This window comes from Pteronotus mesoamericanus, unplaced genomic scaffold (genome assembly GCF_021234165.1).
Source record: "Pteronotus mesoamericanus isolate MK-2021 breed Mesoamerican mustached bat unplaced genomic scaffold, CSHL_Meso_final scaffold_21, whole genome shotgun sequence".
Classification (NCBI taxonomy): domain Eukaryota; kingdom Metazoa; phylum Chordata; class Mammalia; order Chiroptera; family Mormoopidae; genus Pteronotus; species Pteronotus mesoamericanus.
In genome coordinates, this window is record NW_026555310.1 from 28,164,575 (window position 1) to 28,308,753 (window position 144,179).

At 43.8% G+C, this 144,179-nt stretch overlaps 4 protein-coding genes and 1 pseudogene across 4 annotated transcripts; 4 read left to right on the plus strand and 1 right to left on the minus strand.

The window, feature by feature from the left end:
• The first annotated feature begins 12,809 nt into the window (after window positions 1-12,809).
• Window positions 12,810-28,265, plus strand: GSG1 (germ cell associated 1). The gene is given in 9 exon segments (XM_054590804.1): window positions 12,810-12,857; window positions 22,300-22,615; window positions 23,742-23,789; window positions 24,625-24,777; window positions 25,421-25,491; window positions 25,493-25,533; window positions 27,921-28,017; window positions 28,019-28,089; window positions 28,091-28,265. Coding segments are annotated over 9 exon segments (1,020 nt in total).
• A 1,723-nt stretch (window positions 28,266-29,988) lies between these two features.
• FAM234B (family with sequence similarity 234 member B) lies at window positions 29,989-60,828 on the minus strand. Its single transcript, XM_054591408.1, has 13 exons — window positions 60,718-60,828; window positions 53,646-54,044; window positions 50,345-50,443; window positions 47,093-47,281; window positions 44,540-44,670; window positions 40,803-40,950; window positions 40,322-40,463; window positions 39,219-39,362; window positions 38,963-39,044; window positions 36,333-36,488; window positions 33,841-33,958; window positions 32,153-32,373; window positions 29,989-31,604 (listed from the first exon to the last, which is right to left on the minus strand). The coding sequence occupies exons 1-13, from the start codon at window positions 60,752-60,754 to the stop codon at window positions 31,599-31,601; spliced, it is 1,872 nt and encodes a 623-aa protein (XP_054447383.1). The 5' UTR covers window positions 60,755-60,828; the 3' UTR covers window positions 29,989-31,598.
• Window positions 60,753-63,258, plus strand: LOC129084600 (ATP synthase subunit alpha, mitochondrial-like; annotated as a pseudogene).
• A 24,162-nt stretch (window positions 63,259-87,420) lies between these two features.
• On the plus strand, window positions 87,421-106,748 carry HEBP1 (heme binding protein 1). The gene is made up of 4 exons (XM_054591409.1): window positions 87,421-87,624; window positions 95,388-95,526; window positions 97,362-97,542; window positions 105,896-106,748. The coding sequence occupies exons 1-4, from the start codon at window positions 87,547-87,549 to the stop codon at window positions 106,065-106,067; spliced, it is 570 nt and encodes a 189-aa protein (XP_054447384.1). The 5' UTR covers window positions 87,421-87,546; the 3' UTR covers window positions 106,068-106,748.
• Window positions 106,749-121,928: 15,180 nt separating this feature from the next.
• Window positions 121,929-128,667, plus strand: GPRC5D (G protein-coupled receptor class C group 5 member D). The gene is made up of 3 exons (XM_054590921.1): window positions 121,929-122,063; window positions 123,059-123,995; window positions 128,516-128,667. Exons 2-3 carry the CDS (start codon window positions 123,101-123,103, stop codon window positions 128,665-128,667), a joined length of 1,047 nt encoding a protein of 348 aa, XP_054446896.1. The 5' UTR covers window positions 121,929-122,063; window positions 123,059-123,100.
• The last annotated feature ends 15,512 nt before the right edge of the window (window positions 128,668-144,179 follow it).

Here is a 144,179-nt window from a genome sequence, read left to right on the forward strand (position 1 = left end):
CATGAATTAGCTTTTGTCACTAGCTGGCAAGGTTGACCAAACAGATCACTCTGCTGACCACTCTGTGCCTCACTTTTTCTCATGCCTAAAATAAGAGGGTTAGATTAAATAAACTTCTCGAAGGTCTAGTGCAGAGCAAACATGCTATAATGATAAATGTGTAACAGTTACCATTTCAGGGGCATTTAAAATTTGAAGTCAAGCACATGGCAGTGTATATTTGAAGTCCAACTGGGTCTATGGCACTGCCTTAAAACAGTAGAGAGAGCGACAGGATAAAGGTCTCAGTGGGCAGGTCAGCCGCAAGGAGTTGCTCCTGCAAGTGTCACAACTGGACCAAGCAGAGTAGCACAAAGATCCTGACATGATGCTGGCCGAGAATGTCCCAGGCAGTATTCCTGGGCTGTGGAACTGGGCGGAAGACCAAGGTAGGCACTTCAGCCCTCAGGAACAAAGCAAGAAACATCACAGGAATTAAGCCCAGGATTGGAGGTTGACCCCAAGGGACAAAGATGGAGCCCAATCATTGGTGAGGGGTGCTGGACCAGCAGTAATACCCTTCAAACAGGATGAGCGGTGGTCTCAGGGGTTGGGACAAATTTAAGTCTGATGTCTTGGACAGGGAATCGTTGCATTTATCATTGTAGTCAAGGTCATTGCATTTATCTTGACTACCTTGGTCCCAATCTTAATCTGAACCCTAAGTTACCTAGCTGGGTAACCTTGAGCAACATGTTGGGAGACAGTTCTCCATGGGGCTCTCACAAGTTTGCATGTCTCATGAGAGAAACACTCACTAGCCTTCATTCCACATTTATCTTTTTGAGGACATTTGTATAATACATTGCCGTGGGAGACAGAGTCTCCCTTTGGGACAAAAATCAAGAAGATTTACTTCCCATTATAAAAAAATCTGGGTTTCCTAAACTCAGGACCCCTCTTCTATAATGAAACCCACTTCACGTGCAGGTATCATCGGGCCCAGTTTGCGTATTTACTCAACAATTTCTATTCTTTCCTTCTACCACCTATCTCATAGAGATGGCATAGAATTATAAAAAGAGCTTTCTCCAAATGTTAATGTGTCCATTATAAATGATTATTAGTAATAATACAAACTCTATACCTTCTTCAACACCCAGTTCATTTGTCTGCATGATGACCTTTTCAAATACTCCAGGACAGAGGTCAGTCACATAATTTATATGTATTGTCAGAAAGTCTTATCCTCACTCCATTAGTGTTTACTTTTAGCTCCTTGACTTGGCTATTAGTATTTGAAGACAGATGATATCACCAACCTCTTCTGAATCAGGTATCTACACTTAGCTTTATGGTAAAGATACTGAATAAACACTTGTAAATTGATTGAGTGTCATATATGTCACCATACTTCATGCCTATTATTGGGAGATGCTTAAGAAAAGTCAACAGGAAAGAATGTTTTTAATCAGTTTTGCTGTCTCTGTGATACAGGCTTTATTGCCTGAGGAGGGCAGGCTGGTATAAGTGGTCTGTGGGCTATCTGAAAGGCTGATTCACCAATTGATATGTTCATAGGATATTTGCATCAAGTGTATTATTAAGCACAGACTTAAGTATTTACATATGCAAAGTAAACTGCGATAATTTGTATGAGTTCTCTGCAGTAACTCGTCATGTGGAACAGGCCATCTGCCCACCCACAGAAAACAATCAGGGTTAAACCTCAGAAGCCACATCTTCACCCTGTTCCTGAGATCTTTGAGCCACAAAGCATGTCATCCATTCCAAAAAGATGTTAATAGAATTAAGTTCTGAGCTTTATGGTCAGCAAGCAATAACTCTTATGAGCAAAAGCAAAACTGAAGCAGTAAGAACCAAAATTAAGCTATAAATAAGACTGTAATGATACACATAATACTACAAACAGTTATTATGCTATTGCCATCATTATACATGTGTGAGGTGTTCAGGCAGTTTATTTCCTCCAAGATACTTGTCCTGGAAGGTGGGTAGCAGTGCCTTGGTCATGGCCTCATGATCTACCAGCTATGCCTCTCAGACACATGGTTAACTAAGAGCTGAGTATGCTCTCTCGATGAGTTATGCTAAAATACTAAATTGTTTCCACAGAGTCACCAGCACAAATCCAAAAGGCTACTGTCATTGTGTATGACAGTCCACAAAGTAATATAAATCTACCACTTCACAAACCTGCAAACAAGGATTTGTATTCCCAAAAAGTCTCCTATGTTCTGGTCTAAAGTACCTATCACCCACCGTGTTTCTTAACTTGGATTTTCCAAAAACAGGGCTTTCAGGTAACATTACAGCCTTTGAAATGAAGTGAAATCATGTATGTAATGTCTCTGATTCATTATAAGCTTTCGCTGAATGTTAATTTCACTTCTCTCTTTCCTTCTTAAAAACAAAACAAAACAGAACAAAACAGAAATCAGGGATAAAAATGTACCACCAAACCCAAAAGGCAGTGCCAGTGAGACAGTACAGTCAGTTGATTAAAGACTATCTTCATTCCAGCCAGCCATGTGTGGAGCAGAGGCCGAGAGGAAAATCCAGGCATCTGTTGCCACCGGAGATGCAAACACATCTTTAAAAGCCTGTGATGTGAAGAGATCCACCCAGATTAATAGGTCCTGATCTTATAGGTCCAGGTTATGTCCAGGCAAATGGACACTCTATAAAAGTATTCACATGGGCCATCAGGGAAGGGAATTTTGTCATCTCTTTCTTTCACTAGAGCATGAGGGATTCGCAATGTGATTGAATGCCAGCCCTTGCCATTCGCGGTTGTTTGTGCACACGACACCCTCCAAACCACCTTCTAGGCAGTCACTCTGGCACAGAGAGCCAGGCCAACCATGCTGCCCAGAACCGGGACCAGATCAGACCTCAGGCACATCTTTGATTGATGAACATTACAGAGTTAATTAAAAATCAAAAACAATGGGACTGATCTCCAAACCAATATATTATTATTGTTGGTGTTTACACCTAAGGTGAAATTCTAACCTTGGGCAAGTCAAAATACTCTCTCTATAAATTAAGCACAATTATGCCTGACAGCAGATATCAGATATGTTAAGTATAAATAGCTTTGAGGTCTTAAGATGAAAGGCCCAGTTGTCTTTACTGCTTGTGAGGTTATTTTGCAGGAATCTCCCCCTTCCCCCCAGAGCCCTCCTGCCCCATGACTGCGCTGGAGGGGTGCTCAGAACCCTCCCCTCTGGTTTGCCAGAGAGGAAGGAAAGAAAGGATAGAAAGGAGACTCTGGGTTAAGCTCTGGATTAAAGTCACTGAAATTTAAAGATTACTGGAAATAAACTAACCTCTTAAAAGCCAGACTTCCAATACCCTGCAATTTTATGAGGTGCTATATCCAAAGAACTTGTCGTACCTGCCATACAAATGTTAATGTTTTAATGAGTGTTTTTGCTTCTTTTATTCAAGGGCCTTGGAACCCTTCAGGATGAAAGGCCCTGGGAGCCTGCGAGGGATTAATGACAGGCTTTAGGTGTGATTATCCTCCCACGGAGACACCTGCAATTAAGGGGGCAGAAGGTGAGTTTTCAGCCTGGAGCACTCAGGTGACAAGCAGTTTTTGCTGCTTCAGAAAGCCTCCCCCGGAGTGACCAAGAGCTTGGAGAAAAAAGGAAGGCAGAGAGAGCAGTAACACTCCTAAGTCTAATAGCATGGGTGAGGCCGTGTCACCAAATGCTGTCTCAGAACCTTTCATTTAATCCTGACAACAACAGTATGATTTTACATTTTCCAGATGAGGAATCTGAGGCATGGAAAGATTAACTTGCTCAAAGGTAAACATCTTACACCTGAGCCTAATCTAATATTGAATGTCAGCTGTAAATGAAAATGTTAAAAAAATAAAACATCTTATTAAGTATTCCAAGACAGGATTTGAATCCAAGTAGTTTGATTCTGGGAACTAAATTCTCGACAGAGAGACAAAACTATTTAATCCTGTTCATTTCATAAACGACTTGGCCAACTCAAGTGGGACTAGAGCCCCAACTTTCTGCCCTTGTTCCGCCCCCTGTACTTCTGGTCCCGTCATTGATGAACGCCAATCAATCCACAGTACACAAAAAGGTATGTGGAAGGAAGTTCAAGAAAATAAGGGGATACCTGTTGAGTATCTGCTCCTCAGGTCTGTCTAAGAAGCTACTATGTCCGGGCAGGTTGAGACAGCCAATAGCCAGAGGCCGAGGAAGGACTGAATTTAGCTCTGGGTACGCAAGCTCAGATTCAAAGTGGAGCTTATGCAGAAGGGCAGCCAGGGTGATGAAAGACCAGGGGACTGCACCAAATAAGGAAATGCTAAAGAAACCAGAGCTATTTCGTCTGGAGAAGACAAGACTCAGAAGACAGGAGAACTAGCCTTAGATACCTGATCGATCAGTCCTCCTGGGACGAACACTCAGGCTCTGCCTGATGACCCCAACGGGGAGAGTTCACACAAAGGCAAGGAAGCCCATTTCAGCCAATGCTCAGAGCAGCCCAAAGACAAATGAACTGCATGGTCTTAGTAAAGGTATTTAAGTTCAAACTCAAAGACCACTGGCATCCTTGTTAGTAACACATCCTTTCACTCTCAAGAGTCCAGGTTTGGATCTAAATTACTGGTCCCCAGAAAGAGGAAATGCAGCCCCTGACCTCCTGGATAACTTGTGTAGGTTTCAGAACATTTCCAAGCATGTCATTTTTAAATGTGCATATACAAGATTTTTAAGAAAACAGTCCTATTAATTGACTTATCACTACAGGAATTATAGTTTTGATCTACTTTTCCATCATTTCCATGGTGGTATTGAGCCGGTTTCTCCCCAGGCTTGCTCCCTTTTCCTCTATCTGTGAGCCCCACGCCAGCAGAGGAAACAAGCCCAGGAATGTTGTGCCGAATGGAAAAGGCAGGAAAGCGCTGTTTGACTTGGAATTCCGTGGCATGTGGCAGGCAGGGTGGAGAAGGGTAAGCTCTCTGAACAGGGTGTTCTGTGGGGCCTAGGGAACTTAGTGAAAGCATCTAAGTTCAAAACAAACAGGAGAGAAGTGCAGAAGGGACAAGCAGGCCCAGGCCTGGGGGCCCGTGCGCCAGGGGAAACCAGCGCCCAGAGATGCAGCTGTCTTTTCATCTCACGGCACTGCTTTGTTTGGTTTTGTGCTTTTTGTTTTGTTTTGTTTTGAAGAAAATGTATCACAAGCCTACGGGCTAAAATAGTCTTTTTTTTCTAATTCTTTTTTCTTTCTGCTGCTCTGATTGGGTGTTTTCAGGCACCTTGTCCTCCAAATTGCTGATTCGATCCTCTGCATCATCTAGCCTGCTGTTGATTCCTCCTTCATTTCAGATATTGTATCTTCATTTCTGACTGGTTCTTTTTCATGGTTCCTGTGTCCTTTTTTATAGTTATTATCTCTTTGTTTAAGTTCTCACTGAGTTCATCCATTCCCCCCCCCCTAAGTTTCTTGAGCATCCTTATAACCATTGTCTTGAACTCTGTACCTAGGATGGTTTGCCTCCATTTCGTTTGGTTCTTTTTCAAGAGATTTCTTCTCTTCTTTCATTTGCAGCATGTGTCTTTTGTCTCTTCATTCTGGCTGCCACCCTGTATTTGTTTCTATGTACTAGGCAGGTTCGCTATGCCTCCCAATCTTGGTGTGGTGGCATTATGTAGTATGTGTCTTGTGAGGCTCGGCGGCAGTTTCCCTGGTCACCTGTGCTGGGTGCTCCAAGAATGTCCCTTGTGTGGGTTACGTGAGCCCTCCTGTTGTAGTTGAACCTTGACTATAAAATAGTCACTTTCTAATTACAGTTTATAGGGAGACTTATAAGAGACCTCAGTAAAAGAAAGAAAGAGGAAGTGAATAGATCCTTGAACAGTTTGAGGGCCAGGTCAATGCTGCCCCAGTCAAAGGACTAGAGCAGATGCTCTCTCACGTTCCCTTCCGGTTTGTGGTAATTATTTTAAAGAAAAATTTCAACCCCGATCACCATGAGAGAACAGGGAGCACTTGGCTGGGAGTCACTGCATCCTCTGCTTGGCTCTGGGACTTTAAATTTCCTCACCTCTTTGAGCTCCAGTATCCACACATGTGCCCATGAAACATTTAGGAAAGATGTTTCCCAGGCCCCTTCCAACTCTGAACTTCAGCGATTCTGTGATTAAAGTCTAAAGGAGCATGTAATTGACCTGGGACATCTTCTTCTGGGTTAAGTAATGCGATGGAGAGTAACAGGGAGAGAATTTGCCCATGAGTCTTCAAATGTTTGGGAACAAAAAAATCAAGCAGATGAGCCATGCAAACAGGTAAGCTCTACACTTTCCAGGAGATCAATTACCTTTGTTTTATTCCATGTCTTATGATCACCAATGTAGGGGCAAAAGCAACCTCAGATGGCACCCTCTCTTCTGGAAATCTCCTCCCAAAAAATGGGTGGTAATGGTGACAGTGTCCCTTCTCCCGGGGAACCTGAGGAGGCACAGATAGGAGATCTATGTGGCATAAGTAACTGATTTTATCAATAGCCAGGTCAGGCTTCAAGCTCCAAGGACCAGGTGTGCAAGTGAGTCACCCAGCTCCATGAGTTAAAGCAAAGAATGTGGAAGGAGAGAATTGGCAAAATGTGGAAAGGGGATGTGTCAGGGTAAAAGGCCCTTACAACACCAGGAAGCCAAAACATTTGGGAACTGGTCACCTTCCCGCAGGGCATTTCTATTCTGGGGTCCCCAGCCACTCCCCAAACACAGCCAGTTGCCACCTAAACGCCTGCCAGTGGCCACCGGGGGCTCTGGACCAAGCAGTGACTAATCAGTGCAAACATGAGTGTTGGAGCTGGGAGAAGATATTCGAGCACACCCCCTTTTGCTTCTGGAGAGGCAGGTTTGGGTCTGTTGGAGCAATTGACAGCACAGTCTGTGAGCCGGAGAAAGGGGGCCACTGCGGAGGCGCATCCCCTAAAGTGCCCTGTTCAGCAATGCCTCCTGGAAGCCAATGAGGCGTGTGTGTGATGCTTTGATGTAGCTGATTGTCATCTCTGGGCAGAAAGCCACCAATAAAGACCCAGGCCCTTGGGCGGGGTGGGGGGGTGACATCATAATATAGTACCTATGCAGATTAATGTCTGTGTACCAGGATTTACAGTGTGCATGCCTTTTATGTATGCCACCTTATCAGATGCCTATGACAACCCCACAATGTAAATAACACTGATGTTATCAACTCTGTTTTAAAAATAAGAAAACTGAGGCTCAAAGTGACCTAATGATATAGTCCAGCTCCCACAGTTCAAGAGTGTCAGAGCGCAGGCTCTGATGTCTAAATTAATGAAAGGCAGTACCTCAGAAAAGAAAGGAGGCATAACCAATCGTCTTTGCTTTGCTACAGAATCTTTCATTCACAGCACAGCGGTGTCAGCCGCAGGGGAATGTGTGTGCTTTCCTGTGTAAGAAGCTCCAGGTCCCTGGTAAATCATGAGCCTCTCCCCTGCTCGCTCTCCACTCTGCACAACTCCCCAGAATCACGCTGGGTGGAAAAGTTAATAACATTTCCTGCCGCACTCCCCCACCAATTAGTACTTAATGTATTGAACACCCACACAATCCTCACCAAGCCCTGCAGGGCTTTATGGCCACAGAGGAAATGCTGGCTTTATTCTCAAGGAATTTACAGTCTAAAGAGGAAGAAGGAAAAGATGCATATCTAGTTACACATGAGATAAAATACTTCACAAAACACTGGGATTTACTGGAGTACATGAAATTTAATTATAGATGGATAATGTCTCAAGTGGGGAAAAAAATCATTAGGGTTTCATCATACTTTTATGTCTAAAATAATTGCTTGCATGAGAATATTTGCCTTGCTCACTGTCCTTAGTAAATAAAAACATTTGCATATTTTCAAAGGCATGCTTAGATTTTGCAAGCCTTGCATTTATTACGACTACAATTAATATACTGCATAATTCCTTTTAACCTTTTAATTCTTTTTTATGTTGATTATGACTATTAATAATAATGCCTACACTATTAAATGCTTTATATTTGTTATCTCATTTCATTTCCTCTAAGACCTTATGAAGTATCTGTTATTATCTTCACTCCTCAGATATGGAAGATGAGGAATAGAGAGATTTTTTTTTCAGTTACAGTTGACGTTCAATATTGTATTACTTTTAGGCATACAGCATGGAAGCTGGACATTTATATAACTTACAAAATGATCCCCCAGATAAGTCTAGTACCCCCGACACCATACGAAGTTACTACAATGTTATTGACTATATTTCCCATGCTGTACTTTATGATTTCATGTATATGTGAGATCTAAAGAATAAAACAAACACACAAAACAGAAACAAATTCACAGATACAGAGAACAAACCGATGGTTACTAGATGGGAGAGGGGGTGGAAACTGGGTGAAATAGGATCAAGTACAAGTTAGCAGTTATGAAATAGCCTCAAGGACTAGAAAGATTTTGAATAAACTTGCTTAAAGTCATATAGCTTGTAAGTGGAAAAAGATTTGAACCAAGGTCTGCCTAAATTCAAAGCTCTTTAAAAGTCTGTATTCCCTCGTTTTAACTTTATGGCATCCTCATGATGTAAGAAAGGTTTTATTAACCCCATTTTAAAGATGAGGAAACAGATTTACCCAAAGTTTCAGTGACTTACTTAAGAGTCTGGACACTAACCCTGCAACTCCATTCTATTCACCATCCGTCCCATCATGTTTCTAGGGTACCAGAAACTACTCCCATCAAGAGGGAAAGCCAGCATACTGGAATTAGCCTTGAGAATGAAGTATAAGCAGGAGTGTAATCCATGCATTTTTAAATTGTTCTTTGCTACATGCGTAGCATTGCATCCCAATATTAAAAATCTACCCTTTATCCAATAGAGAATGCAGATGGTTTGAAAACTTCACAGCCAAGCTGGAAATGACCTACATTTAAGAAAACTCCTGTCCTGGACTCTGTCAAAGCCACATCATGCCAGAGATGGTTGGAACCTTGAGAATGCTCCCGTGAACACTTACCCACTGACAGCCAGCAGTTACATTGGAATCGCTGATGACCCCGCAGACACCAAACTCCACTGGAATCTGTCTCCGCAAGCCCTGTCCACTCTCAGGTTGCCTCCTTGGAGATTCTCCTTCTCTGAACTTCTGCCGTATTTGTTACTCACCCTAGTAAGCCAGGCAAAGTGTATGTCCAGGCCCTGGTACTCCGGCTTGCCCAGAACTCTGAGAATTGCAGTTCTGCTGTAAATTGTCAGAAAGCCACGTCACGGTCTGTATAGTCATGTCCTCAGGTTCCTCATGGGTAAAATAACATTAATAAGCTTACGTGACTGTATTATGGGGATTAAATGAGACAACGGACAAAAAAGCCATTAGCACAGTGCATTGTAAGTAGTCAATAAATATTAGCTACCCAATATTATATTACATTATTTAATTACTAATAACATAATATTATTATGTTATTCTTACTACTTACTAGTGATGAGGAGTTTAAGTATATTGGATTTAATTAAAAAGAGTATGATTAATCATACATGCAATTGGATAGTTAAAAAAAAAACCTGAATTGGACCTTTCTCAGCCAAACAATGATATAAAAAGGAAAAAGACAAGGGGTAGAATTATTCATATAGTCACTCGGGATCATGTTGTGCCTGTGATGTCTGAAGGGATCGGGAAAAGAGGCGAGGTTGAGAACCACCTACCTTTATGGATTAGACGGAGAAAAGGCTTGCACAAAGTGGTTGTGTTTTGGAGACTTTTGTCCTTCACTCACAGAATCACCACTTATTCAATTTGTCTATGTTATAAGTTAAAAGCAATAAGGCTCAGAGAGGACATGCCTTTCAGTAGACAAAATTAGAAAAAATATACCTGAATTTACATATATATGTAAATTTAATACATATATACATATTACTTGCTACACACAAATATATGTGGATTTATATATATTTATGTATGCATATGTATGTCTACATGTATTATACATATGTCTGTATAGACATATATAAAATCACACCCATGTTTTTAATTCCAGTCCACACCCCACTCTGTGAGGCTCCTTCTTGCCCTCCCCAATCTGGGTATTGATGTTCTCTTTCCATGAGAGAATTCTAGCTCCCAACATCAGGAATACATCAATGCCACAGTACATCTAAAATAATTTCAAAATTGCCTAACACATCCACCACAAGATAAATAAGTGATATATGCAAAAAAGAATTCAGGAGCTGGTTTCAATTCTCCCCACTCAACCTCACCCAGGACAGAAGGTAAACAGTCAAACACTGTGTGGATAAAGCTACTTGGATTTCTACTTTCTTTAGCTTTTTCCTCTTCAATGTGGTTATAGTATTTATTTGAAATACAGTTAGGTTCATTTGTTTCCAGTTTTAGGTTTTTCTTTCCCTTCCCCTCTTGCTTTAATTTTATTTTTGAAACTGTAGAACATTAACATGCTTCCAAAAGTCATAATGATACAAAAAATATATATTGTGCTCAGGGAAGAATCATCCGCTCCTGAGTCACTTTCATTCCCTCCTTCCAGTAAGAAATCAACTCAATCATTTTTTAGTTTATCTTTCCTGTATCTCTTTTGGTAACAATAGGCAGATATACGTATGTTTTATTTCCTCTGCTTTCTTACACAAAAGATGGCATACTGTATATTCTTTTCACACTTTCAGAGTTGTTGTGTTTTTTTTAGTTACTATTTCCTAGAAATCATACTATATCAGTTTAGAGAAATCTCTCTCATTTTGTTTTGGGGATTGTTTTATATAGCTACACAGTACTCCATTGTGTGCACATACCATATTTTACTTAACCAATTGCCTATGCTTGGAGATTTAGGTAGTTTCTAATATTTTACAACTACAAATAATGCTACAAAGCAAACTTTGTACCTATATACTTTCATATTTTGGAGGTGCATCTTCAGGATAAATTCCCAGAAGTAGGATTTCTATGGGCAAGAGATAAATGCACACATGGTTTTGTTAAATGTTGCCAGCTTCTCCTCCGTGGTGGTGATACCATTCTGGATGCCCATCCGCAATGAACGAAAGCGCCCGTTTCCACCCAGCCTCATCAACAGACTACATTGTCAAGCTTTTTACCTTTGCCAATCTGACAAATAAGAAATGACATCTCATTGTAGTTTTAATTTGCATTAATCTTACTATAAATGAAGTTAAACGTATTTCATATAGTTAGGGCCATTTATAGGTCCCTTTTATTTATGAATTGCCTGTCCTGAATTTTGCAGTGTACCTTCACACATGTTAGGCCTAGTCCCCATTCAGGGCTCTTTCTTTCTAGCGCTTTCCTAGCTAGTCTTGTGCACTTGTTTTTCCACAGGAACTTTCACAACAACTTGTCTTGCCCTTTTAAAATGCTCATTGATTATTGTATTAGGATTACAGTGAATCTATAAATTAACTTCTGGAGAACTGACACCTTGATCAAGTTGAGACATGCCAAAAACAAGACTCCTTTTGCTCAAATTATAAATACATCTTAGCTCATTAAATAATATTTATTGAGCAGCTATGATGCCCTCAACACTGCAATAAGCACTATAGAAGTGAAAAAGTAGGCTCTGTCCTCAAGCAGCTTAGAATTTCATGCAAAAAGCAGACTAACACACCCAAAGGAATGCAAGCAGTTCACAACCTTAGGTAAAAAAAAGCTGTGCATTGCACAACCAGACCACACATGCTGCGCAAGCTCAGAGGAAAGGGAGAGAAATGAGGGCTAGAATTACAAGGGAAGACTTTTGTCTGGATTGAGATTCGAATCATGTGCCCCAAAGTTGTGTGGGATTTAGGTGGGGTGACAACAAAGAGAAAGGAAACCCAGTGAGAGGCTCCCAGGTGAAAGCTCAGATGTAGACAGAGCGTGACATGTCTCACAGGACAGATTCTTAGGGGCCATAAAGAGGAAGCCACCACCCTTCTCTTCACACCCCATAGTTATGTCTCAGTGTTAATAGCTCCCAGATGCTCACTATGTACTTATTAAAAGTAGTGAACATCTACTAGGTTTCCAGACACTAGTCCTTTAGAATGGTAATTTCTGTACATCATTATCTTTCCAGGGAATGATCCAGAGCTGTGCCATCCAATACAGTCGCTACTAGCCACTTGTGGCTCTTGAGCCCTTATAATATGGCTAGGGTCACTGAGAAACTGAATCTCATTTTATTGTACTTAATTTAAATTTTAAAAGCGGAAGCGGTGTCAAATATTTTTCTGTCGAACCCAACTTCATTATTCGACAGCGCTGGTCGAGGGCCTTACAAGTCAGGATGATCTGGTCAGCGCCCTGTAGGCGCCATCCCAGACCTTCAGAATCTGCTGGTTTACAAAGACCACCCCCACCCCCCATCCCACCGAGGGTGATTCTTATATGTAGTCATAGAAGCCAGATGACTCAGAAGACATCCAAGCCTCTGGTAGGCTAGAGTGGTCCCTGTCCTTCTGGGGCTCAGGGGAGGGGGAGGAAAGGGGGGCAGCAGGGAAATCCCTGCCTATCACTGTGATGTCACAGAGAAAACCTTGTGTGTCAGCCAGCCCCACCCTGACTGGTGTCGTAGCTGCAGGACATCCTTTCCATCCTCTCCAGCCCAGCTCACACCACCTCACCCCTCTGCAGGCAAGAGGGGCCTGATTCATCTTCACGCTAGATACTCATTCCACACAACCAGTTAAAACAGGGCAGAAGAGAAACTGAAACACCTTTGACTCAGAACTTCAAAAGTGAATGAGCAACCCCTCTCAGCTGACTCAAAATGTTTGTCTCACCCAGAAGGTAAGGTACCTTTATTTTTGGAGTCTCGTGACTAGCTCACCTTTTTCATCTTCTTCCATTAAAACCTCCATTTCGTCTTCCTTTGCCTCTTCATCTGGCTTTTCCTCTCTGCTCCCAGGGCTTCTTAGAGCCCCTAGCTTTTCTCGCCCCCCCCGCATCTGTATGATTCATATTACCAAAATCTGGCCCCTGGTACAAGGCCCAATGGCGGTGACAGCGAAAGAGATGAGTATCGCTCTAGTGAACTGACAGAGTAGATATATATTAAGTTCTCTGCCAGAGAATGGTGAGGCAGCCCTGCTGGAAGCCAGCTCTGGCCTGGAATCTGCTGGCACTAGGAAGGAGAGCATGACCTTAGGCTCTTTCGGTCTCAGAAAATCAGACCCTGGAAGACCCCCACAGCCACCAAAGATGTCTTGGCCTCTTTAGGGTAAAACCCACATCTGGAAGTGACTTGCCTCCCATTTGAAAACATTGGGAACTGACAACCTTCAGCTCAAAGGATTCCTAGGAAAGCAAAAATTTTCATTACCGTATATCTTGCCTTTCTCAAGAGAAAAAAATGAAGCTTACAGTTAGCCAGGAAAATACACAGGCATACACAGGGCACACAATGTGGTATGCTGTTTATTGGTTGGAAGTTGGGGCTCTCAGAAGAAAGGATAATATAGGACCTAAGAAAGGGACATTTTTGGGACTGCAGGCAGAGCTTGTGCTTCTGAAGAACCACCAGAATATGGGTTCAGGCAGCTCCCCTAGCTCAGAAGCAGCCCAAAGTGAATAGATCATGAATAGAACAACCCTCAAAAGTGGATATGAATTATTGCAAAAGCCAGCCAGAGTAAATTTTATTTTACTTACTATTAGTTTATGAGGAGAAGCACAGAGGGAATATGGGAGAGTCTGTTTATCAGTCTTTATGTGAAGTATAAAGTACACTTAATCCATTGCCTCATTCTGTGTGAGTTTCCATAATCTGGCCTGCAAAGCCACCAGTTTGATAAGGTGTGATTGTGCCTTTACTGAGCAGCAGCCTGCGGTGAGTCAGGCAATTTTGCATATTGACTCCACCATTTTACTAGCATTGCGGCCTTGAGCAAGTCAAATGCTCTGAATGTGAGTCCTCCTGTCTACAACGGGAGTGGCCAGGTCTCCTTTGGACAGGTTGTGAGGATTAAATGAGATGCTTGGGAACAGTCTTGCAAGGTGTCTGGTACACCGTGTGGTTTCCTCCCCCAACTCGTTCCCCTTCTTTATTTACCTCTGAACACACAGTCCCTTAATGAGAAGAGAGGGACTAGAACTCAGATTCGCTTAGGGATTCGTGATCCCAAAGTTTCACCTGTTAGATCCACGAAGCGAAGCAGGCAGCCCTGTTTTAGAACAAGAGCCAGGGACCTGTGTCTTTAGGGGAACGGTAGGAGCAGCGAAATGCCTGACATTGGATTCCCCCGGGAACCCGGCAGGCACCTCCTAACCATGGGCCTACAGGCCTGGGAGTGAGGAATTTATCGATGACCCAGTCTCAGCGCTCTCTGCCAAGCCTCGCAGGCCAGCGGAGATGCCGTCCGCCCCCGCAGTCAGGCAGGCCCCGGCGGTCGGGACACCACCTCGGCGCCCTCAGCCACGCCCGATAGCGCCCTTCGGCCCCACGTATCGCCCTCCCTCCAACGGGCTCTCGCAGGTTCTTTTTCTGGGAGGGGCCTCGGGACACGGCCCTCATTAGACGCTGGAGGGCCGAGAGGAAGAAAAGACCCCAGCTTCCTGCCCCACCACGCTGGAGATGTCCTGGCTCCGGGCGGCTAGGGCGAGGCCCAGCCAAACAGTTCAAAACACTCTCCCGGCGCGTCGCCCGGGTAACGCGCGCCCGTTGCTAGGCGATCCGGGCGCCGTAGTAAACCGCGTGCTGATTGTTACTCATCCAAGGAGGGGGGGCCGAGGGGAGGCGGCGGGGACTTGGCTGGGCTCTGGCACCCCAGCCGCCGAGGGAAGGAAGGGAGGGCAAAAAAAGAAGGGATGAGGGCGGCGCACAAGGAATGAAAATGGGGCGGCCCAGCCTTGTCTGACTACGGCCATTCTTTAAACACCCCTCAGGAGGCCACTTGCGTTAGGCCCCCCAGTCTTGCCCTGCCCCGCGGTGCCCAAGAGCCCGCAGCCCCAGCAGTCCCCGAGGGCTCTGTCACCCGCGCGTGAGCGATTGTCCCACAGGATGTACACAAGCGGCTGACCCTCTGATTCACTCCGGCTGCTTGAGGCATTGAAGAAAGGCGGCTTCCTCTCCTGGAAATGACTGCTAGAACTGAAGTTCTCAAACAATTACATTAAAAGCGGAAAGGGAAAGGCCACGGAGAGGAGAGGCCTCTAAATGCTTTTCTTTGCTCCTTCCCACTGGACATTAGAAATGTTCCCAGAACTTGGGACCCACGTTAGGAAAACAGAGTCGTTTTTATTCTGCAAGCAGTTGAGATTAACCTGAAGAGCTGGAAAATCCCAGAGTTAAGTATCCAACAGTGATGTTAATATTTTGGACACACAGCATGGGCATTTTGGTGGCATTACTCTTCCCTTCCAAGGTCAAAATGTCCAGTAGGAAGACCTTCTGTTCTTCGAATGAGTCGAATATAAGGCACCGAAGTAAAAAATAATAATTAGAGCTGCAAAATCTCAGATAGTTCAAGATACATCACCCATAAAGGCTCTAATCCATAGGGAATCACTGAGCTTGGGAAAGAACAAAACATTTCCAATCCATCACTGGCTTTTGAGCAATGTGTTTGTACCCTGGTCTCTGTGAACTAAAGATAATACTTGTTCATGAGGTCATTGCTGTTTTCTGGGCTTTGGTCATCAAAAAGCAGGAATGTTTCCACAGGTGGGAGGAAATGTATTGGCAGAGGATATGTTTCATGACACTGTGGGTGCCTCAGTGTAGAAAGGCGGAGGCTGTGTCTGTGGGACCTGTGGACGCTTCTTTTAGCTTCTCGCTGCTGTTATGTATGTGAATCAGGAGGATTTGTGATGTGTCTTCTTTAGCAATATGAGGCTGTTGGGACACTTTTCTTTATTCACATTTTATCTACACCTAATATGCTCCCTAACTGTATTCATGAGACTCGTTTCCATTACGAACTTCATTCATTCATGGATGTGAGGCTGGGCTAGGCTCTGAGGACCGATGAATGAGACATAGCAGCTACTTTTTTGAGCTACTTGAAGTCAAGTGAGCATAAGAGACAAGTAAACCGTGTGATGAGTTCCATGAGAGAAGCACACAGTAGAGCCCGCAGAAGCAGAGAACAGGGGCATGTAGAGCAGAGCCAGTGAGAGCGCGCATGTTCACACTGCACTCCAGCCTTGTCTCCACTGAGTAGCAAGGAGGAGTTAGTTAATGGGGCCTGGGTCAGAAATCTGACTTCTGGGGGAAGGTCAGAGACCTGCTGCCCAGGAGGACAAGTGAACCTTTCTTGGGAGGAGATGCCAGTATGGATATGTGGAAAAATCCCTGCTGGATTCCCTTAGCCCCAGGCTTTTGACATTAGGGAAATGGTGTGCTATACAATTTTTTCTGGCTCAGCATTCTTACCCATTGTTTTAATCACCTCTTATCTACAGTGTACTTAAAAAAACAATAAATTGAATTCCTGTTTACAAAGTATGTGTGGGTGTCCCAAGACCATTGTTTTTCTTTATGGATACCCATGAAATAGGGTTTTGTACAGTGCAGGGAACAGTGACTGAGAACCTTAGCAGATGTAGGTTGGTCCCAACCCTTGGCTTTGTGATGTCATCAATGTTGAGTTTCATGTCTATCCCTGTGGGGATCATCCTGAGATGGTAACAGTCCAACATGCAGAAGTTAAATACTGTTTTGAGATGTGGAATCTTCGTGTCTGTGCTGAGTCATGAGCTTCTGAGCTGAGCCTAATTATATTTATGTTGCATTGACTAGCAATTATTTCTTCTGTTCTAAGAGAGGAAAGAGAAGAAAAATATATTAGCTCGCCTAAATTACAATGAAAGGAAGTGAGTAGGATGCTGGGCTCTGATTCCTGTGGCCAGGCAAAGAAACTCATGTTTTGTCAAAAGAGGAAATTAGATGTTGTGGCCCAGGATCCTTGGGGTGGGCGTGGGGAGGTGGGGGATGGTTCTCAAGATTGGTCACCATTAGTAGCCTGCCAGCCAGCCAAGCATGCACACAAAATGCACAGCTTCCTAAGGGTAGATTCAGGCTTTGGGGAGGCCTAAAATAATATAATTTTGGAGGCCCTCTTTAAGAAAAATAATACAAAATGACGAGTGCAAATTAGGTAACAGGGTCTTGGAACAGGCCTGTGTAAGAAGGGGACAACAAAGCTGAAGTTTCTTTTGTTTTATCCTAAATCCACCTCTAGGCCTCCTCGTGAAAGACTCTGCCGTTTCCATCCCCTTTTCCCTGGAAAAGGCAAATTTCAGTTTATTAAAGCAGAGGGGGTGCGGTTTATGAGCAGAGGCAATAAAAAACCAAAGACATGAGACTATGCCAAACGGTGACTCAAGCAGGATGTGAGAGGTGTCTGCAAGCATCTGAAGGGTGTTAGCAGAGAGAGGGGGAAAGAATCGTTCACTGTTCTGAGGTGGACAGGGAATGAGGGATGCGATTAAGTAAATAAAAATGTGCACAGAATTCATCAGGAAATATTGGCTAACTGTATTTTCTGATATAGTGGTGTTGCATTCCCCATGGGAAGCACTTAAGAATCAATTGAGTCACTGGAAACTGAAATGGGCCACAAAAAAGTGCTATGAGGAAACAATCCTGAGTGTGTTCTGAGCCCTGAATTCCAGAAGGCTGACACTATGTTCTATAGGTTAGGGTGTGGGGAGAAGTCCAAAGGGAGAAAAAGAGAACAATCCGCAGGGAGAAGCTGCCCCCTCCACCCACACTTGCTGCCTGGTGGGGGAACACGCCACCAAAGAGGAGAAAGTCTGAGGCGATGGTGCCACCCAGTGTTGGGATGAGTGGTGTAGCCAGGAAGCCAGCGGCCACTTGCAGCAAGAACGGTAACCACAGAAGTCCCGCTCCCTTATCCAAAGGAGAGGTAGCTCTGCCACAATCAATAAAGGGCCATTGGGTAACAGGGGAATCATGCCTGTCACAGGCATGTGTGTATCAAATATGCCGTTAACATCAGTGTAAGAAGAATCGAGAAAATATTAGGTGACAGAAGGTTGATCCAAAGAGGCTCATTTGGCTAAAATGTGGGTTAATTCAAAGCACACTGAGGAGAGCCTGCCTTTGATTCCCTGAACTAACTGCACAAATATAGAATGGGGAAAACCATGACTTGGGTGGTGGCAAATCCGGAAGAGGTGGGGGAAGGGCAGGGTAGGGAACAGAGGGTTTCATTAAATGTAAGCCCACAATGAGTCAAGCAGGTGTTATTTTTATGGTACATTAATTCTCTGCCTATATATTTTTCAGTCTGTTCAGCTTTTTACTGGTTGTTAGGTCAGAGTGGTGACTTCCAAGTTCCTTTTATGTAGAGTCAGAAGAAGAAGGCCATCCCTGGGTGTACACGAGGAGTGTCCTGAAATTACGGATTCCTGGGCCTCACCCCAGTACTACTATGAAATCTTGGGGTGGGGCCCAAGAATCTGCATCTTCTCCAACATTTCAAAAATTGTTCTGATGCTTGGAATGCAGAACTACTTGCTCTCAAATGAAGGAGAGGCCTTTGAGGACTTTACGATCAAGACAAGTGTTTATAGTGGAATCTAGGAAGTGCTATGAGAGGGGTGACAAGGACAGAGAGGAGGGACCTGCGCTTGGGCAGAAAAGAAACATTTTTGAGGAATGGGTGACTTTTACACTAATCCTGATGAGAGGCAGGTCACCAGGTGAAAAGAGAATAACGACATTCCCGGTAGAAGAGGCCCTGCAAAGGCACGGAGGGTGAGCGTCTGCGGGTGTGGAGGGCAACGCGCGCAGTTGCAGACTGTCTCCCGCCGTTGCCATACTAGCTAATTAGCACAATTTTTTGAGGACAGAACGAACAACTTGTACTTCTAGGTGACCGGCAGCAAGGATATAAGCAATCAACCCCCTTATTCATTTGTCAGATTATTTTTTAAGGTTTAGAAACACTTTTTTAAAAAAAATAAAAATTGTCATTCTTTTGCCTGAAGATTGGGGGAGAAATGGTAGGCAGCCATAACGTGGCTGACCCTGGGGTTTATTTCCCTCCTGTCCTCCTCCATCTGCCGCCTCACCCTCATCCCCACCCAACAGTCCGCCTGTCTCAACGTTCCATGCAAAGGGACTGTGTTAACAATTCTAATTAATGATGCTAACTGGAGGGAGGGGACCACCGAAGACATGAGAAAGCTACTTCATATCCATGGGTTCTAGGGAGCGCTGACATTGCAGATAATAGATCTTGTTACAGGGACAGAAAACCCTACACAAGGGAATGGGAACCTTTGTATTAATGGTGACCCTGTAATATTTGTGTGTCTGCCTTAAAATCAAGCTCAGTCCATTCACATCAGTTACCTAGGGAAGAGCAGTGAGATGGAAACTAAATCATCATTTACTTTTTAAACAAACTCCCCTCGGTGAATGCAGGTCCTTGCTTTCCTGTGATTAATCCCAGATCCCCATTGGCAAGCTCTCCTGTGTAATCTCCCACAACAGCTGGGCCATGATTGTGTTATCAATTATTAAATGCCTAAGTTCTCTGTAAGGCAGCGTTTAATCGTGAAGCATTCCATAAAAAAAAAAAAGAGAGAGAGAGAGAGAGAGAAGGGGAGGGATGCTAGAGGTGGGGGGGTGCGGCAGGGAGAAGGCTGGTCTTCAATCTTTCAACATTAAACCAAAGAGATCTGGAGCCCAAACAGCATCCTGCAGCCCTTCCGGACAAACTGCGAGGCTGACCAAGGTAACCAGCTTCCCCTGATTCTTTTAAGAGGCGTACCTGTCTCATCAATTTGTTGCCTATGTTAATTAAGAGGTTTTCTGTTAACCTATGCTGATGGAAGAATTTGTGACATTTTGGCACCTGTGCACTTCCTAATTCTGTGAACCCAAATGTCAGGGAAGCTACTCTTTGTCCTTTTTCTAGAGTAGAATTACTTTGGCATGGGGCTTGTCAGCATATACAAAAATATAACTTTTCTTATGGCTGCTACTTGTTCAATGTCACCTTAAGGAAACCACTGCAAAATTAGATTTGTTCTGCCAATTCAAGAGGTATATGGATTCTAGAAGAAAAAAAGCATGTTTTGGAGGGGAAATAAAATATGTGACGAGGGACAAGGTACTATAGTGTTGAAAATAATTCTTGAAAAGGATCTTAAATGGATTACCATTCAATTATCAAGATAATTCTTGAATGAGGCTCCTTGTGTCTATGCTTGGTGGGCACCCCTGGAAGCAGCCTCTTTGGGCTTCATTTCAAGCTCTTTTCATCCTTTGTTTTTCAAATCGCTTATTCCTTAAATTTGTTGTCAACTTGGTACAAGGGGTGGGGTTCATTATTCTTAGAAAAACCTGCAGAACTTACAAATATGTATAACTTGAAATAAATTGAGGGTAAAGTTGAAATCTGATGTGTTATGATGATAGTAAACTTCCAAGCCATATAAGATTGAAAATAAAGTTGAAAATGCAGAATTGCCTAAATCCTTAGTTCAGTCTTTAGACTAAATGATTAATGAAGATGTTTTACCTTGAAATTTATTTTAGTCAGGCAATGGATGTGAACATAATTAGAAGGGATAACTCATAGTAAAAGAATAATAACTAAAACCAATAGGATTTTCGTAACTAAAAACAAGATGAAAACATTTGCTTTTCTTATTCTTTTATTTTTTGGATTGGCCAACATATGACTCCCATATCTGGCAATGCAAGATCTTTCTTCCTTCCAGATGCTGTGGTTTTTCAGTCCTTACTAACGTCACCCAGAGTCTTGCACAGTCTGACCATTCTTGGTGGATTTAATTTGTTTTGAGTTCTTAAAAAAGGAAGGCCAAATAAGCAGATTGCTTTCCAGAAACCGTTTTATCATATGTTTTGTACGTTGGTTTTTATATACACATGAATCTTGTCTATTTCTTATCGCCATAAAATAATCTGCACTTTGTGGCATTCACTGTTTTAGTCCTTGTAAAGTCAAAAGAACAAACTTACATTTATAAGATAAAGTTCTCTGTTAAATGTAGAAAAAGTTATGCTGGAGATGATGAGAGAGGCAGATTAATGGGCCTATCCCATTTAGCTATGGCTTTATTTATGTCTCTTAAGCTAAGCAGATTTGAGTCTGATTAACTCTGCTATGAGAGATCCTCTGGAAAGCTCAAAATGGTTTATTTTAAGAGGCATCTGTCAGCAACTAAACGTGGGCTTCTTTTCCACTCAGTATGTATTAACACAACAGTACAAACCACTCCATAACATGAAGTGCAAGACCTGTCAGATTTCTTTTTCCACATCAAATTCAATCTGGCTCCAGGCCACCATTCCCCAAAGTTGAAACAACTAATATTGGTCATTTTCTACTAGCCCTTCTCTTCTCTTAGACTTAACAGTAACGAGACAGGGGCTCTAGACAGAGCCACACTGGCCACAGATCCTTCTGCTTCCACACACGATGTCCCCACTGTGAGTCGGGCACTGCTGCTGCATCAAGCTGTGGCAGTACCCTCCAGGTTCCCCTCCATTGGCCAAGGTTACCCTTTGTGTGGCTCCATGGCCACGACACTTGGTGTCCAGCCTCCATGGGCACCACGCAGCCACCTCCCACTTGATTCATGCATCTGAGTGGCAGTGGGTAAAAGCTGGATCCAGATAACTACCCTTCTCAGAACCCTTAGCCCCCTCTGCTCTCCAGGGGTTTCAAGAGCCCCACATCCCAGTCAGTCTACTGTTTTCTTTTATCCTCAAGACCTCAAAGCCTCTACCTGCACCCCAAGCCCATGATCCAGTTCAACATTGGGTGATAGGACACATCCCCCTTCACTCCTCTCAGAGGATGCTATAATGCAGGGAAGAGGACACAGAAAGCTCACAGCATGACCATAACACATACCTCTTCACGTAGACGAAACCAAAAACGATTATGAGCAAGAGCATTTAGAGTGCCCCCAATCCTTTTTCTCAACCTCATAGATAAACTAGCCTCAGTAGCTTAATCACATGCTGACTGAGACTATTACAGATCATCCTCAGTAAGCATTTCAATATAATAAGGCTCAGCCTAAATAAACATCACCACTCTGGTGCCTATCCTGGGCCACTCCTGCAGCCAAGCTTCCACACAGCTCCTTGGAGGAAACCCCCAGGGGCTGGCTGTGCCCCTCAGGTTGAAGGAAAGTGGCCTGAGCTTAGGAAGCCACAGGGAGGGGTGTCCAGTTCTCCACGGAGGCTGTGAAATCAGGCTCTCTCCTTGTTTCTCTGTTACAGATGGAGCTCCCGAAGGGCTTCTCTGGCCAATGGACATTCCTATCTGCCCTCCTCAACCTGCTATCATTCAGCCTCTCCGCAGCATCCCTGCTCAGCAACTGGTTTGTGGGCACACAGAAGGTGCCCAAGCCCCTGTGCAGAAAAGGTCTGGCAACCAAGCGCCTTGACGTGCCGGTGCCCTTGGATGGGGACGGCAACAACACATCATCCCAGAAGGTGGTGCAATACAGCTGGGAGACTGGGAATGACCGCTTCTCCTTCCATGCCTTCTGCAGTGGCATGTGGCTATCCTTTGAGGAAGCTGTGGAAGAACCAGGTAGCCTCCTCACCCTCAGCTGCCTGATTTTACCCTTCACTGGGATCTTACACAGACAAAAACCAGGAGGAAGTCTATAGCACTCCCCCAGAGCCCGCAGGCCTCACCCCAAGCTCAGCATCTGCCACCTCTGTACTGTGCCCCTCCTCCTTAGGACCCCCTTTTAATAAGATCGAAAGTCCACCTGGCTTTTCACTTCCTGCCTGTCTAGTAGACTTTCTGGTTTAAAACAGCATCACCTTTAAAGAGCTCCACCTAGGCATTCAACATTGTAAGGTTTTCCAATCCAGCAAACTAGAATTGCTGCTTAGAAACAAAACAAGCAGAGATGACTATCACAGGGAAAGCCCGGCTCTGCCCAGTCACGACCTGATACAGAGAACTTCATTTCTACAGGCCTTGATTTTCTCATTAGTGAGGTGGATCGGAGTAGATCACCGTTAGATCTCCTTCCCACTCCTCTTCATCTCACGAAGGGTTTTCTCACCCTAAGTATGGCAGTTGAAATTGTTAAAGTAGGGGAACTGAAGCTCAGAGAGGGTGACTACCTCTGAGCTCCCGGTCCTCCCCCACGAGAGGAGCAATTGTACTGAGGTGACCCCTCCCACTTCCTGCGCAAAGCACTCAAAGGCCACCTGGTAGTGAAGTTTTTCTAAAGCCCAAAATCGTGAACAAATTGTGATCTGCCACTTCCCCTGGTTTGGGCTAAGGGGAAAAGAAGATGAGGGAGGAATATAAATGTGTGTGTATTTACATTTATATTGAAGTTATTATTGTGCTACTTAACACAGCTCCAACCCCAGTCCCTTAATAATTTAGAGCCATTCAGACCAGTCGTACATCAGCAGCAAATGGTATGGGTTAACACTAGAAAACGTTGTTGTCTTCATTCTCAGGAATTGCGGGGAGAGAAATTAACCTTGGGTGGCTCTTGTCTTTAACATTCATCCATCCATGCATTTTTAACTGCTTTCAAAGAGACGTTCACCGCCTGCCTACCATCCCTCGGGCAGGCGCTGTGTCAGAACAAATGGAGCAGGGTGGTGCTGGGTGTGGGACTGGGGAAAGGTTTCCTCCCAACTCTCCAAGGAAGCGCCTCTAAGAAGCTGACCCTTGTCTGTTTCAGGGGAGAAGTGCCGAAGCTTCATTGAACTCACACCACCAACCAAGAGAGGTGAGAAAGGACTACTGGAATTTGCCACGTTGCAAGGCCCACGCCACCCCACTGTCCGATTTGGAGGGAAGCGGTTAATGGAGAAGCCCTTCCTCCCCCACCCTCCCTTGGGGCTTGTGGCAAGTATGTGGGTTTCATAACAAATTTAGTTGCCATTGAGTTTTGGGGCTTCTCTGGATCTAAATTGTACTGTGATCTCCAGCTCTTCTCTTCTTCTGAGCCCCCTCAGGGTGACACAAATTTCTTCCAGGGCTGACTTCCATTAACACGCAGAAATGCAAAAAAAGGAACAGCAGCGACAACTAAGTTCATAAATAGAAAACCAAACCACCACAGCTCTAGCCTACTCTTGTTGCCAAGTAACCAGTTGAAAAGCTTAGGTTTTTCCTTTTTTCTCCAATTTTTTTTTTTTTTTTTTATAAAATAGAAGGAAGAAAAGGAGGGAGGCAGAGAGAGGGAGAGAGGAAAGGAGGGAGAGAGGGAGGAAAAAAAACTGTCCAAAATTAAGTAAGAATAAAATAAAAATGATAAATAGCAAAGCCATATTCCTACAAGATTCAGATGACTTCTCAAATTTCTCAACAGTCTTTACAATCAATCAAATTTATTGATTATACATTGGATACTGAGCAGAGTGAGAGCTGTGGGGTGGTAGCAAAGAACCTCAAATGAAGGGACATTCCCAGGGGACTTCAGCTCTCACCCTCCCCTTCTCTGAGGCTGCGAGGCTTTTCTCTTCTAGTAGGCATCACCGAATTTCTCAGCTAACTGTTCACCCACCGTTCAGTTGCTTAACTCACAGCGTGACCGAGCTTCTTCCTCTGGTTTCTGACAGAGATCCTTTGGTTATCTCTGGGAGCCCAGTTCATCTACCTCGGACTTGAACTCATCAGGTTCTTCCTCCTACTAACGGACTTGCTGTTCACTGGGAACCCTGGCTGTGGGCTCAAGCTGAGTGCCTTCGCAGCTAGTTCCTCTATCGTGTCTGGTAAGTGCCCCCAAAGCTGGAGAGGTGGGCGTCCCCTGCTGTCTTTGAAGCAGAGTTAGCTGGCAGGCTGAAGTCCCTGTCCTGAGGGGAGGAAGGAGGAGCCCAAAGGCAGCATAAAGGATGGAGGAATGAGATACATTACAGGCGTCTTTCATTTTAAATTGAGATATTATGTGGAATGTTGTATTAGATCATTATGCACTTTATGAAGTTTCTTTTTATTTGCAAATTTTCTCAATATGTAAGTTAGTTTGGCTTACTTTTCAACTGTGACATACACACTCAGTTTTTCATGACTGTTGGCTAAAGAGAAGCATACATAGGATCAAGAATACAGCTCACATTAGGGTTATGAGTGGGAAGAAGTACAAGGGAACAGCGGCCCCGAGTGTGGGATTGACTCACACTTTCTCCTCAGCTCTAGGCCTACAGTCTGGGGCATCTGATTGCAAAAATTTGCATTCAGGAAGTTCCTATTACAGATTAGTCTTCCTGGAAGTGTGGTGGCATCCGGGTGACGGAACTTCTCCACACAGGCGCACAGGACACAAAATGAGGAGGTTGCTCTGAAACCACGTTCCCTGTAGAGGGCAACGTCAGCCTTTCTCTGAGGGCACTGCTTTCCTGTTCCCTCTGTAGGTAGGCCCTCTGGGGATGGTAGCCCACATAGTGTAGTCACAAGTCTTCCAGGCAACTGCCAACTTGGATCCAGAAAGACTGGAGGCCACATGCTTGGAATTACTGCTGGGCCTTCCAGTAGGTATTTACTGTCTCCTGAAACTTTGACCTCTCCCTCAGCCAACCTTCATTACACTTGCTCCCCTCAAGTAGTCACTTTGTTTTCTTCTGCCTTCTCTTCACCCCTCATCCCAGATGCCTGTCAGTCAGAGGGCTGGACCCTCAGGCCACACCCATTCTTCCCCTGCCTCCTGAGGAAGCACAGAGGGGGTCCCTCTAGATTGTTTTGCGAGGCTCTTGTCCAGTTCGTTTCTACTGGTGCTAACTGCAGTAATTGCTTCTTTACCTGATTAAGTGTGTTGCCCTTGAGAAATGAGACTGATTTTGTATGGCTTCTGGGAATAATGCCCTGTATTTTTTATATTTTATGATTCCAGGTATTGAAGGACAGAGAAATGGAGAATTAGTCTTGAAATTTGGGTTGAATTCCATTCCCTGTGAATGGCTTACTCTTCTCCTGTAACGAAGAGTAACTTCTTCTGACCTCCATTCTTATTCCACCAAACTGTGTTAGAAATAAAACTTCCCCACGGTCATTCTCTAACCCTTAAAAAACTAAAGAGTCAGTGATTTTAGATTTCTACTTAAAAAGAAGTAACAACTAAGACAAAACAAATATAGTCAAGGTAAACCGCCCCTTTGTTGAAGTTTCTCACTTTTTCCCTTGAAGAACACACTATTCAATGTGTAGACCCAACTTGAACTTATAGTAAGTATAGTATAGTATAGTATAACTTAAGTGCTAAGTACTTTAAGGTGTGGAAAAGACACAGCCCCAGGATGGGGCTCAGGTCTCTGTGCTAAAGTAGGCAATATGGAAGGCTCTACATGTCTGTGACAAGGTCCCCCTCCTCCTTTTCTCATGGTATAATACATGCTATTTGACTCCGAGGTCTTTGGTCTACTCCTCCAGCCGCCATCTCAGTTGAGTTTATTTCCCAGACCATCGTTCCTCACCTTTTGCCCATCTTCAAGCCATCGTTGGTGTTACAGCTACAGAACTCAGACTACAAAATTCCCATCAGAAGCCTCCCCGGACTGAGTCTGCTTAGTCTGTCAGAGGCAGCAGGCAAGAATATGCACCAGCATGTGGCCTGGCTTTAACCATCATTCGGGCTCAGGAAATCCCTCACTAACCTCACACAACTTCCTGTTCCGGGGCTTCCCTGAATCATGGGGAGATTTAGGGATTTTTGACTTTCCAAGTGTTTAGGACTGTGTTTGATCAAGTTCCCTAATGTCTTTTCTTCTTAGTCTCTTAATCTTCTCTTAATTTCCAGCTTCTCTTCCATCCATTATAAACTCCCTTAAACCGAGAACCACACAGTTTTCATAATTGACAAATTCCACAAATTCTGTAGTGCCTTAAGATTTGTAGAAACTGCTGCCTGAATGACCCTCAGAGACTCAACTTCGTGAATCCTTAAAACTGCTAAGCTCAAAACATTCTCTTGTTGGAGAAGGGATGATTACTTCGGTGACTGAGTGAAGAAAAATCTTTGACAGGGTTTGGTGGGAGGTGGGGTAGGGGGAAATGGGAGAGGAAGATAGTACATTGGGTCATGTCCACTGTCTACAGCCAAGCTACAGGTCTGTGGAAACTTGGGAGATGATACAAAGGTATCCACAGCTTGGGAAACAGTAGTCATAAAAGTTATGTGTGTGTATGTTTATATATATTAAAAAAAGAGGCACACCAAGTACAAAATTGCACAGCATTAACAAGTAATCAATTCAGTGAATATGAATCTGTTTATCTTCTAGTCTGACTTTAATGCTACACACTTCTCTTTTTCTACCAGACATCCAGAATGTACCCTACTAAGACAGACGGAATTAAGTCCTCTTGCCTACAATTCTTTCCCTGCAACGTAGTGGAAGACAGCACAATCAGGTCCCTAAATCCATGAGACATCAGCCCAGTTTACTAGGAGGAAGGAATCACAGCATTTTCTTTTTTTTATACAGCAATAATTGTGTATAATTTATTTTTTGATTTATTCTTTATTGTATTTTTCCCCATTACCATTTAGTCCCCGTATACCCCAACCCCAGCAATCACCACACACTGTTGTCCATGTCCATGAGTCCTTTTTCCCTTTTGCTCAATCCCTACACCCCCTATTCACTCCCCCAGTAGCTGTCAACCTGCTCTCTAACTCTGAGTCTGTCTCTGCTTTGCTTGTTAGTTCAGTTTGTTCAGCAGATTCCACATAGAGTGAAATCATATGGTATTTGTCTTTCTCCAACTGGCTTACTTCTCTTAGCATAATGTTCTCCGGGTACATCCATATACTGTCACAAAGGGTAAAATTTTCTTCTTTTTTAAGGCCGAGTAGCATTCTGTTGTATAAATGTCCCATAGCTGTTTTATCCCCCTAATTTTTCTGTATGTTTGTCCCTAGCACAGCCTCGGTTTCCTTTACCTGCTGCACGGCATCAGCTGTCACCACCTTCAACGCATACACCAAGCTGGTGCTGGAGTTCAAGTGCAAACATAGTTAAGAGCTTCAAAGGAAACCTGAGTGGCCTGCCAGTTCACCACCAGTGCTTCCTCCAACAGCTGTCAGGTGCAGCCACCCCGGGGTCCTTTGCCCGGCTACCACCAGTACTACAACCAGCCCATCTGCTTTGTCTCTGAAGGAGCTGACTTCTCTGCAGAGCTACAGAACGAGGGATTCCAACAAAGCACCAGCCTGGGGCTAGAAGAAGAGCTGGCTGGGTCATCTGTAGAACAGTGTTGGGAGTAAGGGGGTTTGGAGAGCAGGCTGAGCCCAACCTTACATGTTTGTTATCAACACGTGCGTGAGCCAAAATCTGTTTCTTGAGCGTGGTTTTTAGAGGTTAAGAACAAGGGTATATTCAAGTATATGTTCGAAGCGGGGAAGGGTCCCGGGCCCCACTGCTCCCTTTCCTTTCACAGCTCTGCCACCTGTCACCATCCCCTTTACCTCACACATTCACTTCTCTCCTTTACTGATTGTTACGTGCCCATTTCTCGGCTAAGCAATGGAGGAAAAAAGAGGAGTAAATCGCAGTTCTTACCCTTTAGGGGCTTATCAGCCTGGACACCTGCCTGGGATTTGGTGAAATGGAAGTGGGCAAGTCGGCGATCAGTGATTGAGGCTCAGTTGTCCAGGGTGCACTTGAATTTCCTGGGAGTCACAATTTCCTGGGAAGACGAAGACACTCCTAGGAGCTTTGACATGTGGAACAGATGTCCCTCAACCTGCCTAATACATGTTCTCCGTACACACAGTGGACACCCAATTAAAGTATAATTAAACATTAGCCCAGAAGCCATCAGGAGATGAGTGTGGATGAGAAGGTGTCCGCCGCGTGCAGAGACAGGCCCCCTTCCAGAAATGGCCCACCGAGGCTATTCAGACAGGACTACGGATCCCCAGCGGAGAGCCACACAGGAGACATCCCCAGTGAACAAGGCTGGGGCATACGTGCTTCTCTGGGTCCCCACCTTCTCATCCACCCACAAGGGAAAACAAATCATCCTTAATAGCTAAGAAGAATGACAATGCCACACACGTTATGTTCCCATACATAGTATTTATTCTGTAACAATTCACATTTTAAATAGTGCTCCCTGACAATATACCAGCTGGCTCTTTAACATGGGCAATAAGGACAGCAATTCACATTCAAGGGATGGTGTCATACCAACCTAGCAGGGAGTAGAGACCATCTGGGGGCTGAAGAGGATGTGGTCTAGGGCAGAGGGGAGGATCTGTAAGGAAAGAAGAGACTGGGAGGAGAAAGATCCCATTTACAGAAGTCATTACTACTTCTAGGTGGTTGTCATATTGGTTTTGCTGGCAACCCCATGTTGGGAACGAAGAAAGAAATCTAGGTGAGTGGTTGCCACAAGGAAAAGGAAGTTTAGAGACACAATGAACAAGAGACCAGCGCCCACACTGGTCAGGTGGAGCTTCCTCAGTCTTTGCCACCATTATCTGTACCGGCTACAAGAGGGAGAAGAAACCTAGAGCTTGTACTACGTTTAGCAAAGATACTCAAACTTATCGCAGTCAAAATAATCTATGTTAAGTTAGTTTCCAAATACACTACGAAGAATTTAAGGACGTTATGTTTTTCCAGCCGCCTCTTACATGTTTCTGGGACTCACCCAGCATAAATAGAGTCTTCTGCCCAAAACAATCCCCTCCCCTCAATCAGATCTTCAGAAAACAACTTCGTATTTTACTCCTGCCTAAAGTGGCTGCCCTCCCAGAAAGCCTCAACATTGCAGAGAATCGGGTTCAGGCCTCGATGATTTGGCCCAGACCACAGGACCATCACCCAAGTTTTAGGTATTCCGTCAACTACAAATTAGTCTTTAGAATCCTCTACTAGACCGAATTAGATCCTAGGCTCCTCTACCCTGGTAGATTCAAACCCTAGAAGTACATCTGGAATCATCCCTATATTCATGGGTATCCTGTAAATGGTCCCCCATTTACAGGATACCCATGTATCCAAGTTTACAATAAGTGGACCTACACATGCCCCTACATGTGCCTTCCAAAGTGTTCAAACCAAATTTGCTTTCACAGGCATAAGGCAGCAGGGTGCCCAGAAACCTGGCAGGGCCAACCTGCAGGCCAGACTACATACCTGAGGGGAGTTTTACTACTAACCTTCTGCGATGGCATGATGCCTAACAAAGGAGCAACTAAGAGATATCCCTTGAATTTAGGATTCCTAATTTTCTGTAATCTCTAAATTTTCTGGAATTCCTTAGGAACACAGGCTAAATAGATACAGGCTCAAGTAAAGAGAGAATCTGAGTTGTACTCAGAGATGACCTATCAACATTATTCAAGAAAGACAGCAGTTCTTCTCCAGCTAACGTGGGATCTTCTGCTAAATAAACATAACCTAGAAGTTTAGGAGAGAACTTAATAGAAGTTATATATTTATAGAGAAGAAGCAAGAATCACTAGAGAAAATTCTAAAGAACTTAACGAATTATAAAAGTTACAGTATTTACATAGGAATTTTTCTCAAAATACAGTGCTTCAAAGGCTCTACAAGAACAGAGATGTGCAGGGCAAAATGGTTACATACTGGACTCAAGAGCAAGAACAAAAGTCCAAAAACAGCTTTGCTCTCATGCAAGCAAAGCAAAAATATCCCTGAATAAAAGAGCAAAAGAGAGGCAATAAGGAAGATACCTAGTAGAAGATGCTAAGAAAGCAGAGAAGAGATGAAGCAGAGATAAGAATATCTGCCTCCGTTGTTCCTGACTTCAGTTTTCCTCTAAGCTGAGCACACACATTGACTGCAATCAAAAAGATCATGACCAGCAGAACAATCAAAGCCACATGGTAACATATGGACCTCCTCACTGCTCCCCTTCTGACAGGAATATGGTCACTGTAGTGTCACTAAACATACAGACACGGAAGCGTGAGGAGGCAGGACACAGAAGGCAGGGAAGAGGTGAAATGCTTAGACGGCTACCGCTGTCTCCCGCTCCCAGTCTCCCCCTGCTGCGAAGGTTGGAAAGAAGCTGAGGACCAAGCGAGGGGTGAATGGGGGGAGAGTAAAGAGAAAAATGATGAGTGGCCCTAAAAATCAAGGTAGGCCTTCTGGGAGCCTCAAGATGACAAAACAAACAAGATGTAGTTTAGGACAAGAAACTGGGTCCCTGGAGCTTAGGCCATACCGAGAAAACATTTCATCACAACGCTGAAAAATACACACATGGCATAATGCAAAACAAAATGCTTCAGTGAAGAGCGTCATTGGAATTTCCCAGAAAGAGTTTATAAATTAGACATACAAAAAATAAAACATAAGATTCACATTTCCAAATTATCCACAGAGTACCTAGTGGAAGGGGTTAATGTACAGACTGAAAAAGTAGGTAAAATACCCCAACCAAATGGTGCGTGCGGTGATCAGAGGACTCGGACGACAAGCCTTCCAAAGCGCTCGGCAACAACCAGGGGTGCGAGACGAGGCGGGCGACGTCCTCCTCTCGCCGAAGAACTGACGTGACACTCACAGGAGAGGGACCGTATCCATTCCGTTCACTTCTTCACCTCAAGAGTCATTCCATCAGACTAGATCTAGGCGAGAAGGTGAAAGTATCAGTGGTTTTTATCTTTTTCATGGTAGAGAAGTGGAAAAAAACGCTATTTTCCTGTCTCCTTGTGTAGCCCCCAAGAGCTCGTAAATGTGCTCCCAGGAAGGTCCAGAGACTTTGTCTTTTTCCACGATGAACTCTGGAATATTAAACTAGACCACAGTAAAAGCAGGGCTTTAGCATTCTGAGCAAGATAATTCTGTATCACTGCCATAAGCCCAGCATGTTAGCATCACTAGCCTCTACTCGGAAAATGCCACCCCCTCAGTCCTTGTTACAATAAAAACAATGACCCCACCTTTCCAATGTCCCCTAAGGGAGAAGGCACCACATTTCCAGCTGAAAACGATGGAGTACCATTTCTCTGTGATGATGAAGCACCCTTAGAAAATACTGCCAGTCTAAAACAACTGGTTCTTGATACTCAAAAAGACTCTCACTCACTCTCTCTTCTAAAAAGAAATGTTGGGGTTGCTAGAATTTGTCCTAAACCATCAACAGTAACCAATATTTGTGCCAGAAGCTATTTACCTGCAAAGGAGAATCAATAAACTTTATCCTAGAGAGGAATCTTCGCAGCTCCCCACGGCCAATTTTGGGAGTGGTCTCCTTTAGCTGGACCATTTGGCCTTCCATCAGTGCCCACCGCAGACTAAGCTTGGTGACCACCAGGGGTGCTGGGTGGCCTTTGGAGCTTGGCCCCGTTGTCCTGGTAACATAAAAGGCATCTTTCCAGAGGTCGTTAATTCCAACTGAGGAAGGACAAAAACAAGAGCAGCTAATAAGGACAGAAGGCTTCCACTAACAGTAGAGTGGTTTGGTTCAGCAACTAGATTCATTCGTTCATTTACTCCTTCATAATTTTTATAAGAAGTTTACTGAGCACCTAACTAGTGCAAGGCACTGAGCTAAACAGTGGGTGCATAGTGGTGAAGGACTGGATGCCAGCAAAGCAGCACATTCTTCTGGGTCTTTGTACTGCTTTTTCTCTGAAGCAGTTTCTAAGAAAGCCCCAAATCAGGAAACCAGGAGCTATGCCAGCTATGGTGGCAAGTGAGCACAGAATTCCTACACTGTCAGCATGTGGCCACACAAACTATTACCCTGGTGCTTATTTTGTCTTATCTTTAAAATAGGTGTTGTAATAAAAGTGGTCTTGATTCTTAATTACCATTATCAATTGTTCACCAAATGACAGTATTCTATGCTGATACTGAAAAACAGCTCATTTGGATCCAATCACGGGGTTTTTTGCAAGCAGACATCTCGGGCCCCCACCACACGCAAAGCCGGTGGATAGGCGTGCTGCGGCTCCCAAGACACTGAGAAAGCCTTAGCTTCTACTCAAAGGCAAATTAACTTTGGAAGGAGAGAGCAAGTCTTCGAATGGCAAGAGAATATGGAAAGTCGTAAAGGACATGTGGCCAGTCCGGTCGTCCCCATCCTTCCCCAGAAGCACAGCAGATTCCCCAGGCCAGCCTGAGGCAAGGAGCCCGTGGGGCAGAGACCAGCAGACACTTCCAGCCTGGCAGGTAGCAGTGGCCGAATTTCCAGGGCTTCACATTTCCTGAATTACGGGGTCCCTAATACAGGATCCCAATTTTGCTGTATGATATTTAGATACATATATAAAGTAAAAGAGTCCTTCCAAAATGTGAACAGTGGTGATGAGTGGTCAGAGTATGGGTGATTTTTCTTGTTCCCTTTCTCCTGGCTGCCGTTTCTATGCAATGGGCATGCTTCCTTTTACTAGCCAAAGGAAAGTCTCCTAAACCAATGCCCTCAGAAAACATTCTAAGTCCTGAGCTCCCAAAGGGTCAAGAAACTACTCTGATTTGTATTCACAGCCCCTGGCACTGTGCCCGACATATAACTGATGGGCAGTGAACACCTGCTGAGTGCACGGTGCAGGAATCATTGCCCTTTAAGACTTCCTAGGAAAGGGGCTGCATTTTCCCCTCAGCGTGCAGCAGATTCCGAGGGCACCGAGGGTACAGGTCCTCCCCCTGAGAGCCTGGTGCTCTTCCCAAGGGAACACCCGGCAATGGCCCTGGGGCACCAGGGACACCAGAGAGAACAAAAGTGGCTCAGCACACTCCCTGCTGTCACCTGAAAGCACACATCCTTCCCTCAGTAGGGCCGTGGTACTCTCACCCGAGACCACCACATCCTCCCCTCCCCGTCTGTGTACGCAGACGCCCATCATCGTCGGGACCCACCCTCTGAAGCTGTTACTGTGCCCGTGGCATTGGCCAGGTCCAGGAGAATCGAGGGGAAGGCTGGATGCAGGAGGTAAAGGTGGTGAAGGCTGGATGGCTCAGTTCCTAGGATGACATCCTGACGATGAGAAGCAAAAAGGAAAAACAAAAGTAACTCTGCATTCCCATACAGGGGGGCTCTTGGATGAAAAGGGCAGAGGGGACGGTGGTGGTTACGTATTCCGCTCAGATGCTAACACCTGATCTCAGCTACGAGGAGAGAGAAACTCCCAGGTACAAGAGACATATTTCAAAGAGTTCAAAACACTAACTAATCACTAACTTCATCAAACCACTACAGTTAGAAAATGCTTCCTTTCTTATAACAACAACAACAAAATGTACAGGTCCCAGAACAGCAATCTGTAGTGGAGACTCGGCCGTCTCCTGCTCGCGGGAGCATCGGAGCGCTAGTCCATCCCCCGCAGCAGGCTGGCATGTGTGAAGACAGCATCTACGTATGAAAACACAGCATGCCAAAGACATTTCCTCTGTTTGGATATTAAAACCAACTGCACATGTTGGACTAAAAGTCACAAAAATCTTATCATTTACAGAAATAAATAGAAGGTTGACCAGACAGGTGTAAGTGGTTAATTATAAAACAAAAATTGCAAGGCCTGAGTGTCAGTCTCCAAACTGTCAATTGCAGAACAAATAAATGCACATTGGGACTTCCTTTAACAGGATAATTTCTGTGCAAGGATGATATTTGGAAGGACATGTATGCAGCCACACTGCTGTTAAAAGCACAGAAAATCATGCGCGTGTGCGTACACGGCTGCCCTACTGAGCTCCCCGAGAGAGCATCGCCGCTCCCTCAAGGAGGAAATAGACCCCCAAGAAATGACAGACCCCCTGCTTCTATATTGTCAGCAGGGGAAGAAATCCACTAAGTGAGGAGAAAAGTGGGCAGGAAGCTTGCAGCCCCCACACTCCTGACACACGCTCACAAGGCAGAAGAGGGCTTTGCTCACACACCTCTAGATCCCAGGCATGATGGGACAGATTTCTGGCTTAGCTACCACGACAAGAAAATAGCTAAACTCCTTCCTCACTGCCTACAGCATAGGCCCAAATTCCTTAGCATGAAAACCAAGGTCTTATATCACTTAACCCAAATCTGCCTTTTCCAGCCTTCTTCTACAATTATTTACCTGCCCACCCCATGCTTCAAGAATGTCTGATGATCACCCAAACGTATGCTTCACTTTGCTCTACCCAGCTCGTGCCAGTCTGACCCCCCCTTAGACTACCTAACTATCCTATCCAGCTCATTTCCTCGCGTTAGAACACTTCTGGTCCTTAGGTCCCTGACCTGAGCGCCACCTCTTTCATGAAAAGCTCTCTAATCCCTACCCCGCCCCCCCCCCGCCCCCCGGCAAAAGTAGTATCTCCTTCCTTTGTGCTTCCATCTAAAATTCTTATTTGCACTTTCTATTACAACATTTGTAACATGCCTTTGTTTGTGCATATTTTTGGATGCTTACATGTGAGAATCATCTGGTTCAATTCCCTCATTTTATTAAATGAGAAAATCATGGTAATATGTTAGGGAATAGCTGAGTTAAAAGCTGATCCTTGATATGAGGGAATATATTAGCGCCTTCATGGACAAAGAGCACAAAGCTCAGAAAAGTTAAGTGGCTTGTCTGAAAACACACAGGTGGTGAATTCAGGATTCTTCCTCCTTCAGGCTCCACCCCCCGCCCCCTGTGTCCCATCATCAGGGATCATCTGCCTTCTCTAGAGGGCCAACACTACAGAGGCGTATATGGCACCTAGCACACAGCAGGCCCAGGTCACGGTGTGTTGAATGAAATCGAAGTGGCTCTCTCAAAAAATTCACAGGCACCTTACAGTGCCTGACTCATCAACTCCATCAACATACCGCGGCATAGCATTAAAGACTTTCTAACATCTGCCTTTTACGTATTGAACTCTCTCTTCCATAATCTCCCCAAGGGAACTCTCAACGTCAGCCTAGGCAGTGTGCCTCCCCACTGTTTTGCTGTCCCTGTCCCCACACCTGTTCCTCACAGTCTCAGTTACTCCCCTCAAAGCCCAGCCTCATGCTCCATGAACCTGCCTTGCCCACTGCGGACCAGTCATGACTCACTCTCTCTTCAACAGCTGCAGCGCCTGTGAATCCCCTGTAAATGCAGACCTAGGGTCTCAAGAGGGCTCTCTGTCCTTTATCTAGCCTCCCGCTGCTGCAGCCAGGAGCCAAGGGCTGCTGTGAGCTTTCCCACTGCCTGGTGGAAAGGCAAAGGCGCTCAGCAGAGCTCAGGAGGAACCACGTTCCTTTCTGCTTAGCCCCCTCGAAGGCTGCTTTCCTCCACCCATAACCACTTGGAAGTGCGGCCGATCTAATAAAACCTCCGGAGCCAGTCCGCCCTGTGGGGCCACTGCCATCCAACAAAGGGACAAAGGGATCCTCCCAGCTCACTCACAGAATTGGGAGATGTAGCCGACAGCCCTTCAGCCCAAAAGAGGAAGACAGACTTCTGGTCTGAAGTAACTGCTGAGGTGGTTGGTGTTTTTTTCATGTGACAGGGAACACTGTGATTCCAAGTAACAGAGCCAGAGTGCCCATCCACCACCATTATCTGTAAAAGAGAACACAGTGAGTACAGCCCGTCCTCAGGAGGGCAGCAGGCCCAGAAAACACCATGCCCACACACACACACACTCAAATAACATATAACAACATGTTGAGTTTATTAGATGTGAACAAATCAGGTGTTCAGACAGCATTAGGTAACAGGACCCAGCTTTCTCCAGCCCTTATTCCCATTCCATACAGCCTACAGGACCCCAGAAGGCTCAGGTGGGAAGGGCACAGCATAAAGCATCTAGTCCACCTCTCATTTCACAGGTGACAAAATGAAGGTTCGGGGGCAGGAAGTGACCTAGATTGTTCCGTGTGGCTGACAGCCCAAGAACAGAGCGCCACTCTGCAGTGGTGGCGCTGAAACCAGAGGCCATCAGCAGCGCCTTGCTCCTGCTGCTTCCCTCCCCCGGCCGCAGCCGCGCTTCGGGAACAGTGACTAAGTGAACGCTGCCGTTCCACGCACTGTGCTAAGAGCTTTCTGCGTTTGACTCGACGGGTGTCACGGCATATGGAGGGTAGTCTCAAATTTAAAAGACCACAGTCTAAGCAGGCAAAAAATAAATTAAGAGAAAATGTGCTCCTTTGTTGCATCTCTCAAAGGATAATTTAAAAAGCTTAATTCATCATCCCTGGCAGCATTTCTATCTCCTTTCCCCGCAAGCACCTCACAGCCCGTCATTTGACAGAATCCCCCGGGGACTCCCCTGCCTACCTCGAGCCCCAGTGTCTTTCGCCTTTTCTCCTCAGCGTCTCCGTCCTTCAGGAGTGCAAAGACCACGCTTCTTTCTGCAATCCCTTCCCTACCCCTGCAGCCTCCGAGTCTGGCCCTTCTCTGCCCATGCTCCGACTCTGCCTCACAAAGGTCTCAGGACCAGCCAGTGAGACAACCTCCTCTGAGCAAGCACAGAAAAAAACAGGCTAGCAGTTCAAGATTCTTTTTGATAGTGTTAGGAAGAAGAGAGGTGTAAAGACATTGCACTAAATGACCTCATCCAGTCACAATAATGTTATGAAGGTAGCAGGCCGTGTTGTGACCCATTTTATAGATGCAGAAACTGCAGGTAGGTGAAATTATGTAATTTGCCCAAGGTCACCAATAAGTAGTGGAACCAGGATTAAAACCCAAGTCCTAACCCCCTCAGCATCTCAGCCCTTAACCAACCTACTACATCTACCCTTCTCCCTTAATACTGCTAGGAATGCCAATGAAAATTCCAATTTCTACCTGAAATTCTTTAGAAAGACAATCAGACATTGCTTCTCTCCTGTACAGCACTGCTGGAAGACTCTCCCTGAAGTGACTCATATCATCGGATCTGCCCTCTGTGGATGACCAAATAACCCTACTACATCCACACCTCGTCCGAATCCTGCAGCCTTGTCTTCATGGCCCTCCATCAGCTAAGCTCGCTTCATCTTGGGCGGGAACGCCCCTTACCTACCCGTGTTTGTCCATCCTACAAACCTGTCCTCCACACCCATGATTCTGCACATCCAACCCCTGACTGGCACAAAGCATCTCGTGACTCCCTGCACTTGACCTGCTCCCCACATCCGTGTGGCACTGTGTACCTCCGTTACAGCATTTACCACACGGTGGTAGAGCCATGTGCCAACAGGTACTCCACACAACTATGAGTTACAGCAGTGGCCTCGTCTCCAGGCCGTGTCTCCACACACGTCATCTGTGTATCCAGCACAGAATTTGGCACACGTTAGCGATGATGATTAAGCGTGTGTTGAACTCTCTCTCTCTCAGGGAACAGTGTGAAATATATAGTTACAGTGAAGATGGACCAGAAAGCTAGGTCAATTATCAAAAAGAAATTTTAAAAACTCTAATTCTGCTTGTAACGGTAAAGAAATGAAAATTGTCTATCCAATCATTATATCCTCACAATATGCAGTCGCATATAAAATCAGAAAGAACCAGTCAGTGTCCTAGGGACATGCCACGCCATTCTGTCTCCGGACCTCTGGTCTTGGTGTTCCAGGCCTGGCATGCTTCCCCGTCCACCCCCTCTGCACCTCCCAGAAATACAGTTCAACTTTCAAGACCCTGCTCCTTGTTCCCTCTTCTAGAGTGCCCTCTGTAACAACGCAGCCTCCCTCGATAGTCTGCCTCCTCCGAAATCTCAGGTGTGTGCTGTGTCGTCTGAAGTACTAGATTTGTTTATGCCTGCCTTTCCCACCAGAGGTGTCAGCAAAGCCCCAATGGCCCAACTGTAAGTTACAGTCCAGTAGAAGGCACCCCTGTGCAGGAAGAAGGTTAGCTACAAAAGCGTCCAATGCTGCAGATGTTAGCATGAATTAAGTTTTCATTTTATCCATTCAGCTAGACTCTTGAGTCATTTTGACGGAAGGGGCCATATTTTTAGGTTGTTTTTATTTCTCCCAGTGCCGTGCACAGGGCTGCACACAAAGTTATAGTTATATAAGTTTTGATTGATTTGAGTTCCAAGATTTTACCTTTTTCATCCCAATTCCATCCTCTATCTGCAGAAGGAAGTCTAATGTCTGATCGTCAGTGAAATACCCAGGAGTAGGCTGGCTACAAATGAGAAGAAAGTAGGTGGCCAAGAGTGAGTAAGAAAAAGAGGAAAACAATGAACTCTTTCCCTCCCCCCCACATCAGTTCCAGATAGCCGACAATTGTTCTGGGCGGTTTTTAAACATAGGAAAGTGGATTCGAAACAGCACACGGGAGAAGGAGCACACTGCAAACCTGTGCAGGCCCTGAAGTCTCAATGTCCAGAACGGTGTGAGATTCTGCCCCCGCAGCAGGACAAGGGCCTGTCTGGCTGTAATCAGAAGGTTGCTGCAATTCGAATCCGGTGCCTTCACCATCTGGAGCTGCTCGACCCCGTCACTGAATCACCAAGACGCCAACAGTTAGTCTCTAGCTTAGCTGAGCTCCCTGCCTTTTTCTCTCAGTATGCACGTCTGTACACACTCTCGTATTCTCCTCCCACCATTAGAAGTCTGTCGTTCCCGCTGATATCATTTTCCTGACCTTTAGAAAACAAGGATCCCTAGAAAATTCATGCAAGTTCATAAGGAACTCACGGAAGTGCCGCACACTTCTCAGATTGGATACTCTGGGAAAGAAAGCAGAGCCAGGAAGAACAGGGAAGGGAGGCGGAGATCTGGGCGGGAGTCCTGGAATTGTCCTTAAGCTTGGACAGCAACTCCTCGTATGCACGTTATCAAATCGTTTCTTTCTCTGGACAACTGGGACCGTTTATTTCCCATCTCTCACATTCACTGGCACAACATGACACTGCCTCAGAAAATGCTAGAGAACGATTTGAAACTTCTGGTATTCAAAAACTGAAGACCATTATTACCCACGTTTAGGGTCGAATAGGTAAAATCCACTGCACGTGACAAACGACATGCTTTTAGTTAAGAAATAAACAAGAATAAAAAATAAGATTTAATGGATGCTATCCTTGCTTCTGCCTAAATGATTCTTCAACTTAGAGAAAAATGCAGGAAGGGTAGGGCAGATGCTTCAGCGCAGTTTCACACACAGTTATTTTAAGTAACCCTGTCCCCTCACCTGAAGGCCCTCCCGCCTCACCCTGCCCCACTCTGACTCAGAACCTAAACAAGTCTCCTTCCTTGCAATCTACGTGCGAGGGATCACACGTCACGGTCACTAACACATAGATATCAACGCATCATGGTATTAAGAAAAGAAAATTTCTCACGTTAATCAGATCAGAAGACGTATATTATGGCTGTAACTGTTTCTCCCCAAAGCTCTGCCCACTCATTCACCAGCCTGGCCGACCTGAGACACTCCATGGCACGCGAGCGCCCTACCTGTAAATGTCAATCAGTTCAGACAGGTTGATGGATCTTCGCTTCTCCCACTCTGGCTCTTCTATCTGCAGAGAAGGTGGTGAGCTGTCTCGATTTTGGGCCTGAACAAAAATGTCCCGCAGGGCGACAGCTTGGATATTTCCTAGCACCACAGGAAGAGCCAACACTGAGAACCTGAATTCAGCAGCCCTCTCTCCCAGGATGGGGACCTGTTTAATACGGCCCACCCAGACTGGCCCAACACGTAGGGAACCGGGGAGTGATTACGCAGATGCTACACAGGAGTACTCTCTTTACAGAAGGCAGCAACGGAGAGCAGAATTAATAACCTGCGATGGGCGGGGCAGGGAGCAGCTCCCACTCCAGGAGGTGAGGAAAGGGCTGGTGTCAGCAATTCCCGAGCTTTCACCCTGTCTCCCAAAAGAGACCTAATCACATACACCAATGGGGAACGGTGGCAGAAACCAGCCTTGCCTCTTACCAAAGCCGAACAGGATGTAGACAGCCCCATTTGCAGTGATGTAAACCTGAGGACCAATCAGATTCCCCTCTCCCACGATGCTGTACTTCACAGGTCGGCCCACTGGACTCCCTGTCCGGCCAGACACCAGCAGGAAGCACAAGTCTTGCTGAAGAATTGAAAGGAGGGGGTTTTGTCAATAGAAGCCCTATCATTTCCTAATCAAATAGTTTCTCCACTCAGTCATTGCTTTATTGTTAGCTAAGTGTACAGAAACACTTTCCAAAGTTGGAAAGCATCAAGCCAAACCTGCTTTATTTCCCTCTAAGTAAGAAAGAAAGGCAAATGTCCCATTTGGGACGTTACCTCGTTAAGGTACCTGGCAAAGGGCATCTTTACGGCAGCTCAGGCAATTTCTCGGAAGCACAAATGGTGAACAGTCTCCGAGCCCAGAATTCTAGCCCAGAGCTAAATATAGGACAGCTGACCCCTGGGCCTTTACTGCCATACCCAGAAATTCCCAGTAATTTTTGTCTGCAACAAGTATCTATGCAGACACAGATCTCCATCAAAACCTTACATGTCTGGCCTGGCCACTCTCAACCTTACCCTAAAGCAAAGGTAGTCAAACTTTTTCTGTGAAAGCCCAGACAGTAAATGTTAGGTTTTGCCAGCCAAATAGTTTTTGTAGTAACCACTCTACTGCTGTAGTGTGAAAGTAGCCATCGGTAATACACAAATGAATAGGCCTGTGTTCCAATAAAACTTTATTTACAGAAACAAACAATGGGCCAAATCTGGCCTGCAGGCCATAGTTTGCCAACCCCTGCTCTAGAGAATTTTCTTTTGGGAAGAGAGTCGCTGGGGGGGGGAATAGGAGGACTGTATCGATATAATGACTTCAGTACAGCTTTTGACAAAGTTTATTATCCTGAGTTCTTATGGACAAGATCAAGACAAATGATTTTCAGTGTACCCAGAGAAGGAGTCAATGACAACCCAGAGAGAGGTTCTGTTGGGATGTCGCAACACTCTGCTTTTGTCCCAATCCTCTCATCATTCCTATCAAAGACTTGGATGAACACAATTCGAGCTTATCACAAAGCTGAGAGGGCTACCTAACATGCTGCATGGCGAACTCAAAATTCACAAAAGTCTTAGGCTGCATGACGTGGCAAAATCTGGAAGAAACTGGGACATTAAAAGATGTAGATGTTTTAACTGATTATAAACAAAAACTGAATCTTAGAAAGGCTATCACAATCGTTAGCTGCATTAAAAGAAATACAGAATCTATATCAAAAGAAGTAACAATTTCCTTATGTTGCTAAAACTGACATTAGAAATAGAATACTATTTTCAGATACAGGTGCCATATTTTAAAAGAGATACAGACAAACTGGAATGCAAAGAGAAAAAAATGAAAAAAAAAAGGGGGGGCCTGGACTTCATGTAGCATGAGGACCAGTATGAGAAATTGGGGATATTTAGCCTTTAGAGTAGTAGCATGCTTAGCGAGATGAGGTTAATGAGTAAAAAGGGCTTTCCTGTAGAAAGAGGATTAGATCTATTCAGAGTAGCTCTACGGGGCTGAAGCTGAACAATGAATGGAAGCTATGAGAAGGAAGAGTTCTCATCAAAGACAGATTTTCTAGACCTGAGCAAAAATTAAACGGACGGCTTCACAAATGAGTGGCATTCCCATCAGCCTGAGCACTCGGAGAGAACGGCTGCCAGTGAGCCTGGAACACTGGGTCAGAAACTAAAGCGTGGTACGAAGGGGTTACCCACATGGCTTTCCAAGGCCCCTTCCCATTACTGTTCTAGGCCAGATCAGTCCCTCGAACCCCACACCAGGTCAGCTGTCCCAAGCCAACCTCACTCTACACCAGATCTCAAAATGCAAACACTCTACGTCGTGGACCTAACGTGCTTCATCCCTTGTGAAGGAAAAGCCTTCCACATCTGCAGCTTAGAGTAAACAGGTTCCTCAGCTTCTCTGTTGCTGGTATAAAGGTCAAAAGCTGTCAGTATAAACATAAAGCTACTGCTCTAAACCCATAGCTTCTCCAAGATTTTTTAGTACAGTCTATCACTTTTTTAGGCAGAATGGAGACTATTCCATAGCTGTACACTGCTGTGCAAATGAGTAAATTCTTTGAGGCAAGTTGGGCACATTTTGCTTTCTGACAGAGACAAAAGACAAAGGCACAAAGTAGGACTGGCAAGATGCCAATTCCTCTATTAGAGGCCACCTCACTATGAAGGGTCTCGAAAGGCCTGAGGCAGTATCCCATCGCCACCACTGGGGTCTGGGTGATACACTTGTTCAGCGTCCTGCTGACCGCAACTCCATTAAAAAGGAACCGCTCACACTTCCCGCTTTGGGACCTTCGGAGAATCACTCCCTGATGGATATACTCACTGAAATTTGCCCTAGACCCCATGTTTACTCACAGTGATGGGAATAAAAAAAGATTATATAATCCCAGAATGCTTGGGTCAGTAGACTTCAGGACCAACCAGCCCGCTGAAGGAGAACTAACGGAAAGCACCCTTAACCTGGACTAGCCTTCAGAAACTTCTGTCACCTTTCTTCTTTCCTCTCATCTCTCAAACATCAGGTTCGCCCGGTGTACGAGAGCAGTACCCCCCAAACTCGAGACTGGCGGGGCACTTTAACATAGTTCACGGTGCTCTTGGCCGAACACCACAAAAAACGGATAGATTTAATTCTGTTCTAAATAATAGTACTTGCAGATTTTACAACTCCACATACGCATTACAAAAATCACAACAGCAAACACAAGGTCTACTAAAATTAAAATTATCCAATGAGATAAAAAAATGATCTGTATCTACATTCTTCTACAACTATTCTTTCCAGATTGTTCAGTTCTTTTGTCCACACACATGTTCCGGCAGAGTGACACTAGGATGTCTTAGAGAGACTTTGACATGAGCTCCGAGAAAAACTTCAGGAATAAAAACTTAAAACTGAGATAATTATCTTCATTAATTCTGTAATTTAGGGAGAAAAAATGCCTAACAATTATTTTACTGAGGCGGAGAAGAATTAGCTCCAGGGCAATGGAGCTCCAGGGCAATGGAGCTCCAGGAAGCATAGTTCAGGAGCGTAAATTGAGGACCACTGTACCAGAATCAAAGTCTGTGCTGCACAGCCTTAACTGCAACTCTCTTTTCTTCGGTCACTCTTCTTATTTCTTGTCTAACTTACATTTTTCTCTATATTTGTTTTATAAACTCTCTATCGGTCTATCTTTTCTTTTATAGTTGTAATAAAAGTTAAATATAATAAAAGAATACATACACATAGGCACTATGCCAGGCACTTTATATATGTTAGCTTGGACTTCGTAACAATCCTGCCAGTAGATGTAACATTCCCATTTTACTTACGAAGAAGCTAGGGTTTGAGTAGGTTCCTGGCTGGCCCAAGGCCACAAAGTTACAAAACAACAGACAGGGCAGACTTCACACACAGACCTCCCCTGGATCGAAGCCCGCCCTCCCCGCCCCCCGCCGTCCCTGCCACAGTGAATGGAGCCACAGTGAGACTGCCAGGGGAATGGGTTCGGAGTGACAGCTTATCCATTTAATTTTCCAGAGCAAATTTCTTTAAATCTAAGCCCTTATAATAAGAGGTTTCAAGCAGCATTTATAATAACAATACAAAGAACTAACTAAAGTTGAAGGATTCTCTACAAGAAACGAGGACCATTTAATATACGGCCTACCTGTGATTCCCCAACAGCCAGAACCGCAAGGTCTCTAACGCCATCTTCATCCACATCTGGCAGCACCACCCCTGGGGCCCCCAGGGTGCTGTTGGGTAAGTAGTTTGCGTTTAAGGTCCAAAGAGTTTTCCCTAGGGAAGGATACACAGGCAGTCAACTGGGGCTTTCAGGGAGAGGCAGCCGCAATGGCCCAAGGCCAGAAAACAGAAATGCAAAGGCTGGACAATAGGCAGCACAATAGGCAGCAACTCCTACTTCCTTTTTCCTTTAGTTTTTTTCTTACTGGGAAGGAAGGAGCAGGGAGTATGCGCTGAAATCCTCAAGTGTCCAGCTAACAAACCTGTGTAATAATGTCACAATTAGATTTTTTAGATTAAATGGTGGTACTAAAGTCTCTGCAGGAGAGAGTGATACCAGCGGACAGCCTGCCTGGACAGTTGGGAGCGGGCTGAGGGTGGGCAATAGGTGGGGTCCCCGGGGAGATGGAGCTGGGCCACAGGAATGGGACCTGGAAGCCACTGCTGCGGGGGCCACACCCCTGGGACACTAAGGGGTGGTAGAGCCGGACGATACCTTCGGGAACCTCCTGGGGTTAAGGCAAAGACATCGGGTATGGCAGCACGTCCCCAGGACTGTGAGGTCGCACTGATCCCAGCACCTGCTTTGCAGACACTCTGCCCGGGTGCGCCCAGGTGCGGAGGTATTGCTTGTGGCTACAGCTGCCCTGCCCCTCCCGCTGAGGCAGGCCTCGGCGCTGCCTCGGAGGCTGTGCGGGGTCCCCAGTCCCTTTACTCAGGCTCTGGTTCAGTCACTCTCTGCCAGTGGCCATTGAGTGTGGGCAACTTGCTTCCTGGGGGACCAGGGCATGGGAGGCACAGAGCTGACAGAGCACCATGGGAGTCTCCCCCATCAGCCATGGTGGCAACAGGAGGAGGTTCTTACACCGAGCACATACAAGGCAGGCAAGATAATTGGATAGAGGGAAAAAGCCCCTACCCCGTCCCAGTACCAGATTGAGGGTAGCACTAGGGCAAGGCAGGCACATGCGCAAAAGAAGTTAAAATGGCAGCAGGGGTGGGGGTGCTGGACCAAAGAGGCCTGTCCGTCTGGCCCAGGCAAAGAAGGGATTGGTTGGGAGGTGGACCCACCCAAAGGATACAAAAGTTTAGAAATTAATTGGTCATTCTTTGAAAGCACCTGGTCTATTCCATATCAAAACTAATATAAACCCAGGGGAAGAAAAAAACTCTCTCTTCCTCATTGCTCACTGCTAGGGACCTGCCCTCAGTGCACTGGCCTGTCGTCTCCATGGGCCACGTGACCTTGGTAGTCACGTGGCCCATGGCCACCAGCAGGGAGTTTCTGTCTCTTTCACTGACCTGGTGGAGCACTCACCAGTGCGCTCACCATGCTCTCTGGCCCAGGAGCATGAGAACTTGTGGCCCCAGCAGCTGCACGGCCAGTGGCAGTGCCAGCTCCACACACAGCCTCCAGGCGGGAGCCTGAAGCCAGACAGCAGCTGGGAACAAGCTAAGCTGCCTGGATGACCGCTTAGCAGCCCTCTCGGGCCCCAAAGGATGGTACTTTAAAATGGAGCAGGAACCCCAGGCACTGCCTTCCGTTTTGTCTCGCTGAGGGTGGCTGGGTCTTGCCTGGTTTTGTGGAGATGAGCTCGAGATGGGGAGTCCTCTGTTCTCCCAGATCGTTCTGCATCTGAATAAAAACCTTTCCTTTCTCACCCATTTCTCTCGAGTTCACCTTTTGGCAGAGGGGCCCATTTTTGTTCGATAACAAGAGGAACCCACTTGTCTGGGACAGAGGAATTGATCAGTTAGAGATTAGAGATTATTACAACTATTAAGGAATCCCCTGGGGCAGCCAACCAGGAGACTAACTCTCTCTCCTAACATGTTTTCACATGAGTAGGACACTGTAGGAGATTTTCAAGGTGACTTCAACTTGAGTTAACTCACATTCAATTTTTTTTTGCTCAGAAGTACCTAATGACCAAACTCCATCCGCTAAACCTGGGAAGGATGAAATTTATTCAGCTTCACTTGAGTCCAAGGTGTTAACAAGCATGCTTGCAATATACTTATGACCCTGTAAAGGGCCTTCATTACTGTGATTCTTTTTCATTCCTTTTGTCACGTATGTCTGAACACAGTAAGATAAAAGGCCAAATCAACATACCTCAACAAACCTTACTGTCTTCACCAACAGATTTTTAAGTAGTTAAGGGCTGAGTTTACACATGGACCCTCTATATATCAAATATGAAGAGACAACACTCAGCTGTCTTTTGTGCAAACAACAAAGTAGGGAGACTACTGAAACCAAAGGCCTTACGGTATTGTCTGCTCAGGTTAAACCATGGATCTAGCACTCAATCTGTTACCTCTCCTTCTACTATCTCCCTAAATAACACCTTCCAAAGTAGTGAATGAGATTTTACACCAAGTGAGAATGGAAAGGTCCCTTGCTCAGCAGATTGTTCTGATCTGAGATTGTGGCTCACTGGAGCAGAGATATTTTGTGGCGAATGACTTTTACCTGATGTCGCATTGAATGCGCTGAACATCTTGCGTGTCCCTGTCACAAGGCAGATGGTCCCGGCCATGCTTCCTGGCATCAGATCCAAGCATGTAATGTCTCGAGCCTCCTCAGGGAGCGGACTAGACCAGAGTGTGCTGCCATTCATCCCCGAAAGGCACACAAGCAGAGCAGTTGGCCCTGAGACACCTAAAAGCACACAAAAGAGAGAAGACAGGAAAGGAGGCAGAGAAAATAAGAGGTGGGGATGACCAAGAGACCAGAAAACCAAAATAAATGGTGGGAAGGCAGCATCTCACACCTGTGCACTCCTATTTCAGGCAACAAGGTCTAAAAACAGAGTGCCTGCCACGTCTGCTCAACACATCTCTCGTCCAGGACCAGAGCCATGGACCTCCTCCGGGCTGCCTTATGGTTTCTGGGCCTGTCACCTGAGTGCCACAAAATACCAATATCCTTAAGGACAACGACTGTTGCATTAATTTCTTTACCCTCCGTGTCTTACAAAGCACCTAATAAGTAGCAGCCAATTGTTTTCTAAATTAAAAAAGGAGCAAAATAATCAAGAATAAGAGAAAGTAGTTATTGAGAACAATAACAAAAAAATGAAAAGAACAGGAGGGAAAAAGATATGCTCAGAAAACTGAGGCTAAACTAGAATACCTGCAGAGCAGGGAGCAAAATACCTGAATTCTAATCATCACTAGCAAATGCTCCCTGAGAGCAGAAAAAAAAATTAAAAACAAAAACAAAAACAAAAAAGGATTACACCTAGCAACGATCAGTAGATCTTCCTGGTTTAGAGTTCACTGGAATCAACTGATTTGGCCCTGCTCAGGATAGAATATTTGGGAAAACGTAATACCGAGGCCCAAGGATAGCTGGTAAAGAACTGGAGTAGCTCACCTCTTTAATGAAAAATATTTTATGTCAATTAACATAGCAGAATAATAACCTTCTCTGGCGCCAGCTTTACATTCACTTTCAGTGTGGGATACCGACCCATCTCACACACTTTGCACCTCCAGCACAGCCAATACAGCTTCATGGCACCTATTCCTCAGTGCTGCTGATTAAACAGACAGCCTGAAAGCACAGGATGACCTGCAGCTCACTGTTTCAGCCTTGGCTGCCAGAAGCAGTGATACACATGACAAATCATGGTAATAAATGCCAATGTCCAGACTCCCCAGGGATGCTGTGATTAACATATTGTGCTGCCCTTCCTCCCGCAGGACCCTACCAACTCTACATCAATTCTCTGACCCATCTTTTTCTAGAGGATGATGGGTTATCCCTCCACACTAGCCTGTGACTCCTTATGGCAAAAACCACACTCATTTGTTTAGCTAAATGTAACCAGCACAGCTCAACATAAGGAACACAGCAGACATTTAATGCACATTTATAGAGTGAATGGATGAGCAACAGAACAAACAAATAAAAAAACACAATCCTTATCCTCCATGGCACAGATCTTAGAACCCAGTGTGTGGAGTTTTGTGCACAGCAGTTAGATGAAAGGGTCAAGAACATGACCTCCACAGCCACATTCCCAGACCTGGAGCCCAGCTCTATCATTTACAAGCTGGGGAACACTGGGCAAGTTCTTTAGCCTCACTATATCTCAGTTTCCCCATTTGCAAACAGGGGGTAATAACATTAGCCTACCTCATGGGATTGAGCTGACCGATAAATTAATCCATAATATGTTATAGACTTACAATGGTGCATAGCACATAGAAAGTGCCATATGTTAGCTATGTTCTTTTTAAAATTTATTGCCAAATCAGGCTGGTTCATACTGTGTCCAACCAAACCCATGACCTTGTCATTACGAGTCCTGATAAATAGCAAACATGCAAAATACAAAAAAAAAAAAAAAAAAAAAAAAACAACACACACACAAAACCTCTAAATCTAAAAGTGGATGGGGATAATTTTTACTTCAAAGGCTACTTAATGAGCCATGGGAAGGAAAAAAAATATAACTCAGGGTCAACCGTATAATAGTCAGTTTCTTGCCTGCAGGTTCTCCCTATAACAGATCTATGCCCAAATTGCTCCTACACAGTGCACAAGCCCCAGAGTCTGCTGCCATTCATCCCCATCAGGTCTATAAGGTATCTCTTATAACATCAGGGAGGCACACAACCTAAAATTCTCTAAAATGGACCTAGATGATTAGAAAGTAGTTACTAGGGCATCCTCAGGCTCAAACTTGAGTTCTTGTATCACCGTGCAGACTATAGTTCAAGTGCACTTTGATGGAGGCTGTAAGACAAACCAAAGCTGCCGTGTACCTATGCCAAATATGCAGAACTTATTTTTCCCAGTTGACATGTGTAACTGCTGGGGTCTCAGGAAACAGCCCGCTCAGTTAGGGTAGGTTGTGAAACGTTTAATAGCGAGACAGGATGTGGTTAGGGCACAGGGAAACCACCAGGAATGGTACAGTCCCTCAGAACTGTTGCTATTCCCACAGGCCCAGACAGACAGTGGAGGAAGTGAGTACTGGAATCCAGAAAGTCCTGTAAGAGGACCACCTCGACAGGAGCTATGACCTGTGGTCAAGGATGTAGCCAGACGGCAGTCACCCCAGCAGGGAGGGAGCCAGAGGAATACACACTCTCTCTTCCCTCCCCTCCTCTCCTTCAATTTCTTGCCTGTGCTTCCCACTGGCCAAACCCAACTGGAAGTCCGCGGGCAAGGGAGACCCTTGACATTAAGCCACACGGACCGGCCTTGCAAAGCAGAGAGCAGAATGGAAAGCAGAGACAGAGGGGTACACAGAAGGAGTAATAGGAAAACACCCAGCCCAGATGTAAGTGTGAAAGATGCATCAGGACAGGAACAAAAGCTTTCTGCCAGGGATAGGGAGGTAGGATCGTCAATGTTCATTATAATCCAAGAGGCTGAGGAACGCTGACTGGGAGAAAACTCAAGAAACCTAAGAACTGATGCTGAGCACTGCAGGTATGTGGTGGGCAAGGCACTTCTCTGGATCTCAGCTTCTTCACCAGGCCGGTGACCACAACAAGTTCCCTGCAGCTACCAAGCTCTATAATTTCTTGAAATGAGCTTTACTTAAACACAGGAACGTGCTGATAGGGTTTATCTTGTACGACAGGTGCACAGTGACTGATGCAGGCCCTTTCCCACAGTGGCCCTCAGGGGACGCTTTCACTTAGCTCGCAGCCCCTCCAGTCAATGAGCTGCTCCGCAGCAGCCTCTAGAAGTCACGTCTCTTACCGACTGCACTCCCATTCCTCGAAGTTACAAAGGAGAGAAGCACGTCACGCAGGCCATCGCCATTCACATCCGCCAGCTCCAAAGGAGACAGGTCCCCACCTGAAAAACACAATTTTAAAAAACCCTTAGCAAGTTAACGCAAACCAGTTAAAAAAGAATGAATACACAGTGCCCGCACTTCCTTAACAATCAGGCAGGCTTCTGGTTCTTAGGTAAAAGATGATTCTGCCTATTCTTCTCACTAAATACAGCTAAAATCCCTGGACATTATACAGAAAATAAATATAGGAAGTCTCTGGAAGGTGGTGAGAAGGTAGACCAGCGAGGGACTGTGAGACCCGAGGAATGACAAGAGATGATGACCCTCTGGGGTTTTTTTGGCCTCATCTACCCCCGACTAGGTGCTGCAGAAGCTGGCAACCCAGAACACCCACAGGTACAGACCACAAAGCCCCCAGAAAAGCGGGCTCCCCTAGCCTGGCAAGACAGAAAAGTTTCAGATACTAACTGCTCTAGTCCAGCCAAACAACACAGATAAAACCATGGCCCCACCCCCACAGCAAAGGCCAAGTGGGGAGCCTAGACCTTCGCTCTTGCCCAGCGGTAACAAGGCACCCCTGCCTCCTCCCCCGGGGTCACGTCGGAGGAGACCAGGTGGGGAGACAGGACCTTCGCCCCCTAGCAGCTTTAAGGCCCCCCACACGCCTGGGAAGCCTCCGGTTCCAGCCCTCCCAGCACTAATGAGGGGGCCCCGTCCCCCTTCTCAATCCCACCTGGGTGGTGTCAGCAGAGGCCCAGCGGATGCCCGGACTTCCATCTCCACCTGGCAGTGACAACCAACCCTACGGGCCCCGCCCCCCCGCCGCCCCCGCAACAGGGCGGAGTCAGAGGGTGCCTGCCCAATGCGGAGAGAGCTGCCACATGGCTAGTGGACGTGTGAACTGGTACAACTGCCATGGGGAAGCTGAGGTTGAACATGCACATACCGCAGGACCCAGCAATTTCGCTCCTGGGTGTATGCCCTAGAGAAATTCTTACACACTGCATCGGGAAATATGTACAAGAACCTTCTTAGCAGCATTATTTTTTTAAATAGAAGCCACCTAAATAAATGTCTGTTAACAGTAAAATGGATTAGTAAATCATGAGACAGACATACCATGGAAAATTACACGGCGGTGAAAGTGAACAAACTCTAGCTACAGGACCTCAGTATGGATGAACCACAACAATATTTTTTAATATGTTGGAAAAAAAGGCATTCACAGGAGACTACGATTGCATTTATATAAAATTCAAAACCAGGCAAAATTAAAGACTATAGTTTACGGATACATAAGTGGTAAAACTATAAAGAGAAGTAAAAAAAAAAAAAATCACCTCAGGACAGTAGGAGGACATAGGAGAGACACACGGAGGTTTCAGAAGCCATTATGGGACCTCTTTCTTAAACTGGGTGTTGGGTGTCCCGAAAGCCTGTTACTAGTTTTTACACTGTATATAAACATTACAAGAGCTCACACAGAAAAATCAAAAAAGGAAGGAAGAGATATTCTGTGTGGAAGAAACGTAAGTCAGAGTCACCCAGTTCAACCTTAAGAGAAAGTAGAGATGAGAACCCAGAAGCCTTCGGCGGCTACTTCAACCAGGATCACGAAACGCCCGAGATGAAGTATCTCTAGATCGAGGTAACACAGGGGTATAGGAATACTGTAGGGGAACGAACTCTGTTCCTCTACCCTCATAGGGTTTCCAGCTGGGACTGACATAAGACAGACTAACAAGAAAAGCATTTAAATTTTATTTGACAGAATTGTACATGTACCAGAAGTCCCCACAGGAACATGAAGACCCAGCGGTGGCTAGGCCTAAGCGCTTACATCCCAGGTTCAGTAGAGTGGCAGCTGTAGAAAGGTGACTGAAATATAGGTGGAGACCAGAGAAAGATAAGAGGGATTTTAAAAAGGTCTGTTTGTACTCATTTCTCTTGGCCTCCACTGCCTGTCTCTGATAAGAATGTTTCTTTCCTTTTGGTATAGGAAAAACTCCCATCTCTCACATGGGAGTTTTATCTCTTGATATTAAGAAGAATTGAAGGTCAGAGTGGCCTTCTTGCATCTGCTGTTGTTAAAGTGCCTTTAAGTCAAAGTAATCAATATGCCAAAGCAACCTATTTGGGGATGGTGGGTTCTGAACCCTTTCGGCTTTAATGCCGTTTACAAGAGACAGGACTGCTCACCACTGCCAATTTAGATGTAATCTCCATTCCTGACCCAGAGCAAACTATTTTAAAGAAACTTGCTCCAAAATGAGACAAAATAGCTAGAATGACTTGGGCAGCACCATCTTAACCATGAGGAGCAAGGAAGAAAAGTTGCTACAAGAAAGCAACTCTTTTACTTGAAAAGAAATTATTTCAAAATTCAAATTAGGTCAGGTTTCTATAGTCGATGAATGCCGGAGGGTCCTCGAGGGGCACTGGCTTCTGGTCTGGCCAGGCCTTGTGTCTTACTTTTCTCTTAAACAGCCCTTCCGACAGCTTTGCTCTCCTCTGACAGCGTTGGCTGCATCAGGAACACAGCAAACCAATGCTCTGTCCCATGTACGTCAAATTAGGACCAACGCCAACACCTCTTTCACCCAGCGCCCCTCCCCTCTGGCAACCACCAGTCTGTTCTCTGTGTCTATGAGTCTGTTTCAATTTTGTTTGTTCATTTATTTTGTTCTTTACATTCCACATAAAAGTGAAATCATATGGTATTTGTCTTTCTCTGACTGACTTATTTCACCAAACATAATACCCTCTAGGTCCATCCATGCTGTCGCAAATGGTTAGATTTCATTCTTTTTTATGGCTGAATAATATTCCATTGTATTAAAAACTATAAACTGCTAGTCAGGAAATAGTCACAGAGATGTAAAGTACAGCACAGGGGACATAAGTCAATAACATTGCAATAACTATGTACGGTACCATGTGGGTACTGAAAATAGTGAACACTTCGTAAAGTCTAACACTATGCTGTTTACCTAAAACCAATATAAAATAATATTGAAAAGTAAGCTGTAAATGGAAAAAAAAAATGCCAACAGAAACACAACAAAGCAGTGATCTCCCCAAGTTTTTTGAGCTTTATCAATCCATCTTTTTATTTGATTTCAAATCTTAAGCTCCTAAAGGCACCTCTACCCACTGGGGGAGAATTCCTATTTGACACACACTAATTTTTAAAGACCCGGAGGAAGGTTTTAATGCCATCAGAAACTTTACAGAACTAGGGCTGAAAACCCTACAACTCACCTCCCTGGGGGCCCAGGTGGCGGCCCCAAGTGCTGTGCAGATCCCTCGGGGGGCAGGGGATCAGGAACGCGCACACCAGCACCAGGACCATTGAGATCACCAAAGTCAGGAGGAACACAGACGTGCGCACGTAGGACACGATGGAGGAGGTTGCCTTCTGCTCCAGGCCTCCAAGGGGTTCCGAGGGGTACCCCTCAGTGGTGACCTCCGAAAGATGAGACTTTGCAGCCCCTGCAATGTCAGCATCTGAGTCGGGCTCTGGCACTTCTCCCAGAGGACTCTTCCCATTTTTGACCCCTCCGTTCTTCTGCTGCAGGTCAAGCACGAGATCATCTTCACTCTCGTCACTGTCGGCCTGCGTGAGGGGATCGTACTCGCCTAGGTCTGGGCTCTTCTTCCCTGAGGAAAACAGAAAGAGAGAGCTTTAAGGAGAAGGAAGGAGAAACCCTCCCCAAGTACATGGCAACTCTAAGCACCTAGGAAAATACACAGGACTGAACAAAGTGAAACAAAGCTAGATTTGCAAGCCTGGACCTTTGTGGCTCTGTAAAATAGCTGCCAGCATGAAGAAAAGAAGGCGGGGGGTGCAGGGGATCACAGTGTTCTAGAATTACTGCTTGCATGAGTTTAAGAAATTGGAAAGGAAAAGAGAAAGCAAATTTCAAATGCCTTTTTAGGTTTTTTGTTTATTTATTTAACACCTCTCTTAATGTGCTTGAATCTCTCTAGTGAAAAAGATGATGGCTCTTCTATCACCAACCTTCCATATGCCTCATATGCATATTTTCTTAGGGGTGTGGTGTTCCAGTCTTCCCTGGGACTTCCTAAACTTTTAGAACAATTCTTCTCTCTATACTGCCCCTCACAGTCCAATATTTGTGTCTTCCCAATTACTTCTCTGAAACAACTTAGAAGGTGGAGGCTAAATGCCACTGGAGATGTCTCACTGGAAATTCACTCCTGAGAACCTTCCTGGGAGTGCGATGCCCTTTCAAGTACACGTTTCAGGAAACAGTGTTTATCTCTAAACTTGTTCTTCCGAGCATGTGCTCTGGGAGGGGTGGGATTGAGCAGGAATGCAGAAGAGGAGGACTTGTCCTGAAGCTGGTTTACACAACAAGGGCATGTTTTTACTTAGACCTTACGCTCATTTGGGGCAGCGAAGAGGCGGAAATTACAGGAGGGCTCTCACACCTCCTCGCAAGCCGCCCCTTGGCCCTCACACCAATGACTGGGTGATTTTATGCCTTTATTTCATGTTAGAACCAAGTAAAAACCAAGAAAAAGTTTCTGTTTTTGGAAATTACCTGGTAAGCTGGTACTAATGTAAATGCTGCTTTAAATGTTTTGTTAAGAAGAAATATAAAAATCTAATTTAAAAGGGAAAAAGAATTTTGATGTTAATCTCTGCCTCTGCTATCTTGGTTACGTCACTTCACATATTATTAAGTCTCAATTTGCTCAAGACATGAAATGAAAAAATAAAACATTAAATGGGAAGTAAAATCTTTTTTTGGAAAATTGATTTTAGAGTGAGAGCAATGGGGAGAAAGAGAGAGCAAGGAATGTCAATTTGTTGTTTCACTTATTTACGCATCAGTGGTTGATTCTTCCGTGTGCCTTGACTGGAGACGGAGCCCACAACCTTGGTGTATCGGGACAGATGCTCTGACCAACTGAGCTACCCAGCCAGGGGCTCTGCGAATTAAAATCTTTAGTGTAAAGTTTAGTGTTTGGTTCATTGAAAGTCAATAAATGTTTGATTCAAAACTGAACACTGTGGTCCTGGCTGGGCGACTCGGTTGGTAGGAGAGCCATCCTGCACAACAAAAAGGTTGCAGGTTCAATCCCCTGTCAGGGTGTCAGGGTGCATAAGGGTGGCAAGCAATCAATGCTTCTCTATCACATCGATGTCTCTCTCGCTCTCTCTCTTCCTCTCCCCCTGCACCTTCCCCCTATCTCCCTCTGTCTCTCTTTCTTTCTCTCTCCTCCTCCACCTTCCCCCCATCTCTCTCCCTCTCTCTCTTTCTCTCTGTCTCCCTCCCTCCCCCTTCCTCTTTCTCTAAAATCCATAAAAATATATCCTTAGGTGAGGATTAAAAAAATTTTTTTAAATAATAATAATAATAGGCCCAGATCTACTTTCAGGCGCAATAAGTTGATGACTGGCATAAGAAACAAAGAGAAGTAAGTGCTAAGTCAGCATGCTGAGGTCCTGTGACAAACTGGCAGCCCCCTGCCAGCCAGGACAGTGACTCCCAAGGAGCAGCAGCTGGGAAAAAAGGACTCTTGAGTTCACAGACCTACTTCCGGCCTCCAATTAATTGCCCTAGTTCACTCCTCTGGCCCCAGCCTCTGCCTCTTTGTCAGCCAGTAGGGAGTCGTAAAACAACTGTGCATATAAAGATGAATAACAATTTGAAAGAAACCATCAATAGCAGTCATTCTTTAAGATACTACAAAGTTCTACAAATATTTGAGAAAAAAGTCACAACAAAATGTCAAAGTCAACTAAAGAACAAATGCTGGACAAATGATACCATGAAATGTAAGAAATAATGAATGGATACTTCCCCACGGATCCCAAGAAATTATAGAAAATAGCCTTCTCTGAAATAAGAAAAAAATATAATATTTCTAAGAAGAAATGACAGTTCAATAAAGAAGATTACAAGTAAACAAGCAGGGCACAGAAAAACTGAAGACAATAATAAAACAATTTTAGAGAAGGTATCTTTGCCAGGATCAGCAAAAATAACACACCTGCTGACAACAGAGACACTAAAGGACAGACTGGTGACAGTTAATAAAAATGAAATGGAAATAACAATGGCTGGCAATTCCGACTCCTTACTATGCACCCTTTCAAGCCCTTTTACTGTCTTACCTCAGTAAGTCTTCATAACAGCTCTTTGAGGTAAGCATATTATTATCCCCATTTTAAAGATGAGGACACAGAGATTTGGAAATTTAACTGACCCATAGCTAAACAGCAAGTAAGTGATAATGCAAGGATTCAAACCCAGGCAACCTGGCTTTGAAGCCTGTACAGACTAAATAAGCAAGTCATCCCTATTTTAATAGGACTAGAAAGAAAGGGATGACTAGAGAAAACAAAGATGATCCAATAAATGCATAACAGAAGAGGAGAACAAGGGAAAAAAAGTGGAACCGAAAACAGTATTTAAAAGATATACAGCCCTGGCCAGTGTGGCTCAGTTGGTTGGAGCATCATCCCATAAACCAAAAGGTCACAGGTTCAATTCCCAGTCACGGTATGTGCCCAGGTTGTGGGTTCAGTTCCCACTTAGGGCATGTACAGGGGGTCAAAGTGGGGCAACCAATAGATATTTCTTTCACATCGATATATCTCTCTCTCTCTCTCTGGAATCAATGAATATATCCTTGGGTGAGGAGTAAAAAATAATAAAGTAAAAGATATACCAAAAAAAGTTCCTTCAATAAAGCCAGACCTAAAACTCCAGAATAAATAATACAGTGAGTCCCAAGAAAAACTGATAAAGAATAATCAATAGTGAAACATATTCTAGTAAAGTCATTGAACTTTAAGGACAAAGAAAGAATCATATGAGCAGCCAGGCCAAGGGAAAAAGAATCAAGTCACTAATGATGGAAACAAAAATCAGGCTGACTTCTCCACAGTAACATATTCCTAAAAGATCATGCCACAGTATATAAAAGTTCTCAGAGAAAAAAGATCATGCCACAATACGTAAAAGTTCTCGTGAAGTACAAGAACTCTGATCCAGACACATTTCTGAAGTACAAAGGCAAGCGTGCAAGAACTTAGAGGCTATTTTATTCTTGTGTCTTTCTTTCAAAGATCTTAGAAGAGAACCAATTCTTGTCCAAACTCTTAAGATAAATATTTACTTTTATACTATTAATAGTACATATTTTTCCAGATAGTTCAAAGACAAATCTCAGCTTAATTATCACTGACTGCAAATTTTGATTAGAGAACTCTTAAGTGAATGTTTTTTCTACCTACATTTCACAGAAAGATAACAAGGGTGTATAAACATTAATTCTTTAGACTGAGAAGCTAACATCAAAAACATGCTTCTAAGCTCAGGGCACTTTAACACTCTCTTCTCTGATGATTTCAGCCACCACCTACATTTTTAATCAACGAAAGGCTTTCAGAGAATGAAGAAGAAGACACGGATTTCACAATACATCAATATAAATGAGCTTCCCAAAGCTATCACTTTCCCCATAGGAAGACTGAGGACACTAAGTTACATACCATTCCCAAAACAGTATGGATGAAAACATAAGCAGGAAAGAGATGCAACTGTTCCATCCCCAAAGGTTTCCAAGAACATATACTATAATATATACTATTTATTGACATGTACTATACTTTACATAGACTATACTACACACTCTACTGCAACTAAAGGCAAATAATTCACATCATGGATTAGTTTATCCAAGCAGGGCACATAATCATTCTAAGTTACACATAATAAAACAAACCATTGCAGTAACATTATGCTGATGTTCCTGTCAGTGTTTGACCTACAAACTTTAAAATGAACTAAAAAAACATATACTTAAAAGACAACAGTCTCAAAGGCTGCTTTATAAATGTTACATTGTCCTTCTGTTATTAATTAACCTCACTGTATGCACGTGAGCCAAAGATCTTTCCATGAGCTTAGTGGAAGGGTATGAGACTGTGAAATACATTCCCAGCCACTGCTCTTTCCTCAAGAGGTTGAGGACATCTGTCATTAACTCACTATTACATCGCCCTCCTTCAAGTATCATATTCATAAGTGATCACGGTGTTAATAATGATGATAATAATAAGAGCTAACACTTCTTAAATAACTAACATGTCAAAGGTTAACAAACCTCTCAAGTATATCCATCTCTTTCACTTTGCCAAATAATCCCATAAAGTCAATATGTGGTAAAGTGCGTGAAATACAGTGAATTTTCCATAATAATATCATTATTACACATGAAGAAACTAAGACATAAAGAGATTCAGTAACAGATCTGGTAAAGACTGGATTTCAATCCAAGCCTGTTGTATGCCCTTAGCTGCCGTTCTTCTATTCTGCTTCCTTACACATAAAAATAGGAAGGACCCCACGGTGGGCATCATGTCGCAATACACACAAATACTGAATCATTACATTGCACACCTACAACTAATATAATACATGTGTTATTTCTGCTCCTTTAAAAGAAATGGTGAGGAAGTTAACTATGGTAACATGACATAATAACCCAAACAGGACTGCAGCCTCACAATCCCAATTACAGTGTATCCAAAAACAGCTAAAAGAATGCAAATTTTACTTAACATAAAAGCTAAAAATTGTTTTTGGGGTGGAAGGGAGAAAAGGCAAGAGACAACTGAAGTACAAGGGGAAAAAAACTCAAAACAAACAACCACCCCATATCAGAAGAATATATGGCTAATCTGGGCATTAAAAAGTATCAAACTTACTTGACTGCTCACTGCAAGCTGCTGTCCAAACACGGGCCCAAGGAACAGACTGTGTTTTCGCTACCCTATCAGATGACGGAGCTACTGCAACTGAACACTCCAGGGGGTAATAATGCCACAGCCTCATAATGTGAGAATGCAAAAGAGCTCAGGAGTTTGAAAGCAAGACTTTCTTGCATTCCCATCCTCAGAGAATAACCACTACCTATGCTAGGGTTGGGGGGAAGAAACCAAAAAGCAAAAAAAGAAAAGAAAAAGAAATACAACTAAATATGTCTGACATCTCATTATCCCTTTGCGAGAATATCATCCTACACTAAGGATACATAAGACTACTCTCTTCAAAGTTAATTAATCCTGCACGTACAGGGACATTCCCCCCTCCCCCTTTCATCTCAATGTTACATACACGTTCCAAAATAGGTATTATTTCCGTTCTTTCCAATGTTCTAATGAGCCCATGTGGTGGGGCGGGGGGAAGTCTTAGGTCATAAAGTCTGGTGACAGAAATGCAAATTCATATCAAATCCATACCCAACGCCGTCACGCGTGGCTCAGTATAGCAGACTGCAGCCGCCCTGCACCTTGTGCTGAATATCCACCAGACACCCAACTAGCCCTTTCTAACAATGCTAGTGAAAGTAACTGCTCTTCACACTAACCCCTTAACAGCAAAAAATTATAGCCTAATGTTTAAAAATTATTTAGATAGAACCATGAAATTTTTAAAGCCTTAACGTTTAAATTTTATTTGGGTAGAATAATATGTCTTCACGAAAGAAACAAGTTTCTACCAACACAGTTCCATTCTGAAGATTAAAAACAAAACAAGCAAACACAACACTTGCAACGGTTGCCCAAAGTACTGAGTTGCCTCTGGAAGTTGTCATCAGCACTAGTGCCTCTTTAAAAAATATCCCACACTTTATCTGCAACTTGCAAATGCCAAATCATTTTCCTCCTAAATGCTTAGCCTGGACAGCCACAGGCTAAGTGGAATCAAAAGGTCAGGATCTAGCGTTAAAAGACCCGCGGCATTCAAGTCTAGGTTTTTCCAATACTGCTTCGCGACATCGGACAGGTCAATGAGCCAAGTAACTCCCATCTTCCTTTTCTGTAAACTCGGAGAGAAAACACCCGTCAATTAGAAAAGAGGCTGCTCCGGAGGGTCACGCGTCGCCCTGCCGCCCACGCCCGCCGTTCAGGTGCACTCTGCGGTACACCGTCTGCGACGCTTCGGAAAGGATGCTCCCCTCACCATCTCTACCCTTGGGAGGGCGGCGCCGCGCGCTCTGACATTCGCCACCGCAGCAGCGTCGGCCCGCTCCCGGCCACCTGCCCCGCGTGCCTCCAGCGATCCCTCCCTTCTGGTCTCCCAGGCTCGCCCCGTGCCCGCGATCCGCGACCCGCCCGGCGCCACTAACCCCAGCCCACAGAGCGCACCGCTTGCCTTCGCGCGGACCCAGCTCCACCTGGGTTGGGTCTAGGCCCAGACCGGCTTTGCCCCCAAATCCTGGCCTCCTCGTCTCCCCGTCTCCCCAGCCCCAGTGGGGGCGGGGTGGTCGCGAGGGGTTCAGTCCTTACCCGGGAGCTTGAGAGCCCTGGACAGCACCGTCGCCATGGCGGAAGCCGCGGTGCGCGTGCGAGCGCCCGCGTCCTGTCGGGAAATGTAGTTCCAGGCGGGCGGTGCGCCGGGCTGGGACCTGAAAAGGTGGCGAGCGGCTGGACCACGCAGGGTCAAGAGGAGGAGCCTGCCTGCAGCCCACGCACGCTCGTACACGCCCCTGCGGGCTCTTCTCCCGCCCACTCGGACCCAAGCCCCTTACTTGGCAAGTGACTTGAGCCTCACTTTCCTCCTCAGTGAAATGGGGAGATGCTACCTATCACGTAGGCTTGCAATGAGAGGGGAATGACAGAACCGGTGTTAAAGGAGGCGCAATTTGAGAAATGCGCCGCAGGTTTTGGAGTCAAGACACGTGATTTCAGTCTTGCCTTCATCCCTTCCTAGCTGGGCCACGTGGGCAAATCGCTTGGTAGGACTAAGTTTCAGCTTCATTCTTTAAAATGGAGACACCAGTATCTACTTCCCAAGTTTACTGTGAGAATTAAATTATATAATCTGTTTAAAACACACCGCACACAACAGGCAACTGTTTCTTTGTTTCTTAGGCAAAGGTCCAGGCTTCCTGGAGCTCAACCCTCATCTCTTATTACCAGTTTATGTGTGTGACACCCTACCTGCAGCTCCTTGCTTGGAGGGTCTAAGGAAGCAGAAGCTGACCTGCTTCTTCCTCACAGGCACCGAGAGGTCAGCCTTTTAATGCAGGAACCCAAAGGTGTTATCTAGTCCACCCTCCTTGTTTTACTGAAGAGAAAACTGAGGTCTAAAAAGGTGACGTAAGTTCTTAGTGTCAAACAAAAGCTCTAAGATACCTCTCAAGTTGGAGGCTGCCTCATTTGCCCGAGAAACTGTAGACAGGACTATCCTGTGCGTGTGATCTGAGATTCTCTAACAGCCACCCCCATTACCCATTTCCTCAGGAGAAAAATGCCTGGGGCCAGGTCATGAGTTCAACCCCCCCAACTGCACCAACTCCTAGATGTCAGATCTAGCGCTAGTTGCTCAGTCTGTCTCTGCCTTAATTTTCTCATCTGCAAAATGGGGGTGCAGTAGTTCCTATTCCATGGAGTTGTCCTGAGAATTAAGTGGATGCATGCAAAGCACTTAGAACAGTGCCTGACACCTAGAAAGTGTTTCATAAGTGTTAGTTTTTCTTTTGTTAATAATTTATTAATTTTTTGACAATTTAAAAACATCATAAATGTAATCATTTAATGGGGGGTTTTTTTCGGCCTTCCACAATACTCAAATTTTCTACTGTTTGCCAGTCCTCTGGAGGTACAATTAACAAGCATATCTGAGTCAGTACAGAGGCTGCGACTACAGAGAGATTACTGAGAAGTTGCAAAAATGCTGGCTGTGTGTGTCACTGTGGCCATGGCCTGCTCCGTTCTTTGGCAGCCAGGCTGGTCTCCAACAATGCCCTGGGATCATCCTTCATTGCTGCAAGGAATCCCCATTCCCCTAACACTCGCCTTCAGAAGACTGGCACTGCTGAAATGTCCTCTGTTCTTGAAGAGCGGATTCTTGGAGCTGATACCTTTGTTGACGTTGAAGAGACTGGGTGTGTCTTAGGTCTTGGTGATGGCATTGCCCAAGTACATGGGCTGAGGAATGTTCAAGCAGAAGAAATGGTAGAGTTTTCTTCAGGCTTAAAGGGTATGCTGCTGAGATTGGAACCTGACAATGTTGGTGGTGTTGTGTTTAGAAATGATAAATGAATTAAGGAAGGAGATATTATGAAGTGAAAAGGAGCCACTGTGGATGTTGTCACTGCCGAGGTGTTGGGTCATGTAGTAGATGCCCTTGGTAATGCCATTGATGGAAAGGGTCCAGTTGGTTCCAAGACCCATAGGTGAGTTGTCCTGAAAGCCTTGGAATCATTCCTCCAATCTCTGTGCGGGAAACAACGCAGACTAGCATTAAAGCTGTGGATGGCTTCGAGCCAGTCACTTGTGTTCAGTGCCAGTCACAGAAACACAAGCTGTTGATGTGCCTTCTTACATTCCAAAGAATGTCATTTCTATCACTGATGGACGGATCGTCTTGGAAACAGAATTGTTCTACAGAGTATCCACCCTGCTATTTACATTGGTTTGTCCCAAGTTTCATCTGCTGCCCACACCAGGGCCATGAAGCCAGTGGCTGGAATTGGCTCAGTATCAGGAGGTTGTTGCTTTGGCTCAGCTTTGCACTGAACTCAATGCTGCCACTCAACAACTCTTGAGTCCTGGTGTGCATCTGACTGAGTTGCTGAAGCAAGGACAGTATTCTCCCATGGCTATTGAAGAACAAGTGGCTGTTATTTATGCCAGAGTAAGGGGATATCTTGATAAACTGGAACCCAGCAAAATCACAAAGTTTGAGAATGCTTTCTTGTCTCTTGTTATCAGCCAACACCAAGCCCTGCTGGACAATGTCGGGGTGAAGGAACAACCTTAGAACAGCCAAATGTAGAGCTGAAAGAGATTGTAACAAACTTCATGGTTGGATTTAAAGCTTAAACTAACTCCTAAGGATTCTCATCAAATACCAGGTTGGTTTTGTGATTGTTTCTTCTAGTAATCAGTTCCATGTAAAAAGATTACTCTTATACTCCAGATCACCTTAAAAATAAAGTGCTATATTGAAAAAAAAAAAAAACCCAAACACATATCTTACATCTATGTAGGTCATCTATGAGGAGCAACACAGCAAGTCAATAGGCAGTAGTGACTTGCCCGATATCAGATTAATTCATTGGAACACATTGAGACATGAAAACTGACTTAAAAAGAAACTTTAGCCCTGGCTGGTGTGTCTCGGTGGATTGAATGCCAGCCTGTGAACCAACGGGTCACCGGGTCAACTCCTGATCAGGGCACCTGCCTGGGTTGTGGGTCGGGTTGCCAGCTGGAGGCGTGTGAGAGAGAACCGGTCGGTGTGTCTCTCACACATTGATGTTCCTCTTCCTCTCTTTCTCCCTCCCTTCCCCTCTCTCTAAAAATAAATAAATAAAATCTTTTTAAAAAAAGAAACTTTAAAGTAAGTAAGGTATAAAAATGTCCACTTTAGCTGCAGAAAAACAGGAACTTGTGTTTCTAGGAGAGAATACAGTGGATCAGAATAGCCAGGTTACACAAGAGAGAAGGAAAGCAGAAACCTGCCCGCTTTCTTGGTGAAAGGGTGTATTCTAGGGGAGTCCCTTCTTATGTGGTGGGCATAAAATAAAGTTGTATGGTTTAAAGTTTGATTAAGATTTTGCTTAATCAAACAAACTATACTGTTTGCTCTAAACAGTATAGTTACCCAAAGCACCAGTGTACATAAACACAATTCTGCGTATGCACATAAATGGGTATGAGCATGTACACATCTCATAGATGTGGCACCTCCAGCCCCTCGGATTTCCATGCTTAATCTTTGTGCATTTCCATTTTCCCTATAATCACCCAAGCTTTGCCCAAATTATATTCAGGGGGACGCAAGTGCTGAGGCATCGCTTGCTCCCAGCTCCCAGAGCTTTCCTCCTCTTAGCCTTACTTGCTATCTGGGAATCTCTCCCATCCCCCAGACTATTTTCCATTTTAACACAGGAACCATGGATTAGAACAGTGTTTCCCAAATTTAATGTACTTTTCTGCCAAATAAAGGAAAAATCCAAAGCAGCCATCAAATGAGCCAGGATCTTTGCCTTTTACATAGAGAAAACCTGTGAGTTCCTCTGTAAGTTACCTGGCAGAATTCAAACGTCTTTACCTATTGCCCAAACACCTGCTGAGGTCACTGTGGTAAATGCCAACGGCCCAGGGCTCCCGACTTCCCACTTTGGCTCACTTCCCCGGGAAGTGAAACAAGGGCGGTTGGGGCGGGATGGCTGTGGACAGCCAAGGCGGCCGGACTGTGGTGCCGCTCTGCAGAGAAGACATTCTATTTCTGAAAGTCACAGCTGAAGCCAGAAGAGCCCCTTCTGTTCTTTCAACACTGATCTGCAGTGGGAGTATCCTTCCCCAAACTTCCAAGTTTCCAATACCTTGCAAAGGAAACCCATATTTGTTGGCTCTTAATACCTTTGTGATATCCTATGTATCGTTCAAAACCCCTAAGCATCCTGCGTAGGATCATCATCAAATCTGGTCGCCTAAGACTTACCATTCCCTGGGCACTATGGCCACTTCTGCTGGGGCTGAGCCTCCCAGTCGCTTTTACTGCCTCCTCCTGGAACCAGTACCATGTTCACCAGCAGCTGCCACCACCCCTCCTGGGTACCACTGAGACCACGAGGCCTTGTGGCCATTTCTACCTCCCTTCAAAAAGTGTTGCTTCTTGTATCTCTCACGAGTCAATACCACTTCATATTTTAGTGCTGTTAAAATGTCGAAGCAGTTTAGTGTAATGGCAACTAGGGAAGGCTGCCTTGCTCTTCTTTTTATGTTATACTTATCAGAAAACTACGAATGCTATGTTCTTCAAGGCCAAATGCAGTATTTTCTCTACTTGGAGCTCTTCCACCCTGCCTCCGCCCACATGCCTGCGAACTTCGCAATACATTTTAAATCGAACTGTCTAGATTGATGAGATCCGCTAGAAATAGTTTCCCAGCCTCCCTTCACCCTCCAATGGTTTCCCCACCACTCATAGCCGCCCCCCTCCCCCCCCATCCCCATGCCTGCTGTCAGCCCTGCGGAAGGGGATTTGGGGATATATGGTTGTTCCTTTTAATAACATTGGATCTTAATATTGAAAGGGATCTCAGAGGTCTGCAAATCCAATCCCCACTGAGTAGGAACTGCTTCTGTAACGCTCAGTCATTTCAGCTCTGCTTGGACATTATCTGTGTCTGAGAGCCGGCGGCGTACAGCAGGTACCCACTGGTGGACAGCTCTGTGCCTGTTCCCCCGACCACACCGGCAACACTAACTCTCCCTTCCAAGGTCATAAGGAACAAGGCCTAATCCCTGGGCCATAGGGCAAGTCTTAAAATGCCTGAAATACTAAGGCAGGACTCTTAAAAATTTTTGCTGGAAGTTATTTCCTCCTTCTTATCAAAAATATTTTTTCTCTCTCCTCCCTTCCCTTTGCCTTAAGTACATGAAGGTTTTTGTTTCCCAGCACAAGAGGCTTCCTTTGACATGAATTTTTCCTTCAGCAATCAAGCCTCACATTCTATAGAGAGAGGGTTTTTCAAGGAGAACTCTCTCCCTGTTTCTCTTTCTATGTGAACCTTAAAGACTTGGCTGTCATTTCAAGAATGAAGCTCCTTGCTTCTTTACTAGGCCAACCTTAAATAAGAGAAAGCACCTCAGAGAAAGAATATTTGCATGAAGATTTTCCACCTGTCCTACATGATCCCATATAAACAAATTCTTTCTTTGATCTTAATTTTAATCCTGCATCTTTGCTTTCTTATCTGAGAAACTGCTGAATACATGTTCCTCTGCTCACCAATCTTAAAGAGCAGGATGCAAGAGTCTATTTGTTTCTGTTACTAATGTATTGCTTTTACTCCTTAGCCTTAGAGATTTGTTCTCTCTTTTAGTGACTGGGCAAAAATACAGACTGGTACCTTAGAAAAGAAGAGATACAACTGCGACCAATGTCCAGGTACTACTTATACAGACTATACAAGGTGAGACAAAAGTAGGTTTACAGATGTTTATATGGAAAATAATACAGTACCAGAAATTAATAAATAATAATATAAGAATAAACTCTGTGTTTCACATATGCACAACTGTAAACCTACATTTGCCCCACCCTGTATTTATAATGTTTCAATTTTTAAAAAGACAAAAGAAGGTATGATTCATTTCAATTTTATCTTTTTGTGTGTCATTTCAATAAAATAAAAATGTAATGTATTAATATATGTACAAAATTAATTTCAGCTGCTCAAAATAATGGATCTAAATGTGTTAATATGGGAATGTGACCATCATAAGTTCCAGGAAATAAATATATATTTATATATATTTATTTATTTTATAAAATTATATATAATTTTATAAATATATAATATTTCTATAATGTCATATATAATATAATATAAATACAATAATATAAATAAATATATTATATATTTACATATATAAAGATATATATATATAAATGATCCTGTGTGTGTATGTGTGTACATGTAAAAATGTTAAATATATATAAAAAGGTGCAATGGACTGAATGGTTGTTCGCTCCAAAATTTCTATGTTGAAACCTAGTCCCTGGTATGAAGATATTTTGAGGTGAAGTCTTTGGGAGGTGATTAGGTCATGAGGGCAGAGACCTTATGAGTGGCACTAGTGCCCTAATAAAAGAGATTCCAGAGAGCTCACTCACCCCTTTGCCATTGTAAGCACACAAGTAGAGGGCCATCTCTGAACCAGGGAGCAGGAGATCACCAGAGGCCAAATCTACTGGCACCTTGATCTTGAACTTCCCAGACTCCAGAACTGTAAGAGAGAAATTTCTGTTGTTCATATGCCCCCCGATTTATGGTCCTCCTGTTGTAGCGGCCTGAACCGACTAAGACAGGCAAGATAATACAAAAATGCCAAGAGTGGTTATCTCTGGGAGTTAGGTCGCATGCCTCCATGAGGGGAGAGTGCTGTTCCAGAAAACTTTCACTTTGGACTCCATATTCACTTATACTAATGATAAAAAGCGTGTATGTCTTGTAAAAAAAATTTAAGTTGCCACCAGAACAGAAATAGAAAAAATATATACTAAGGACATAGAATCAATCAAGAGAAATTATATAAAATGATAGGAATTTCCATTGGAATACTTTTCTAATATCTATTTAAATTTTGTTTACCTTAAATTCTGTTATCTAGTTTAATTTTATAATCTACTTCTCCTGTTTATTTTAATGATGATTGTATTTAACATTGTAACTTTCCTATGAAATAGTCCATGATGAACTTTGATATCTCTCCCTTCATATTCGGTAGCCTAGGGAGGAATCTCTTAAGGAAACATCACGCAGGTATAGCCTTGATAAAATTTCAGATTTTTTTATATTGTAACATTTCTTTATACAAAATACTTTTTTTTCTAGCAGTAGTCAATTTCTAATTTTCTCACCCAGTATTAGTTCCCAGCTTTGTTGAAGCCCTGTTTTCCTAAACTTGACTCTAATTAGGTTCAATCTTATTGGGATGTTTTCCCAGGCTATTTCAAAGAGATGATAAACCAGAGTTTCCCCATCCCTCTTAAAAAAAAAAAAAAAAAAAAAAAAAAAAGAGTCCTTTCCTTATTTAATCTTAAAAATCAAACAGAATTCTGGTTCCTGCAAAGATGGAAACTTGGCACAGATTGCTCACCCGCTTCCCCAGAATCAAACAAGGAAAAGCTTACAGGGAAGATGAATTCTAGAAACTGATGACCTGGACAGTAAGAAACTTCTGGGGAGATAAAAGCAGTGTACCTGAAGGGGTGGGACGGGTTGGTTGGCTAAAGCCTGGGGCAGAGAGAAGTAGGTTAGTGGAAACAAGCTTACACTTCCTCTCCATTCTTCCCTCCTCTACTTTAAGGCAGTGATTGCCTTTTTGTGTTCACCAGGCATATCAGTGAAATAGGGGGCCCAGGGATAAAATCAGGCAACCAAAATCTCAGCTAGAGTTAAGAGTTAATAAAAACGGGAAAACTGACCAGCCAGGAGCATTTACTCCTCCACTCCTTCACCTTACTTCCTTGCTATTAACTTCCAAATTATATGTCTAGCCTGGACCTTGCCCTTGAACTCCAGCCTCATACAGACAAAACTGTCTACGGATGTCTAAGAGACATCTCAAACAAAATGTGTACTCAGCTAAACTCCTGATAATCCCCCTAAAACCTATTCTTTTTGCAGCCTTCCTCAGTGCAATAAGAAGCACAACAAATCTCTCCTTCTTGTTACTAATTCCAAATCTATTGGTGCTGTCTTCAATTTATAGATTCACACAATGGAGAACTATGCAGCTGTGGAAAGGAATAAGATTTCTATGTACCAATGTGGAGTGAATTCCATGAAGTATGGTTAAGTGAAAAAAGCAAAGTGCAGAATAAAATGTATAGCATTCTATCTTTTACCTAAAAATGAAGGAAATATGAAAAATGCACATATTTTCAAAAATAGAAGAATAAATTAAAATGTAATGGAAAAAGAAGAGAGGAAGGCACAGATTAGAGAGAATAGAGTTAGAAGTTAACTTCTCTGAATATACTTTATAGTTTTTAACTTAGGAACCATGTAAATAGTTTACATAATTATAAAACAAAATTAAATCAAGATAGGAAAATACCAATCCTTGAAAATTAAAAACAAAATATAAAATATATCAAGTTGATGTATTAACTGTATAGAGAAGAATTAATTCAATAACTTAAAATACAGCAATTTGACTGTACTGTCCTACTGTGATACATTCTAAAGGAAAAAATAAAATTGCAAAACTATCTTAAACTGTATGCAGGGGTCATATTGCTAATAACAATAGTATGAAACTTTTACACATGAATATAATAAGGTAAGACAAATAAGTAAGTTGTTAATGATGTTTGAAACTACCATATATACATATAGAATAAGCTAAAGAAAATTAAGTAATTATGTTAATGACTAATAGTAAAAAGATACAAATATAAAATCAAAGAAGGCAGATAAAGAAAACTGTAATACTGTATTTGGATTGAAAATATGAGTATTAAGTCATGAAGGTTTTTTTTCCTAGAAGAATACTTATTCTAACTCTGTCCAGGGAAAAGTCCTCGAAGCAATGACCAGCCGGACGAGGACCCCTAGTGCCCAGACTGTGATCTCTAAACACCATTTCTCACAAAGGGAACCTGGACTCCTTGAAGAAATGGACAAGTTCCTATGTGGAGCAGGAATGAGACAGGAATGCCTACTCACACTAGAAAATAAGGATGCTATTGGAGTTCACTGGGGTCATATTGAAAGGTCACAGGAAGAAGCTCCCAATGGTCAAAATTGCAACAATCTGAAGGGGCTCCCAATAGTCCAACATAAAACATCATCAATAAAAAATGATTGCAATAAAGTGAAACATATAAAATATGGCAAAGTCCATATTTAAAGGATACAAAATAACAAAATAATTGTTCTAAAAACTGGAAATGCAAGAAAGTTAATACCTTATGAGGCAGCCCTCATACAAGAACAGGAGCAAGGGATAAATATTCCCTTCTCTTTCAAGCAGACAGTTCTCAAGTGCACTCTACATGACTTCCCAGAGTCCTAAGAAGGATTAACCCTCTGGTTTTCACAGTGGAATCAGCTCAGTGAGGTGCTCTTAGGTTATCTTTTCTGCCTTTCCTGCTTCATTCTTCCTTCTCCTGTTCCTTCATGATCATTTTCCAAAATAACAGCTGTCATAAAAATACCTCAGACTCTGCATTTTTAAGGACTTGGGCTAAAACAGTTGGTTGTAGAAGTAGCTCTAGAAAGTAGACCTTGAGAATGAGATTCTGGGACTGAGTCACTCACAGGTTAGACATTGGTAAGGACACTATTACTGCTCATAAGTAAGAAAGAGGTAATTTTAAAAACTGTAGAGTTGGCTGGCTTTTGTTCATGGCTTTGGAAGCCCTGAAGCAAATAAAAATAAAAATAAAAACTGTGTGCTCAGATGAACAACCCAAACGATCCTGTGAAAGTGAGGAAGCCTCCGTGGCAGTGGTTACAGAGGTTCTTATGCATTGTAGCCAAGGTCAGGGCACACTCTGCTGAAAATCACACCCAGGATTTATGTTAGGCTGGCAGAGCTCAGAGAATACTGAAAGGCTTGAAGAGGTCTCATGTCAAGGTCAAGGACTTGATGTGATAATAGCGTGAATCAGAGACCTAAGATGAGGATATCTGGGTATATGAGCGGAACAGACTTGAGCCGTGATACCGCTTAATCCTCGAGGTTGGCAAAAGCAGCTCCTACCGCCTTGCCAAAAGAGAACATCCTCCATTCAACTGGGGACTCCTTAAAGGTCTCACCTATGGCAGGTAGTTCACATAACAGTGCTTGTCCTCCTCAAAATCTGTTTCCATCTTCCCTAATTGCCTTCAAACCAATTACTAAGGACAAGTCACAACATAACCCGAGTGGGGAATGCGTCTTCTGGAAGCATATTTTATACACACCCAGGCCAACATGTATCAGCAGGAACCAGGGCATGCATGGGAATGGAGATTAAGGCTATTAGGCAGGGAGAGAAGAATTTAAGCGGGATAAGGGAGCAATTATTGGCACGGGAGCACTCTCAATGACCTGGGGCTTACTGCCCTGGCAAGTACATTTGAAGTCAGTCTACACCTGCCATTGGGATGACTCCTCGAAGCCTGGACACAATGGTGGTCTGCCATGATTTAGAAATGTGCGCGCGGTCTTGACAGGACGTTGAAGAAGGGGTTGGTAGGTTCAGGAAAGTATAAATGTTAAAATGAGTGATACGCATGTTAGAATGAGAGGACCTGCTGCCTCACTAGGTTCTGCAGGAAGGCCCAGAGCGACAGCGATAATGCTGGCGGTGATGGGGCACCCGCATCTTGGAGAAGTTCAGCAGGAACGCCCTCCGTACCTCACAGATGGTTGCAGGAGATGCAAGGTCGGGCTCTCTATTATCCACCAGGGTGACGGGATTCCAGGACAGTGGAGTCCGCGTGGTGGCACCTAATTTACGAGTCAAGGTGAACATATTTATTGTAATACGGACCAAACCTGAGTGATATTCAAGGTCCCTTGACCTATTATGGTTTGTGGCAATGGCTAATAGACTCTAATGTTAATAGGAGAGATATAGGTAGGAACAGATTAGAAGATTTCTTGGTTTATATTGCAAACTTGAAGGTAGTGAGTGAAAGGCTGATATCGTTCACCACAACAGGTTCTTACGATCTCATTTTCCAGATCCAGGGCCTTTCTGAGACTCAGGGCCCATTGAAGAGGAGGATTAATCGCCTTGATAAAGAATCCTACAATATATATATAATCCTCCATAAATATATACCATAAGCACTTCCTCAAAGGGCCCTGCAGCCATTTTTCAGGTACACTAGGGAACGGGGAATGCCCAGACTTTTTATAGGCTATGGGATACATAGTCCGCGCCGATACAGATGCCAGGGGGCCTGAAATGCCGTCATGTTTCCCAAGTTAGAGTAGAAACTTATGAAAGGCAGGAAGTAAATGGAGGCCTAGCCCCAGTCCATCTTGCAGTGGGTACAACGGGTACATGAACCTACCAGTAATTTGTCAGGTCCCTGAGTGTATCCTTGGGATGGATACTTAAAAATGAGAAACCCCTCGCCCTGGCTGGTGTGGCTCAGTTGGTTGGAGTGTCATCCTATACACCAAAGGGATGCAGGTTCAATCTCCGTTCAGGGCACATACCTAGGTTGTGGGTTGGATCCCTGTTCCGGTGCATATAGGAGGCAGCAAGTCAATGTTTCTCTCTTACATGAATGTTTCTCTCTCTCTCTCTCTCAGGTGCGTGCTTGCACTTTAAAATCAATAAACATATTTTTAAAAGAATTTTAATTTAAAAAAGTGGGAAAGCCCTCAGATTTGTTTTTTGACCTGTTCAATAAGTCATTCTGGTAGGAATGGCCACATGAAAGCCCTCTCTTCCAGCCATGCTTGCATATCAAAAGGAATACCACATACAGGGAAGAATTACCAAAGTTAGTACCACCTTCGAAGAATTAACGGAGGCATATCATAGCCCAGTTTAATTTATCTTTCTAACACTGAAAGTTGGAAAAAGACAAAAGATTGACTCTGACGACTGCCGGTTTACTACTGCAAACTTACATAAACTTAACCAAGCCGTAGTCTCAGTCACAACTGCTCTACCAGACGTGATACCTTTAGTGAAACAGAACAACGCACCCTCTGTATACATTGTTGATCTGCTAAGTGCATTCTTTTCGATCTCAAGGGAGAAAAAGCTTTTTTAAAAAAATTTTTTAATGTTTGTCCCCACGGTGTGCTAACTCTCCCAGTCTCTGGAATCTTTCATCCTGCAGCTGCCCTTTCACCTGGCCCAGGACTCCAAGAAACAAACAAACGACAACAAAAAAACCTGTCTATCGGGAGCAGAAAGAGGTACAGGCTTCTGCTCCATGCCAAGAAGCTGAACCAGCAGATGAGCAATAACATGCCTGGGTTACAGTAGCAACTGATGCCCTGCACTGACCTTTTGGGTGTTAAAAAATGGCTGCTTCTACCTTTCAAATCATGCATAAATTTCTTTTGTCACCCCCTCCAACCTGGAACCCCACAGGGAATGAAATTCTGAGAAATGTAGTTCTACCTTTGCTAAATTCAAACAGCACAAAGCCACCCATCAATTTTTCATGAGAGTGGTGGAAATTTTCATAGACGGTAGTTCTCAAGTTTTATTGTGCAGAATGAGTAAGCCATTCTGGTTATCTACTGCCACATACACCCACAAAAAAAAGAAAAGATTAAAAAAACACCTCCCCCAAATTAGTGGCATAAAACAAGAGCCATTTTATTATGCTTAGGGTGTCTAGGTGTTAAGAGTCCAGACACGCACAGTGAGGATAACTTGTCTCTGTTTCACAATGTCTGGGTGACTCAGCTGAAAAGCCTTAAACAGTTGGGGGTGTCCTAAGTGGCTGGAGGCTGGAATAAGTTGAAGTTTTCTTCACCAACATGACAAGGCTGGGATGACTCAAAGGCTGAGCTCAGCTGAAATGATCAACTTTTTTTAACATACCCATTCCATGTGGCTTGGGCTTTCTCACAGCATGGCGACTGCAGGTAGGCAGCCTTCTTACAAAGTGGCTCAGGGCTCTGAGGGCACGCTAACAAGAGAGAGGCTGGTGGCCTCTTTAACTTACCTCAGAAGTCATGTAAGTATCATTTTTTGCCACATTCTAAGTGAGTGACTAAAGCCAGCCCAGAGCCCAGGGAAAGGGAAATTAGACTCCAGAAAGAATGGCAAAGGATTTGTGGTCATCCTTAAAACTATAACAATGCAAGAGCCTTCAAAATGCAGATTTTGACTTTTGAATAAATACAAAAGTTGGTGTAAAAGCAGAATCTATCCATTGTCTCTTAGAAAGTTATTCCAGAACAGCAAGGAGAAAGAGAATCACAAACATAATGTTCAATACAATTAAGAAATATTTGAAATCCTGGACCTCAAAGCAGGCAAAAGGATGCCAAAAGCAGAGACCATTAGGCAGGGATCCAGGAAAATCCAGACAAGAAGAGATCACCCAGGGCCATCCATCTCAGAAATTGTTGGCAAAGACATTTCATCAAGGTTAAAGCTATACGCTGAAATGCGAAGTCAATATTTGTTTGCAACAAGGGAAGTAGGATTCACAGGTTCATTCCAAACAAAACAAAACAAAACAAAAAAATACAGGAGGAAGGTTTAAAGAAGAATCCTTTGGACTAGGCATCTTCTCTCCACACTTCTCTCCCTCCTCCTCCTCTTCGCCATCATCATTACCAACACCATCACCATCATCGCTAACATCTGTCCATAAGGAGGTAGGGAAAGAGACCACTTATGTTGCAAATTGTTTTTGTCTGGCTGAGGAGGAAGGGGGAAAGACCTCCTGAATTTTCATATATATCTCAGAATTGTTTTTTAAAATGTCCATAACTTGAAACATGTTCTTGCCCCTTTCCCCACATTCACCTTCCATGAACGCAAGTCATTCAAACCTGAGTAATCAAAATGGAAACAATATATGAGCTACACAGAGATACAAGTAAAAGTTTGGAGAAAAGGCACAGAAAAGAGGGAAATCAAAAAAACACTTAACAGAAAAATATATAGATCAGGTAAAAATTGAGACCAAACATTTTGTCATGCATTATAAAAATCTAATGCAATTATCACTACAGAACAAAAGTAAAAAGCAGAAATACAAAAGCTCAGGAAGAAAGGTAGAAATACAAACAAAATTACCACAGAAATGATGGAGTGAGAGGAAGTATAGACACGGCTGAAAGTGTAGTGAAGGAAAAAGAGGACAGGAATGACCCCCCTCCACAAACATTGAAATCCTAACCCCTAGTAACTGTAAATGTGGCCTTATTGGGAAATACGGTCTTTGCTGATGATCAAGTTTAGATAAAGTAATTAGAATGGTCCCTAATTCAATATAACTGTGTCCTTATAAGAAGTGTAAACCCCAGGACAGACACATACAGAAGGAAGGTGATCTAAAGACATAAGAATCCCATCTACCTGGCAAGTAATGTCTGAGACCATCAGAAAACAGAAAAAAGGCCTGGAATAGATCTTTGCCTCCCTATCTTCAGATGGAACTAACCCTGCCAAAACCTTGATCTTGAACTTTTAGGCTTCAGAACTATAAGACAATAAATTCCTGTTGCTTAAGCCACCCAGTTTGTTACTTTGTTACAGCAGTTCTAACACAGTAATTCAAAAAGGTAGGTAAAAATACCAATATCCTAAATTTATTATTGGTCATTGTCAGGAATTAATCAGCATCATCTCAATAACTACAGGTGAAAAAAAAATAGTGCTATAAATAACACAGTTAATAAGGACACCACTTGCACAAAAACAAAAAAACAAAAAAACAAATACTTTAGTGTTAACAGGAGGAATATATGCAAAACAAAGATGCTATAAACTGTGAAAACAAAAAATAGAACTTAAAACCATGATCAAGCATTAATCTTGTAATTAATGTTAAATGACTAAATTCACCTTCTAAAAGAAAAAGTTGTCAGATGAGATCACAAAGTGAAACTCTGCTATGTATAAGGGTACACCTAAGAGATTTCCTGCGTATATTGCTTTGTCCATTTGAAAATGAATCTTGAGTTGCTAGGTAGAAGCTAAGTCGATAGGAGACTGCTTCCCCTGAAGATAACCCTGACTCTAGGTTGCCTTTGAATACACAGCCTCATATGCCACCAATCAACTCGGAAACATCTCTGGTGCTGATTACATATCTCTGCCTATGAAGAGTGTGATTTCAGACATAGGGTGCATTAAAGGATATATAAGCAGAAGTAGGATTCTTTGTCCATAGTTCAAATATGTGTGCCTCAAATTCAGAAAAGTTGAACATAGATGTCAAAGACATCAGAAAAATCTAACTGAAAAGAAAGCTGGGGCTATGATCTTAATATCAAAGTTGAGCTTAGAGAAAAATACATTAAGATTTTAAAAAGCACTTTATAATGATAAAGGATGTAATTCATAGTAAAGATATAAAGGTTGTGAAAGTCTGTGCACCAAATCACATTGCACCAACGGTTATAAAACAAACCTGCAGGTGACACAGAAAGATATAGGCAGGAGCCCAATAGTAGTGGGAAACAAACCTCTTTCCACCCATGAAAGAGCAGGTAGATCATTTTTTTCTTCTACCCTTTTGCCTTTAAAACTCCCCAGTGTTGCCAAATCACTACAGTCTAAGGAGAGTACCGGCACTGTGCATGAAACAGTCCAGTGTTACTTAAAGGTAGGCTTAGCTTAGTCAAAAATGTATACTTGAAATACTAGGATAATCATTTTTTAAGATTAAACAAGTAAAATTAATAAACTAAGAGACCAGATAAAATGGAGTCATATAAAAATGTTCAGCTAAAACCAGAAATGGCAGGAAAAGAAGCATCTGACAACACATAGAAAACAGTTACACTGCTAGTATTTCTCCAAAAATATCAATAAATACATCCATTAAAAGGCAGAGACTGTCAGAGTGAATAAGCCCATGTTAGAAAAGAGGAAAAACCTATAACCAATAACTTAAGTCTCCCTCTTACGAAACTAGAAAAAGAAGAAAAAAATTTAATCCTAAAGCAAGAACAAGAAATAATAAAATTTAGAACAGAAATCAAAGAAAGCAATAGAGAGAATGAACAAAACCAAAGACTGGTTCTTTGAAAGATCAATAAAATCGATGATCCTCTAACCAAACTAAGAAGAAAAAAGACACAAATTATCAACATCAGAAATGAAAGAAAGGGGTCATCACTGTTGATGGATTCCACAGACATTAAAAGGATAATAAAGGAACACTATGAACTCTGTACCCACAAACTTCATAATTTAGATGAAATGAACCAATTCCTTGAATTCTAGGAATTTCTTTTTGATGAGAGAGTCTATATTAAAAGACAGAGTCTATATTGATGACAGAGTCTATATTTAGTGTTCTGTGATATCAATACACAGAATACTAAAACTCACAAGGAGAAATAAGCAGTCCATCTCTACTAAAGAAATTGAATTAATAATTAATAGCCTTCCAAAAAATACTTCACAAGTCCTGGGAGGTTTCACTGGTGAATTCACCAACCTAGATAGAAGATAATTTAATATCTGTCAAAACTTGAAATTTTCATATGCTTCAGACCAGAAAATGTTTCTTTAGATATACTTGCACACATGGGAAATGATCTATGTAGGAGGTCATTCATTGCAGCGTTGTTCTTATTACCAAGAGTGAAAACAATGTTAATGTCCATTGATTGGCTACTTGTTAAGTTAGTTATGGCACATCCATACATAGGACACTATACAGCTGCAGAAAAAAAGTGAGGATGTTCCCTATATATCAATATGGAATGATTTCTAAGATGTATTGTCACATGAAAATAATCCACAGAAACCAAGAGAATAATGTGCTATCATTTGTGTATTAAGGGAATGGGGAGAAGACTATATGCACATATTTGCTAGTCCGTTCACAAAAAAATATCTCTGGGAAATACATCTGAAACCAATATAACAATGTATGCTTCTGGGAAAGGGAAGTGGGTAGCTGGGCAGCTTGCTTAAAAGGGAACTCTGTACTACACATTTGTTAGTACATTTTGAATTTTTGAAATACATTTATTTTTTACTCTAAAATATACATGACATTTTTTAAAAAGTTAACCATTTCCCAGTCGCCCCTCCCAGAGATTCAGATTTGGAGCCAAAAAAGTGTTATTAGAAGGCTCTCAAGTGACACAGGAGAGGCAGAGAGCACACTGTGAGCAACACGGCTCCCCATCTGTTTCACATCACAAGGCACTACAAGAGGAATGAAGACCCCCGGCTGTCGATCCCAACAGAACGGGGTGATTACAACACTGTTCTGCATAGGATGAGATGGGAGGGGGATGTCCCACAATAAAGGACAATCCATCCACATAGATGTAAGGGGGAACTAGATCCTTCTACCATTCTAGCTGCAATTTTAATATAGACTCTGTCATCAAAAAGAAATAGCTGATGTTACAGCTGAGTTACAGATGTAATGAAGTTCCTCTCTTTTGATTCCTCTTTTTCTCCAAACTTGCTGAGTATGATCAGCCTCTATATTTCAAGTATAAGCATATTTTGCACAACTGTTTTCTCCCTTCTAAAAAAAAATGTATTTGACATAGGATGGAACCCTAGAAACCAACACACACACACACCCACACACACACCCTCTCTCTCCAGGAACCCTGATCCTGCTGCCACCTTTCCTAGAGTTCTGCCCTTCCCACCTTATTCCACCCCATCCCACCTTCATGCGACAAACATTTATTGAGAGCTTGTTTCTGGCATGATTCTACATACTGGGGACAGATTCCTGATCAATGTCACCCCTCTTATGATGTGTACATTCTAGGGGAAAGAGTCAGACAAAAGGGAAAAAAAGCATAGAGTAAATTTTTTCAGATAGTATACCCTTTAGAGCATTTTTTCCCTAGTACAGGGTCCAGTCCATAACCACATACAGTGTTTAGCTGTCATGTCTCCTTAGTCTCCTTTAGTCTGGACCAATTCCTCAGCCATTTCTTGTCTTTTTAAAGATCCTGGCATTCTAAAGGAATACAGGCCAGTAATTTTACAGAATTTTCTTCCATTTAGGTTTGTCTGCTACTTTTATACTTAGCTTCGGGTTACAGAGGCTTGGCTGGAACACCGACCGCTTGGGCAATTTCCTGCTCTCAGAGGGTTAATGCAGAGGCACGTCATCTCTTCTTGGTGATTTTAATTTTAATCGTTTTGATCTTTTGGGGAAGGTATTGTCTCTTTTCTCCACTGTATTATACTCTTGGAGAAATACTTTGAGAGCTTGTGAAAATCATGCTCCTCATCAAAGGAACTCTTTAAACATAAACACATTAATTTGTACCCCAAAAAGCTGACAATTCTTGGTTCAATTTTCTGGATTTATTTATAATTTCTTTAACCCTGAGTTTGTTTAAATCAGGATCCACAGAGGGTCCATACAATGAATTTGACAGCTATGCCTCTTAATTCTCTTTCAATCTCCAACAAAGGATTATGAATTCTTAATTCTTACAAGCCTGAAGTTCCATGACCCAGAACGAAGGTCATTATTCTATTGGCAGCACCTGGCACACAGAGCTCATACATTTTGGGTGAACTGTTGGCTCCTCTTTCCTCACAGGCACACCCACCATCTCCTTCTGCTACAGGTAGCTGTGCTGTGGTCTCTCTCGGCTCTCAAGTCTCTCGGCTGGATGCAGAGAAGCTTAGACAGGGCTCCAAATCATTAGCATGGGCAAAGTCCCAGCGAAGCCAGTGCTCCTTGCTCTGACAGCTGAGGAGGGGAGGAGCTATAATCCTGCCTAACATGTGACTATAAACTATTTCAATACCATTACTGGGAATGGTAGAAGCTGAGAAAACCCACTTCAAACACTGCAAACTTGTGTTGTGATGTCATATGGTATGGGGGCGGGGGTGTGTGTGTGTTGTAACAGAGGCTTGAATTCCTTTTAATGCAGACTGTTACATTTGGCAAACCCACTCAAACAGGTCACTTAGTGAATGTGAAGCAAAAACCATGGTGAGAGCCGGCAATGTTTGGGAAGCTGCAGCTCTCTGAGCATCGGCAAAACGAGTCTCAGTGTGTGAGCAGAGGTCGTCTCAGCAGATCACCTCTTTTGCAAGGAAAAAAAATGTTCATTCTTAAGTATGAACTTCTGCTGTGCTGTAGCTAAAAATGAATGGTTATTCAAGGGAGATATATTTGTCCTTATATGTGCAATTGCAACCAAGAGGTAAGTGTCTGAAGCAAAGGAGAGTGCAGGAGAGACTAACAGACTTCATCCACACTTCACCCCTAAGGAAGGGCCGCAGAGATAACCGATGGCTGCTGCCCTACATACCATAGTTTTAAGCTCCTTCACTTGTCCAAGTGCTTAGGACAAACACCCCATTTCACCAGCTAAATCCTATTAGTTATGCCTTCAAGCTCATCCAGAACCCAAGCACGTCTCAGCTTCTCTAGAGCGCCCGCCGTTGGCAGAGCCATCAACATCTCTCACCTGCACCGCCTCTCAAGGGCCCGGGGACTGGTCTCCCTACTCCTGCCCTTGGCCATACCGTCTGTAATCAACAGCACAGCAGCAAGAGAAGCCCTTTAAAAACTTCCAGTGGCTTCCCACCTTCCTCAAACTAAACCCAAAATCTTTACAATGAATGACATATAAGGTTCTACATGATCTGCATTAGTCAGGGTTCTCCAGAGAAACAGAACCAATATGAGATAGATTATATATTATATTATTAAATACTATATGTAAAACATCATATATTATATATCTACACTATTATATATATCTGACTATATCTACTTTTACATATTATATATAAAGTGATTTATTATAAGGAATTGGTTCATGTGATTATGGGGGTTGAGAAGTCCCACGAAGTGCCATCTGCACCCAGGAGAGCCAGTGGCGTAAGTTCCAGTCTGAGTAGAGAAGATAAATGTTCCAGCTCAAAACCAGGCAGAGACCTTGAATTACCTCTGACCCCCACCTTCTGTTCTATTGAGGCCTCCACCAGACTGGGTGAGGCTCACCCACATTAGAGAAGGCAATCTTGTTCACTGGCCCACTGATCCAAATGGTAATCCCATCCAGAAACACGCTCACAGACATACCTGGGAATAATGTTTAACCAAATTTCTGGGTATCCCGTGGCCCAGTCAAGTTGACATATGGAATTGACCATCACACCATCCCAAGTCATTTTTCTTCCTTCTTAGTTTAAGATTCACTTTTAAAGCACTTACTGAAGGTATTATCCTTATTGTCACCTTACAGATGAGAATGTTGAGGCACAGAGAGGACAAATAAACTTGCCCAATGTCATCCGACTTGTAAGCAGCAGAACTGGGGTTTGAACCCAGGGAGTTTGCCTCTAGAGCCCATGCCTGTAGCCACTCTTGCTACTAATTTCTCCCTTTCTCAGTCACCTCCAGGCACAACGTACCAGGTACTCTCTCATCTCAGGACCTTTTCGAGTGCTCTTTTCACGGAAAAAGTTGAAAACTTCTCCCCTAGCTATCTCCTTGATTATACCCTTGTTTCCATGTCTCTGTTCAAATGTCATCACCCTCTCTAAAGCGTGGCACACACAGACACGCCTCTGCCTCAACACAGACCACTTACCCTATTAAGTGACCCTTGAATAACACAGTCAAAAATGCAAGTATAACTTAACCTTCTGCATATGTGGATTCCTGACCACAGATCGAAAATACACGTACACTTGACTGTTGAACAATGCAGGTTTGAACTGTGCTCATCCACTAAAACTTGGGCGGGCCTGGCCAGTTCAAACCTGCATTGTCCAAAAGCCAACTGTATTCATATTAGTGTATTTATTTACATCTGTCTGCCACATTGAAATGTAAACTCCAAGAAAGCAAGGATTTTTGTCTCATTTGCTCCCTCCTGCAGTTTAGAACATCAGCGCCTACCTGGAAACATACCAAGCATTAAATAACCTTTCATTTTGTAATTTAGGAGCAAAAATAAACAGAAGCAATTCCCTGATGAGTAAATGTCTGCAGTACTGATTTTATGCTATTGTCCCAGGGTGCCTATGAATGTGGCCCAACCGCCTATGAAATAAAATTGTATGCACAGACCTTTTTTTTGCTCATTAGTTTTTTAGTGTTTGTGTATTTAATGTGTGGCCCAAGGCAACTCTTCTTTTTCCATTGTGGCCCAAAGATGCCAACAGTTTGGACACCCCTGGTCTAAGAGGAGGTAGAGGAAACATCATCCTTACCGAGGGCGGGAAGAAAGCGGACCTCCCCTGAAGGCTGGAACAGGTCCATAGTCAACACCTGGCAGGAGGCCTGTCCTGGAAGAGAAGTGCTGACTGGGAAGCCATTCTTTATGCAGACAGGGGACAAAAGGTATTCGGGAGGGGAGTCCCTCCGCTCTGAGTCCCATTCCCTGGGGCCAGTGCTCAGAAGAGTTTTGGTTGCACCAGAAGTCACTCATTACTAACTTGAGGCGGGAACACCAACTATTTAGCAACTCTGTGTAAAAATCTTGGTGGAATAGATTCCCATTACTTTGATGATAAATTCTAGCCTTCTTAGTATACAGTTTAGTATACAACTGTGTTCTGATCCTCATTGCCAATTATTATTTGATTTGCCTATCCCTTGCCTATAGGGTAAGACTGGTACCTGCTCTATCCTGCTACTTGTTGTATCATCCTCATAACCAGAGAAAATAAAAGGCTTCTGGAATGAGCTCCCACAGCGTCCCACCTCCAACCAACAAAAGACTACTCGCCTCTACCCATCTTTTCCTCTTCCTGCCTTGTCTAATAGATGTCCAACATCCCATGTTCTGATTCACACCTGTTCTTAACTTCTCAGAAATATCACTAAGTCAATCATTTCACTTCTGAATCTTTAACATCTCCTGTTTTCCTGACTCCTTGCTGTCAAAATTAAAACATGCTTCAGTCTTTCCCATGTTAAAAAAAAACAACAACAACAAAAAAAGTGTCTTGACCCCTTCTCATTCAGCTGCTAAGTATCTCCCTCTTCCTTTTAACAACGAACCGTGCCGCCTCCATTTCACTGCCATCCACACATTCCTCGAGTCACTCAGTCTGGCTTCTGCACCCGCAAACCTGCACTGTACCTGTCCTCGCCCAGGTCAGAGGCATTCTTGTTACGACACCCAGTGGACACTCTCCAGTCCCTTCCTCACTTGAATTCTTGGCAGTATTTGGCATTATTCATCACTCTTTGGAAAACTATTTTCTTGGCTTCTTGGCTCTGTGGCTCCAGGGATTTCCCCCTCCTTATATCACCACTTCCCTCATTCTCCTTAGTGCAATTGTCCCCTACTGCCTGTCCCCTTTTATGTTGGGGTTCCACAGTGTCCTGTCCTGTGCGCCCTTATCTTATTCTACATACCTACCTGGGCAAAGCTATCACTTCCAGGGTCCCCATGACTAGCCAAAGATGCTGATGACCTTCCTAGCTGTTTTTCCACCTATTGGCTTGGCCAAAAATTCCACCTGTTTTTTTCTGTAAAGTAAAAGACACAGTTTTCATTTTCACCAATGACTTTATCCATTTGAATATTTTGAGTACATCAGTTATCTCCCACATGGTATAACGTTGATTATTCTCAACCAATGTCTTGCTTTGATCTCTATCAACTTCAACTGGCCTACCCGACTGTGGAGCACCATCCGGTGAGAAATCTCCAGCACAAAACTTCACAAACCACTTTTGACATTTTTGATCAGTCATGGCACCTTCTCCATACACTGCACAACTCTGTTTTCGCAGGGGTTTTTTGTTTGGTTGGGTTTTGTTTGTTTTGTTTTTTTTTTTTGCATTTTTACCTTTCTTGAAATAATAAAGCATAATATGCCAAAAATGTTGCATATTTTCTTCCATCTTCAGTACTAAAATGTCTACACAAAAATTCACCAATTTTGGTTTTTTTAAATGCATGCTGATATGACAGCTGTCACAATACAATCTAACAAAATCATTTCAAATGAAGTTAAAGACAACTAAGCGCTACTAGAGCCATCTTATGGGAAAAAAAAAACAAACTTTTTAGCCAACCCAATACCTCTCTCCCCAGAGACACCATAGTCCTGAGTCTGATCTTCAGTTTCAGCTTTTAAAGCTCAGGAACTTGGTTTACCAGCACTTTCAGAGTGTTTTTTTTCTCTCAGAAGAGGGAATTATAACTAAGGGATAATTGTCACACAGCAAAGACTCCAAAGATGTTAGGGGCTGTTTTCATTGCATTGATATTATTAGTAGTATTGTTGGCATATTCATCATGAATATTTAAGTAAAAAGTCAATTTTTTTTAATGTGCAAGTGATTTTTAAAAGAATAAAGCTCATTCTGAAAGTGGGATACCAAAAGCAAAATGGCTCCTTACGCCCTCTTGCAGTAATTTACATCAATAGAACAAGGTTCCATTACTCAGGCCTATTTGGGGGGAAAGATCCTATGAAATGGCACGCCCTCAGGATATGTATGGTCCTGAACTTGAACTCAAAGTTAGAATAAAGGTAAAAATCAAAGTCAACTAAATGTAATCCCAAAGGCATTGAACCTTCTTTGCTCATCTTATGTCCTCTTAAGGTGTGTCTCATCTCTGACTTCCCTTATAACCCACTCACTCAAGAAAGTGTGCTGGTTTAATGAGCATTTCTGCAGAGATGGGGGAGGTGATCATCTCACGCTTCAGAAAGGAAAACTTCCCTGTAAAGTCTCTTTCCTCAAAACCTCCTTCTCTCCCCAGTGCTCACTTCTCTGTCTCTTTACCCCTCTTCTCCCCAGCCTCTCTTCCCAGGGCCCCTGGTCTTGCATTCTTGCCCTTGTAAATTTTTAGTAGACAATTTAACATGCATACAACTTTGTTGATAGGGTGCTGCTTTGTTCTGTTTTGCACATAAATATTACTACAGCCATTACTTCACTCTCAGGCTCGGTAAACTCTGCTTCTGAGTGCTCCTCCCATCAAACTCCAGATTTTGAGTAGGTTCTTTTGCTGTAGATATCAACCCCCACCTCCCGCCCCCATCTCTTGAACTAATCTCTCTTTTTGGGTATCATCTCCAGGGAAACAACTACCAGTAGGCAGCTACAGCGATCGCTCTGCTTAACTATGAGTCCCTTAGTGTCTTCTTTCCCACCCTCCTCAGTGCTCGATGATTTGGGAGTTCGGGTTTGTATTTCCTGCCCTGCTGCCGCAGGTGCCTAGAGAAGCATTAAGAGCAGCGTGTACCTGATGATTCTCCCTGCAATACCTGCCTTTGAACCCTGCCCGTCACCATCATTAGCTGCTTGCTCTTAGGTGGATTACTGAGGCGCTCTTTGCAACAATTTTCTAATCTGCAACGTTGGGGAAATAATAGTACCTTCCTCCCAAGGTTACTGTCAAGGTTAAATGAGATAAACCAAACAGAGCACTTACAATGCTTACTGGTTCATATCCAGCCCTCAATGATTATAAGTAATTATCTCTCTCCTACCAAATTCTGCTTCTTCATTACATTTTATTCTTAAAATCACTGCATAAATAACACATACAATTTCTTTTGTCCACAGTACACATATACTCAACATTATTTAATCATAGTACCTAACAAATTGCAAAAGAAAGTATTTCACAACATACCAAAGTCTTTAGATAAAGAAAAACATCTAATAATCTGTGCTTTAAAACGATGCACCTATGCAATGACCTTGAAGCAGCTGGGTTCAGTTCTTGGTAGCAGAACCAGCTGGACCATGGGGTGGAGAGAGTGCAGTCCTTCACAGGGTGCACAGCGCTTTGAAGTGCCTGAGCTCCATGAATCCTCCCAACAACACTGGGAGGTGATGTTGTAACCCCAGCATTGCAGATGTAGAAACTGGGGCCTGTGGAGGTTAGGCAATTTGCTAGAGAGACGTTACTCACACTAGAAGGACAGAGTCGCATTGGAACTCAGATCTTCTGAGCCATTGCCTTCAGATTCGCTACATGACTATGCTAAGCAACAGGCTCATTTCATTGTACCTAGTTTGGTAACTAACACAGGTAATTAGTTCTAATTTCAAGGACAGTTTTGTTAATCATTCAGCAGTTATTAAGCAACCCTTAGTTGTGGCGAATGAGAAAAAGGCTGAATGTATCTTTGCCCTTTAAGATTACATTTAGTTTGTAAAGGAGACGTGGCTGTGAGCAGGAAAAATACTCAGGAACTCTTATAAAACAACATACGATTTCTTATGAATTGTGATCTGCATGTCATTTCACACTTTAAGGTCTCTGGATGCTTTCAAATCAATTGAATGTTATAGTTTACTTGGTAGTGTATGATTTCTTTCTTGGCAGCATATGAAATAACAGTGCCTCTTACAATCAGTGGCATTTTAGAATCTAGAAAATAGAAAATAATTAATATAAATAAATTCAGAAAATATAAAATAATTAAATGGCCATTTATGTTATGGCTATCAACAAATATTTATTTGTCAAAAAGTAAACCTTTTTGCCCTGGCTGGTGTGGCTCAGTGGGTTGAGCATGGTCCTGCAAACCAGCGGGTTGCCGGTTCTATTCCCCAGTCAGGGCACGTGCCTGGATTGCAGGCTGGGTCCTTGTTGGGGGCATGCAAGGGGCAACTGATGTTTCTCTCCCTTTCTTTCTCCCTCCTTTGTCCTTTCTCTAAAAATAAATAAAATCTTTTTTTTAAGTAAACCTTTTATTAATACATAATTAATAATGTTAATATCTATTACCACAAAACTGGAGGTCATCAGTATACCATTATTGATTCCCACTGTCTAGCTCAAGGTTCAATGTCCCCTTTCTCAAAATGCAGGCTCAGCAAGAAGTCCCTCAGCGTTGGTTCAAAGCTACCTGCGCAAGGAATAAACAAAATAGCACAGTGTCAGGCAGAAGGACCACCCAGTGTTCCCAGAGACACAGTGAAAGTTGTACTTTCAGAGAAGTCATATTTCAAGGGGTGAATTGGGGGGGAAGATGTGCTGATGGAGGCGTCGGGGTGGCACAGGGTGAGAAACACGCCAGAGCCAGAGTGCAAATAAAAGCGCGTTGAACATTGACACCACAGTCCCGGATTCAGATCCTAGACAAGCCACATACTGGTTTTTGTCCTTGGGAAAGGACAAAATCGCTTAAATTTTGAGCCTCGAGTTCCTCCCCAGTAAGATATTTGTTTAGTTGTGTGAGGAATAGAGATAATATTTGCAAAACACTTGGCAGGGAGAGCAGGCACTCAATAAATGGTAATAAAATTGTTTAGAATATTTTGAATAGAAGGAGTGGATGTATAAAGCCCTGCTTTGGAAAATTGATGTGGAACTTGTGATTAAAACAGATTGGAGGAAAGAAACTGGTAACTGCGATAGAAAGCTAATTAAGATGCTTTTTCAATTGTCCAGAAGAGAGGTGGGGGTGGGGAAGGCAAACTAGGGGTATCTGTCAGTGGAGAGGCGGCAGTGAGATGTCTCTAGAGGCGGAGCTGCCAGGACTGTGAACCTGGACGACGCAGTACCAGCAGAGGACAGAGCCTGAGCGGAGAGGCCTGGAAAAGCACGGGAGGAATCAACGGCTCCAAGTTTAGCCCTGGCGGTGGACAGAAATGTGGAGCAGGGAGGAGGTTCTCCACCGCCTCTGCCTAAATCCTCTACGGGGGCCAATCAGTTTGCAGGCGCCTCTCGAACGAGTCAGACTTAGTATAGAAGGAGGAGCGGAGAGTGACCAGCCTGGGATCCGAAGACTCAGCGGCTTCCCCAAGGTCCCCGGGGGCAGCGCGGTAGAGGCGGAGCGCCGCTCTTCCCGCCTCTTCACGGCCTAGTGCGCCCCACCCCGGGTCCTCCCAACCGAGCGCAGTTCCGCGGGGCGGAGTCCGAGGTGCCCCCGCCCCCCCCTTTCGTGCCACCAGTGCTTGCTCGCCAGGTGACCCTCAGTCGCCCCCGGTCGCCCTAGGCGCCTCTGCCATCCCGCGTCCGGTGGTCTGTCCGGAGCGCCGCGGCGACACCATGTTGGGCATGATCAGGAACTCGCTGTTCGGCAGCGTAGAGACGTGGCCTTGGCAGGTCCTGAGCAAAGGGGACAAGGTAGGCCCGCAGGGCTGCCGAGGACCCGAAAGGGGCTGCGCCGGCCTCGCACCCTGATCGGGGCTGGAGCGGGTTCTGACGGGCCGATGGGACAGGAATGTGCCCCGGGTTGTGCGTTAAGACTTCTGCTCTGGGCACAGCCCTGCATTGGACTGGGAAGGAGGGAAGACGCCCAATGGAGCGGGCGGAGGGATCTGCTGGGAGGAGGGGACACCAACAGGCCAGGTCGATTGGCGGGGACAATCCCGGGTGGCGAGATGGACAGCGCCTGTTGAATGCTCATTTAAGCGTTCTGAACACTTGTTTTCTGAGAAAACCTCGGTTGCTGAAAGGCCTGAAAAAGTGCAGTCCTTAAAAAACTTCCAACTTCTAGTGAACTGAGTATGAAAGAACGAGATATAGCTATATGTGCAAGGCAGGAGCACAGGGCAAGCAGCAAACCATTCTGCCAGGGGGTGGGGATGAGTCTTCGCAGAGGAAGTATCTTCAGCTGGACCACAGGGATGTGCGGGAGTGCACAGAGCAGAGACCCCAGAGACCCAGTGAAAGGCTGCTGACAATGGAGCTCCCAGCAGTGGGTGTCTGGAATACAGGATGAGAGAGTAGGGTACGACTTCTGTGTTCCCCTGAGATTGACGTCACTGCCAACGCAGGCAAATTGGACTGCCCCCTGGAAACAAGGAGTCTGCCACTAGAGTATAATCTCCTTGCCGACGGGTACTTTGTGCACTTAGTGACTGTTTCGCCACTAAGTGCCTCATTTATTAAAGGGCTGTCTGGGGGCCAAGTTCTGGTACCTAGAACAGTGATCATCGCACAAAAGCCCTCAGCCGGACTCCGCATTTTTCGAGCAGCTATAGCGAGAGGCCTGTCATTTCATCTGTCCGTGTCTCAGCTTCCTAAGCTATAGGACAAGACTTTTAGCCCTGCTCAAGGCTACAGACATTCAAATGCCTACAAGCAGCCAGGCAGCTAATGGAAATGAGTGAATTGGCTGTTTTAGACTAAAGGCAAGGTGGGAACTGCAGCAAATCAAAAAAAGAACTTGGGGCTTCATCGACAGGGCAGCTCCAGGCGGTTGTTGCTATGCAGTGATGTGAACCAGGGTTACCAGATTTTTTTAGGGAAAACCAGCAATCCAGATTCTCATGTGAAATCTCAATTTAAAGTTAACTCATTCAACAGGTAACTCTGTTGAGTGCCAGCTGTGTGCCAGGCACTCTTATAGGCAATGGGGAGAAGACAAAACTGACGTAATTCCTATCTTCATGGAACTTGCCTTTTAGTGGCTAGTGAACAAATAAGTCCTATGTATCAGATGGTGATTGGTGCTGTGAAGAAAGACAAGCAGAGAGGAGGAGGAAGGAATGGAAGTGTTCAGACTGAGGCTGTGGTTTTAAGTAGGGCAGCTATGTCAGTTTTAACTGTTGGCAACTAACAGCAAAAGCCTGAAAACGCTGCAAGCTGAAGGATCTGTCTGTGGTCGGATCCTGCCTGTGCACGTGCCAGTCTGTGGACCTGCCAGTCTGTGGACCCAGCATAGTGATCTCTAGGATCCCTGTAGGCCACAACACTTGAGGAATCCACAGGTTACCAGTGACTCCCAGAGCGCTTTTGTTTCTGTAGTAGAATCTGGCTTCCTTGGTCATTTCCAGTTAACAGACCATGCAAATGCAGGCTGATGGCCTGGGCGGCTCTGCTGCCTGTTTGCCCCCACCCACTTCCTGCTCTGCTCTGTGTGTCTCCAGGTGGAGTCAGGGCTGACCCTCGTGGGCCATTTCCAGGCTCCAGTGTCAGTGGGCTCCCAGCGAGGTTCGCCAAGTGGAAGGCAGTAGTGGGAGATAAGAGGGCTGGAGGAAGGGAGAAGGCAGGGTATCTCTCTCCTTCTTCACCTTGTCATGTTTCTGGCACGAGGAGCTTCTCTGTGGCTCTTACTAGAGAAGCCACCATGGTTCTGGCTCAGATACCAAGTGACCCAGGCAGCTGATCTCAGGTCACAGATAATCTTCCCTCTCACTCTATTAGGGTGCTTACTAACCTCTCAATCACTCTGAACCCTGAAATTCCCCAACTAGAAGAATGGCAAGGCCTATCTGTATAACAATTAATTAAGATTCTTGTAAAGTGTTCAGATACTTGTAAAGCTTTCATATATATGAAAATTCAAGGTGTTCTTATTTTGAAGAGAGCCTCTCCCTGAAATTTTCTTTTACCCTGGAAAGAGTCTGAGTGAGAAACTGTTGTCCACTCTCCTGGACACATGGATGGCACACGCTGTGCCCTGTGTAAGTGGGGTTTGTTGGGCTCGCCAGATGTTCAAGACTGATTCCAGGCACCTAGAGAGGAGCCCCAGGCAGCTGCAGAACTTATCATGTGCCTCCTGCGTTGCTGGGGGAGGGAGGAGGACACATAGTTGCTTCGTTGTGTTGGGTGAGTCTTGTGGGTGCTCAGAGCAGCACTGACAATAATAACTGACCTCTTTATGGGGTTTGTGTCCAGCCTGCGCGCACTGGTTGGGACCCGACTGCCTAGGTTTGAATCCTGGCTCCACCGCTTGCCCAGTTGGAACTTGGGCACATCATTTACTTAGCCTCTTGCGCTCCTTCCTGTTTCATCTGAAAATAAAGATAAAAACACTAACTTCTTTTCACAGGATTGCTGGAGGGATTGAATGAATGAATCTATGTAAAATGTTTAAAATAATACCTAGCACATAGGAAGTACTCAGTAAGGTTGATTATTGTGATTATTGTTATTATCATTTATATTTTATGAAGAGAAAGTTGGCTTTCACAATCAGCATATATACCTACGCAAGTGGCAAGGGGGGAAAAAAACTGACCTTGCAGAGAAGCTTGCAAATCCCATACCAAGAAGCATTATTGTAAGATCGCTCTTTGGGACTTGAACTCGACCAGGGGTCCCACTGGATATTGAAAATTGGTGACCATGAACCAAAACGCATGGTCCTAGTAACTGACTAGGACCATGAACTAGCTGAATATGTGTGGAGAAGGACTGTTATTCTATGGAACAAGGAAAAGTACTTAAAGAAATCAGACTCAAAAAATCAAATGTGTTAACTCTATTAACTTGGTTGCTTTGTTTTCTGCAGAAAGAGAGAACTCAACTCCTTAGAATAGTTTTGCAATATCCATTTCTTAAACCTAAATTTTCTCAGAGATCCCGAGGTTCAAGCGAGACGTCCTAGACATAGAGGCTGTGAAAACAGGTGGTAGCTGCCACAGAACCCCCTGAAAATATGTGACAACCTTTTCTCCAGGATAAAATATAAGTAGATGAGGGTCTCATCTCTCTACCCAGCTATGGCTGTTGCATTTCTTGCCATTAGAGTAGAAACCAGGTTTCACCCCACAGCCTCCTTTCTCACATATAGAGCGCCTACTACACGCAAAACGTAGAGATACAGCTGTAAACAGTGCAGACTATCCTGGACCCCAATGGGGTTTATGGTTGCAAGTGGAGTTTAAAAACATTATCATTCCGTTATAATTGCAACAAGTATTGTGTTGTGAAAGTACAAGGACCTATAAAAAAAGTCATTGGGAGCTTGTTTTTCATTAGGATGCTCTCTGAGGAAGCGACATTTAGGTTGGGGTCTGTTGGGGGATTAGGGGTCCGTGAGGCAGACAGGAGAGGAATACTCCAGGCGGAGGAAGCAGCAGGGACAGAGGCCCTGAGATGGGGCTGGTCTTAGCAATTAAGGAAATAGCAGAAGGCAGCAGAGAGGTAGTGCCGGTGTAGCTGACAAGGTCAGTAGAAGCTGGGTGGTCCCTGAACCATCTGGGATAGGCTAAGAACGTGGTCAGGGAAGGCTTTTAGGCAGGGGATTAATGAACACAATTCAATTTATATAGAATGTTCTGTAAACATTCTATGGGCAACGTCAACCTCATTCACAGCTTTAGTTACCCTTTATGCTGATGAATCCCAAATGTCTATCCCTGTGCCAGTCCCCCGCTGACCCCCCCCGACCTGTGTGTCCAGCTGCACAGAGGGCAGGTCGCTCATCTATAGCAGGAGGCAGGTGAACTGACCGACGTGCAAGGGCCCTTCCGCTCTAGCGTTACCTGCCTTTGGAGATCACAGGAGGGAAGGACCACGCAGCAGGAGGAAGTAGAGCTGAGCTAAGCCTTAAAGATGGTTGGCTTTTCATGGGGGCCTTGGCTTTCTGCACCGAACTGGATTGCTTTCTTGGCAGTCTTTCAGGGGAACAGGCGGAGAGCACAGATCACCTATACTATTCCACAGAACTCAAGACTCAGTCACATTTGCAAAATCCTATATTTGGATCACAAAAAAAAAAAAAAAAAAACAGTTGAACTAATACGGAGTACATGAAACTGACTTGCTGTCAGAGCACTATCATTGGACTAATGGTTACAAGCCCACCTCCATCTGACAGCCTGCAAGTTCTTCAGGATCTGGGCCTTGCCAGAACCTCTGGCCTCCCCTCTTGCCCTGCCCTACTTGACAGTCACTGCTCCAGCCACCACGGACCATTTGCATTCATCACCAGCATCACACTGTTCTCCATCTCTTCTCTCCCACCCCTGCGGTGCCCACTGTCTGGAACTGCCCTCCCTAAACTGTCAGCGCATTGTATAATAATTGTATAATATTGCATGAAACATCATTAAACATTCTATAACAATTTGTGTAATTCTTACCACCCAGCTAGACTGCCTATATCATACTGAGCTCCAAATCTGTAGCACCTGATGCAAGTTTTCAGTAAAGGTTTATTCAGTGAATCCATGCATCACTGACTGAGTGTCCAGTTGGATGATCTGAAGCCCCTTAGAGTCAGCGTAACCTACCCAAACACATACGCACACACCCCTATGCTCCCCAAACTAACCTAAGCAACTCTCTTCTATGGTCTCACACTGCCTTTACACTCCTTGCCCCTTAAACACATCATTATATCATAACCTGTTTCCTGGCTACTTGTATCAGACCATGGCTTTCATGAGGTCCGACATCATCTCTTTCATCTCTGTCTTGTAGCGCCTGGCACAGTGCTACATAGTAGATGTTCCATACTTGTTGGCTGTCAGCACTAGAGTAAAAATTTAAATTTGAGGACTTATTGGGGATGAAAACACCTTGACAATTAGTAAGTAACTTTTCTATTATCTGTCTGATTACATCGTGTTTTCTGAACATGATAACTTTAAAAATTAACATCCTTTGAAATCTCTTTATTCATACAAAGTACACCGCTTTTTTACTTTATCTACAATTAAATATGCCTCCTTAGCAGTTGGAATGAGTCAAATTGTTCTTCACTAGAAGTAGTTTGGAAATGTATTTCATTTGGATATTGCTTCCCCTTGGAACGACTTCCAGTCGCATAGGACTACATTGCAGAATGCAGTCCTATTTAAACCTTTGTGCTCGAAGTTTTCCAGAGATATCCTTGAAGCTCCTTTCATCCATAGATGAAATGCTGTCATGGTGGGTTGCTTCAGTGACCTCCCTTCCATACTGAGAATCATTACGTTCTGTGTAATAAATGGGAATGTTTGAAACTGAAAAAATAAAATCACATTCGGGGGCTTACATTGTGCTTCCAGCTTCATTTTGGTAGCTGTGTGGTCTTAGGCAACTGGATCTCTCCAGTTCTTCGTGGCCTCTTTGGTAAGATTAGTTTGATTGGGTGAACTTTAAAACCTCTTTCACACTGAAATTCTGTGATTCACAGAGTGGTATGTCTGGAATTTAAAACATGATAAGGGGTAAAACTCAGTGGGACTTCCCGTGAAGGCTGACTCTGGTCTCTGCTGTAACAGACAAAGGCAGAAAGAGCAAAATACCTTGAGTTTATGTAACAATTTGCTATGGAAGACGCTGGAAATGGCAGGCTCACCAAAGGGAGGGCCTCACAGCAGGCCACATAATGAGTAGGCGTGAGGCCCCTAATTTGTGGGCCTCTTTGTGGCCTCTTGTGGCCTCTTGTGGCCACATGAAAATCTTCCAGGAAGTCAAGTAAAAAAGGCAAAGAAGTAGAACACAGAAAAAAAAAAAAAATTGTGGCCTCTTGATTCTTGGTCTGGTGTAATTTCACCCACGGGGTGAAAGTGAAGAGCTGTCGAACAGGGTGCTGACGGTGACGGTACAAGTGGCTCATGGTGGCTGGAGGGCTGGCTGCCACGCAGGGCAGGGCAGTTTATGAAACCGGCACTCAGGGTTTGCTTTCAGGTTTCCCTAGCCCCTATCTCACTACTCTCCTTAATTTTTGTATTACAGAAACAATAGGTATTTTTTTACAGTCTAAGTATAAAATTATAATAGTACATGTACCTTAGCTTCTCACACTGCACAGGCCACTCACAGCCCCACGGTCCTGCCCTTCTCCAGGGAGCCATTGTGTCCCCTTGGGAGCTGAGCATCTTCAGCGTAGGGTGTCACAGGAAGGCCTGTTCGACTGGCCTGGGGCCGCCCGTCCTTTATCTTGTCTGTTTTCCACATCATGAGTAAAGGAGGCAGCTCCTCAATCAAGAAACATCTATTGAGGGTCTCACATATAAAGCTCTGTGGTATGGTTCCTACCCACAGAGATTTTACAGCAGACTTTTCCAGTGTTCTGTTACCAGATAGTGAAATCAACGCAGAGCACGTTTTTCTGCTCTTAGTGGAAATAATAAAATTCACTCAAGTAGAGTAGAAGTAAACAGAATAGAAAAATAAAAACAAAAACAAAGGGCAAGTATATCAGAATGCATCCTGTCTATAAGGGTAAAGTATTATTTTGTGAAACTTTGTTTCAATCATGTATATGTTCATGGTAGGACATGATGTAAACATGTATTTCTTGTTCTGGATTGTAATTTTTAAAAAGTTGGAAAACATCGCCTCACAGTATGTTCAGAAATACAAAATTGTATTATTGAGATAGCCGATGGGGGGAGGGGAGGAGATGAAGGAGGGTTGCATGGGTCTGTGTGGGAGGAGCAATGACCCCGGACAGAGACTCCACGCAGAGGACCCAGACGAGGAGAGCGATCGCTGCCAGGGAGGCCGGAATGTGGGGCGGTGGAGCTGAGCCTTCAGGGCGCTGGTGGTAGGACTCAGTGAGGTGTGTTGGGGAGAGGAATCACACCTGGGGGCAGAGTGTGGACAGGACTGCCCTGATTCTTCTAGAATGGCAGCCCTGCTACTGGAACGAGGCTAATCTGGGGCCTTCGAGTTTGATGGGATAGTTGTTGTATTTTTTCGTTTCCTCCTTTCCAATTTTTTCTTTTCTTTTTCTGAATCTCCTGTTATTCAGACATTGGATCTCCTGGGTGGATCCTCTGCTTTTTTTTTTTTTTTTTTCTTTTTTCTACTTCTTTGCCTTTTTTACTTGACTTCCTGGAAGATTTTCTTCAATTTAATTGTCCGACGCTTCTACTGAGTTGTTTGTTTGTTTTTTTTAATTTCTGTTGTATTTTTAATCTCCATGAGCTCTCTGATCTCTGAACATTCCACTTTTATAGCATTCTGGGGACGTTCTGGGTGATTTTAGAGAAAATGTCTTCTTTTCCCTCTCTGAGGAAGTGTTTTCTGCTGGCCCTATATTAGTAAGAAATCCCAGAACCTGTTTACGGCCCTTCATACTCAGGGCTGACTCTTCCACCGTGTGGCCATACCCCAGCCGTTATGGGTAGTTGCTCCTGCAGCCGGATTATCACTGCTCCTAGAGTCACCCCAGGTTGCTTCTGTACATCTCTTAAGCACTGCACATTCTCTTTCTCTAGGGAGAAGTGTCCTACGAGGAAAGGGCCTGTGAAGGCGGGAGGTTTGCCACAGTGGAAGTGACAGATAAGCCAGTGGATGAGGCTCTGCGGGAAGCAATGCCCAAAGTCATGAAGTATGTGGGAGGCACCAATGACAAGGGTGAGTGTTCCCGAAGGACGTGGCCCTGGTCTCAGGGGAGCCTCACGTGGTCTCACTTCATCAGTGGAGAATACAAGGGAGAGGCCACAAGGCACCTGTCGCTACCTGGTTCAGTGACACGTAAACTTGCTGTGCTGCCTGAGCAAGGAAGCTTTGAGAGACCACACTGACTTCAGCCCAGCCCACCCCTCACTCTGTAGTATCCCTGCTTGATATCACTGAGTTTGTGCTTTTCGCTCAGGTACGGTTTTGTTATTGTTGTTGGCGGTGGTGGTAGTGGTGGTTGGTGGTACTTGTTTTGTTTTGTTTTTTTTAACCCTACAGCGCTTGTGTCTTTGGGTTGGTAGCCTGGGCGAAGTGTGCCCATGTGAGCCAAGCCACAGAGACAGGGCCAGCGTCTGACTCCAGGCCACCACCCGCACGCGGGAACTCTCCACAGCCAGCCCACGGGCAGCTCAGACTCTGCAGGGTACTGACTCTGCGGGGTACTGACTCTGCAGGGTACTGAGGGACAGCAAGTGGTGAGTCTCCCTCAGGTCCCTGGCTCTGTCCTGGCAAAGAAACAGTCAGAGCCCTGGCCAGGTGGCTCAGTTGGTTGGAGGGTCATCCCAGTGCTTCAGGGTTGCAGGTTCGATCCCCAGTCAGGGCACATACAGGAATCAACCAAAGATGTATAAATAAGTGGAACAACAAATCAATGTTTCTCACTCTTTCTCTTTCTCTCTTTCTTTCTCTCTCTCCTCCTCTTCCTTTCTCTAAAATAAATTTTTAAAAGAAAAAATAAAGGAAATAGTCCTGATGAGCATTTTAAAAAAAAGACTCAGCAGGCAGGGCTGGCTGCCCCCTTATGACAGGCCTGGAGTGCCGTGTACCAGTTAGCATGTAAATCACATGAATTTAACTGGTAAGCTCTCTAATTTGGACTATACTTTAGAATCACTGCAAACCCAAAATGGGTCAGAAAGCAAGGTGAAAAGGGAGATGTCATGTTAATTTTTGGGATAGTTCTCAAGCTGATAATTTAGAAGGTTAGAAACTGGGGTTAATCTCCGTAGCATTTACTAGGACCCAGTAATCAGGCTTTGGGCGATAAGCTGACCTATGGGAGCTCAAGAAGAAATTTTTTCTTCTTAACACTATCATACCATTTTTTAAAGAAAATATGTATAAAATTATAAAACTCCTTAAAGAAAGTGAACATAACAAAATAGCACCCCTCATCCATCTTTTCTAGCACAACCGCCTTTTGCATGTATTTCTTTAGGGCTCTTTAACAGGCTTTTTAAATGTCATCATAGTGTTTGTGTAATTGTATATCCTGCTTCTATTACTTATTTCATCACTATTTTCTGCTGTTGCAAAATAGCCTTCTTCAGCATAATTATTACTAGCTATAGAATATTGCATCTTGTGCCTATAATTTACTTAGATATATTCCTATTTTGAGACTATTTATATGGCTCCCAGATTCTCATAAATTCTGCTGCAATGAATATCTTATTACCTAAAGCCTTTTCTGTATTTTGGGTATCTCCTTAAAATTGATATTTAGATAGGAAGTGATTAGATACCGATATATTTACCCTCTTGATATATGTTACCAAATAATTTTTTTTTCCAGAGAAGTGGAATCACTTAGCTCTTACTTCCAATATATGCAAATTGGAGGTCTTTTGTGTTTGTCTAACTACATATGTTTATGCCACACGTGTTTATTATTAACTTCCTGAAGAGAAAAGACTGTGGTGGAAGGAGAGTGAGACCAGCCGGCCGCCGCAGGCCTGAGCGAGTTCTGGCTCTCACTCCCGCCTCACTCCGGGTTTTTCCCTGTGCAGGAATCGGGATGGGGATGACCGTGCCCATTTCCTTTGCCGTGTTCCCCAGTGAAGACGGCTCCCTACAGAATAAGATCAAAGTCTGGTTCCGGATTCCAAACCAGTTTCAGAGCGACCCGCCGGTTCCCAGTGATGACAGCGTGAAGATCGAGGACAGGGAGAGCATCACCGTCTACTCCAGGTATGGAGACGATGCCACCGCGCTTCGACGCATGAGAACCGCGGGGAGTTTGGTTCACATCCATCACCCGATGTGGTTTCGAATTATTTTTTTTCAGATGAGAACTCTCTTAGTAACTTTCAAATATACAACACAGTATTGTTCACTGTAGCCACCTTACTGTACATCACATCCCCGGAACTAATTTCTCTGATCGCTGGGAGTTTGTACCTTTTGACCACTTTACCCATTGCTCTCACCCCGCACCTCTGGCAACTACCAGGATGTTCTGTGTGTCAATGAGTTTGTTTGTTTTTTTTTAATTCCACATGTGAGATCAGAGTATTTGCCTTTCTCTGTCTGACTCATTTCAAGGTCCATCCACCTTGTCACAAATGGCAGGATTTTATATATCACCTTTTCTTCATCCATTTATCTGTAGATGGACACTGATGTGTTTTGTCATGTATAATGCACACCCTTTTGCCCCAATTTTTGGGGGAAAAATAAGAGTGTGCATTATACGTACGCATAATGATTACACACCATGGGTATAATATTGGGTATAATAATCCCATGCGCAGAAAAATGTGAGGACACATTATACACAAGAGCTCATTAAACACTGCAAAATATGATAAGTTGTTTCTGGATCTTGGCTATTATAAATAATGTTGCGTTGAACATGGGGATTCAGATCTCTCTTAAGGTAGTAATTTTATTTCCTTGAGATATATACTCAGAGGTGGAATTGCTGGATCATGAGGAAAGTTCTATTTTTAATTTTTTGAGGAGTCTCCATACCGTTTTCCACAGTGGCTGCACCAATTTATATACCGACCAACAGTGGACAACAGTTCCCTTTTCTTCATATCCTCGACAACACTTGTTATTTCTTGTGGTTTTGATAATAGCAGCTGTGGTAGTTTCCTTGCTTTCTGGTATGTTTCAAGCACACCTTGACATTTCTTGCTCTACAGCTAGAATTAGTTGTTTCTCTAAAGAACCCTGGTTCCATATGGTGGGGAAGGGTATTTATTTAAAAGGACTATTAAAGCCAGGTCTGTAGAAATTTCCTTTTAATTCTCTGAAATCTAAACAGATGAACAGAACAAATACAGTGTACAGCCTGGCTCAGTGAATTGTCCTCTTCCCTGGGTCTACAGTCCTATTAGCATACGATCATTCCTCACCTAGCCACTTGGTGTCACTGCACAGTCAAATGTGCATTTAAAGGTACTTCACTGTGGGAGGCAGAGGGAATGAGGCAGTAGAAAGTAAAAGCCCTCTTTCAAATGAGTGCATTAGATGACAAGATTAATTTTAAGACAAAAACCTTGCACCTGAATTCAGCCTTCCTTTTCTCTGGTCTTGTGAAGGATGTCTACAAAGGGATCAGACATTTATTAACAGGATTAATTCATGTGCTTTTAAAATGACTAGAAGGCTATGAAAAAAGTAACACTACCAGAATATTTTTCATTTCCACATGAGGCAGGAGAATCATTTTCACACTTGGGTGAGTGGCCCCGCCCCACGGCACCGCCCTCCCTCTGCTGTCTGTGAAGGCCACTGAGGTCAGAGCGCGGCGCCCTCTGCACCTTTCGCACTGGGTTCTCAGGGAGACCAACGGCAACAGAGGCTCGATGGTTTTAATGGAAGCTCTGTGGTTTTAATGAAATGTCCAGGTATAAAAGAAAGGGTTAAAAACACGGAGTTCATTGTCAGGGAAACCCGGCTATAGTCCCAGCTCTAGTGCTCAATGACTAGGACCCTTAGCTTGTTGTTAAGCCTCTCTGTGCCTCAGTTTCTCACCTGTAAGCTGGGAGTAAGAGCACCAAGCCCATAGGGTTGTTGTGAGGATGGAATGTGATATCTGTAAAGGCCTACAGAGTGCTAGACGTGAGGCGAGTGCTCAGCAAATGTTCTCGATTTCATGATTTCATCTCCCTCTGAGAATTGAAGTTTTCTTAGAATTAACAACAGAAAGGTCAAGTTACTATAAATATACTCATGTTCAAACCTCAACTCCAATAACTGAGTTTTATAACTCCGGGCTTTCTGAGCTTTAGTTTTCTCATCTATAAAATAGAACATACGGTGCATTACTGTGAGGTCCGGGGTCTTGGTCCTTGCCTTCCCTGCTTTTCTCTATTTTTCCTTCTTCCCTAAAGATCTTAGTCCCCTCCCATAGCATCACTTGCCACCCTTTCATCAGTAACTCTGCAGCCTGACTTCTGCCCAGCTCCCTTGACTGTGTTATCATTCATCAGACTCACCGTCATCACACTCACTGTGAAGGCTAAGGTGAGGGCATTCACTCATTCACTCATTCATTAAAAAAAAAAAATCGCATACTTATTTTTCACCTCCTCTGTACCAGGAATTATCTTAGGTCCCAAAAACATAGCAGGGACCCAGCAAAGTGATTGCTCCTTGAAGTGGGAGAAACATTTGAGTGGAGAAAACGCACACACACACACAAATGTCTCAAGGTAATTCAGTGAGTTGTTTCAGAGATAAGAACTGGTATCTGTGGATTGAAAATATAGGAAAGCATATTTATACTCAAAAATAAAAACATTCTGCCACGACCAGTGTGGCTCAGTTAGTTGGGTGTTGTTCCACAAAGCGAAGGGCCACTGGTTCAATTCCCAGTCAGAGCACATACCTGGGTTGCGGGTTTGGTTCGGGTCAGGGTGCATTTGAGAAATAACCAATCAATTTCTCACATTAATGTTTCTCTCCCTCTATTTCTCCCTCCCTTCCCCTCTCTCTAAAAATAAATAAATAAAACCTAAAAAAAAATCATCCTGACATAAGGTGTCTATCGGTAAAATGAACAGATGACAAGTAATGAAGTCCTTGCCCTGGAGAAATTCAAGTACCATCTGGACAGACATATGATAATTATGCTGTGTAATGTTGGTACGAAGTGGGAAGTTTGGCTCAATTTGGCAATTGAGTGCTTCTGATATGTAAGCAACCTTACCTCTCAGAACCCTGCCAATAGTAAGATTCTGCTGTAACACTTAATCATCTAATATCTCAATTAATCACCATTCATTTCCCCCCAATTGCTCAGCTGTCTCACCAGTCTTTTACAAACCATCCTTGGAAGGGGCTTCAGTCACCATTTCTGAGTGGATGAGCCCAAGGCCACGGGGCTAGTGCTGCCTCTTCTCCCAAGCACGGGCCTTATTTGCATCTCCTGCTCACTGGGAGCTATCGCCAAGTAAACCTCCTCCGCTATCTTCTAGATCAGCATGTCTGAGACAGGACTCAACTTTCCTCCCCAAATCGGATCACCTGTTCTCTGTCTTACTGAAGGTCCCCTTCACCCTCCTCCCCTTCCTGTTCAAATGTCATCCTGACTCCTTCACCTTCCACATATAATTATCGGCCTGGTTCTAGTCACCTCCTAGCTGCCCCTTCCCTCCCATCCACACTGCCACAGGTCTTCATCACCTCTTGCCTAAACAGTTGCCATGGCCTCCTGATTATTTCCAGTTCTTCCACCTCTGCCCTTCTAAGGTGTCCTTGGATCACAGCCAGCGCAAAAGCATAGGGCTGATCATACTGCTTCTCCCTGCTGCTCAGCTCTGGTCATGGGCCTTAGCCCACCTCTGACCTACGCACACATTGCCTAGGACAGAAGCCCAAGCGAGTAATAAAATGCTCCTTCCCCATCAGTAGGGGGATGGGTGAACTTTCAGTTGGATCCCCAAATGCTGAACCAGGCGGGGAAGCCTAGTAAAAATGCCTTGACGTGGCATTTACTGCCCTCCGCACATAGCCCACTCCTCTGCCTGATTCCTCAGAACATTTCACCCCACCTCCCAACGGCTCCCCAACACACACACAACATCCGCTTCCATACCTCCACTCACTCAGCTCTTCTCAAATGTTCTCCTCAGTCTCTGCTTATTGCAAGCCCTGGGAGGACAGGAATTTTTGTCATGTGGTTCATTGTTCCATTAAGAAGAGATGCTCATTAAATAGTTGCTTAATATCACATCCTCCATAATGCCTTCCCTTCGTGTTCTAAGTCAGATCATCCCCTATCGCCCACCCCCAGATCATTCTGTTTGTGCCGTATACCTCCATTCTAGAACATTCAGCCCTATATATCGTCTTTATGTCTTTATGTCCCAACTACTACAGTTAGACTTTGCAAGGGCAGAAAGACATCTTTATCATCTTTACAGCTCTGTGGTGTCTTGCTTGTGTTTTGTGCTCAGTGATGCTCAGCTCAGTAAGTTTGGTTCGACCTGATATAGCGAAACGCCTTATGGTGTTAAGCCTCTTTCCCGTTGACATGAGATTGTCAGCTGCTGGTTTTACAGATTCTTCGACCTGGCACAGAGCTGCATGCACAGCAGACTCTCCACAAATCTGTGTTGACATGTTGATTGTTAGTTTCAGACCAAGCTGGATGGTCATGCTCAGGGTTATTCCATTTCTCTTTCTTCCTCACTGCCTGCCTTCATCAGACACTCCCCGAAAGATAACATGTTAGGATTATTTGCGTCCTTGAACCTGCATCATTTCCTCCCCCAACTCCACCTCTAACTCTTCTAGCCCTTTTTAGTCAGCGTCTTCTGTATTTCTGGAATCCAAGACATGTGTTATCTCCTTGGTTCCCATGGCAACCAAAAAAGTCTTTGTTAGGAATGCTGAGCTCTGATGTCGGGTGAGATAAAATACAGCGCCCCCAGGAGAGCTTCTTTGAAGATGGAGACTTGTTAACAGGCTTACAAAAATAATATATAGACTTCATGTTTATTTCCTTTGAGGAGCTCCAGGCACTTTATGAGCAAGCCTTAGCTCATACTTACACATGCTCGTGAATCTGGAGAGCTGTGGGCACTGTGTTGTCACCATCCGAGTACAGCTTGGAGGCTGAGGCAGAAGGGAATGAGGCGGCTTGTCCCAGAATGCAAGCGAAGCAGCCAGAGCTGGGCTTCCTTCATTTGTTAGGATTATGTGCCTGGTAGGGTTTGGCGTCCTTGCTTGTTTATGCCGTCCTGTGACGTGGTTGGATTAGCAAGAAGGAGAACACAAGTATCTGTTCCATAGCCCACCCAGCTTTGCTTATTTCTAGTACAAGGCTCCCAGGATGAAGCAACAGCAAAATTTGTATGCACCAGCATCTTGGTCCACGTGGGGATAAATGTAAACAGTTGGGGTTTTTTTCCCAATAATGAACTTAGAAATCCCTGAATGAAGACATTCTCCGTACCCTCTCTGCCAGTCCCCTTGGACTTCTCAGACAGCTCCTTCTCAGGGCCCTTTGCCCAGTCCTCATCCTCCACTTTGGGACTAGGAGTCCAAAAAGCAGTTTACTGATTCTCTGTTTGCTCACCATCTACGCCTGGTCTCCCTCCTTACCATGATTCTAACCGGCACCTACTCGTGGGCAACTCCCATGTTTCTCTCATCTCTTAACTCATCTATTTCCCAAATCAAGAACTCAGGCTCCAGTTCTTTCCCAGCTCTAAGGAGATTGTCACAGTGCCTACCACACACTAAGGTACCCAGTAATTGTGGCATGACTGTGTTTCACAGAGGCAACTTAAGTATAACAACGTGCCCCAAACCAAATTGTTAACCCTCCCCAACTCTTCAGCCTAGAACCCCTGCTCTAACTAGTGGCATCAGTTCATCCAGAGGCTTAGCTGGAAGCCCCAGAGAGTCCCCAACTCCCCTCTTCCCAGCCTGCCCTCGGCATCCAGGCACCTCTCAAATTTGCCTTTGTCCAGGCCTTCGCCATCTCACACTGGGCTGTCCCTGGCCTCCAGGGACTCCATTCCTCCTGCCCCTCCACTGCCACCGTAGGGACCTCTCCAAAATACAATCTGATCATATTGGTCTCTTACTTTAAAACACCTTCATAAGTCTACCTTTGCATCTGGGGTCAGGTTCAAAGTCCCTTCGCAAGGTACCTCCAGTCAGTCCACTATTCCTATTTGAATTCCCACTACTGTCCCCTTAGTATGTATTTCAGGTGTTTTTATACACGTGCATGAACGTGGAGGCAAACAGACTTAAGCACTATCATCTTTAGGTCTATCAACTTGAAGAGAGTAACTTCTGTTGTTTATCCCAGAATCGTTCATTTAGCCAAGGAGTCTAATGTGTGTCAGGCACTGTGTTAGGTGCTCAGGATATACCAGTGGGCAAAAAGTGACAAAGATCCTTGCTTTCGTGGAGAAAAAGTAGATCAAAGGAAGGAGAAAGGGAAGGGGAGAGGGTTACAGGGGTGTCCAACGTGCAGCCTGCAGGCTGCATGCAGCCCGGGATGGCTATGAATGTGGCTCAACACAAAATCTTAAATTTACTTAAAACATTATGAGATTTTTGTGTGATTACATATCACAGCGTATTTAAAGTGTGGTCCAAGACAACTCTTCTTCCAGTGTGGCCCAGAGACGCCAAAAGGTTGGACACCCCTAAATAAGATTAAACTGAGTTTGAGATTAGACCTAATTGAGAAGGTGAGATTGCTAATTGAACCACTCTTTTAGTAGTAGGCTCTCTTCCGGTGTTCATGATACTCTTTTAGATCACCATCATATCCCTCATATCCTGAGTCAGGGAATTGAAGGGCTGTTCTCAGCAAATTGTAAAGTAACAATAATAGCTACAATTTCTTGTGAGCTTACAATGTGTAAAACACTGGACTGAGCAGTTTGCACAGTCTTTTCTCTTTAATCTTCACAACAGCCTTCTGAGACAGATGCTCTCCTCCCTATTTAACAGATGAGAAACAGATTAGAGAAATTAAAGCATTTGCCCAAACCCATGAGCTAGAAAGTGGCAGAGGTAGGAATTGAGCACACAACTAGCCATTTTTGCCCCCAACTGATGCATGGAGAGAGTTGCAAACCACTCCATTGGATATTTCCAAAAACCAGTAGCTTAAAGAGCCAACATCAGCCATTTTCACAAGAGAACAAGTTAGTGTCGCGGCAGGAGAGAGCCTACGGAGAGCACTCGACACCTGTACCTTCATCCAGCATCTGATTATTTTCAGACAGGTAGTTCTCAATCTGTAGACATTCTTTGATAATAATTCCAGTGTCTGGCAGGCTTTTATTGCCAGAAAAATACTTCCTTAATGTTCATCCTCTGTCTTCTAATCCAGTTTCCTCTCATTTGAGCCTCAGTGAAGCTAGAGCTCAACTTTCTTCATCTGCCTTATAATTGTTCTTCGATATAGTTGAAGAGCCAAGCCTCCTCTATTCCAAATTGGTCTCAGCTCTGTCCCTGTTCTGTAACTGTTGTCTAGACATTATAATAACCAATCTCTTAAAGATGAAATCCTAGGTGTTTTCACGTCAATAACCCTGTAATCAACGTGCTGAGTGCTTGCTGAGCATGACTAACCACTTATAAAAGAGCAAAGCATGAGTCAGAGAACCCCACCAAAAATAATGCATTTGGCCTAATCTTCGCCTGATGCAGATTCAGACTTTTGAGTCATAAAGCTCGTTAGAAATGGGAATGTATTTGACTCTAATAAATATTTTAGGGCAACACAGATTTAGAGTGGTATATTTAGGGGAGGCCACAGGACGAATTTTGGAGCGTAGGCTGATGACGTAAGGAGAGAATAATAATCTTGAAAAGAGTGGCTTTATTGCTTTCCTGTTTCCACCTTCTGTCATCACGAGAAAAGCCTGGTTTTAAAAAAGTCTCTTTACTAGAAAAAGAAGACTTTCATGATTTGATCGGGGAAGGATTTATTAGAAGTAATTATTTATTTGGGGCATGCCTAAAGCTCGCCTAGGAGCCCTCCCAAAGCTTCCTCAGGTCCCTGCCTTTGGTAGCTCTGTTTTTGAACAAAGCTGCTACTTCTCACTGCAGCAACGTGCTCACTGGAAAACTGCTCTGTAGGGGGAGGAACATCCCCTGCAGCTGCACCCCAACTCCCCTTTTTCCTGCCTCCTCACCCAGCTGGAGAGCGAGGCAGAGCAGAGGAGCAGCTGGGGCAGTAGAGGGAGCTAGAGAAAAGGGGGAAGTTCAGCCGACATCTCTGCGAAAAATCAGAGGAAAAAGGCAGCTCACATTTAGTATGGAACTGTTGTATTTCAGGCTCTGCCTCAGAGGTTTTCACAACCATGCTTCTTAATTGCACTTAATGCTCATAACAACCTTGGAGGAAAAAGAAAACACATCCCAATTTTACAAATGAGGGTCTGCAACTCAGAGAGGTCAGACCTACCCATCTAAGAAGTGGCAGATTCACAATCTTACCACAATGGCATGATTGTCATAATAAGCATGGCGAGGGACCCCCACCCCCACCCCGCCGCCCCGTCTCAGAGACCCATGTCCTTTCTTGACCAGCCCCTTGCTCTTGTATCCTCAGGCAGTTTGGGGGTTATGCCAAGGAAGCCGACTACATAGCCCAAGCCGCCCAGCTGCGCACCGCCTTGGAGGGCACAGCCACCTACCGGAGTGACATCTACTTCTGCACCGGGTATGACCCTCCCATGAAGCCCTATGGACGTCGCAACGAGGTCTGGCTGGTGAAGACGTGAGCCAGCACCTGGGGAGGTGTGCTTGTTGCCTCTCACTGGGCGAGCAGGAGGGGCTTCAAACTGCAACTTCAGCTCAGCCAGCATTCCTTCCAAGCCAGTTACTGCCAGTTTTCTGAGATAAGCCTCTTCAGTATACTGGGGTTCTTTTTCTCATGGTGGGAAATACAGCTGAGATAGGCTGCATCCCTCTAATTGATCTAGAACGTTCTGTGGTAGACCAGGAAACCCTCAGCAGCATTTGTGCAGCTACCTGGGCCTCAGAAACCTTGATACTTTAAAATTATTGAATCTGCATTTTTTGTAATTGAGGGGAAAATGTAATTTGTGTGTGATCTTTTATCTGTGATTCTTAGAAGAGCTTTGTCTAAAAAGAAACTGAAAATAAAGTTCTTTGACTTAAACAGCTGAGGCAAATCCTAAGTATAATTATTTCAAGACTCTGCCATCTTTGGATGCCAGAGGGGAGGGTGTTGGGGGACTGGGTTAAAAATAAAGGGGTTAAGTATAAATTGGTAGTTACAAAATAGTCGTGGGGATATAAAGCACAGCATAGGAAATATAGTCAATAATATTGTCATAACTATATATGGTGCCTGATGGGTACTGGAAATACCAGGGAGAACACTTTGTAAAGTATATGATTGTCTAACCATGACGCTGTACACGTGAAACCAACACAAAATAATACTGGAAGTAAACTGTAGTTGAAAAATAAAAAATATTTTAAAAGATTCTACTATCTTATAGATAATTAAGTTAGGAGTATTACTGATGGTGTTTACTGTGGCAGGAATCCTATATTTTAGAGTTTCCAAGTCCTTCGGGATATAAACCCACAGACCCCAGTGTAGGAGGACATGCACCGTGTGCTTGGCCATCTCCAAATCATAGATACTTACCGTGGCTGTGTTGTAGTGAATCCACGATCATCAGCGGAGGATCCTATTGGCAACTGTGGTCCACGAAGGGTCCAGGAGCCAAAAAAAGTAGCTGGAGGAGAAAAATTATCCCATTCCGACACACAACCCTACAGGCAGGGAATTTGCCCTAAGGATATATTCAATGAGATGAGATTAGAAAAAGCTGGGGTCCAGTGTCATTAACTGAAAAGGATAGAAATGAAAGAAACAATGTGTGTAGTTTGACGTGCAGAGAATGAAAGGGGACCCGAGGCAGTGTGAAAGGGTGGGGAGCCAATGAGGACAGAAGAGCCCAAGGGTCACAGGGCACAGGGAGGGGGCACGGATCCCCCAGAGATGACGGGGCGGTCCTGTCAACGGCCCTCCCTGGGAGAGCGGGAATGGTTCTCCAGAGAACGCAGCTCAGCTCCCCAGTGCAGATCACCGCAGGAGTAGCGAGGGCTCCCGGGGGCACTCACAAGGGAAGAAATCAAAAAAGCTTTACTCCTCAGCACGAAGAGTTGTCATTGGACATACAGAGGGATTGGCTAAAGAGAGGCATGGAAGCTCTGTCATCCCTGTCCCTGGTGCTGTTGCAAATAGTGGCCTCTTCTGAGGGACAGGCCTTGCCTGACTCTGAAGGCCAGTGGGAAAGCACACCAGCCCCCAGCCTTGACCACCTGATAGACTCCAGGCTGCATGCCTCACATCCACCCTGCGTGGTCCACAGCCACGGGCTGGGAGGGGGACACTGTCATGACCCCCACACACAGATGGGGGTGCCGAGGGTCCCCCAGGCTCACACCCAGACTCAGGGCCAAGACAAAGGTGCAGCCACAGGGGCCTTAGTCATGTCCAAGAGTTTGAATTTTAGTCTAAGAAAAATGACAGATCAGTTGATGGCTTTGAGCAGGAACATGATACCACCATGTTTGAGAGGGAAAATTCTGTCTTCAGTGTGGAAAATGGATTGGAAGTGGATGTGCCAGGAGGCAGGGAGACCAATCACAAGACTCTGAGTAAAAGATGATGGAGGCCTAAATGAGGATCATGGTGTGGGGAAGGGAGGAAGTGGACAGTTTGGAGAGAGAAATAGGATCAGCAAGACTTGGTGAGCAACAGGTGAGTGAGATAAGGGTGAAGTTCAGTGCCTACGATGGGGCTGCCACTCTCTGGTGGGGAGCACAGGTGAGAAGCAGGTTGCCTGGGAATAGTGCCCACCAGAGAGAATGTAGGCCAGTGTTTTCTCTGAGTGAGGCCACCTCTTAGGCAGTTGGAAGTATGTCTGTTGCTAGAAAGAGAAACTTAACCCAAAGATATACGGTGATGTCATCAATATATAGATGGAGTGGATGAATTATGGACTCTTCCAGGAAAAGGTTGTGGAGTAAAGAGGGACAAGAGCTTAGGTAAGAATCTGGAGGAACCCCAATATTTAGAGGAGAACTGAGAAAAAGAGCCAGACAAAGATCTAAAAGAAACAGCCAGTGGTATAGGAGGAAAATCGGAGGGGGCAGGGGGGCGGAAGAAGTGACCAGTGATTATTAAACTCCACATCATGAAGTGCCATGAGGCAAGCCCTAATGATCCCGAGTCCCGTCTCCACTGGTACCATCCTAAGACATGGTACCATCTTCTTCCCTTGGCCTCTGCAGCGGCCTCTTAACTCATCTCCTTATCTCTGCTATCTCCTCCCTTTGGTCCATTTTCTACCCAACATCCACAGGGATCTTTGCTTAAAAACTCAGTTTGCCTTTAGCCTAAAAGGCAAACTCCATTTTGAGACCTGCCAGGCCTTGTGTGACTCGGCCCCTGACCCCTTCTCTCATTCCTGTCTTTCAGATCTCTCCCTCGCTACCCCGCAGCCACAGTGAACGCTGACTTCCTCAACCGTTCTACGTTCTTTGTGCCCAGAGGCCTTGGCACTAGCTGTTAGATCTGCCTAAAACCCTTTTTACCTCCTTTTCAAGTGGCTGGGTCTTCTCGCCCTACAGGTCCAAACTTCTCCCCCTTGTCCTCAAAGAGACCTTCTGCGACCCCTCTTTCTATATAAAATAGCCACACACACCCCAGAGTTCGCCATCATAGCATTATCTTTTTTCATTCCTTCCTAATACAAACCACCATTTGTAATGTTTGGGTTTATTCATTTTCTTTTCTTCTGTCTCTCATCACTTGATTGTGTTTGAAAAGAAAGAGCCCATACCTGCTCTGTTCTTCATTATATCCCAGCCCCTAGTACAGGATCGCGTATCATTTACGGATGAAGGAAGCTATAACAGAAAACTGAACCAACAGTTGCTTAAACTGATTAGGTTTCATTTTCTTGCATAGCAAGAAATGTAGAGATAGGTTTAGTGGCCCAATGGTTACATCTTTGTGCTGGTCTTGCTCTTTCCCTCATGATCGCAAGGCGGCTGATGTGGCTCCTGCCTTCTCATCCATGTTCAAGGCAGAAAGAAGGGGACAGGATGAAAACCTGTATCATCAGTTGCATGTCTCATTTTTTGAAGGAAAAAAAAATTTCCCAGAAGTTCCCCAGCAGATTTGCACTTACGCCTGGTGGGCCAGAAGTGGCACTTAGGGCCACATGTACCTGCAGTGGAGATGGGAAAGTGTATGTGTTTGGCTTTCCAGCCCTGCAGTGGAGAGCAGCAAAGGCAAATGATATTCAGAATGGCTTTAAGGCAGTTAATCTATAGTAATTTCTGCAATGGGACAATGAGTAGGTATGCACACCTGGAATCAAGAGTTTGGGAAGGTGAGAAGTGGGAGACAGCTGGAGAGACTGACTGAGGCCAGATAGCAGAGGATCTTAAAGGTTTCAATTCTACATTCTCACTTCTGAGCCACTTGCGAACAGATCAGGAGGACGGTGCAAGCACTCTCCCCACTGCCTCCTACTCCCCCCATGACCCCTTCTCCTTTGAAAATCCGAAACAGTGGAGCATCCTCAAGGTGAAGGAAATGGTTGGCAGTCCCCTCCACCACGACGAGGACAAAGGGGTGATTGGACAGTGTGGGTATAGCGATAGAGTAAAGAGGGACAGGAGCTAAGGAAATAAATTGTTCATTCTCATTCTAGATTCAATAATCAAAAACAGAACCACAGAGACCAGGGTTGCTCGTTGCCAATCTATGAACTTAAAAAGCAGTCTCTTTCCCTTACTCCAACCTACTCTTTTGTCAATATCTTTTCCAAAATAGATATTGATGAGAAGACTTTCTGGCCCCAGCTCACTCTTCCTTTCCCTAGGGTCTGGAGTAGAGCTTATGGCCAGTTTTTTAGATTGTTGTATAATTAAGTTGAAAAACAGTTAACAGAAGGGTACAGATATAAACAAATATCCAAACTATGCTCTGGGCTGAGTGCTCAGGATGACAGGCTTCAGGATGCAACCTCTCTGGAACTGCTTATCTAAGAATCCTCTGCCTTGTGGCAAAAGCCATCTTCCTGTGTCATTAATCCCCTTGTGCATTTTGTGAGCAACACCTAGTAAACTTTGTTCCGCACGTAGCACAACACAATACCACCCTCTCCTGCTCCTGAGAGTGTTCAAGGATCATCAGGTGATTGTGTGTATAAACACCCTGGCACACTTCACTGAGTTCTGGGAGTTGTCACCACTTGTTTAAGGAAGACCTCCCTCATTTACATTTGGCTTCTCCACTCGTGAGTAATGTGCCTTTGATCTTTGAGCCCAGTAATTAAAGCTTCACAGCATGCCCCATTGATGGGTATTTAGTTGGTTGAATGCCATGGATTTTGCTTTTGAATCCATATGCTTGACTAGCTCTAGATTTTTTTTCTTTAGAAATATTTTGTTTCTATAACAACCATCACTCTAGGAATTTGGGGACAGACCCGAGCAATATCCAGAAATTCATAATCAAGAATCAATTCATGTCAGATAGGAACACCAGAGTGGGCCAAAGGTGCGGCAGACATTGGAGTGGGCTGTGTAAAGCTCTCATAATCAGACTTGAGGTAGAACTTGGATCATTTTCCCTGGCAATGGATTAATTAGGCTTTCATCGAAAAGTCTTTTTATGAGCAGGCTCAAACCCCAGCCTCTTCTCATATCATGCCTCACCCTCCCTCCTGGGTTCCTTATCCTCCAGTAGCAAGAGAATAAGGCTGTTTCCCTAAGGCACTCCCCACCTCCCTGCCAAGCCTTTGCTCACACTGCTTCAACACCTAGAATCTCCTCGAGCCTGCCTATCCCTCCTCTACCCATCCCTCAAGTCCCAACCGAAGAGTCCTTGAATTCTTCCTTGGTCCCTCCAGTTATACCCCCCTTCCTCTGTAATTTATGGTCCCTCCACCAGCCCCATATGATAAGGCTATGTGCACAGTAGATGCTCGGTCTTACTAATATAGATTAGTTTTAAAACTTACTAATTTAAAAAAATAAGAGATATTCATAGCTCACAATACTGAACATTCACCATGTCTTGGGCACTAGGCAAACTCATTCCATGAACTACCTTATTTATTGGACACAACACCCCTATGAGGCAGCCACTGTCCTCTCTACCCCATTTACAGATGAACTGGAGCAGCACACACAGGTTCATTAACATGCTCCTGGCTACACAGATGGTACATGACCAAGCCAGAATTTGAACTCAGACAGTTTAGCTCCAGGACCAAATACAACTAAACACTTAGTGCAGTATCTGGTTTCTTTGTCTGGCAAGAAAGGAAATGAGGCAGAATGTGACTTGACAAGTGAGCGCCCTGGGTGGATGCTCCCTCCTCCCTGTATAATTTATTTTGAAGCTTGGCCAACGTAGCAGGTATAATCCGTGTGTCCCTAGGGTATATGCCACTGCCTGGAATTCAGATGAACAAACTCCATGAACTTAAAACTCCAGAAATAACACAAGTACCCAACAGCCACCTACTTGTCACCTGTTAGGTCAGCAGCCTCGTGTATCATTCCTCCCTTTCTCTCTATAGATTAAAATTCAGCTAAAAGAAGTTCTTGTGCCACCAATACAAACACAGGACCATTTTCCTTCCTTAAATAAAATAATGTTTATGATAAACTTTTAAATACATAATATATGTTTGTAATCATGTTGTCTCTGCTCCCCTTTTAGAGTCCCTCCTTATGAGCTGCCAGATTGTGGGTTTTGCATTACGAGTGGGGGACTCTAATCTTGAGGCAGAGCCCAGTGAAGGCTCAACCATTCTAGGAATCAAGAGGAAGCTTCAGCTTTTGGATGTCTCTTCAAGGGCTTCATGAAGGAAGTGGAATTAAGGGAGTCAATTTCATCCCTAGAAGAGGCTCAATGGCCATTGCAGAGCACCATCCTTGACTCCTTCCCCCTCTCAGAGGATGGGGCATCGCACCTTCCATCCAAGGTTAATCTTGTCGCCTGTGCTGGGAGCCAGCTCTCTCACTTCCTTAGGAATTCCATTCTATTTCACTCTGTCCTTGCGATTTCAATCTCTCCCCCTTGCCTGGCTCTTTCCTGTCAACATACATACCTCATAGAATCATGCTCGCATTCTCCAATTAAAACCAAAAATACTTCCCTCATCCTATCTTGCTTTCTAGGGACTACCTCAGTTCTCTTATTTCCTTCACCAGTTGCCTTTGTGTGTACAAATTATACACAAAGTGCTTTCTTTTCTTTTATTCCATTCACTCTATTCATCCCATTTACTTCCTCTGACTCATTCACAAAGTTCAGCAGGCACGTTTTAGTCCGTACCAGGTCAGGTGGCTCCTCTGGGCTCCTCTGTACTGCTGGACACTAATACCACTTCTTTTTTCTCCCTTGTGCTCCTCCTTTGGCACCTGTGACCTGTCATTCTCCAGGTATACCTACTTCAGACCACTCCCCTACTTTCTTCATGGTCTTCTCTCTGCCTCCCAGCCTTTAAATGTGGGTGTTCTCTGGGTGACATGCCCCACCGTCCATTACCACATCACATCACTCTCCCAAGATGAGCCCATCAATGATGATGCAGCTTATGCCCATAGGTCCTGTGACATCCATGTCCTGGTGACTCCCAAGTATTCATTTCTAGCCCATTTCTCTCCCTGACTTCATTTTTTTCTACATTGTATCTCTTTTCAAAATGTGACCCTTGGGTGTGCAGAAATAAGAAATGGGTTCATTGTTGAGAAATACACTGAATAGTCCCTCTCTTATTGATGCAAAGACGTAACAAAAGCTTTGAAATTATAACTTGTAAGGGCTCACAAGGAATTGATAAAATTATTTCTCTTTGGGGGGGGTCTCTTTCCAGTAGGAAGGGAGGTGGAAGTATTAATTTATTCTTCAAATTATACATAAGTTAGAGTATATAAATCTCAACAACATGTCAGCATATCGCCCCAATTAGATGTGATTTGATTTTCTTAAGTACTGATATTGAGTGTTATTTACTTTTCCACTCCCAGTTCCCAGCAGAATACCAGCACAAAACAAAAGCTCGCTGTATGACTGCGGGAGGAACAAATGAACGAATGTGTTTCTCAATTTATGTTCATTGGGAGATCACTAGGGAATGAGGATGAAGAGGGCTACAGGGGTGTCCAATCTGCAGCCCTCAAGTCGCATGTGGCCCGGGGTGGCTATGAATGCGGCCCAACATAAAATTGGAAATTTACTTAAAACATTATGAGATTTTTTTTTTTATGATTATGCATCACAGTGTATTTAATGTGTGGCCCAACACAACTCTTCTTCTTCCAGCATGGCCCAGGGAGACCAAAAGTTCGGACACCCTTGGCTAGCCTGTCTACCTGTGTACTGCCCAGCCTAGTGCATGTTTAGGATGCCAACAGGAACCTGGCATCAAAAGAGAAGTAGAAAAAGCCCTGGCTGCTGTGGCTCAGTTGGTTGGAGTGTCATCCTGTAAGGCAAAGTGTTGCAGATTCAATTCTTGGTCAGAACACATACCTGGGTGGCGGACTCAGTCCCCAGTTGGGGTGCCTACAGGAAGCAACTGATTAATGTTTCTTTCACACTGATGCTCCTCTCTCTCCCCCTTTCTCTCTTGGGAATAAAAAAAATAAGAAATTAAAAAGAAAAAGAAAAAAAGATAAATAGAAAACAACAGAAATAAGTCCATAAGCTCCAGGTGCATATATCCTATGACCCACTTGACATAGTCACACAAGTAATTCACAGATATCTCAGGCTTGACACGCCCAACATTAAACTCTTGGTTCATATTCTTCCATCCTCCAAAATCTTTTCCTCCCTCCAGCTTCCTCATCTCTAAATAACACCGCCATTCACCTATTTGTTCAAGTCAAAAAACTAGAAATCATCTTAAGGAGAAACAAAGAGTTTGCTTGTTTGCTGGGGGGCAGGGAGGTTCTCCCCCTGTGCAGCTATCATCTGAGCTCAGAAGGTTTTTCTTGCCAGCAAGGTCATTCCCCCTGCCTTGGACAGCCCTCGTATTAACTTGATGAGCTGGCCAGTTGTTTTCTGTCTCCTTCCAGTTTCTCTTACTTAAAATGTAAGAGAGGGGAGGGTGAGGCAGAGTGGGACCTCCTGGAGCACAAACCCACAGTGCCTCCAGCCACGCTTGGCCAACAGGGAAGACCATATGCATTTGCTCTGTGTCTGTCATCCCTCTTAACCCTGCTTTAGCCTGTGCTTGTTTAAGGTCTTCGGCTCCACTCTCTGGCTTAACACATTCTTGATCCCTTCTCTCCACTCATTTCACAAATATTTATCAAGTCCCTACTATATGCCAGACATTGTTCTGGGAATTAGAGTTACTAATGAACAAAAAAAAAGATCCTGTCCTTGTAGAAGAGGGGATATGGATAGTGAACAATAGACATAATAAATTGTTCATTGCATTGCATTTTAGGAAGTAATAAATACTATGGCAGAATTAAAAAGTAGAACAGGGAAAGAAAATGGATGGTGTTAGAGAGTATGGGATGCAGAGGCTGGTGTGAAATTTTTACTATTATGGTCAGGGGCGGCCTCATAGAGAGCAAAGATTTGAAGGTAGTAAGCGAGCTCGCTGTGTGAATATCGGGTGGGGGGGTGGTCTTCTAGGTAGAGGAAATAGTCCATGCAAAGTTCCCAAGACAAGGTGAGCCTGTGTGATTGTGGAATAACAGGTCAGAGAGGCTGAAAGAGGGTGAGCACAGATGAGATCAGAGAGGTTGTGAGAAAGGGCTACCCTCCACCCACCCCAGTCAATAAGCAACTCTAGCACTGCAGGTGCTGGGCCCTGAGTCTCAGTAGCTGTGGCGTCTCAAGCACAGGCACAGCAGCTAGCACAAAATAGATGCTCTAAAACGTCATTAGAAGAATATAAGAGCAAACGAGCAAATTAATGTGAATAAGATATTGCTAGAAAGAGGCTCTCGAAGTAAATAAATAGGCTACTTTATTGTGTAGACCTCACATTTGAATTTAACATAATAGGTCACATATTGATAATTAAGATATAAAAGTTCTTAAAAATCAGTAGTATTCCTAGGTTAAATAGTCTTATTTAAGCTTTGGTGTGATTATGCAACCACTATGATTTCAAAACTCTGTTGCCCAGACTAAATTATCACAAAAATCACTGATGTCTTTCCTTTATGTAGGTATACCCACAGGGGAGAGGAGCATTTAAGTTTAGACAGATCAAGGAACTTGTCCAAGATCAGAGATCTATTCACAGCTGATATTGAAACCCAAGTCAGAGTCCAGGCCAGTGCTCATTTAATGAGACTAGTATTGTTCAATTTTTTTTTACCCCAACCTACAGTCAAAAATACATTTTACATTTCAAACCAGTACAAGCATGTGCACACAAAACATGTTTTGGGAAAGAATATTTCCCATTATTAACAATGGTAAAATAAAAGCATAGCAGAGTGAACAGTGCATGTTGTTTTATGAATAGTTATATAGAATATAAAATCCAAAAGAAACAATACAGAAACAAAATTTTTAGACATGATTTTTATTTGGTGAACAGATGCGCTTGCCTGTTTATGGAGCAGTCCCAGCAGAATACCTGAGAACTAGGCCATATGTACCTCTGGTACAACATTGAACCTCATTCTTTCTCTTTTTAAATCCAATCAAAGTCAAAAACTCTAAAACTTCACCCGAAGAGGTTGTTGTGATTGGTAACACAAGCAATTCTACTTAGCACTAAAAATTCTTTAATCTTAATCCAGACAATAACCATAATGTTTTGTAATCCTTCTCCAGTATAAGCATTAAATGCCTTTAGTCTCTTCTTTCTGCACCAAGTTTAATTCAATTTTTGGTTCAGAGTTTTTAAAAGCAAATGGATCTTTTATTCAAATGTTTTTCTTTCAGCCCTCAGATTTTCCTCTAAAAAGTAATGGTTGTGACTTTGAGAAAAATGTGAAGTATAACAATATCTCTAATTTTATTTTATCCAAACTGACTATGTAATGTTCCCTTTTATATGTTATAATGATATTGGGAACATTACAGCAGCAAAAATTATTACATTTATAGAAAAATTTAAAGACTTTGGAATAAAAGTCCTTTCAATGGAAGCTGGTGCCTCTGGGATTACCTGATCTTGTATGGATGTGTGCCTTTGGCTTTGACTAGGCTTTTTAGAAACCAGTAGAAATAAATGTTAACTTGTAGAAAACTCAGAGCAATGCAAATAATTCTTACATATAAACCTGTCCATAAATTCCGTTCCATGAAGACTCAATTGAACAGCTGGAACAAGAGCATCCGCTTCCCAGAGGGCTTTTCCATTGCCATGTCTGGTGTTTGGCGAGGATGGCTGGGAGGCTGGACTCAGCTGGCTCTGTCGACTGAAGTACCTACATGTTGGCTCTTGTGTGTGGCTTGGAATTCTCAGAACATGGCAGCCATGTCTCAGGAGAAAGTATCTGGAGACCACGTATTCCAAGAGACTGAAGCAGAAGCTGCAAGGCTTGTGGGACCTGGTCTCAGAACTCATGCATCACCACGTCCACCGCAGGTTAGCAGGTTCAAGAGAGTCACGAAGGCCAGCCAAGGTTCAAGTGGAGGGGGTTCAACCCCATCTCTTGATGGGAGGAATATCAAATGATTACAGCCATTTTTTAAAACTGTCATGTCTTTTGGAATCCTTGAGTGTGTCTGGCATGTTAAAATATATTAGTTTTCTTCCAAAATTATAGTTAAGAATGCCCCCCAACATATAAATATGCACTTTTACTCTCTAAATACCATGTGCAAAAATATTTGACAAATGAGATAGTCTTCCAAGTGAAGAAATCTAAATTTTATTTCTGAGCTTATGCTTTGTGCTTAGGGTACTGTTTTACCTTATGACAACCAGGAATTCCTCCTTGTGTGCTAAGCAGATATGGCCAGCTCCCACATCCAAATAAAACATTTCTAAAAGTTCTGCTCCCTGAGATCTCATTTGATTTCAATAAATCCAGGAGATTCAAGTAACATTTGCTTAGGTGCCAAAGCTTCATGAGGAATAAACAACAGTTGTTAGTCATTTTGAACAAATTTTAATAACCGCCACATTTTCCGATCATATTTGTTACTCAAGCTTGTAATCTCTTTACGACTTTTCCAGTTTAAATAATTTTCAATCAACAATATACTTTTTCAACTTGGAAATTATATCTAATACGGTTGTGGTGAGTAAAATTAAATTTAAACAATACAAAAACATCTTCTATAAAAAACTCTATTACTCATACCTGATCTAACTACAGGAGCTGACAACTTACAACATCAGTGCTTTTATCAAGTAGAATCAGAAAATCTATGTCAGACTATAATTGTGTTAAAATTTTGCTTCTCAATTAAGTCACAGGGGTGTAATATAAAGCAGAGGAAAAAGAGGCAACAATGTCACAGTAACTTTGCATGGTGGCAGATGGTTACTAGACTTACTGTGGTGATAACATCATAAGGAATATAAAGGTCAAATCACTATGTAATGTTGCATGTCAACCATATGTTAATTTAAAAATTGCTTTTCTATGTGCAATAGTACAGATTTGATGAGATATTATAGTATATTAAAAGGTATAATTTTAAGTTTGTCAGCTGATTCATCATTTTATCATCAAAATCATGTGCACTATCCTATACATTCTGGCAGAATAATTTTTAACATCTCTGTGACTTATTTCATGTTCTGCCACCTAATACACTGCTAAATAGGTTATTATAAAGCTTTTTTATTAATAACAGATGAAAACTTAGTCACACACTGGAAAAAAATATCAGAGAAATTTTCTTTTCAAAAAATACCCTGAACATTCTTAAATGACATCCAAGCTTGAAAATTTGCTGATCCAGATAAAACACTGACGTTCTTCGCAACTAACTGCACATTATATGAATATAAAATTCAACTATACAATGTTTGCGTCCTGAAAAAATATTGATCAAATTAACCATCGTATACCAGAAAATAAATGAAGTGCGGGGGGGCGGCCAGCTACCTAATTTTCAGGGCCCAGGGAAAATGAAAACGTGGCCCCTTGCCTGAATGTGGACATGTCGATGCATTTTCCCAAGGGCCCACCGCCCAACCCATGACGGACAGGTGACCCCAGGTGGAGTGCGACAACAGTCATGAGGCAGGGGCGGAGAGCGGGAAACCTGGGAACCCAGGGCAGCAAAGGGCAGCAGCATGGAGCGGGCGGCCGGGAGCCTGCGTAGGCAGCCTGCGAGGCGGCCGGGGGAGGCGCGGTCACACGTGAGCCGAGGCTCTGGGCCCCAGCACAGACGTCATTGTCTCTTCTGACTTCACTCACAAAACACCCAAATTCAGAGCTGCAGGTATTAAGAATTTCAAGACGGTGAGTACAGGGCATTACACTTCACGATAGGACCCTTCCGAGTGGGGGGCCCTGAACAACTGTACTGATTTCACCCCCACGAGGCCAGCCTTGGAGATAACAATGAGCAAAAAAGCGAATGATCCGTCCTGGCCCATGTGCCCTGCCTCACATGGCCAGTCCTCACACAGCCAGTCATGACAGCTGCAGAATTTTTGCAGGATGAAGAATATCTGAGGTACTCTCACTTGTAATCTATTCCTCTTCTTTTTTTGTATTGAACTCCATCTTTTTTATTTTTCAATTACAGTTGACATACATTATATTAGTTTCAGATGTATGACATAATGATGATACATTTATATAACTTACCCTGAAAAGTTATATAACTTACCCTGAGAAGTTTCCGGGTGTTCACCCTGAAAAGTCTAATACCCATCTGATACCATACATAGTTATTGCAGTATTATTGACTATATTCTGAACTTTATATCCTGTGACTATTTTTATTTTTATTATTTAAAATTTTTTTCTATTATAGTTTACATTTCAATGTTATCTTTTATTAGTTTCAGGTGTGTGCTACAGGAGTCAGACAATCATAATCTATTCTTTTTTTTTCTTTCTGATCATGTCCCATGTGTCATGTCTAACTAAAGCTTTGTCTCTTTCAGGCTGTCAGGAAAGACAGCCTAATATGGCAGGCTGACCAGGGAGAAAATATAAAGAAAAAAAAATATATAGAATGTAAGCAGGAGCTGGCTGTCTTCTCTACCATTCCATTCATTTAGTACACTCCTTTATGTCTCTGGGCCTCTGCTTCCTTAGTTAATTCCTCATGTAATCAAGTTGGCTTCCTTATTATTACTGATGAAAGGATTAAAACAGATGACCTCTCACATATCCCCCAGCTCTGTTTCTGGGAGAAGGAAATGACACAAATAGGTGTTTGACAAGAGGCACTTGGCCTCTTGACTCTTCTATCTTCATTTTTAAGGAATTTGTGGCAATCAATATACTCTGAGTCATCAAAGCCATATCAAAACTGTTTGGTGTGATGCTGTTGCCACACAAAAGCCAAAAGAAATGAGGTGTGAGTGATGTGGAGGTATGTAGGCAAAAGGGGCCTCATTTCCTTATGGCCTAGCAGCACGTGGGTTAATTCTATAACTCCAGATTTTTAAATAACAATAATTAGTACCTAAGACATGTTCTTTTATGTGGTAATTAACCCATTAATTCACCTGCCTCAATCCATCAGGTCAGAAAGAATCTCCTTAGGAGACCAGCTGGTCAGATGTCACAGCAGCAAGGAATGACCGTGACTGACTAGCTGGAAGGGGCGGGAAGGAGAGAAGAGGTCGCCAAAATAATTCTCTTGGAAGAATTAAACGGGAAATCGTCTGTTGCTCTACTGGCAGCCATTTAACCACTCACCAGACTTTTCAAGTGAATTCTCCTGAATGTCACCTTGCATCACCTAGAAAATCCCTTTATCCTTTCCTGTAAACTTTAGACTGTCTTCACAGCTTCAGTCCAGACCAGAACTATGCCTAAGGCAAGTAAAGGGGAGGACTCGCCTCCCTAGAATGTTCTTCTCTCAAAGGAAAAAAAAATTGCTTTTTAAAGTTACACCATCTCTAAAATAGAACCCCACGTCAGAATGACTTTGTCTCGGGTTTGTGGAGGGCCTGACTTATTTGCAGGTGGCTCTCATTAGAAAGCATCTGTTGGAAAAGCACACCTCTGAAAAAGCACCTGCACAAGGCCTGGAATTCTATTGTTAGGGTCCTCCCATTAAACAGTGCACCTACCACCCAGGAGGTGCTCCACTCGGGGCCAGGTGTTGCAAGGGGCATAAAATGTGGAACATGAGCCCCGAGCAGCTATAAACCTAATCAAGAGGATGAGACTCCTACAACTAAAATAAAGTTATTTATTTATTGTTATTAATTAATTAATTAATTACTGCAAATGAAATGAGCCGAAAACATGGTGTCTGTCATTTTGAACAGCACAGACACTATGTGTTTTTGAGCTCCTGGTGGGAGGGGATGAATCAGAGCTATAGTGATCAGGGAAGGCAGGAAAACTCGTAGAAGAGATCCCATGAGCTAGATCTCAGAGGTAGGAAAAGTATTTGGGGAGGAAACAGGATCAATGGGAATACAGCACAAAGGATAAAAAGGAACAAAGCAAAGGCAATTCGGGTCAGGGACAACATCTAAGGGGAGGCAAGTGGATGGGAGCTTGTTCCTTCGGGAGGCGGTAGGAAAACCAACCTGGATAAACTACCAGGCCAGGAGACCTGAAAGAAATATAGGTGGATAAGAAAGGTAGGGCCAGGTCACAGAGTGAGTTGAAACCAGACTCACAGGTACTAATTTTGGGTCTTCAGAAGTCCTGTGTCAAAATGCAAATATCCAGAAAAAGAACCACAGAGTAAATCGGGAGCAGGGGTTGAGGATGGGGAGGGGCTCGCAGCCAGGACAGGCGGGACGCGGCGCTGTGTGCTCTACTCCTTGTCACCACAAGAGAAGAGGAACATGATATACCAATATCAGCCGGTCACTTTCGGTTCTGAGTTCTATCTTGGGTCCTAGGAATGCCCTGGTGGAAAGAGACCCAGAACAAACATACTCTGATACAGAGTGAGGAAAAGAAGGATAGAGGAGAATTATACCGAAGTTTGCACTTGATGGACATCCAAGACCTGAGGAAGGACTTCCAAGAGAGAGAAAAGAAAATAGCAGAGAGGACAAATTTCCCCCAGTTCGCAATTTTGCCGACCACTGGCCCTCTAAATACACATACCCTTCTTTATGGCCCAGTAAAACTCCTATTCCTTTGTTGAATGGATGCTCTTTTGAATCTTACAATCAAAATCAAGATGTGAGGAAAACTCTGGAGACAGCTTTTCAGGGAGCAGTTCAGAAGAATGCAGGATCCTCATGTAAGCCCAACTGAGAGTCTCTTGCAGCTTCCCGAACACAGTGCAGTATGTGGGGGGCAAGCAGTCTCGCCTAAATTCATATCCCCTTCAGGACCTCCCTAAGGCCCAGGTGCTTCTAGTGAGCAGTAGAATGGAAAATAATTGTTCTCACCAACAAAATCTCTTAGAAAAGTTGCTGTGAAACTGGAATAGGTGTGTCTTTCTGACCTTCTGGTGCTTTTTATAGGCACAGCAGGAATCTGAGTGAGGGCCTCCAGTCCTTCCGCCCATTTGGGGAGAGAATAAAGAAGCTGAGGTTGTCTCCTTCTTACTCATTGGCAGTTACAGCCTCACAGCCGCCACAGCCTCAGCCTCCAGCGCCGACACAGAGGAGGTAAGTCAAAAGGAAGGGGCCATGCCCTCGGCTATAAACTTGGGTCCCTCCAGCCATCTGGCTTGGCAATAACTGAAGAGGAGGGAAGCTAGGAGCATTCAATTGCAAGGTACTTTTTTCCAAATGAATATATGGAATTTTTTTTTCCTAGGCAACCTCTGTTAAGACACAGATTTTGGTGCTAAATTATCCAAAAAGTTTCTTTAAAGGCCGGAACCATTTTGTATCATTCTTTTTTTGGTTTTGGTTTTGATTTAAAATCTTTTTATCTTATTTATTTATTTTTAGAGGGGGGAGGGAAAGAGACAGAGAGGGAGAGAAACATCATTGTGCGAGAGAGAAATAGTTTCTTCTCACATGTCCCCAAATGGAGACCTGGCCTGTAAACAGGCATGTGCCCTGACCAGGAATCAAACCAGTGACCATTCGGTTCGCAGGCTGGCACTCAATCCACTGAGCCATATCAGCCAGGGCCATTTTGTATAATTTTTGGATGAACAAATAGTAAGTGTTGAACAGTAACATTTTGCACTGAATTGACTAGAATTTAAAGTAGGAACGGTCATTAATATTACTAGGAAAAATCACTTGTCTCCTTCAATCAGTGCATTAATGTCTTGAGTGAGCCAATGATCCATTAATGTCAACAGCCCTTGTCCTGAAGCGTGAGATAGCTGGAATTCCATCAATCAGGCAAACCTTGTCACACACCCCATTTTATGAAAAAAATTCTCCATCAATTTCAAAAAGCCTTGGTGGAAATTGTGACATGGAAGGAGATGAATTATCTGGAGCCCCCAAGTGAAGCTAGCTCTGTTTTTCCCAGCTGGTTAGAGACAGGATAGTTCTGAGGGTTTGCTAGTTTGGGGCTATTTCATACAGTACGTCCAGGTGTCTTCATTCTGGAATGAAAGATGTTATAGTAACCTGCGTACACCTACCAGGCATTCTTGTCGGTAGATGTAGTCATAATTTGTCTCCTCTTTCTTCCACAGGGAAACAGAAGCCCACTTTTGTGAAGTCCACCTACAGTCACTATGTGTGAGGACTTCACCAAGTCCACTGGGGAGTATTATTTCCTCTGTGACACAGAGGGGCCATGGCGCATTGTCCTCGAGTGCCTGGCAATAATTGGCATAGTGGTTACAGTGATTCTGCTCTTGGCATTTCTCTTCCTCACGTGTAAAGTTCAAGACTGTGGCCAGTGGAACATCCTTCCCACCCAGATCCTCTTCCTCCTGGGTGTGCTGGGGCTCTTTGGCCTTGCTTTTGCCTTCATCATCCAGTTCAATCAGCAAACTGCCCCTGTACGCTACTTCTTCTTTGGGGTTCTCTTTGCTCTCTGTTTCTCATGCCTCTTGGCCCATGCCTCCAACCTGGTGAAGCTGGTCCGGGGTGGCGTCTCCTTCTCTTGGACCACAATTCTGTGCATTGCTGTTGGTTCTAGCCTGTTGCAGACGATCATTGCTATTGAGTATGTGACTCTCATAATGACCAGAGGTATGATGTTTGTGCATATGACACCCTGCCAGCTCAATGTGGACTTTGTTGTACTCCTGGTCTACGTACTTCTCCTGATGGCCCTCACGTTCTTCATCTCCAAAGCCACCTTTTGTGGCCCATGTGAGAACTGGAAGCAGCACGGAAGACTCATCTTTGTCACTATGCTTGTCTCCGTCATTATCTGGGTGGTGTGGATCTCCATGCTCATGAGGGGCAACCCACAGCTCCAGCGGCAGCCCCAGTGGGATGACCCTGTCATTTGCATTGCCCTGGTCACCAATGCGTGGGTGTTCCTGCTGCTGTACATCATGCCTGAGCTCTGCATTCTCTACAGATCGTGGAAACAAGATTGCGCTCTACAAGGCAACACCTGCTCAGTCCCAGCCTACCAATGCAGCTTCAGAGCAGAGAACCAGGAACTCTCAAAAGGTACCTTCGCCGGGGCATTCAAGAAGCAGGGAAGTTTTTCTGTGGGAGAAACAGGAGAGAAATTGGGCAACTGAGTGAATCAAGAAGGAACAAAAAGGCAATGGTCAGAATTTAGTGGGTGACTAAATAGTTCAAGCAAGGAGATGCAGACCGCTGGAATCAGGGCTAAACTTTTATGAAAAATGAGCTCTTACAAAATACAGAGACCAATGGAATGAGACCAAGACAGGAATGAACCAAAGGCCCTAAGTAAAGAGGGTGTGGCTCTGGTGCTCATGCTGGGGAAAGAAAGGCTCCCACTATAAAATGAGTCGATCAGTCCTAAATTAGGCTTGGACCACGGAATTGCATGGCATATAATGCTAAGTCCAGATGTTTGGGCTGTCAAGTACAAAAGTCAATCCTGGCAACAGTGATTGACATTGTAAAAGTTAAGTCTCAAAACTAATTTGCCCAAACATCATAATAAGCTGATTTGCAGGACTCAACACCTCGTTAAAGTTACAAAGCCCAATAACTCCCGGATGTCTACTATAGAAACTATTCACTGCTTAAAGCCCTTCAAGGTTTACAAAAAGTGACAGGAAGAGCCATTAAATCAGAATCCTGAGTAAAAGTACAGATGTACAATCATTAACTTGCTTATGTGACATTTTCATAATAATTTCTAGGTTATATTTTGATCCCTATGTATGACCAAGCCACCTGACCATCCTTTGTTAAAGAATAAAATATATCCATGACAATAAGGAGGCTTGAACACCAACACCCTGGGGAAAATAGTAGTTAATTTCAGTCATCTGGGAATATGTCAAAACTCATTATTTCCTTTCTAAAACATCTGGCCTATTATTCATAACCAAATACCATAGTTTTACATCAATTCTTATGTCTTAATAGGCATCTGATTTCTCACAATTTATTTCTAATGTGCAAAGATAATGTTATTTTATATATTGTATAGCACACATCATGTTCACTAGGCTCAAAAAATTAATAAAAGCTTTCCTTTTAAGTGCATACACTTTTTTGAGCTGTAATCATGGCTAATTACACATTCAAATTAAATCCTGTTCAGATAGAGGCATCCATTAATTCTTTTCAGTTCAGTTGACCAAGGGTCAGAAATTGGCAGTATGTATCCTCCCCATAAGAGGTTTTCCTTTCTTGTTGATGATGTGCAGTAAGATCGCTGAGGTTTACGGCAGAATTGCAGAATCAACCTTTCTTGAAACTACTTCTCGTAGTTCACACCAGAAAATAGGATAAAACTTCCTGTGTTTGTTTTATTGTTGTTTTTTGTTTCCAGGAAACAAAAGTCAGAGATGGGGGGAGAGAGAATTATTAGAGTTTCATAAAACACACTGTTATTTGTATGATCAATATTGCATGTCCCAAAAATGTTGGACAAGTGTTTAAAGTGTTTTAAGGAACATCCTGGTGGAACAGCAAGGGCTGGCAAAAATGCAGTGTTCCCTGGTACTATCCAAATTGCTCAAGCATGGCTACAAAATCCACTTCTGAACAGAAAAGAGCCTGCCAGTGATAGTCATGGTTAAGGTAGTTTAATACTTGGTGGGGGGTCGGGAGTGTGCGGAATCAGTAGTGCAGTAAAGAGCACATAGACTGCACCCCAAAACTGAGCAGAATAACCAGAAACTTAAGCTTTAGAGAATGTAATCAGAATTTAGGTCTCCTGGAAAAAGTACAAATAATGAAAATTGGAAGAATGATGAAAACTCAATAAAAAGTACAGGATTACAACTAGCTAGAGAAAACATACAAATAGACAAAACAGATAAGAGGTAGGCAAGTACCATATATTAAGTACAGCATAATAATAATTACTTGAAAAATTCTAAGTATGTTATAGGTTATGAGCTGACAGTGGGAAAGCAGCTTAGCACTGTCTTTGCTTTTGTTTGCTCAATAAACAATCACTGTACTATATAAACAGACATGTGGTCAGCAAGAACAATCAGGTCATTGTATTGAGCATTGGTCAGTCTCTAACAAGAATACCTCTGCCAGTTCTGGGATCCACTAATGAGAAGTGTATGGAACTTGGAGAGGTTTCAGTGGGAAACCACAAAGATGATTAAAGGATTATAACGTCAGACCTATGTGGAAATGGCAAGACAATGAAACTGAGATGGTAGTTCTTAACATGCCTTTGCCATAACTATTTAAATTCTCTCTCTAAATTCCATACAAAACATGACATCTTGTTCAAGTCCATGAGGTATGCATTTGTCATGTGACTCTTCTGATTAATACCATTCATAGCTGTGACTCCAGCCACATTAATTATTTGATTTACCACTCGGTTGTGGGACCAAATTATTCACCTGAAAGAAGAGTAAGACAAGCAGGGATTAGCAGGGCATTGCACAAGTATAAAAACCTCCCCAAGAGGCTGTGGTCCTGTTTTCTGTCTCCAACTGAAGACAATGGGTAGAAATGGATTCAAACCAAAGCATGAGGGATTTTGATTAAATATAAAAATAAGAGTTGGTAAACACTAAAATGGATCAGCAAAAGGGATTAAAGACTCCATTTCCCTGGGAGTCTTTCAAAAGAAGTTTAGGCTTTATCTCTCTGAAGGGGCTTATGATCTTAATTCCAAGATAGAAGAAAACATCTGGGTGGAGAATGAAAATGCAATCAGCCATGTTACTATAGGACACCAAACAATTGGGCATGGTATTTGCCCTGTTATAAATGTGTTCCTAAAAAGCAGTATTGATTGACCTTTTAAAATTAGTTGTTCTTTTAACTGATAATTTTCAATGTGATAGAATATGTGGAGACCTTAAATATAGTAGAATATCAGCCATGAATATTTTTTTAGGCTAGGAAATCTCCTGCTCTAATACTTGCCTACTTTATCTGTTTTAGACCTATTAGAATATTGTCATATCAAGGTTGCTAAAAGCAAGACCCCTGTATATTTGAAAGTATCACCTTATTGTGGATATTTTTCTGTCCGGTGTTTGAATGTGTACAAACCTAGTAATTTGCAGGTATTAAGACAAAAATAATGAGTCCATATAATATAAAAATGGCTCAATGACTATAAAATTATATAAACCAAGAGAAGAAAGTTTTTGTAAACATAAGCCCTTTGGATTGTTTTCCATAGAGCAAATACCAATTTTGCTGAACATAGCCCTTTCTGACAATTCTCAACATTTTTTTCTTCTAGGCGCTCACCTTACTGTGAGAAACCCAGTGTGAATGGTCCCACGGGGTATAATTTTTGTTTGTTCTTTCATGGGAACAAATTGCAAAACCGTGCTTTCATTCCCCTCAAGAGCTATAGAGAGAGAACGGGCACAAAGTAGGGAGGAAGACAGTGAGCTAGAGAATTAAGCTTCTTTAATTTATAATCTGGTCTGATAAGAATGTTGGATGAACATTGGTTACCAAGAGTCTGAATGGGAAGGAATCTTGTTATGCCACAAGGAACAAAATTAAACCAAAAATTCAGTTCATTCCGCTGCAAAGAAAAAGAGAGCATGTCATATTTCAAAAGGCCCCAACCCTCTAAAAAATGCGAGCAGGAGGAAGATGTCAGAGCATCAACTATAACGATACCACCAGCACCACCACCAATAATAATGTATGAAGAATAGCACTGTGGTGTTTTCTATATATCATGTCTTACTCCAAGGGCCTTACCTACCCATATATTAGTTGATTTAATCTTCAAAACAACCCTATGAAATAGATTTACTATTATGATCGTCATGATCCCTCTTTTACTTCCATCAGGAAACAAAGGCAACAAAAAGTTAAGGAATTGGGCCCTAGGTTACACAGCTAACCAATGAGAGAGTAGAGGCCACTGCTCCAATGCTACAGCCACCAAGTGTGAATACTAGTGGCCCAGCTTTCTCTATTACCATCAAACAACAAATAGGTACCAACAAGAGCCTAGTCTTCGAGACAAACACAACTACTCTCTTCACAAAGCTACGGTCCCATGCAGGAGACAGACATGAAACAAATAACCACCTGTGTGATATTCTACAACAATACAGAATTGTCTTTAATGATGTTTTATATTATGTCCAGTTTCTTAAATGGAATCAATGTTGTAGAGTATCAGGCTTAAAGGGACTTTAGAAGTCTAGTTAAAGCTTTTTATTTTGCTGTTGAAGAAAGTGAGATGCCCGTGGTCAGGTGGTAACACTGCAGAGCAAAGGCTCTGACCTGGGGCCTGTGTTCTTTCTCTAGAAAGTGATGATGAATCTTCAGTCTGTTCAGTTACTAAACACAGATGAACTTCTTCTGAACATAAAGGGCTATTCATATCCAATCTTCCTCAGAAGCTTTAAAAATACTTTTTTTAAAAAAATCATAGATTTCTGTTGTTGTTAGAACCGCCTCAACAGAGAATCCCTTTTTAAAGGGCCAAGGGCCTCTTTGCAAGCCATTCAGGCCTCTCCTCGTCCTCAGGTGCTGTCTCCAGGTGAATCTCTGACACTAACCCAGCCCTTCCCTCCTTTGGCTTTCAGCCCGAGACAGTGATGGAGCTGAGGAGGATGTAGCATTAACTTCATATTCAGCTGCAGGTAAATGTGCTCATCTGCATTCCCCACAGAGGGCCAGAGCAAGCATTCCTTCCTTAGGACAGCTGTCAGGCTTCAGCTCCAATGGCTTTTACTGATCTGAGAGAGGTGTGGTAGGGCAGGGCCATCCCTACAGGCAAATGGAGCTTGAGCCACCTAGATTAAACTATACCATTAAACCAAAAGGCAAGTCGAGCCTTTTGACTCTGCCTAAGCCCCTCAAATCCCCATCGCCCCTGCCATCAACAATAAATGTGTTCAGCTGCAGGGGAGTGTCCCTGGAAAGAAAGGGCAGCTTGAAGGGTTTGTTTGAGAGTGAGGAGAAGCAAGCTCGCTGCTGGTTGCCCTGGGCACAGGGAAATTGTAAATATGCATGTGTCAGATCTGTGTTTAGTATCAGTTGTCAAAATGAATCCCCTGAGCCACACTGGCTGCCTCTCTGAGTCACTGCCCAGCCCCAGCTGCCCAGGCTGCCTCAGGAGCTGAGCCACGTCTGTCATCATCATCTGGATGTCCAGATGGATGTACCAATTTTAATCATTTTGGGCAAAAACCAAGAGAGTGCTGCAGAGTAGAACTGGAGGTAACTTGCTTTTGTGCCATGACAGTTTGAAGACACACAATCTGGACAGCCAAAAAGACCACACTGGGACGCAATTCTTGTAGTAGGGGGATCAGAAGTAACTAAAATCCAAGGGTGAAAGTCACAAACTATACTAGGCAACCTTAGGCTAATCTTCCTGGTCTGTGCTCTGAGACTTTGCCTTTTCCTGGAACGACACGCAGTCCAGGACAGAGCTGTATCATTTGCTATAATTAACCCTCTGGAGGGCATTTACACAATGGGAACATCTTCATTACCCTCTGTGAGAATTCCTTAGATTGCTTTCGATTTCCAGTGATCAGCCATTCAAGGATCTTGCGAAGAGATTCTTGTTCATGACTAAGGGGGATGATGGTAAAGAAGTTCCGACATGGATAGGCTCAATTTTTTTTTTCCTGTCTTTCATTAACAAAATGTTAACTGATGGTAAAATGATAATATTTCAAACAGTTCTAGAGCGTACCATCCCCAGTGTTGGCTCAGAAAGTTCATGATGGCTTTTCTTCCTTTCTAGACTGTTGATCACACCCAAGAGTATTTCAACCCACGGGCTACACTAGGCCCCCAGCAAGATGTGGAATTATAAAGTCCACAAGATAAACAAGTAGTGAAGACCCAGAAGACCATCCTATTGTAGCCCTGCTGGGCCACTGGGGAGCCCACAGAGTCACACTGCCAACCAAACACCAACTCATCCTTCCTTCTCTGCTTCCCTCTTCCATCGGGACCCTTCATCAGAAGACTGCCTTTTCAAGCATAATTACAATCTTGCTGGCCACCCTACTCCTGACTATGTGTCTCTTTCTTCATTCATGTAACTGAAAAGTTCCCTTCCTTAGCAATGCTAGAACAAATTGGCTCCTCTTTTAATGGAACCAAAAGACCTTAGTCTGAAGAAATTAGGGCCATGCTAATACGACAAAGCCTAGAAGCAACTCTCCTAGTCATTTTTTATAAAAGGCCCCTACGTACGAGTGACCCAGCATTTGCAATAAAAGTCATAGCAGAATCCTCAGGATTCCCACAATTGGACATTTTAAATAATGCAAACATTTCCTAGACTTGCAAACTGACAGGCTTCCTCCCATGATGTCTGCATCCCAGGACAGCGAGTATGACAGCAAATGTGGCTGGGGTCACTGACCTGCTTTGATGAACCAATAACAGCAAAGGAAGAGCCATCCCAGTTGATGCTCATAAATGAGTTTAGGTGGTGCACATAAAAAGCAGAGTCTGCCTGTCTTGATGTTTCTAATGAACCGATGCTCCTGCACTAATTGCCTTCCCTTCATTTCTCATGCACCCTCACGTGGATTCATCTGTCCTTAATACACACTTGTCATACGTTAACAGGCAGGACAGGACCAGAGGCAGGGGCATGCTTCCAGAAGGGTTCTAAGGGACCCGTTCAGCCCTCTGACCTTGTAGAGAAAGAATCAGAATCCTAGAGAAATGGAATGACTTGCCCAAAATCATACACTAGTTAGTGGTGGACTAGATAGATATTCCAACATATAGACAACTAACTTTTTCCCTCTCTAGGAGGCTTCTCCATGCCCGTATTTTTGTATTATCAAGTACGGTGTACCCCCCACCCTGAGAATGAAATGTGTTATTTCAGGCCAGTGAGTATGGAGCCCCTGCTGTGTGAAAGATCATTGAAAAAGAGCTATGACTCCACATATGGGGAAGAAAAAAAAAAGCCTTTTTAATGACCAACAGACAGCATGGATTTTTGAATATCGACGAGTATCTCCTGAGCATGGGCAAAGCACTAGAAACTGTTCTCAGACTCAGTCCTAGGCGGACAACGCTGCTTTGGTAGAGCTTACATTTTTTGGAGGGGGGAGATAATACACTGCAAAGAACTTCAGGAACACAGCTTCCTCCTTCCACAGAGAGGAAGGGGACTTGCCCAGGATAACATGGCTTGTTAGCAACAACCAGCTAGAATTCAGCTGCTGTTGCAGTGTTCACCCTCTATACAAGGTTCCATTTTCATATATTTTTCTGCTACATTCAAATGAACTGCTTCTTTTTGAAATTTGCCCCCTGAGCAATGTTCTTAGCACAAACCAGCACCTAGGTAAATGACCAGAGTTTGACCTTCTGCCCTTACTGGTAATAAAAAATTGAGAGAAAATGTTTAAACACTAAGACTCGGGCCTATTGCCCTGACTGGGATGACTCAGTGGGTGGGGCATCATCCTGCAAACAGAAGGGTCACTGGTTAGATTCCTGGTCTGGGCACGTGCCTGGGTTTCCGGCCACGTCCCCTGTTGGGGGTGTGCAAGCGGCAACCAATTGTTGCCTCTCTGCCCATCGATGTTTCTCTCCCTCTCTTTCTCCCTACCTTCCCCACTCTCTAAAACTAAATAAATAAAATATTTTTTTTAAAAAGACTCAGACCTATCGATTAGGTGGCATACTACTTACCGCGCCACATAAAGAACCTGACTGGAGAGGGAACAGCAAGCCCCTCAACCTGGCATCTCCGGAGGAAGACCACCGTCGCTTATTCTCCTAGTTCTTTATCCCCAAAATGATGGCAATGACCCCTTCAAGAAAATTTTGTTTGGTTTGGTTTGGTTTTGCAGGCAGGAAATGTTTCTGTTGACTTGGCTGACAAATTTTAATAAACATATTGAGGCCATATACAATGGCTAATATCATTTCCCAAAGTTTTTCCTAAAATTAGTAAAGGTAAGATTGAACCTCTTTGAATCAAATTGCCTCAGAAGTGCATAGCACAATTTTACCAAATTTGGGGTTCTAATGTATATTAGTTAGATTTGGGGGGTCGTACGGTTGCAAGCGTTTCATTCAGGCTGTTTCAGGAATGAAACTGTATTGTAAGGTTACACACAGCATCCGGGGGACAAAACTCTCTCTGGGGACCCAGCATGGTCACTCATCTGGCTTCATGAGGATGGAATACTGTTAGGCATTGGGGGAGCTTGCGGTCCCCTCCCCCAGCGCCACCATCCCCCTTCGCCACTTTGACGCTTTCCTTGCTAGCCGCTGACTGATTCTCTTTCCTGTACGTCATAATCCAGATTCCCAAGAAGGGGCCTGATTAGTCCAGCTATTCATCGCCGTTTCTGATTGGGAGCTTTTTTGCATCAGCCCTTCTCATGATTTACAATCAGCCTGTGGATTTGCTGCCCTCGGGTCCGGTACCCACCCTTAGCCCATGCAGCCCTGGCTGGCTTGGTCGTGGGGTACAGACTTGGTCACAAGTGCCCGCTCCCTCAGTGGCCGGTATGCTCCGGGCAGCACTCATGCAACATGAGTGACCAACTCAGGAGAGATTAATCCAGCAAAATAAAATTTCATGAAATCATAGAATATTTTAATGGAAATACAATCTTATTTCTTCCAAGTTTATGGAGCAATTCACATAAAGCTAAAAACCCCAATAGTCTTCTAAGTTGAGATCCATGAGAAACCATTTAAAAGAATAAATAAAACTATGATTAGCCTATTGTACTCAATCCCTCAATTCAATAAGTATTACTTGAAGATCTAAACTCATTTACTTATATGTAATGAGTTATATAATTGGAAAGACACTTGTTCTCTTAAGCATTTTAGATAGTCCTCTCCTGATTTTATTTACTTACCCAAAAGAAAGTATCCGTGAAAAACTTCACTATGAAATACCTTCCTGGTGTACACGGCTGGTTAGCACATTCGAACACACTGCTAATAAAATAACTGCCCTGGTAGGTTTTATTTAATATCTCTTTCATTTTGATGCTTTTCTTCCTGATTCAAAGAGCATCAAGCATTTACGTCCCTCCACATTAAATCTTATGATCACCCCATAAACTTAAAGGGTCTCTACTTATCATACCTTATTTCAACCTGTGGTGTAGTCAAACTAACTTTCCCTCATTAATTTCTTCATTCTTCTTTTAAATAAATGTTCCCTTTTCCTATGACTATTTCTACTTCATAGTGGTCAGATTCATGCCTTTATTATCCTTCTTGCCATCATGCCACAATCAGTTCCAAACCCACTTTTTCTCAGAAATGTCCTCTGGTGACAGGGAAACCCATGGTTGTCTCAGACCAACACCAACTTAACTTATGGTAGAATGAGGTTCTCTTCTCGCTTCAAACTTAGATGGTAAACAAGTACTTCCATAGCATCTTCCTCAGACTAACCCCACTCATCAATTTTTAAAGCCCACAATTAATGAGAAATAAACTGGAAAATCTCTTTTGTTTCCTTGGTACAAAAGCCCCTGTGTTTTGCACTTGAGGGAGGTGCTTCTCAATTAACATTAAATGGGAGTGATTGCAAAGACCTTGACATATGAGAAGTAATACTTGACATCTAAGTAAAGAAAGACTTTCCTTGGAATTATTAAACATGTCTTAATGGCTCAGTCCAGTTTTAAGCTACCGGTCTCCTGTGAGAGATCATGTTTGCTGCTCTTCAAAGACAGATTACCTAGGATTAGGTTTGCATTTTCACACATAGCAGAACTCATTTATTTAAAGAACTTCAAAGTGGTTGCTTCAGGAGGCACAGTGATGCACCATTGCTTAAATCATTATTAAAATGCCTTTCCTGGACCGCCTTCAAGACTGCCTTGCTCTGGCAGGTGTGGCTCAGTTGGTTGGAGTGTTGTCCCATAACTGAAAGGTTGCAGGTTCAATCCCCAGCTGAGGAGCATATGGGAGGCAACCAGTCAATGCTTCTCTCTCACACTGATGTTTCTCTCTCTCCCTTCCTGTCTCCTTTCCTTTCTCTCTAAAAGCAATGAGAAAATGTCCTCGGGTGAGGAAGAAAGAAAGAGAGAGAAAGAAGGGGTGGGGGGGAAGGAGTCTCAGTGGGATTGAATTACTATGGGGATAAAACTGTTAGACTGAACAAGCGAGTTTAATGATGAATTTCTAATACTGATCTTATCCATCACTCAAGAAACTACTAACTGCATTTTGGAAATGCCATTGGACATCTTTTTGGATTTTTCTAAAGAGAGTGGAACTATCAGACTTCAAACCATATTTAGCGTGTGGTTAAATCAACTTTGTGTTTGAAAAATGTGCACCAGACAGCCAGCAGTTGAATCTCCAGGCAGACTTTTATTTTCTTACTGTGAAAATTAAGAGAATGCTATTGACTTCTATATGTTCTTGGGGAAAACCATTTACATGTAAAAGTTTGACTTTTGATATGAGATTTATTCACACTTTATTTTACCCCCTGAGAATACTTTTGTTATGGGTGGAGATACAGCTGAAAATTTCCCAAAAAGGACCATCCTTTTGGGTTTTAGCTATAGGTGTATTGCCATGTCCTGCTGTTGATAATTCATTTTTCTAAATGCCAAAAACAACCAATTGAAGTGGCTATTTAGGACATTTTAAAAATCAGTAAATTTCATGGAAAGCATCATAGAACTCAGGTAGTCCTCAGGGCTCTTTGCCAAATGATTCCAAACTCTCCTGCCTTCCTAGCACATGGTAGGATTGCATTTTTCATCCCTTTTGAGGATAGGTAGGAAAATGACATCCAGTCAGGTTAACAAGTTGGAGGAGAAATGATGACACTGCTGAGACTTTTGGTCAAGATGGCAGCATAAGTAAATGCAATACTCAAATCCTCCCAGAACACATCAAAATTACAACTAAGCTACAAAACAATCATCACTTAGAACTGCCTGAAATCTAGCTGAATGGATGTTCTACAACTAGGGATTTAAAGAAGAAGCTATATTGAGGCCGATAGGAAGGACAGAGACACAGAATGAAGTGGTCCCACACCCACATGTGGCAGATTAAAATTGGGAGGGATATCTCAGTTGCCAAGGTCCTCCCTGAGACGAGAGATCCCGGCCCCATACCAGCCCGCCCCAGCCAAGGTTTCCAGTGCCAAGAGGAACAGTCTCCATAGCTTCTGGCTCTAAAAACTGGCAGAGATTGTGGCTGAGTGAGGAAGAGGGCTTCTAGAGTCCCAGGCAGTTTCTATTAAAGGGCCTCACATGGATATACTCAGATTCACTCCTTCTCAGCTCCAGCATTGGGACAGCAGCTTGAAAGGCACAAAGGACATATGGGGAGGAACTGAACTGTCTAGCATTAGGGTGAGTGCAGGGACTGGGAGGGCAACTTTCTGCCAGACAGAAGTGCTGACAGCAACCATTGTTCCTTTTCTGAGACTCCCTCCCAAACAGCACTGACAGGTGAGTGCCATATATGAGTCTCCATCAACATGACTTATAATGTTTTTCCAGTCCTAGTGATTCCCTGAGGCTCCACCCTACCCAAATTTTGGGCCCACCCAATTTGCTTCCAGGGGCTTTTTCATAAGAATGGCCTGTCTTGGCTCATGGTTCAGCTTTCCTAAAATCTCTCAAAAAAGCAACGTGCCCCATACCCCTCACTAAGTGGCCCTAGGCCCAGAACTAACAGCAGCCAGCCAGCCTTGGTTTGCAGCTTGGCCTCACCTGGGCACCTCCAAGCCCAGCACCAATAGCAGCCGCCTGCAGATTGCTTAGTAGCTCATGCCAGGTAGCTGAAAACCAAACACGGGTGACTGACCTGGCCTGTACTTCCTGGAAGGCCCCAGAGCCAGTACATCCAGCACACATCTTCAGACTACATAGAAGTACCCCCCAACCACCTCTGCAAACAACATACTCAAGGATGGGCTCAATGGGCACCAGAGTCCCACCAAAGTAAGTCCTGCTCTGTGGAGTGGGTCCTATACAGCTAGCAGATCCTCCACAGTGGTTGGCGGTTACAGCCAGTCCTTGCAGCCACTCGGCTTGGTGGTAAGTCCCTCTCATTGATGTGCCAACAGCTATCAAGGGTCAACCACAACAGGAGGGTGTACACAGCACACATGTGGGAGGCACACCTGGAGTGCCCAGCTTGCACAACTGGGGACACTGTGCAACTGGACCCTAAGAAGGCCTACCAGGTAAGCCATTCTACCAAGCCCAGGAGACATAGCACCTCTACCTAATACATAGAGAGAAACACAGGGAGACTGTCAAAATGAGAAGACAAAGAAACATGTCCCAAACAAAAGAATAGAATAAAACTCAAGAAAAAGAACTAAACAAAATGGAAACAAGCAGTTTACTCGGTGCAGGGTTCAAAATACTGGTTATAAGGATGCTCAATAAACTTAGGGAGAACTTCAATAGCATAAAAAAGGATATGAAAACCACACAAAAGAACCAGTCAGAAATGGAGGATACACTAACTGAAATGAAGAATTTATAGAGAATCAAAAGTAGAGTAGATGAAACCAAGAATCAAAACAGCGATTTGGAATATAAAGAAGCAAAAAACACCCAATCAGAACAGCAAAAGGAAAAAAGAACCTAAAAAAAAAAATGATATAGTATAAAGAGCCTCTAGGAGAACTTAACGTGTACCTTCATTCACATTATGGGGGTGCTGGAAGGAGAAGAGAAAAAGTAGGAAATTGAAAACCTATTTGAAAAAATAATGACAAAACTTATTTTTCTTAACTGGGTGAAATAGACATACAAGTCCAAGAAGCACAGAGAATCCCAAGCAAGATGAACCCAAAGAGGCCCCCACCAAGACATATCATAATTAAAATGCAGAAGTTTAAAGACAAAGAGAGAATCTTAAAAACAGCAAAAGAAAAGCAGTTAGTTACCTACAAGGGAGCTCCCATAAGACTGTCAGCTGATTTCTCAAGAGAAGTTTTGGAGGCCAGAAGGGAGTGGCAAGAAGTATTCAAAGTGATAAAAACCAAAGACCTACAACCAAGATTACTCTACCCAGTAAAGCTATCATTTAGAATTGAAGCAAAAGAGCTTCCCACAGAAGAAAAAGCTGAATGGGTTCATCACCACCAAACCAGTATTACATGAAATGTTAAAGGGTCCTCTTCAAGAAGAAGGGGAAAAAGATCAAAAATATGAGTAATAAATGACAATGAATACATATCTATCAACGATTGAATCTTAAAAATAAATAAACAAGCAGAACAGGAACAGATTCATAGATATAAAAGAAGATTTTCATACTTGCTGGATGGGAGGGGGGTTGGGGGAGATGGGTGAAAAAGGTGAAGAAGTACGAATTGATTGTTACAAAATAGACATAGGGATGTAAAATTCAACATGGGGAATATAGTCAATAATATTCCAATAACTAAGTATAGTGTCAAGATGGGGGCAAGATTTACTGGAATGATCCCTTAGTAAGTTATGCAATGTCTAATCACTGGGATGTACAGCTGAAACGAGTATAATAATGCATGTCAACTGTAACTGAAAAATAAAAATGATTAAAAAAAGACGGTAGGACATTTACAAGGTCAATTCCAGGCAGAAGCAATTAATTCTTGGTACAAGACCCTTAAGAGGTTTTTTCTTTCTCCATGGTGAAAAGTGGTGGTTCAAATAGTGGCTGCTCCATCAACATGCAGCATGAACAAAAAATAAAACTGTGTTATTTTTAGCCACCATGATTTGGGTTATATGTTACCTCTGCTAGCTCGACCCAGCCTGACTGACATAGTACTGAACCAGCTGTTTGGTATCCTCAAGTAAAACAAGGAGTTGCGTGTTGAAATATTTTACTTTACCACTTGTTGTTCTCGTGTTCTTCAAAGACAACCTTAGATTAAAGAAGAACCACCCTATTCTTGACTGATATATGCCAGACTGATCTGCCAGTCATGTGGCTCTGCGGTTGTTTACATAATTACAACTCACTGAGATAGTTGCCATCATAAAACCATGCAGAGGGTGAGGTGACCTCGAACACAGAGCCACCCTGTCTGGGAGACAAAGGGCAAAAGAGACTTCACAGTGGAGGTCAAAGATTGAGTTCTGTCTCATAAGGTGGCTAGGAATTTACGGGGCACAGGATGGAAGGAATGATGTTCAGAACAGCCACTAACTGAGAGTCTTTGTGAAAAGTGGAAAAATGTGCCCCACTCTGGGCAAGTGAATTAGAAAATACGCCCTCCCACCCTGCCCCAAGGACGCTGCCTCCTTCCCTGGGCACAGGGCTTGGTAAGTGGAGCGAGGCTGAATTCCAACTCCACTCACCATCTCAGCCAGGTGTCCTTGTACAGTGAAAACTCAACAACAGCAAAAAAACAAACAAACAAACAAAAAAACTATGCAACTGACTGCAATGACCCAACTTCGCGGAGCACAAAAAAATGCCTATGTGAAGGTGTAGCTGCAAGGAAAACCAAGGCACATTGGAAGAACTGCCAGGCATTTACTACCACTACAGCGTGAACACCCAAAGTGGGAGGCAATGGGAGGTGAGGCTGGAGAGCCGGGCCCTGCTGCTCACGCATGGCTTACCTCCCGAAGGAAGGAACCTAGACAGGGGTGGGAAGAACACTGAAAGGGGTGGCCCCATCCCCTTTCACTGCTGTGCCAAACCGTGCTGGAACCTGAGGCAAAAGGCAAAATATGTGCCCCTGTGTACACATATCAAAATACTCTCCCACGTTTTGAACCACATAGGAAAAGTTAATATAAACTCTCTAAAAACCCCAGCTCTTCATTGCTAAATCTGTTTGCACGCCTCAGTCAACCCTCATAAACCCATGGGAGGAATGCGAGAGCCACGCCAGCCTGGGGACCGCAGTCTGATCGGAAACAATGGCTCCTGTTGCGAAATCACCCAAGGCTGTAAAACAAACACGCCAAAACAGGCTGTTTCTATAAAATTTTGATGTGTTGTTTATCTTGGACTCTTTGGCATTAATTCTGACTGTTAAAATTTTTTATCAGACATCATCGATCTTGATTACTGTGGGTCTGGACTCTCCCCTTGAACGTTGTGCCCAAAGTAAGGGCCTCACTCTCCTGACCCGGCCGAGCCTGTGCATCAGATTTGCCTCCTGTGCGAGAAGGGTGTGGCTGGGGGTGCAGAGGGGACCCCAGCCACACAGGAGAATCACCTGGGAAGCTCTAAAAGCTCCCCATGGCCTGACCTCACCACAGACCAATTAAATCAGAATTTCCGGGAGTGGAGCCCAGCCATGGGTATGTCTTAAAATCTTTCCAGATGATTCTGTTTTGCAGCCTGGGTTGCAAACCACCGCCATAAGCCAACATTTAGGATTCGATGTAAGGAAGGAGGGAGAGAGAGACGTCAGGATCCTGGCCTGGGTAACTGTGGGGCTGATGATTCCACCCGTAGAAGTGACCCAGGAGGGGATGGAAAAGGCAGCAAATGAGTGCAGTGCTGGACAAGTTGAGTTTGAAGTGGAAATGCTCAGAGGAAGAGAAGCCCGTGAAGTTCCAGAAGACAGAGAAAAAGATTCAGGAAGGAGCTGAGAGGTGGAGGAGGAAGTTGTGGAGGGAAGTGTGGATATATCGGAAACACAGAGAGAGGCGTCAAGAACGCCTAGTGGTGGCGGCTGCTCCCCCGGCTCAAAGGGATTCTCTCCTGATACCTTTGCCCACATATCTGCCTTTACTATGGGGATGTCTCCACCAAGATCCGTGCAGAGAGGGAGCCTGTTTGCAGAACCACACTCCTGCTCTGAATGAATAAACCAGAAGAACATCCTGAGATTCTTCCCATGGGTTTGAAGTCAAAAGTTGGGAAGGCAGCTGCTAGGGCTTGCCTGGAAGATGGGTGGCTCAGCAAAAGGCAGACAAATGGGACCAACTATATCATGCCTCTCCTGAAACCTGCCCAATCAGCACAATCAGCAGGGCAACTTGTTACAAACAAAAAAATTTCATATCTGGACCCAGACCTACTAAATCAGAACTTCCAGGAGGGGCCCTGGGATTCTGCATTTTTAAGTTCCCATGTGACTCTTAAAATAGTGTGAGTTTGGAAAGCACTGCTCAGCTGACAAAAAAAAGGCTTTGGCTTTGCTCTGGTTTGTAGCAAAAACTGTCAGGCTTTTCCAATTTGGCCCAGGAAGGCAGAGGGTGATTGGCCTGGTGTGGCATAAGCAATGGAAAGATTTTCTCAGTCTGTCAGAGCCTTGGGGACATTCAGCTTCCAATTCGCATCATCTTTTTCCCCTTGTCTGTGTATTGTTCAGCCCACCCCTACCCCCATCCCTGCATCTACCCTGACCAGCCTGCTTCCACTCAGTCACGCCTGGGACACACTCCTCCCATTTTCCTAAGAGAAAATGTTACCAGAAGCAGCTTATTGCCTTGAAATTTAGGAAGAGAAATCCTTCCTGAGCCTATTTGCTGGCACTCTTACCTACTTCCAGTCTGGGTTCCAGGACTGCCCAACTTTTTGGCGTCTCTGGGCCACGCTGAAAGAAGAGTTGTCTTGGGCCGCACATTAAATACACAAACACTAACAAAAACCGATAAGCCAAAAAAAAAGGTTTTAAGTAAATTTACCATTTTGTGTTGGGCCACAGTCATAGCCATCCGGGCGGCGGGTTGGACACCCCTGCAGTCTGAAGGGTGCTTGTTCGTCCATTTGGTTCAAGTCAGTTTAGAAAAGTAATGCACTTAGAAAACAAAAAAAGGTTGCAATTATCTTTGGGGGGAATTCATGGAAAAGACTTCTCTGATTTTTTGCTTTAGGGCAAGCTTTTCTCTTTTTCACATGTGAACCTTGTTCTTGTGTTGTTCTCCTAGGAAACAGCACTTTCCCAAGCTTGACAAAGAAAAGCCTTGGGGAAATAAAACTTGGACGTGATGAAAGGCACTCAGCCCAGAACGTAAAAAGAATTTTCTTTCTTCCCTCTGAGCCCCAGGCTTGTGGGTGGCTTTCATCACAGTGGCTTTCCGTGTTCTTTCACGAAAATGAAAACCCTGATGGTGAGTCAGCTGAAATTCATCAAAATTATTTAAGGATAAACTGGCACAGAAAACACAAGAGAAAACCCAGCAGCAGTGTTCTCTGAGTGAGGTGCCATCATCTTAATTATGACAAGCACACAAAAAATACCTTTGTCCCCAAAAGTACTCGTTCCTTAGCAAATGCTCGCATGTGTACAGACCCTGTACCAGGCCCTGAGAATACAGGAGGAAACAAAACAATTCCTTATCTTCTCGAAGTATACAGGATAATGGAAGAAAAACAAGTACAACAACAAATAAAGGTAATTCCAGATGGTCAGTGCTCTGAGGGAAACAGGCTGGTGCTCGGCGGACCAGCTGCCCTGACAGACCAGCCCTGAAGAGGGTGCCTATGCGAGGCCTCACTGAGGAGGGGCGTTTGGGCTGAGATGCAAGTGTGAAAAGGGCAAGAGTTTGGGGACAGGTGGGAAGAGCTGGGGAGGAGACTCTTCAAGCTGGGGACCCTCAAGGGAAGGATTTATGGAAATATTTGTTTCTGGCCTCAGCTGGTGTGGCTCAGCTGGTTGGAGTATCGTCCTGTAAACCAGAAGTTTGTGAGTTCGATTCCAATCGGGGCACATGCCGTGTTGTACGTTCCATCCCCAGTGAGGGTGCTTAGGGGAGGCAACTGATCGATGTTTGTCTCTCACGTGGATGTTTCTGTCCCTCTCTCTCCCCCTCCCTCCCCCAGCATCTCTCTAAAATCAGTGAGCGTGTCCTCTGGTCAGGATTAAAAAAGAACAAAAAAAACAAAAACAAAAAAGCTTTGCCTCTGTCCTGAGCGACTGAAACCATTAAGAACTCTCACTTGAAGACTCCGAACCAAGAAGGACTGGCAGACCAGACAGCAGACCTCCCATGGCTGGCTGGAGTGGATTAGAGGGCGGCGAGGCATGATTTTTGCCTCGGCTCTGGGGCATCCAGGCAGGGCCTGAGGTGGCCTGAGACCCTGAATGGCCACGTCCAGCCACGAGCAGCAGCATCCATTTCCCCCCACGGCCCCACAGGTCATAATCATTGGGAGGCCCTGCTTAAGGCTTTAGCCCAAACCAAACAGCCGTGGGATTACAACAACCATGTATATAGGCTATACCCTCAAATTTTTTTACAATATATACAAAGCTCTCTCAGACTGGAATGCCTCTCTGGCTGAAGAGAACCTTGAGAAAAGTAGGGATAAGGGAAGCTGTATGAAGTGAGATCATGCCATTTGGTTGTGACATAACCCTAAAAGTACAGGAGAAAGACCGTAGCAATCGAGGTGTCGGGAGGGAGCTGCTCACCCAAGCAGAGGCCAGCTGGTGGCCTGCATTCCTTCTCAGCTACGCAACCTTCGGTTTGCTACCTGTTTGACAGGAGCTGTTCTGTATTCGGCTTGCTCCTGTATCTGCATGGGTCCAGTGAATAGGATTAAAGGTAATGGTTTCGTCTCACTTGCAGAAATGATTCCCTGTACCTCACAATAACCTATGGCCTGTGCGTACGTGGGTAGATGTGTAAGCGTGTGTGTGTGAGTGTGCAGGCGCACACGCAGCCACTAGCAGGCACGTCGCCCACATACTGCGAGTTTCAGAGTCTCTCACAGGACCCTAGAAAAGACATTTGAAGAACATGAAGACATCTGCATTTATCTTTTATGCAGAATTGAGCAAGAACTATTTTTCTTCCTATTCTTTTAAAATGAAATGTAACACACACAGACTAACCCCAGTGACCTGGCAAACACATACAGGTACCAATTTGGTGTGTCACTGACGCCGGGTATGTTAGGAAAACGAAGGAACAGAGGACCCTGCCAGCACCTTTGAAAGGATTTGGGGGTGGGTTGGAGTCAATGTCATCAAAAGAACCACATTCTGTGCACTTCAGTGTCTGTGCGTTTGGAGGCTGCCTCTCCTCACATCGTCCCACTCACGCTTGATGCAGAGACCTTTGGGAACTTACAGGAAAAGACAGCCATTCCTCCTAGGAGGCTCTGTGATACGGTTAAACCCTTCTGCTCCATTCCTCAGGCAGTTCACGACACTGTGGGAATTGTAGCTGAATGCTCTTCTGAAGTTCTGCCTCTTAAGTCTTTAACTTTAATTTCACCTTAACACACTTTTCTCTTTATCATTTTGCCAGGTCTCTGATTTCACAACCCTTCCTCCTACCTATCAGCCCTCTCTTCCCATCCCCTCACCCCGACTCCACACTTTCCTCCCAGCTTGACCTTGGACCTCTCCTCTCGCTCCCTCTCATCTAGTTAAGCCCAGTCAGATGCTCCCTCTGACCCTCATCCTGGTTCCCAAGTGTTCACAGAACTTGTGGGCTTATGACTCAGATGACTAACCTCGTGCTATGCCAGGGAAACCCACAAACCTTTCTGATTTTGCTGAGCAATACAAATAATAGGGTTATTATGCAATTAATCACCCTCAAAGTACAACAAGGACTCATATATTTGTACTTAAAAACAGTAGCTTTTATGTTGAGAAGTAAATTGGGCAATATTTCAGGCATTGACTGCAGGTATCTGAGGAGGGACACTGGTGTTTATAAGTTCAAGTATCTTTGCAAAGGATTCTACATTATCACCATGTCCACAATAAAGTGATATTAAATATAGCGTATACAATCAGCCCTCCATATTCGCAGGCTCTGCATCCCTGGATTCAACCAACCCAGATTTAAAATATCTAGAGAAAAAATGTTGTATGTTTCTGACAGGTACTGTATAGTTAGGCCTGCAATTGTTGCTTTTGTACTGAACATGTATAGACTTTTCTTCCTTGGCATTATTCCCTGTTTACATAGCATTTACAGTGCATTAGTATTGTAAGTAATCAAGAGGTTATTTAAAGCATACAGGAGGGTGTGTATAGGTTATAGGCAAACACAACACCATTTTATATAAGGGACTTGAGGATCCACAGTTTGGTATCCACAGGGCGGTGAGGGGTGGGGCCCCGGAACCAACGCCCGGCGGTTTCTGAGGGAAGGCCAGGCTGCATTCACAGGCACCCTCCTTAAAGCAAGGCTACGCAGAATTGTCTGTGAAATACAACTGCCACAATACAACATGCAGATGGTGTGTTATAGAATTGTACACCTGAAACCTATGTAATTTTATTAACCAATGTCACCCCAATAAGTTAAATAAAAATTAAAAAGAAACTGCCAGCCAAGAGACAGATTATAACACCCAATTATAAATAACTCTCACAAAAAG

What these genes read in the sequence shown, in the direction of transcription:
- GPRC5D (XM_054590921.1), top strand. Translation starts at nt 123,101, where the DNA reads ATGTGTGAGGACTTCACCAAGTCCACTGGGGAGTATTATTTCCTCTGT. An exon ending in GAACCAGGAACTCTCAAAAG is followed by an intron (nt 123,996 to 128,515) that starts GTACCTTCGCCG and finishes TTTGGCTTTCAG; the next exon opens with CCCGAGACAGTGATGGAGCT.
- FAM234B (XM_054591408.1), bottom strand. Translation starts at nt 60,754, where the DNA reads ATGGCGACGGTGCTGTCCAGGGCTCTCAAGCTCCCGG. An exon ending in CGCATTCAATGCGACATCAG is followed by an intron (nt 44,671 to 47,092) that starts GTAAAAGTCATT and finishes ATCCTTCCCTAG; the next exon opens with GGAAAACTCTTTGGACCTTA. An exon ending in CGGCTACATCTCCCAATTCT is followed by an intron (nt 33,959 to 36,332) that starts GTGAGTGAGCTG and finishes TCTCATCGTCAG; the next exon opens with GATGTCATCCTAGGAACTGA.
- HEBP1 (XM_054591409.1), top strand. Translation starts at nt 87,547, where the DNA reads ATGTTGGGCATGATCAGGAACTCGCTGTTCGGCAGCGTAGAGACGTGG. An exon ending in TCCTGAGCAAAGGGGACAAG is followed by an intron (nt 87,625 to 95,387) that starts GTAGGCCCGCAG and finishes CTCTTTCTCTAG; the next exon opens with GGAGAAGTGTCCTACGAGGA. An exon ending in GGGAGGCACCAATGACAAGG is followed by an intron (nt 95,527 to 97,361) that starts GTGAGTGTTCCC and finishes TTCCCTGTGCAG; the next exon opens with GAATCGGGATGGGGATGACC.